At 43.4% G+C, this 131,053-nt stretch overlaps 2 protein-coding genes and 1 non-coding gene across 4 annotated transcripts in view; 2 read left to right on the forward strand and 1 right to left on the reverse strand.

The window, feature by feature from the left end:
* The first annotated feature begins 9,416 nt into the window (after window positions 1–9,416).
* CPN1 (carboxypeptidase N subunit 1) lies at window positions 9,417–49,192 on the forward strand. Its single transcript, XM_023206187.1, has 9 exons — window positions 9,417–9,915; window positions 15,285–15,481; window positions 22,433–22,588; window positions 26,954–27,136; window positions 28,596–28,707; window positions 34,583–34,722; window positions 37,286–37,385; window positions 42,878–42,996; window positions 48,927–49,192. Exons 1-9 carry the CDS (start codon window positions 9,693–9,695, stop codon window positions 49,074–49,076), a joined length of 1,380 nt encoding a protein of 459 aa, XP_023061955.1. The 5' UTR covers window positions 9,417–9,692; the 3' UTR covers window positions 49,077–49,192.
* Window positions 49,193–69,416: 20,224 nt separating this feature from the next.
* On the reverse strand, window positions 69,417–69,522 carry LOC111538954. Its single transcript, XR_002730522.1, has one exon. It is a non-coding gene; the product is annotated as a small nucleolar RNA U13 (small nucleolar RNA).
* A 9,705-nt stretch (window positions 69,523–79,227) lies between these two features.
* The window catches only part of DNMBP (dynamin binding protein), a 127,449-nt gene continuing 75,623 nt past the window's right edge, over window positions 79,228–131,053 (forward strand). Inside the window, exons 1-4 of one of the 2 annotated variants that reach the window (XM_026446552.1) lie at window positions 79,231–79,343; window positions 112,255–112,318; window positions 117,229–117,383; window positions 119,775–119,897. In XM_026446552.1, coding sequence (XP_026302337.1) covers window positions 117,239–117,383; window positions 119,775–119,897 — 268 coding nt within the window. In that variant the 5' untranslated portion in view covers window positions 79,231–79,343; window positions 112,255–112,318; window positions 117,229–117,238. Of the gene's footprint in view, window positions 79,344–112,254; window positions 112,319–117,228; window positions 117,384–119,774; window positions 119,898–131,053 lie in introns of both variants that reach the window. The other variant, XM_023206401.3, reaches the window with a different exon arrangement.

Consider the following 131,053-nt stretch of genomic DNA (forward strand, 5'->3'; position numbering starts at 1 on the left):
TTTTTTTTTTTTTTTTTTGAGACAGAGTCTCACTCTGTCGCCCAGGCTAGAGTGCAGTGGTGCAATCTCTGCTCACTGCAACCTCTGCCTCCTGGGTTCAAGCAATACTCCTGCCTCAGCCTCCTGAGTAGCTGAGATTACAGGCACACACCATCAGGCCCAGCTATTTTTTTTTTTTTTTAGTAGAGACGGGGTTTCACCACGTTGACCAGGATGGTCTCGATCTCCTGACCTCGTGATTCGCTCACCTCAGCCTCCCAAAGTGCTGGGATTATGGTGAGAGCCACTGTGCCTGGTCTCTACCCTATTTTTCAACACATCATGATCCAGACAGAAACTCCCCCATCCAAAGATGAGGGGTAACCAGAAAGGGAGACACGTGGAGATGATTAGGAGAAAAGAAAATACATCACAAGAGAAATTCTTCCAGACAACAGAACAAGAGTTCAGATAAAGAATCCTGCTAAGTCCCAAGCCATAGACATTATGATTAACTTGGGGAAACATTTTAAAAGAGGAGTAAGAGATGAGAGAGGAGATGGTGAGACATCAAAAGGAGGCCAGGCTGAGTTGGATGAGCTCAGGAAGAAAAACAAAAGAGGAAAACCAAAATCATGACAAAGAACCCAGCACGGCATACATTGCAGAATTATTAAATCAAACTAATGAACATATCCATCACTTTACTCACTTATCATTTTTGTGTGGTGAGGACATTTAAAATAGACTAAGCAATTTTGAAATACACAAATCATTGTGATTAACTATAGTCACCGTGCTGTGCAATAGATGGCTAAAATCTATTTCTCGTTTCTAACTGAAACTTTGTGCCCCTTGGCCATCACCCTTTTCCCCTTCCCCCACCCTCAGCCCTGGTAACCACCATTTTATTCTCTATTTCTATGAGTTCAAGTTTTTTAGATTTTATATATAAGGGAGATCATGCAGTATTTATCTTTCTGTGCTTGGTTTATTTCACTTAACATCGTGTCCTCCAGGTTCATCCATGTTGTCACAAATGACAGGATTTTCTTCTCTTTTAAGGCTATATAATATTCCTTTGTGTATGTATACTGCATTTTCTTTCTTTTATCTATTGATAGATACTTGGATTGATTCCATATCTTGGCTATTATGAATAATGCCACAATGAACATGGGAGTACAGATGACTCTTTGAGATACTGATTTCTATGGCTTTTCTCAAGGACCTCAAAGGTTCTGTGAAAACCAATAGGCCTGGCACAGTGGCTCACGTTTGTACTCTTAGCACTTTGGGAGGCCAAGGCAGGGGGATTGCTTGATCCCAGGAGTTTGAGACCAGCCTGGGCAACATAGTGAGACCCTGTCCCTATTTAAAAAAAAAAAGACCAGCAGAACATACAGAGACACTGGCAACCTTAATTTTTATGGCAGGCTTGATCAGTGAAAAACTTACTGTGAAGGCCAGACAAATACAAAGTTCTCATAAAATGAGGATTTTTTTCTTATTTGAATTATATTCTGTGGAGCTCTTTTTCCTTCTCTACAGATTTTCTGTTTTGTATTTAATGATGGGAAACAATAAAATTTGCTTCTCTGAAAGAAAACACAGAGAGAAGGGAAGGAAGAAAGGAAGGAATAAAAGAAGAAAAAAAAAGCCCAGTTTAAAAAAAAGATGATAATCTGTCATTTCAAAAAATACAAGCTAAACAACAGTGAGATTTATGGACACAGAAATGTTATAATACTGGAAATGTACAAATGATGTGACTAACGTAAATCTAGAGACATTAGATTGCAAAGGAGGTTTTAGGAGACGAGAGAGCCTATTTCACGCCATTCCCCCATTTAAAGCCCTCCAATGGCTTCCCATTACTCTTGGGTTAAAATCTGAACTCCTTGTCAAGAGAATGAGTTACGCACTCACCTCTTCCTGCTCCTCTCACACACGGCCTTCCTGGTCTCTGAGCTCCCCCGCTGGCCAGCCCTCTAGTCCTGAGCCAGGCCTGCTCTGCTATCTCTTCCTTCTGCATGGACGGCTCTGTCCCCAGAGATCCACCTGACTGAATGCTTTGATCATTCAGGTCTCAAATCAAATATCACTTGCTCAGACAGGCCCTCTCTGACCTGTAACCTGAACTAGCCACCCAACCCTCCCTAGTCACATACTGTTTTATTTTCTTCATAAATATAATATGAAAAGATCTTATTCATTATGTATTTACTGGATTGTATGTGTTTGTGTGTTTATTGGTTTCTTCCTGCCCCTGTCACACACATACACCCCCTATGAGAGCAGGGATCTTGCCTGTTTTGTTATCTGGCACATACATCAGAGATTGATGTAAACTCTTCAATATATTTTTGTTTCATGAATGAATGAATGAATGAATGAACAAAAAATCTATTACAGCATGGATTGAATAGACACCATCTAAAGGTGAAATGTCTGCTTGAGAAAACATAAAAGCATGACACCCACCATCCTTTAATGATTTCTATGCTTTTTCTTTTTCTTTTTTTTTTTTTTTTGAGATAGAGTCTTGCTCTGTCACCCAGGCTGGAGTGCAGTGGCATGGTCTCGGCTCACTGCAACCTCCGCCTCCCAGATTCAAATGATTCTCCTGCCTCAGCCTCCCAAGTAGCTGGGATTATAGGCATGTACCACCATGCTCAGCTAATTTTTTGTATTTTTAGTAGAGGTGGGGTTTCACCATGATAGCCAAGCTGATTTTGAACTCCTGACCTCAAGTGATCTGCCTGCTTGGGCCTCCCGAAATGCTAGGATTACAGGTGTGAGCCACCATGCCCGGCCACCTTTTTTTCTTTAGAGTCATTAATTGGCAACTATTATTTCACCATGGGAAGACTTTTTTTTTTCTTTTTCTTGTTTTTGTAAATCTTTTTTAGAGATAGGGTCTTATTTTGTTGCCCAGTCTGGTCTCAAACTCTTGGCCTCAAGTAATCCTGCTACCTCAGCCTCCCAATGTCTTAGGGATTAAAGGTGTGAGCCACTGCACCTGGACCCAGTACGAAGACATTTTTCTAAAGATAAGCAACTCTTACAGCTTTGTTTCAACTTCTTTTTAAATATTCAATATAATATTTATTTTTAAAGGCATACACACTATGATCTCATTTTTGTAAAAAGTATTTCTCTATCCTTCTATCTGCAAATTTATTTATTTATTTATTTATTTTTGAGACGGAGTCTTGCTCTGTCACCCAGGCTGGAGTGCAGTGGCTCGATCTTGGCTCACTCCTAGCTCTATCTCCCAGGTTCATGCCATTCTCTTGCCTCAGCCTCCCAAGTAGCTGGGACTACAGGCACCCACCACCACGCCCGGCTAAGTTTTTGTATTTTTAGTACAGATGAGGTTTCACCATAGGCAGGATGGTCTCAATCTCCTGACCTCGTGATCCGCCTGCCTCAGCCTCCCAAAGTGCTGGGATTACAGGCATGAGCCACCACGCCCGGCCTCTGCAAATTTATTTATTCAGCAGATGTTTATTGAGCATCTACTATGGGCCAGGCATTGTTCTAACCATTGGAGCAGAGCAGTGGGAAAAACAGACAGTAGTCCTTGCCTTCTTGCAACTTACATTTTAGTGGGGGATACAGACACAATATTAAAAAGAAATGAGTAATTACAGAGAATGCTTTCAGGTAACGGTAAATATTATGAAGAAGAATTGAGTCAAGGGGTAGAGAATGATAAGGGGTAGCAGCTGGGACCGAGTTTAGGTGGAGGGGTCAGAGCCAGCCACTGCAAGGTGTATTTGAGCGTGGACTTAAAGGGTGGGAAGAGGAAAGCCGTGAAAAAATTTAGAAGAGCACTCCTGGCAGGGAAAGGAGAAAATGTAAAAGCCTTGGGCAGAAATAAGCTTGATGTGTTCAAGGAGTAGAAAGAAGGACATTGTGATTGTTGTTTACTGGGCCTTTATGTCACTGTAAGAATTTTTTATTCTATTTTATTTTTTGAGACAGGGTCTCATTTTATCACCCATGCTGGAATACAGTGGCATGGTGCTAAGACCAGAAGTATGAGATAGATGGGAAAGAGAATTGGAAAGGGCTTGGTCTGTCTTGAGGACTGACTTTCCTGGCCCTCCAGACTTGACCGGGTTCCTTTTGCTCTACCCCCTCTCATAACAGTTAAAATCCAAATATCTCTCAAAGAGTGACTGGTGATTTGAACTAAGCTGAACTTCCACCATGCCCAGCTAGTTTTTGTATTTTTAGTAGAGACAGGGTCTCACCATATTGGTCAGGCTGGTCTTGAACTCATGACCTCAGATGATCTGCCTGTCTTGACCTCCCGAAGTGCTGGGATTACAGGTGTAAGGCACTGCGCCCAGCCTGAACTCTTGATTCATTTATAGGTGCAGTCAACTAACATTTATTGAGCAGGGTTAAATTATATCAAGACTTCTCTGCAGAGTTACTGCTGGGGATATAAAGAAAGAAACCTTAAAACTACAATAACTAGAGGTCTGGGTTGGGAAGGTTGGTTCACAGGGCTGGCATTCTCTCTCTCTCTCTCTCGCTCTTTTGCTCTTGCTCTCACCCTCTCCTTTCCCCTTTCTCCTCTCTCCTTTGTCTAGGGTCTAGGGAAGGATGACAAATGAAAGAGGACAATTGCCCCCATGTCCCTACTTGAGGGTAAGTATCCTTCTGCCTCCTTCCAACCCTTTCTAGATTTGAACGTACTCTCTTTGCTCACATGTCTCTGGTGGCTTCCTACCCTTGTTCCATATCTGAATTCACTGAAATGCATTGAGCGGGACATTAGGCTAACTGTGCCAGAGTCCAGGCCCTCCTCCACCGCTTACTAGTTTTGTGACTCTGGGAAAATTTCTCCTCTAAAATGGAATTACATTACCCTCTTCCTTGGGAGGAATAAATAAAGAAGTAGTTGGTACTCTGTAAGGCAATGTAGAATTGTAAAGTGTTATTAATATTTGCCTAAGGCAGAATGGAGATGCATCTGTCCATGCGGGGATGGCATTGAGAACACTGAGAACCCAGAAAAAAGGAAATGCCTAAAATTAGGGTGAGGAGGAGAAGAAACAGAAAGAACTCTGAAGATACCATTTGGTCCGGACCTATACAGCCATTTGCAGGGCTAGCTGCCCAAGATTTGAATCAAGACCCTGGGAGGATGTCAGACAATGAAGCTTTCTGCTCCAGCCTCTCCCCAAGAGCCCCAGTTGTGTGGGTATTTGGGGGTGTGTTTGTTTCCTGTTGCTATGGTTAAAAAAATGAGCACAAATTTTAAAACAACACAAATGTATTATCTTACAGGTCTAGAGATCAGAAGTCTGCAATGGGTCTCATTGTACTAATATCAGGGTGCTGGCAGAGCTGTGTTCCTTTCGGGAGGTTCCAGGGAGCATATGTTTCCTTGCCTTTTGCAATTTTTAGAGGGTGTTGACGTTCTGTAGCTCATGGCACTCTTCCACCATCTTTGGGCCAGTGATGGCTGCTCAAGTCTCTCTCACATCTCATCCGTCTCACTCTGACCCTCCTGCCCCCTCCTTCCACTTAGAAGCACAATTGTGATTGCATGGGCACACCTGGATAATCCAGATAATAGCTTCCTGCCAAGATCAGCTGATTAGCAACCTTAATTTTTTTTTGAGACAGGTCTCACTCTGTCACCTAGGCTGGAACGCAGTGGCATGACCGTGGCTCACTGCAGCCTTGACCTCCTGGGCTCAAGCAGTCCTCCCACCTCAGCCTCCTGAGTAGCTGAGACCACAGGCATGCACCACCATGCCTGGCTAACTTTTGATTTTTTGTAGAGATGGGGTCTTGCCATGTTGCCCACGCTGGTCTCAAACTCCTGGGCTCAAACAATCCTCATGCCTTGGCCTCCCAAAGTGCTTGGATTACAGGTGCGAGCCACCATGTTGGGCTGCAACCTTCATTTTTTCTGCAAACTTCATTCCCCTTTGCCATGTAGCATAACATTTCACAGTTTCCAAGTGGGAGACAGGACTCTAAAAATAATCTAGTTAGTTCCACTCCCACAGATCCTCCAGCCAGCCCTCCCTGACCTCCCAAAACTAGGTGAGGTGAACCTGCTTGGTGCTCCTAAGTGATAAGAATTGGAGATACAAAGACTGATTGTAGTAGCAACTACAAGGGGAGGCATGGAAGACCCAGAATTTGAGCTGGATTGAGCTACCTGGGGAAATAGCATGAGTGAAAGCAGGAAGGCAGAGGCATGCTCCAAAGATAGAAGGTGGAGCAACAGTGCTGCACTAGAGTGAGGGACAGGATGACAAGTTACAACTGAACTTGGTAGCAAGGACAAAAAGGCTATCTGAGGCATTTGAATTTTACATGACAGTGCATGATGGTTCATTGAAACTTTGCTTTTTAAAAACAACAATTTTAGGCCGGGCGCGGTGTTTCATGCCTCTAATCCCAGCACTTTGAGAGACTGAGGTGGGCGGATGATCTGAGGTCAGGAGTTCAAGACCAGCCTGGCCAACATGGTGAAACCCCGTCTCTACTAAAAATACAAAAATTAGCCAGGCATGGTGGCGGGTGCCTGTAATCCCAGCTACTCTGGAGGCTAAGGCAGGAGAATCCTTTGAATCCAGAAGGTGGAGGTTGTAGTGGGTGGAAATTGTGCCATTGTACTCCAGCCTAGGTGAAAAGAGTGAGACTGTCTCAAAAAATAAATAAATAATAAAAAACAACAATTTTTTAAAGGTCTAATTTACATACCACAACACTCACCCTTTTTAAGTTTACAATTAAATGTTTTTTTTTTTTTTTCCTGAGACGAAGTCTCTGTTACCCAGGCTGGAGTGCAATGGCATGATCTCAGCTCACTGCAATCTCTGCCTCCCGGGTTCAAACAATTCTTCTGCCTCAGCCTCCTGAGGACCTGGGATTATAGGCATGTGCCACCACGCCTGGCTAACTTTTATATTTTTAGTAGAGATGGAGTTTCACCATGTTGGCTAGGCTGGTCTCGAACTCCTGACCTCAAGTGAGTCACCTGCCTCAGCCTCCCAAAGTGCTGGGATCACAGGTGTGAGCAACTGCGCCTGGTAAGTTTATAATTAAGTGATGATTAGTAAAGTTATCAAGCTGACCAACTATTACCATCCCCAGTTTTAGAACATCTCCATCACTCCAATAAGCTCTTCCTTGGATCCAGTTTGAGGGCTGATTCATCCGTTAGAAAATAAATCCCTCATACCCATTTACACTTAATTTCCAGTCCCATCCCCAACATCAGGCAAACATTATTTTACTTTCTGTCTGTATAGGTTTACCCTTGCAGGACATTTCATATAAATGGAATTGTACAATATGTGTTTTTTTATGTCTGGCTTCTTTCACTTAGCATAGTGTTTTTGAAGTTCATCCACATTGTGGCATGTAGTCATATTTTATTCTTTTTATTGCTGCATAGTGTTCCATTGTATGGTTATATCACATTTTATTTATCTGTTCACCAATTGATAGACATTTAGGTGGTTTCTACTTTTTGCCTATTATGAATAATGCTGCTATGAACATTCTGTGGGCAAGTTTATTCTATTGGGTGGGTACCCAGGAATGGAATTGTTGAGTTGTATGGTAAATTTATATTTAATTCTTTCGGAGGGCTGTACTTATTTTTTATTCCCTTTTTAAAAACAGCTTTATTGAGATACAATTTGCATACCCTAGAATTAATCTGTTTTAAGTATGCAACTCAATTAATTTTAGTAAATTTATAGAGTTGTATAGCCATCACCATCACCACAATCGAATTTTAGAACATTTCTATCACTCTAAAAAGAAATTTTGTGTCCAACCTCTAATCTTCTTTCTGTCTTTATATATTTGCCTTTTCCAAACATTCATAAGAACTTAATCATACAATATGTGGTGTTTGGGGTTTGGCTTCTTTCACTGGGCATGTGTAAGATTCATTCACGTCGCACGATGTATTAGCACTCCATTCTTTTTTATTGTCAAATACTATTTCATTGTATGGATATGCCATATTTTGTTTATCTGCTCAGTGTTTAATGGACATTTGGGTTGTTTCCACTTTTTGTCTCTTATGAACAATACTGTTATGGACATTTACGTAAAAGTTTTTGTGTGGATGCGTGTTTTCATTTCTCTTGCATAGATACCTAGGAGTGAAACTGCTGTATTATATAATAAGTATGTATTTAACCTTGTAAGAAATTACTAAAGTGTTTTCCAAACTGGCTGCACTATTTACTTATTTATTTATCTTTATTTTTTATTTTTTTTGAGATGGAGTCTCACTCTATCACCAGACTGGAGTGCAGTGGTATGATCTCGGCTCACTGCAACCTCCCCCCACCCCGGGTTCAAGCAATTCTCCTGCCTCAGCCTCTTGAGTAACTGGGACTACAGGTGTGTGCCACCACGCCCAGCTAATTTTTGTATTTTTAGTAGAGAGCAGATTTTACCATGTTTGCCAGGATGGTCACGACCTCTTGACCTCGTGATCCACCTGCCTCAGCCTCTCAAAGTGCTGGGATTACAGGTGTGAGCCACTGTACCTGGCCTGGCTGCTCTGCTTATGAGGGTTCCAGTTTCTCCTATTCTCACCAACACTTGTTATTGTCTGTCTTTTTTATTTTAGCCATTCTAGCGGAGGTAAAGTAATATCTCATGTGTGGTTTTCATTTGTTTTTTGAGATGAGGTCTCACTCTGTTGCCCAGGCTGGAGTGTAGTGGCATGATCATGGCTCACTTCAGGCCCCGCCACCCAGGTTCAAGTGGTTCTCTGCCTCAGCCTCCCAAGTAGCTGGAACTACAAAGATGCCATCACACCCAGCTAATTTTAAAATTATTTGTAGAGATGGGGTCTTGCTGTGTTACCCGGGCTGATCTCAAACTCCTGGGCTCAAGTGATCCTCCCAGTTTGGCCTCCCAAAGTGCTGAGATTACAGGCATGAGCCACCATGCCTGGGATCTCACGTGGTTTTAGTTTGCATTTCCTTAATGACTAATGACACTGAACATCTTTAAATGTGCTTATTAGCCATTTGTATATCTATTCTGGTCAAATGTTTTGCCCATGTTTTAATTGGGTTGTTTGTCTTCTTGTTGTATTGTAAGGATTCTTTACGTATTATGGGGGTATTATCAGATACATGATTTACAATTGTTTTCTCCCAGTCCAAGGCTAATCTTTTCCTTTTCTTAATGGTATCTGTTGAAAGACTTTTGAGGAAAAAAAGGACAAAATACAGCCATGCTTCAGAAAAGTAGGCAGGCAGCAGTACATGGGATGAATCAAAAGGGACACAGAACTCTTTTTGAAAGTTGTAATAAAGGGAACAGGCACAGGCCAAGTTAAAAAATTCTCCGGGAATCAAAGGGTTATAAGCAGCTATTTATTGAAGCCTGTTTACAGTCCAGTTAACCAGTAAACCAGAATCAGTGAAACTAGCCATCTAGGGAAGTGCAAAAAATCTTTCAAAAGGCTTTCCCGGATTAGAGAAGGAAAGGGAGAGAGGGAGGAGAGATGAGTGGCTATTCCAGAGCGACATAAAGAATTTCCAGCCTTGGACGGACAGTTCGGAACGTCTTCCAAGTTGGACTGGTGTTTACAAGCAGGAAGCTAGGCGGACCTTGGATTTCGGCGGGTGAAGAGGCTAGGTTGTTTAAGGAGGTGGGGCGCATTTCAGTGGCTCTCTTTGAAAAAGCCCAGCAAGATGTCAGACCTGCTCTCAGTCTTTCTCCACCTCCTCCTTCTCTTCAAGTTGGTTGCCCCCGTGACCTTCCGCCACCACCGCTATGATGATCTTGTGCGGACACTGTACAAGGTGCAAAACGAATGCCCCAGCATCACGCGGGTCTACAGCATTGGGCGCAGCGTGGAGGGGAGACACCTCTACGTGCTGGAGTTCAGCGACCACCCTGGAATCCACGAGCTCTGTAAGTCCTGAACAGCTCTTGAGGGTGTGTGGGGCAGAGCCCTTCCATTGCAAATCCCGTAATTGGGGTGGTTTCTGGGGTGGTCCGTGGACGCCTCCACCTACAAGGTACTATCTTTCTCAGCCTGTGCTATTTCCCTCTTAGCCCTCAAACTGCCACTGCCTCTGGGGAGCCACAGCCCTCCTTCAGGCTTCAGCCTTTTCCTCCTTTTTGGGTTCTGTTTGCTCAAAACCTTAATGGTAAAAGATGAGTCTTCTTCCCTGCTCATGTCCCACCTCCCTTCCTTTCCCCCATTTCCTTTCTTTTCCCCTTGCTATTGTTCTGTCTTTCCTGATCCAATGGCTCAGGAGACACAGGCAGAAACAAAGAGCCCTTCCAGTTCTGCCAGGAAGCTTAGAAGGGTATAGGGAAATCTCTTCAGGGAGAGACAGTGTGGTATTCTAGACAGAGTTTGGGGACTGGGGTGTTAGTTTTATTTACTAGATTCTTTTTTTTTTTTTTTTTTTGAGACACAAGATCTGGCTCTGTTGCCCAGGCTGGAATTCAGTGGCATGATCTCAGCTCACTGCAGCCTCGACCTCCTGGGCTCAGGTGATCTTTTTCCCTCAGCCTCCTAGGTACCTGGGACCACAGGCATGCACCACCATGCCCGGCTAATTTTTGTATTTTTAGTAGAGGCAGGGTTTCATCATGTTACCCAGGCTAATCTCAAACTCCTGGGCTCAGGCGATCCACCCACCTGGGCCTCCCAGTATTGGGATTACAAGCGTAAGCCACCACACTTAGCCTGGATTCCCTTTTTTAGTTTGTTTCTACTACAAAAGCAATTCATGTTTGGATTAAAATTTAGAAATTAGATAAGGAAAAAAATAATAAAACTCACCCCAAATCCCACCATTAATGTACTGATGTATATCCTTCCAGACTTTTTTCTATGCATATTTAAACCCCCTGACACAAATACATGTAATCATTTCTATAAAAATGAAATTGCATTGTAACTGCCCTTCTCATTTCACAATTTGTTATGGATAGCATCCATGTCTATAAGTGCAGATCTACACCATTGTGGGTTTGACTGTGTAATAGCTCATTGCATCACTGTATTTAACTGTCCGTATATTGATGGACATTTGTTTCTAATTTCTCACTTCTTTCCTTACCAATTCCTCCTTCAAACTGTCAACTTCAAATCTCCCTTTACCTCTCCACTTCCACATCCTGTCTGAGACCAGACTCCATCACAAGCTGCCTACATGATTGCGCTGAACCCCTAACTGGTCTCTAACTTCTTCTTTTTTTTTTTTTTTGAGACAGAGTCTCGCTGTGTTGCCCAAGCTGGAATGCAGTGGCACGATCTCAGCTCACTGAAACCTCCCCCTCCTGAGTTCAAGCGATTCTCCTGCCTCAGCCTCCCAAGTAGCTGGGATTACAGGCATGTGCCACCATGCCTGGATAATTTTTTAAATTTTTAGTAGAGACAGAGTTTCACCGTGTTGGCCAGGCTGGTGTCGAACTCCTGACCTCAGGTGATCCGCCCGCCTTGGCCTCTGAAAGTATTGAGATTACAGGAGCCACCGCACCTGGCCAGGTCTCTAACTTCTAACTGCTGCACTCTGAATCTTCCATTTGGTACACAGATGCCAGAAAAATTTTCCTAAATCCTGACATGATCCCACTTTCCTACTTTAAAAGCCTCACACCCCATGGACTGGCCATGGGATTCAGAATATTGCATGGAGGAGGCTCAAAGAAGGCCATGGGGTTACCTGGGATAATTGCCTCGCTTTGAAACTGCACTTCCATAGCAAGCATCCTGCTGTCAATCAGATCATATGTTCACTGTGGAAGCTTGTGAGTGTTCATGGACATCATGGGGTTAGCCCCCAACACTCCAAGCTCCCTTCTTGGTGCTTCTGTACTTTCTAGCTTTCAAGACCTTCCTTGAAGTTTTTTCACAGGACTCTAGCCCTCACTGTTCCCTCTTTTCTCTGAAGCACTTTAACTGCTATTCACCCATTCATTCCTTTCATTCATTCATTCCACAAATATTTACCAATCACCTACAATATGCAGGCACTTTTGTAGACTCTGGAAGTAAAACAGAGAATAAAATAAAGAACCTGCCCTCATGGGCCCAAATTCTAGTGGGGTAAGACTGGCAATAAATGGGTAACTGAGTAAATATGTATTACATCAGATGGAAATAAGTGCTGTAGAGAAAACTAAATCAGGAAAAAGAGATAAGGATGGCATGGAGGAGGACAAGGGGCAGGAGAGGCACTCGGGAGAGGCGTCTTCACTGAGGTGGCTTTGAGCAGAGAGCTGAAGGATGGGTGTGATGGCACATGCCGTGATGATATTGGGGAGGAAAAGATGATGGGCAGAGGGAAGAGCAAAGGCAATGCTCTGGAGCATGCTTGGCACATGTGAGGAACAGTAAGGGGGCCAGTGGGGCTCCAGCCAAGTGAACGAGGGGAGAGCAAGAGAGGAGGTCACAGCCATGTGATGGGGACACCAGGCAATAGGAGATCACGCAGGGCATTATAAGCCCTGGTAAAGATCTGGCCTTTTACTTTGAGTCAAGTGAGAAGCCACTGGAGGGTTTTTTAAGCAGAAGAGGGAGACGATCTGACTTAAATTTTGTAAAGATCAACCAGAACAGGGGTCAGCAAACTACAGCCGAAGGGCCAGCCACCTGTTTTGGTAAATGAAGTTTTATGGGAACACAGTCACGCCCATTCACTTTTATCTTGTCCGTGGCTGCTTTTGCTGGAAGAGTTGAGTAGCTGTGACAGAGACAACACAGCCCACAAAGCCTAAAGGATTTACTTTCTAGTCCTTTATAAAAAAGTTTTACCAACCCCTGACTCTGGAGAACAGACTTTAAAAGGGCTAGGCAGCTGCAGGGAGAGCAAGTGGGAGATTTATTGCAGTGACCTAATATGGCCAATAGTACCAAGCTTGAAGGTGCAGGGGCTTGAAACAAAATGGTAGCAGTAATTGTTATGAGAAGTGGTTGTGTTCCAGATATATTGAAAGTAGAGGCCAGCTGTGGTGGCTTATGCCTGTAATCCCAGTACTTTGGGAGGACTGCCTGAGGCCAAAAGTTTCAGACCAGTCTGGGCAACATAGTGAGACCTTGTCTCTATAATAAATTTCTTAAGAAAATTAGCCTAGTGTGGTGGTGTGCACTTGGGGTCCCAGCTACTCAGGAGGCTGAGGCGGGAGGATGGCTTGAACCGAGGAATTCGAGAGGCTGTCCTGAGCTATGATTGTGCCACTGCACTCCAGCATGAATGACTGAGCAAGACCCTGTCTCTAAATAAAAAAAAAAAAAAAAGAAAGAAAGAAAAAGGAAAAAGAAAATAAAAGAAAAAGGAGAGCCAAAAGAATCTGATATTAAGCATCTACTAAGTGCATGGCACTGTCCAAAGTTCTATAGGGCAGTGGTTCCCAGACTTACAGATTTCATAAAGTTTAAAAAAGATGTTTTTTCTTTTTTAAATAAATAAGAGACTGGAGGGAACTAAAACATATCTTCCAAATTTTATTTTACTGAATAAGGATGTGAAGAAAACTACCTGTCATCTTCTATATCCATCCTTTTCTAACAGAAAAGACATTTTAACACCAAGAAAAGTAAGAAAGACATAATCTACGATTAAAAAAAAATACACTAAGATTAAAGAATACCCACTATGGAAAATCCACCACATGATCCTTTTGGATTATAAGCATTCCTTTGAGAAAAACTGCTGTAGGTATACTAAGATAAATAATAATGAATGGTGTCACAAGTTAAAAATTATGTACACTGCTAAGGCCAGGTCCAGTCAAGGAAATAGAACATGTACAAAAACAGGTAAAACCTGCTGGGTGCAATAACTCACACCTGTAATCCCAGCACTTTGGGAGGCCAAGGTGGGTAGATCACCCGAGGTCAGGAGTTTGAGACTAGCCTGGCCAACACGGTGAAACCCCGTCTCTACTAAAAATATAAAAAGTAGCCACGTGTGGTGGCAGGCACCTGTAGACCCAGCTAATTGGGAGGCTAAGGCAGGAGAATTGCTTGAACCCAGGAGGTGGAGGCTGCAGTGAGCTGGGATTGTGCACTTTAGACTGGGTGACAGAGAGAGACTCCGTCTCAAAAAAAAAAAAAAAAAAAAAAAGAAAGAAAAGAAAAAAGAAAAGACAAGAAAAGACAAGAAAAGAAAAAAAGAAAAAGGTAAAACCGGGGAAGTCAACAGAGAGCTCTCTCTCATCAAGGAGAACCCAAGATGACTCAAGATGACTTCACAGAATATCATGTGAACTGGGCCTAGAAGGGTGATGAGAAGGATTTGGAAACGAGAAGATGAAGAGGTACAGAACCAGAAAAGTCATGGAGGCAGGGAAGTGTTGAGTGGAAGAGAAATCATTTGGCAAGAGCTTTTCTCCTACCTCTTGAAAGAGGGCAAGAATGATTTTCTTTAGGTGATGCCAGAAACTTTCAGATCCTCAATTCTTACCTCAAGTTGAACAGTTAACATGGCCCAAGAGAAGACTAAGGCGTGAGACATAGCAGGTGCCTTCCTATTCTGTGCCTCCAGACTTGGCCTGCTTGGATTTGAAGGAGTGATTTTAGTTTTCCCATATTGCAGTGGGGAGAATGGAGAAAAAGCTCAGTCCTGCCCACAGTCCTATTCTTTGTGGTAGGTGGGGTGGGAGGGAGTGGGGAAAACCCCTGCCAGCCCACTGAATCTTAGAGCCATCTCTGCGAAGCTGGTCATCTCTGCTCACCTGCTGTGTTCTTGTTCAGATGGAGTAAGAAACTTTTCAAGTGCCAAGAAAATTAAGTTTTCAACTGGGATCATTAGCAGCTGTTATGCTAAAACCTAGAGTACTTCATGAGAGCAGGTTCTGGGGAAACATCCTTATCCTGAAAGGTTTGTCTCTAAGAAGCAGCATGCTACTGTAAATGGCACTGTAAGTGCCACGTGGGCTTGGGCCTCCATAGAGCCATTAGCTAGACAACTTCAGACAAGTTACTTAATCTCTCCCATCCTTATTGCCCTCACCCTGAGGCTATTAATGCCCACTTTACAGGTTTTCTGTGAATTTTAGCAGTATCGAACATAACTGTCTAGTACACTATGGGGGTTCAATAAATGGCACTCATTATTATCCCTGGCATGAATTTTTGTAGTTTTCATAACTAATTGGTTAGGAAGGGGCTCAGGGATTATTGCAAAAGACCCAATGAAAGCATGAGATTTTCTTTCATTCATTACTGAAAAAGAGAAAAAAGGTCTTCGTGGAAGGTTAGGCGTCAATGGCACTTCCAAGCTTCCCCCATCTTTTCTCTTCCTTGCATTTCCTCCTTGCAGTGGAACCGGAGGTCAAGTACGTGGGGAACATGCATGGCAACGAAGCGCTGGGCCGTGAGCTGATGCTGCAGCTGTCAGAGTTTCTGTGCGAGGAGTTCCGGAACAGGAACCAGCGCATTGTCCGGCTCATCCAGGACACGCGCATTCACATCCTGCCATCCATGAACCCCGACGGCTACGAGGTGGCTGCTGCTCAGGTACGAGGTCCAAGGGAGATGCTGGGGAGAGATCAAGGCCTTCTTAGGAAATAAAGGCCAGTGGACAAAATTCCCTCTCTGTCCCACTGTAAATGTCATAAATGTTAAAAGTAAAAGATTAAATAGTCAAGAGAAAAAATCCATCAGAAATATAAGAAAGGATGAAGAGATGGGTTCAGTCCTACAGCACCTCAGGCAATAAACGTGGGCTCTCTCTGAGCCTGCATTCCCTCAACACCTTTCCAGATGACCTCAGGGTTTTATTGTGAGGATTAATGTGGCAATATCTGTGACAACACTTTGTAACCTGGAAAATACTCAACAGATGTGGAGGGATATTGCAAAACAAAGCTCCTTTCCTGAACTTTTAGCTTCAAACCCTAAATACCTTTCTTCCTTCCACACTACATTTCCATTTGCATTTGTGGAGAAAATATCAAGGACAACAGGCTTTCCACAGGATTGGGGGATAGGGGGCTATTCTAGATTCTTCATACTGTATTATATTTCCATAGAGTTGTTTCCTCTACTAGTATAGTATTTAACCTATTGATTCTATATTTTAGAGTTATATTTGCAGTGGGCCCAATAAGAAAACATGTCTAAGGACTTTTTTTTTTTTTTGAGATGGAGTCTTGCTTTGTTGCCCAGGCTGGAGTGCAGTGGTGCAATCTCGGCTCACTGCAACTTCTGCCTCCCAGGTTCAAGCAATTCTCCAGCCTCAGTCCTCGAGTAGCTGGGTCTATAGGTTTCACACGGTGAAACCCCGTCTCTACTAAAAATATAAAAAGTAGCAAGGCATATAAAAATGTGCCACCATGCCCAGCTAATTTTTTGTATTTTTAGTAGAGACGGGATTTCGCCAGGTTGTCAGGCTAGTCTCAAACTCCTGGTCTCAGGTGATCCACCTGCCTCAGCCTCCCAAAGTGCTGGGATTACAGGTATGAGCCACCATGCCTGGCAGGACTTTTTACTTTATTTTCTAACATAAATTCAAAATGTCAGTGTGCCTAACATTTGTCTTATTATTAACATCTTAAGTGTTTCAGACCTATGTACCTAACTTTAAATCAATGTGCCTGAATCAAGTGTTTCAGACCGATATGCCTAACATTGAATCTTTTGTGGCCGTGCATCAGAATCACAGGTGAAGATTTTGAAATACAGATTCCCAGGTCCCATCCCAGACCTACTGAGTTAGTATTGTCAAGGGTGAGGCCAAGCATCCATCTGCTTTACGCAATGGAGATGTTCCTTTAAAAGCTGTGTTTAAAAGGCAGGGTTTTTGGCCGGGCGCGGTGGTTCACGCCTGTAATCCCAGCACTTTGGGAGGCCGAGGTGGGCGGATCACCTGAGGTTGGGAGTTCAAGATCAGCCTGACCAACATGGAGAAACCCTGTCTCTACTAAAAATACAAAAAATTAGCTGGGCATGGTGGCACATGCCTGTAATTCCACCTACTCAGGAGGCTGAGGCAGGAGAATCGCTTGAACCCAGGAGGCAGAGGTTGTGGTGAGCCAAGATTGTGCCATTGCACTCCAGCCTGGGCAACAAGAGTGAAACTCTGTCTCAAAAAATTAAAATTAAAATTAAAATTAAAATTAAATTAAATTAAAAAGGCAGGATTTTCTTGGGGGGAAGAGTACGTTAAAGCATATTTTAAACTGACTTGAGAATAGGACCGGGGGGTAAGTAGAGACAGAGAGAGCGATAGAGCCAGGACGTTGAACCAAACACAAACTTGACTCTTGCAGTCTCACCACTTCCTGTTGAAATTACTTAACAGATGAAGAAAGATAACTTTCTTTCACCACTGGAAATTAGGGGGGTGCCCACTACTCTTCCTCAAGACCTGAGTTCCCAAAGAGCAGGAAAATTGGAAAGAGGTGTGGGAGGGAATTCCAGCCTAGCTGATTTCCTTCTATTAGCCCTTTCCTGTGTTGCAGTGGGGAGAATGGAGAACCAGCTCAGTCCTGCTCACATCCATTGCAGTAGGTGGGGTGGGAGGGAGTGGGGAAAACCCTTGCCAGTCCACTGAATCTTAGAGCCATTTCTGGGAAGCTGGTTAACTCTGCTCACCTGCTGTGTTCTTGTTCGGAGGGACCAGACCTTGAACCTGAACCCGAGAGGACCGATCAGGTTCTCAGACTCTCAGAGATATCTGCCATACCCAGAGGCAAGCTGTCTGCGTGGCTACACAGAGAAGAACTTCCTGGCCACCAGACTTTAAAGCCATGTGTAGGTGGCCAGAATAATGCCCCCCACCAAAGATGTTCACGTCCTAATCCTCAGAACCTATGAACATGTTATGTTACTGGGCAAGGAGGAATTAAGGTTGCAGATGGAACTAAGGTTGCTAATTAGTTGACCTTAAAATAACCTGGAGTATTGTGGGGGGATGGGGCCCAGTGTAATCAATGACAAGGGTCCTTTAAATGTAGAAGAGGGAGACCAAGGTCACAGTCAGAGAGAGATCTGAAGATGTTATGCAGCTGGCTTTAAAGATGGAAGATCCTTGGCCAGGCGCTGTGGCTCATGCCTATAATCCCAGCACTTTGGGAGGCTGAGACGGGCAGATCACCTGAGGTCGGGAGTTCGAGACCAGCCTGACCAACATGGAGAAACCCTGTCTCTACGAAAAATACAAAATTAGCCGGGCGTGGTGATGCATGCCTGTAATCCCAGCTACTCGGGAGGCTGAGGCAGGAGAATCACTTGAACCCGGGAGGTGGAGGTTGTGGTGAGCCAAGATTCGAGATCATGCCATTGCACTCCAGCCTGGAAAACAAGAGCAAAACTCTGTCTCAAAAAAAAAAAAAAAAGTGGAAGACCCAAGGAATGTGAATGGTCTCTAGAAGCTAGAGAAGTCAGGGAACAGATTCCCCTGGTCCCATGAAGGAACGTAGCCCACTGACACCTTGCTTTTAGGGCTGTGAGACCTGTTTTAGTCTTCTGACCTCCAAAACTATGAGACAATACACTTGTGCTGTTTTAAACCACTAACTTTGTGGTAATTTGTTACAGCAGTAATAGGAAACACAACACTAGCCCTGTTTATGAAACCTTCTGTTAGGGGAAGCCCTTTCCTGCCAACCTAACTATTGACCAGTGTGCAGGGAAATCAGTGGATAATGCTCATAGCTGTTTATGCTGATGGTCAAGAGCTGCCTTGATATAAATAAGCAAGCAGTGACAAGCCCCTGGAAGCATAAAGAAAATCATTATGTCACAGATGCGTACACCAAAATCAAAGATCCAGTAAATGTTTTCCACTGGAACAGAACTGATGTAGGAAACTTAAAGGAACTTCAGAACAATTATGTTTTCAATGGGATCTAAGAATGAAATCCAAGCAGGGTGCCATGAAAAGAGGAGAAATCTGAGAATAATACTGAATTCTTAGAAAAAAATGTAATCTGCTGCATTTTATTGCTTAGAAAAGTGAAAATATGCCGGGCGCGGTGGCTCAAGCCTGTAATCCCAGCACTTTGGGAGGCCGAGACGGGCGGATCATGAGGTCAGGAGATCGAGACCATCCTGGCTAACACGGTGAAACCCCGTCTCTACTAAAAAATACAAAAAACTAGCCGGGCGAGGTGGCGGGCGCCTGTAGTCCCAGCTACTGGGGAGGCTGAGGCAGGAGAATGGCATAAACCCGGGGGGCGGAGCTTGCAGTGAGCTGAGATCCGGCCACTGCACTCCAGCCCGGGCGACAGAGCGAGACTCTGTCTCAAAAAAAAAAAACAAAAAGAACAAAAAAACAACAAAAAAAAAAGAAAAGTGAAAATATGAGAGCGGCAGTTCATCTGTGAGATTCTAGCTTCCTGGCATCCATTCATTCACTTCTAGTAACAGCCTACAATTTGGGCTCCACCTTCTCAGTTTACAGGGACCCACTTGGCACTATTTCCCTTCTCCAATGCCACACAAAACATTAAATGGAATTTCAATTTTGAATGAGCCTTGTAACATATCTCTATTCTATCGCTCTATGTATTTAATTATTTATGTGTATGTCCATCTCCCCATGTGTACTATGAATTCCTAGAAGGCTAGACTACAATGTCTCACTTGTCTCTTTCTCCAGTGTCTATCTGAGAGCTCTGGATAGAGAAGGACTTAAGTAAATGTTGGTTGACTAAATAGATGACCTAATGAGTGAGTGAATACATAAGCAAATAATTGATAAAATCTGAAATATGGACAGAGAAATGAAGGGATCCAGAAAGTTGATATTGCTCAGAAGAAAGATAAACAAGGATCCTAAATTTTTTTAAAGGGGGAGGAGTGAGTTTCTCTAGTGTAACCACTTTGAAAAACAGTTGAACAGTTTCTCAAAAAATTAAACATAAGGCGTAGTGGCTCATGTCTGTAATCCCAGCACTTTGGAAGGTAGGTGGATCACTTGAGCCCAGAAGTTCCAGACCAGCCTAGGCAACATGGCAAAACCCCATCTGAACAAATAATTTAAAATTAGCCAGGTATTGTGGCTCATGCCTGTAAGTACCAGCTACCAGGAGGCTGAGGTGGGAGGATCACCTGAGCCCAGGAGGTTGAGGCTGCAGTGAGCCATAATCATGCCATTACACTCCAGCCTGGGCAACAGAGTGAGACCCTGTCTCAAAAAACAAATAAACAAACAAAAAACAGTTAAACATGGACTTACCTTATGACTCGGCAGTTCTACTTATAGATATCTACCCAGAGGAAATGAAAACATACGTCCACACAAAGACTTGTGCATGGATATTCAAAGCAGCATTATTAACAATAGCCAAAAGGTGAAAACAACCCAAATATCCATGAATCTCCCCCTACCACCTTTCGCCAAAATTCGCATTCACCTGAAATCTGTGACTGTGACCTTATTTGGCAATACATAGTCATCCTTCAGTATCTGTAGGTGATTGGTTCCAGGGCCCCCCACCAATACCAAAATCCTCAGATGCTCAGGTCCCTTATATAAAATGGCATAGTATTTGCACATAACTTATGCACATCCTCCTATATACTTTAAATCATCCCTAGATTACTTATGTTACCCAGTACAATGTAAATGCTATGTAAACAGTTGTTATAATGTACTGTTTAAGGAATAATGACAAGAAAAAAGTATGTACATGTTCAGTACAGATGCAACCATTATAGGCCAACTACCTTTTCAATCAGAGGTTGGTTGAGTCCACAGATGTGGAACCCATGGATGTGGAGGGCCTACTGAGGGTCTTTACTGATACAATTAAGTTAAGATGAGGTCACATAAGATCAGGATGGACTCTAAATCCAGCATACCTGGTGTCCTTGTAAGAAGAAAGAAATTTGTGAATAGAGATGTGGACAGACTGGGGAGGAGGCCATGTAAAGATGAAAGCAGAAATTAGAATGATGGGTCTACGAGCCAAGGAATGCCAAGGACTGCCTCCGGCCACCACAAGCTGGAAGAAGCAAAGAAGGGTACTAGAGAGTGTGCTGCCCCTCCAGTTGACTTGATTACAACTTCTAGCCTCCAGAGAATAAATTGGAGAATAAATTGCTGTTGTTATAAGCCACTTAGTTTGTGGTGATTGTTAGGCAGCCCTAGGAAACTAAGACAGTTTCCTAATACTAGTAGTATTAAACTAATACTCATACTGGTGAATGGATAAACAAAATGTGATAAATCCACGTAATGGAACTATTCAACAATAGAAAGAAATGAAGTACTGATACATGCTACAACATAGACGGACCTCACAAACATTATGTCCAGTGTGTGGGGGGGAACCCACAAAAGAACAGATAATGTATGACCCACTTATGTGATCTGTCCAGAAGAGGCAAGTCTAAGGAGACAGAAAGTTATTACCTAGGTCTGGGGTGAAAATGAGAAGTGACTGTAAATGGGAATGAGGTGTCTATTTAGTGTCACAGAAATGTTCTAAAATCAGATTGCAATGATAGTTATACAACTCTGTAAACATACTAAAATTCATTGAATTGTACATTTAAAATGAGTGAATTTTACAGTATATGAATTATATCTCAATAAAGCTGTTCATAAAACATTGGGGTTCCCATGATCCCGAAACACCCTACTCTTACTAGAACTTCTCTTGAGATATGTACCTCTTACATGTGATCTACAGGGAACTTGAAGCACACCACTGTGACTTTGGATAAGTTAAAGATGAAAATGATTCATCTTCCCGTGATGGGCACTAAGGGGAAAAAAATGTTACATCATTTGATGAAGCTAATATCTAAGAACTATACAATGTTCTTCAAATATAGGATTCATGGCTGCATGCGGTAGCTCTAGCCTGTAATCTCAGCACTTTGTTCGGTTTGGTTTTTTTAGACAGAGCCTTGCTCTGTCACCCAGACTCTAGTACAGTGGCGTGTTCTTGGCCCACTGCAACCTCCATTTCCTGGGTTCAAGTAATTCTCCTGCCTCAGCCTCCCAAGTAGCTGGGACTACAGGCATGTGCCACCACACCCAGCTAACTTTTGTATTTTTTAGTAGAGATGGGGTTTCACCATTTGGGCCAGGCTGATCTTGAACTCCTGACCTCAAGTGATCCACCCGCCTCCGCCTCCCAAAGTGCTGAGATTACAGGCGTGAGCCACTGCACCTGGCCTCTCAGCACTTTGGAAGGATGAGGTGGGTGGATCACTTGAGCCCAGGTGTTTGATACCAGCCTGGGCAACCAGCCTCATCTCTACCAAAAAAAGAAAAGAATAAAGAACTATTAGCGGGTGTGGTGGCATGTGCTTGTAATCCCAGCTACTCAGGAGACTGAGGTGGGAGGATTGTTTGAGCCTAGTAGGTAGAGGTTGCAGTGAGCCAAGATTGTACCACTGCACTCCAGCCTGGGCAACAGAGTGAGAACCTGTCTCCAAAAAAAAAAAAAGTTAGAAAATATAGGATTCAATCTGAAACTTTCATTTTTCATCTTTTCATTTTCTCCTTAGGGCCCAAACAAGCCTGGGTATCTAGTTGGCAGGAACAATGCAAATGGAGTGGACCTGAACCGTAACTTCCCTGATCTCAATACCTATATCTACTACAACGAGAAGTATGGAGGCCCCAACCACCACCTGCCCCTTCCAGACAACTGGAAAAGTCAGGTAGGAGATGAAATTTGCAAACAAAGCAGGTAAATCAGCATCTGGAATTTCTTGATAAAGACTGCTAAGCCATCTTTACATCAACTAAACAAGCAAGATTTAAGCATCAACTCAAGTCAGTGTTAACCCATCTAAATCAATAATATCTATTTCTTCTGTGTCTTTGTATTTTTCTCCCTCAGCATAGAGCCCTCCATGGAGCACACACTCACTAAATGATTTTTTTTTTCTTTTTGTTTTTTTCAGATGGAGTCTCGCTGTGTCGCCCAAGCTGGAGTGCAATGGCGTGATCTCAGCTCACTGCAACCTCCACCTCCCGGGTTCAAGCGATTCTCCTGCCTCAGCCTCCTGAGTAGCTGGGATTAAAGGTGCACACCACCACACCTAGCTAATTTTTGTATTTTTAGTAGAGACGGGGTTTCACCATGTTGGCCAGGCTGATCTTGAACTCCTGACTTCGTGATCTGCCCACCTGGCCTCCCAAAGTGTTGGGATTACAGGCGTAAGCCACGATGCCCGGTTAAATGTTTCACATTAGTGGTGATTGTGGTGAAGGATATGAAAGCAGTATCATTTGGTTGCATGGTTCTTAACAATTTTCCAAAATTATTTCACAGCCAGTTTCAGCTGATCATGACATCATGTGAAATGCACCAAGCAGTGTTATCCATCTCTGTTTTATAGCTATTACACTTAGAGAGAAAATAACTTACATTCTCACAGGTAATGATTGATGGAATCAGGATGAAGACGCAGGCCTTCTCATTCTTATTCCAACATTCTTTCTACTATGCTAGAATGTGGACAGAATCATTCTATAGAGAAGTCTGCCTTAAATGTGATAAGCTGTATGCTTACCAACAATTAGCTATGGAAAGAGGTTCAGGCTGGGTGTGGTGTCTCACGCCTGTAATCCCAGCACTTTGGGAAGCTGAGATGGGAGGACTGCTTGAGGCCAGGAGTTTGAGACCAGCCTGGGCAACATAGTGAGGCCCCATCTCTACAAAAGAAAAATACAAAATTTAGCTGGGTGTAGTGACACATGTCATAGACTTAGCTATTTGGGAGGATCCCTTGAACCCAGGAGTTAAAGAGTTCAAGGTTACAGTGAACTATTGTCCTGCCTGCTCTAGCCCAGGCGACAGAGCAACAGACCCTGTCCGCCAAAAAAAAAAAAAAAAGTTCAGGGAATCTAACCTTTAGTTTTTTCTTTTCCCTTTTTTTCTTTTTCTTTCTTTCTTTTTTCTGGGGGGCGGAGACAGAGTCTTGCTTTTTTACCCCAGGCTGGAGTGCAGTGGCATAATCTTGGCTAACTACCACCTCCGCCTCCCAGGTTCAAGCGATTCTCCTGCCTCAGCCTCTTGAGTAGCTGGGATTACAGGCACCTGCCACCACGCCCAGCTAATTTTTGTATTTTTAATAGAGACAGGGTTTTACCACGTTGGTCAGGCTGGTCGAACTCCTGGCTTTGTGATCCGCCCGCCTCAGCCTCCCAAAGTGCTAGGATTACAGGTATGAGCCACTGCACCTGGCCCCTTTTCCCTTTCTAGATGACCCTTGACTACTTTATTATTACTATACCCTCCCTGATTTCCCTTACTCTTCCAATCGGAGGATCCCATTCAATATTCCTAGGCCTCACTCTCCAAAAGGCCTGTAATGGAAGTCCTTGGTAACATGAGTGGTTTCACCCTGCTGGTGGGCCTGCTTCTGAAAATAACTAGGCATCCTCTGAGCATCACTGCCACCCCTGGTGATCACGCTGTGTGGGATAGTTTGAAATGTTCTATTTGTGAATGTCTAAACTTAGAGACTGGGGAAAGAAAAGCAAAGCAGGTGTAAGCCTTTTAATTGGGAGTTTCCCAAATGGAATATTCTGGGATTTTTTTCTCCCTTGAAAATGAAGCAAAAGCCCTGCTGACATGTTAGATTTCAAACAGCAACTATCCTCTTGGTTCAAGTAAATAGTAAATAAAAAGTAACTTTGTAAGGCTGGGCACAGTGGCTCACACCTGTAATCCCAGCACTTTGGGAGGCAGAAGCAGACGGATCAGCTGAGATCAAGAGTTCGAGACCAGCCTGGCTAACATGGTGAAACCCCATCCTACTAAAAATACAAAAATTAGCCGGGTGTGGTGGTGGGTGCCTGTAATCTCAGCTACCTGGGAGGCTGAGGCAGGAGAATCGCTTGAACCCAGATAGCGGAGGTTGCAGATAGCATCACTGCACTCCAACCTAGGCGACAAAGCGAAACTCCATCTCAAAAAAAACCAAAACCAAAAAGCAAAGAACTTTGTGTTAGTCAGCATATCCAACCAGAAGAATGTTCTGATGTATTAAACTTGTTTCTCTAAGTAAAATAAGGTAATTGAATCAAGAATAACTAGGCTCCCACTCAATCCTCTGTCTAAATTTTAGGGGAAAAAGCAATGAGGTTTTCCTGGCTCTAGATGGAACAGCCTTGAGGAAGAGGAACAGTGAGAAGCTGGCCTTGTTCTGATAGAGGCTTAGGACACAAAGACAGAACTGCCCCAGAGGGTCTGAGCCCTGGTCACAGACCAAGACTGGTGCCCTCGCAATTATATCCATTCTGATTGAGACTCAACCCTATTTATCCAGTCCCCTTGGGATGGAAAAGATGGAACCTTTAGAGCTAACTGTGGTCCAGGAGGAGCCATTAACACAGTAACACTACATAATCTCTAAGCTTGTTTATCCTGAGAGGAGGAAAAATGCTGCAGACTGTAATTTATTTACTTATGCTGCAAGTCCAAGTGGATTCAAGGCTTTCTTTGGCATACTGTCACTCACTAGCAATATAATATGCAAGAGAAGGGGTGGAATTTCACTGCTTAGCCAAGACTGGCCCATCTGACAGTATGTCTAACCCATGAAATTTGGATATGACCACAGGAGTGTGTTCTACATGTCAACGTTACAGCAGGGAAGGAGGAGGTTGAAAACCATCACTGTAAACTAGCATTTTTCAGATTGATTTATTGGAGTCCTAAATTTCTGCTAAGATGACTTAGAAGTCACTGGAGCAGTGGTAAAATGGGAAACCCTTTTCTAGGGTCCAGAGAGAGGCCAAGCTGGGGCTCCGAGCTCTCCAATCATGGTATCTCTTCATACAGAACTTCTCTTTTTTGGGTGGGAATGGTGGCTTAGGCCTGTAATCCCAACACTTTGGGAGGCGGAGATGGGCAGATTGCTTGAGGAGTTCAAGACCAGCCTTGGTAACATGGCAAAACCCCATCTCTACAGAAAATACAAAAATACAAAAATTAGCCTGGTTTGTTTGTTGCATGCCTGTAGTCCCAGCTACTAGGAAGGCTGAGGTAGGAGCATCGCTGGAGTCTGGGAGATGGGGGCTGCAGTGAACTGAGACTGCACCACTGCACTCCAGTCTGGGTGACAGAGTGAGACCATGTCTCAAAAAACAAAAAACAAAAAACAAACAAACAAAAAAAACCCTCTCTCTCTTTCCCTTTCTTTCTCTCTCAACGGACTTTATTTTTTTAGGATAGTTTTAGGTTCACAGCAAAATTGAGCAAAAAGTACAGAGTTCTCATATACTCCCTGCCCCACTCCACCCACCCCACCATCAGCGTCCTACCCCAGAGGGGTGTGTTTATCACAGTCATTCATGAACCTACCTTGACTCATTATGAGCGCTCTGAGTCCTTAGTTACGTTACTGCTCCCTTGGTGTTGTGCACTCTCTGGGTTTCAGCAAAGGTATGATGATATATAGCCACCATTATGGTGTCATACAGAATAGTTTCCTTGCCCTAAATGCTCTCTGTTTACCTATTTTGTATATTGGGATTCCACATAAGATTTCTTTTTTTTTTTTTTTTTTGAGACGGAGTCTCGCTCTGTCGCCCAGGCTGGAGTGCAGTGGCCAGATCTCAGCTCACTGTAAGCTCCGCCTCCCGGGTTTACGCCATTCTCCTGCCTCAGCCTCCCCAGTAGCTGGGACTACAGGCGCCCGCCACCTCGCCCGGCTAGTTTTTTGTATTTTTTAGTAGAGACGGGGTTTCACCGTGTTAGCCAGGATGGTCTCGATCTCCTGACCTCATGATCCGCCCGTCTCGGCCTCCCAAAGTGCTGGGATTACAGGCTTGAGCCACCGCGCCCAGCCTTAAGATTTCATTTTGAAAAAAGTTCTACACACTCCATTGTTGAAACCATCATTCCAAAGGTTGACATTGCCCCATCTCCACTTTTCATATCCGCCAGGACGCTCACTGTTTCATTCAGACATTTGATCTCATCAGGCCACTTCCTGACAGACTTACTCTAACCGCCGTTTGTTTGGTAGCCTCAGTTGCCCCTTCACCGCCAACCTCTCGCCTCCTCCCAGGTGGAACCCGAGACCCGGGCGGTGATCCGGTGGATGCACTCCTTCAACTTTGTTCTTTCAGCCAATCTCCACGGAGGGGCGGTGGTGGCCAATTACCCGTATGACAAGTCCTTTGAGCACCGGGTCCGAGGGGTCCGCCGCACTGCCAACACCCCCACGCCTGACGACAAGCTTTTCCAGAAGGTATGTGGAGCGACTGCTTGTCCCGCCAGGGGAACTTGGGGCTCAGGAGATGAGCTTAAGGTCAGTAACAGACCCCTTTTCAGTGCGAGGCCACAGAAAATAATTGAAAATACCGCTTGCTTGTGAGGTGCTTACAGTCTAGTAAATGACATTTGGTTTTGAATAATAAGCCATAGATTCATAAAAAAGTAAATACAAAGAAAGCTTTATAGTAATTACCACGATGCAGAAAATACTTAGGCTAACAATGAGCAAGAAATATGCCCGAAAACTAATAGCATGAGTGTCATTAAATGTGAATTTTGGGGGGGTCTAAAGTAGAATTTTATGATAATATATCCACATTAATGAAAAATAGACTGTGATGGTATTAGGTGGGGCCTTAAAAAAAGAAAAATAGACTACATGAAAAAGGTTAAATAACAGTTCAAAACAATAGAATAAAATCAATGTTAACATTAATTTTATATTAATATATAAAATGCTATAATATAATAAATTTGTAATTATTGGCCCGGTGTGGTAACTCACGCCTGTAATCCCAGCACTTTGGGAGGCCGAGGCAGACGGATTGCCTGAGGTCAGGAGTTTGAGACCAGCCTGCCCAACATGGTGAAACCCCCTCTCTACTAAAAATATAAAAATTAGCTGGGCACGGTGACAGGTGCCTGTAATCCCAGCTACTCAGGAGGCTGAGACAGGAGAATCGCTTGAACCTGGGAGGTGGAGGTTGCAGTGAGCCAAGATTGCACCATTGCACTCCAGCCTGGACAACAAGAGTGAAACTCCGTCTCAAAAAAAAAAAATGTACTAATATATTGATATATATCTATTTAATATAAATGAACATTAATGACATTAAGTATTAATCATTAATGAACTACATGTTGAATAGCACATTGTGTTTTTCTCCATTGATCTCACTTTGTCCACTGTATAGTAAATGGTAATGAAGGAGAATTATAGAGTTCAAATATATTCCTCTCCCTCCAACACACACCTCTCACCCCCCAAATACACATTACTTTTCCTGGAGAAGTCTTGCCTTACTTACTCCTTGATTTATTTGACAAAATTAGGCTAGAAAATGGCACAAAAACAAGGAATCTTCAATATCATCTAGTGCGACTCCTGACTTTACACAAGAGAAAACTCAGCCCCAAGATAGTGACAAAATCAGAATACAGATCTAACTCTAGTCTACCACACATATACTCTCTTAGACACACAGTCACATTCACACACATGCATTCACACATACTCACCTACATACACACACTCATACGCACACACATACACACTCTGTCTCCATCCCTGATCCTATTTTCTTTCACTAAAGCAAATAATCCACTGTTTATGTACCCAGCAGGGCTTCTTGGCTTCACCCTAGTTGTGAGTAGGAGCATTGCCATTTGAGTTGGGAATCATCAAAGTCGTTTTCCGCCTGCTTTTCCTCTAGCTGGCCAAGGTCTACTCCTATGCACATGGATGGATGTACCAAGGTTGGAACTGTGGAGATTACTTTCCAGATGGCATCACCAATGGGGCTTCCTGGTATTCTCTCAGCAAGGGTAAGGGGAGTCCTGGGAACTGCTCAAGCTGAAGTGGAATAGTGCTCATTTCTCCTTCTAAATTCCCAGTTTTCCCAGGGAAACAATGGGAATAGCATGGAGTTTTGCACTCAGGTTGAGATCTGGAAAATGGGGAAGTCTCAGGTTGACATTTAGTCATCATCTTGTGATTCTTTAAAATTAAGGTAGGGATGGCTGGGCACAGTGGCTCATGCCTGTTATCCCAGCACTTTGGGAGGCCGAGGCAGGCGGATCACGAGGTCAGGAGATTGAGACCATCCTGACTAACACGGTGGTTAGTATGGTAACCTGGTAACACCATCTCTACTGAAAATACAAAAGAAGTAGCTGGGCGTGGTGGCGGGCGCTTGTAGTCCCAGCTACTCAGGAGACTGAGTCAGGAGAATGGTATGAACCCAGGAGACAGAGTTTGCAGTGAGCCGAGATCGTGTCACTGCACTCCAGCCTGGGCGACAGAGCGAAACTCCCTCTCAAAAGACAAAAACAAAAACAAAAACAAGAAAACTAAGGTAGGGACACCTTTTGGTCCTGTAAAACTGGTGGTTTACACAGTAGATTAGTGCATAGGAGGAAAATAATATAGTCACTTGTGGGATCTGAGGGTAGATTGGGTTGAAACCTGGCTTGCCCATGTACTAGTCATGTGGCTCTGGGATAATTACTTATTCTCTCTGTGCTTTCATTTCCTCATCTGTAATTAAGAATAATAAGGCCAGGCATGGTGACTCATGCCTATAATCCCAGCACCTTGGGAGGCCAAGAAGGGAGAATCTCTTGAGGCCAGTAGTTTGAGACCAGCCTAGGCATCATAGCAAGACCTCATCCCCCTACCAAAAAAAAAAAAAAAAAAAAGCCGGTCACAGTGGTGCACACGTGTAGTCCCAGCTAATGGGGAGGCTGAGGTGGGATGATCACCTGAGCCCAGGAGGTCAAGGCTGCAGTGCATTGAGCCAAGACTGTACCACTGCACTCCAGCCTGGACAACAGAGTGAGACTCCAAAAAAAAAAGCGAATACTTGCCTCATAATTTTAATGTAAGTATTAAATAAAATAATACACATAAGGCATTTGGAAATGCCTGGCTTATAAATGTTGTAATTGTATTTTAAAAAGTAGCACAGATATATGCCTCACATAGCAACAGATGAGTTTCCCTGAAATATGCTCCCTGGACCCTGACTGCCTGGCCCCAACAAGCAGGGGTTTGCCATGGACACTGGCTATTGATAATGTAGGCTTCAAGAGCAGAAACCTCCACAAGAGACTTCTGTCCCTATCCCCTGGGCCTTCCTCGTGACCTGGGGTCAAGATAGAACCTTTGTTTATGAACCTTCACTGGATCGAAGGATAGAGAAGAGTCTGGAGCAAGAAGCTGGGTTCTTTTAGGAATCATTCTCTAGCATCTGTCTTTCCCCATCCCCTCAAATCTGACCTGGCCATGGCCCAGGCGGCAGATTGGTGAGAGCTGAGTTGGTAGCTGGTCCTGTGGAGAGTAGAAGAGGTGCAAAACTGAGGAGTTGCCATGTACTGGGAGGGTAGACTGGGGACGAAAACTTGCTTGAATACAAGGCACTGCTGGGCGCAGTGGCTCATGCTTGTAATCCCAGCACTTTGAGAGGCTGAGGTGGGAGGATGGCTTAGGGTGGGAGTTCGAGGCTACAGTGAGCTATAATCATGATGCTGCACTCCAGCCTGGGCAGCAGAGCAAGACCTTGTCTCTGCAAAATAAATAAATACACACATACATAATTTTACATTTTCTTAAAGTTACTTTCTTTAGTTTGCATTAGGAAAGCAAAATATTTTTTGCCCTCCAAATTGAAAATAACCAATATACTTTTTCAAATTTCAAAGCATTTTTCAAATGCTTGTTCTTTTTTTCTCTCTCTCCTTCCTCTCCCTCTCCATCCTCTGAGACAGCAAGGCCCATGCCTCCACTGAGAATCATTGCCCTAAATTAAGCTGGTACAATTCCAAGGTCATTACATTTATCAAATTCATTCTTCCAACAGTGTGGTCTCTTGATTAGCATATCAGCATGAGCTGGGAACTTATTAGAAATGTACATTTCTAATAAGTTGCACCCCACCTCATACCTACTGAATCAGAAACTCTGGGGGTGAAGCCCAGCAAGCTGTATTTAGCCAGAAGGCTCAGCCTTCTAGGTGATTCTAATGCATGGAGAGAACCAATTTACTTATTTATTTTATTCAAGCATTTTTAAATTTTTATGGATACATGCGAAGTGTATATATTTAAGGGGTATATGTGATATTTTAATACAGGCATACAATGTGTAATCATTACATCAGAGTAAATGAGATGTCCATCCCCTCAAGCATTCATTTCTTTGTGTTACCAACATTCTAACTGTACTCCCTCAGTTATTCTAAAAGGTACAGCAAATTACTGCTAATGATAGTCACCCTTTTGCGCTATCATTTATTCTTTCTATTTTTTGTATCTATTAACCATCCCCATTCTCCCCACCCCCACCATCCTTCCCAGTCTCCGGTAACCATCCTTCCTCTCTATTTTCATGAGTTCAGTTATTTAAATGTTTAGCTCCCACAAATAAGAAAGAATGTGCAAAATCTGTTTTTCTGTGCCTGGCTTCATCCCTGTTTTTGCAAATGACAGGATCTTATTTTTTTTAATGACTGAATAGTACTCTATCGTGTAACCCTGCCACATTTTCTTTCTCCATTCATCTGCTAATGGACACTTAGCTTGCTTCCAAATCTTGGCTATCGTGAATAGTGCTGCAGCAAACACGGGAGTGCAGATAACTCTTCAGTATACTGATTTCCTTTGTTTTGGGTATATACGCAGCAGTGGGATTGCTGAATCAACTGGTAGTTCTGTTTTTAGTTTTTTAAGGAACCTCTATACTGTTTGGAGAGAGCCAGTTTAATAGGCTATAGTTAGTATTCTTCAACTTTCCCCATTCTTTCTGTAACAGCTTGCTTGTACTCATCAGCTTGAAAAGTAAGTGATAATTTTTTTCTTATTTATTTATTTATTTATTTATTTTGAGATGGAGTCTCTCTGTGTCACCCAGGCTGGAGTGCAGTGGCTCTATCTCGGCTCATTGCAACCTCTGCCTCCCGGTTCAAGCAATTCTCCTGCCTCAGCCTCCCGAGTAGCTGGTGCTACAGGGAACCACCACCACACCTGGCTAATTTTTGTCTTTTTAGTAGAGACGGGGCTTCACCACGTTGGTCAGATTGTTCTCAAACTCCTGACCTCAAGTGATCTGCCCGCCTCAGCCTCCCAAAGTGCTGGGATTACAGGCACCCCGCTTCATTTTTATTGTGGTAAAATATACATAACATAAAATTTACCATTGTAATAATTTTTAAGCATCTGATTCTGTATTATTAGGTACATTTGTAATGTTGTACAGTCACCACCAGCACTGATCTCCAGAACTCTTTTCAGCTTATAAAAGTGAAACTCTATATCCGTTAAACAATAACTACATTTCCCGTTACCCCAGCCCCTGGCAACCACCATTCTACTTTTTGTCTTTATGATTTTGACTGCTCTAAGTAGCTCATATAAGTGGGATCATGCAATATTTGTCTTTTTGTGAATGCCTTATTTCACTTACCATCATGTCCTCAAAGTTCATCCGTGTTATGGTGTTTGTCAGAATTTCCTTACTTTAAAGGCTGAACAATATTCCATTGTATGTTTATACCACATTTTGTTTCTCATTTATCCACCGATGGACACTTGGGTTGCTTTCACATTTTAGCTATTGTGAATAATGGTGCTACAAACATGGATGTGCACATCTCTCTTTGAGACCCTGATTTCTGTTCTTTTGGATATATAAACCCAGAAGTGGAATTGTTGGACATAAGGTAGTTCTATTTTTAATGTTTTTGAGGAACTGCCATACTGTTTTCCACAGAAAACACCACCCATGCACAGGAGTTTCAGTTTCTCCACATCTTCACCAACTCTTACTTTTTTTTTTTGATAGTAGCCATCCTAATAAGTGCAAAGTAGTATCTCATGGTAGTTTGATTTGCATTTCTCTAATGATTAGTGATATTGAGCATCTTTTCATGTGCTTATTGGCCATTTGTATACCTTCTTTGGAGAAATGTCTGTTCAAATCCTTTGCCCACTTAAAAAATCAAGTTGTTTGGGTTTTTTTGTTGTTGTTATTGTTATGTTTTAGGAGTTCTCTATGTATTCTGAATATTAATATCTTATCAGATGTATGAATCACAAATATTTTTCCCATTCCATGGTGGCCTTTTTACTCTGTTGACATTGTATTTGTTTGTTTGTTTCCGTCATCACCTGTTCTGTCGTAGAGATACTGTCTTTTGCTGAACAAAATTTTTCCATTTTCATGAAGTCTAATCTGTGATTTTTTTTTTTCTTTTGTTGCCTGTATCTTTGATTTCATATCCAGGAAATCATTGCCAAATTCAATGTCATGAAGCTTTTGCCCTATGTATTCTTCTAAGAGTTTTATAGTTTGGGGTCTTACGTTTAGGTCGCTGATCCATCTTGAGTTAATTTTTGTATATGGTGTTAGATAAGGCTCCAACTTCATTCTTTTGCATTTGGATATCCAGTTTCTCCAGCACCATTTGTTGACATGACTGTCCTTTCCCCATTGAATGGTCTTGGTATTCTTGTCAAAAATCCTTTGACCATATATGCGAGGGTTTCTGGACTGTCTTCCATTCCATTGATCTATATACCTGCCTTTATACCAGTACCACATTGTTTTGATTACTGTAGCTTTGTAGTAAGTTTCAAAATCAGAAATTGGGAGTATCTAGCTTTGTTCTTCTTTTTCAAGATTATTTTTGCTCTTCTGGGTTGCTTAAAATTCCATATGAATTTTAGGATGGGTTTTCTATTTTTGCAACAAACATCATTGGGATTTTGATAGGGATTGCATTGAATCTGTAGATCACTTTTGGGTAGTATAGACATTTTTAAGTGAGTAATTTTTAACCCAAATGAAATTGTAATGAAAATAACCATCCTAATAATGAGAAACATATTAAAAAGTAATTGATTCAATTGAATAATGTAGAAGATCAGAACGAGCAGGTATTTTTTAGAAGAAGAAGAAAATATAGCTGTCTTCTGCTTTTTCAGGAGTCTGTTTTTCTGGGATGGGTATTTTCAGATTAATATTGTATTCTTAGATAGGAGAAGGGATGTGAAAGCAAAATATTAATCACATTCCTGACCTCCCAGGTCTGAAGAACATTGTAGTTCAAGGAGAAAATCTGTTCTCTTAAAAACAGTCCATGTGCATAGTCAATAGTAGGCACAGCTAATAAGCAGACTTTGGAAATGATAAAAGGGACAAGAAGTGAAATTCAGTCATGAAATGGAAAAAAACATAAAGGATGAAGATGACAAAAGGGACATTTAAGAAGAGAGGAAACTGCAGAGAGAGACGCATGTGAACTGGAAAGTTGGGAAAAATTTTATGGAGGAAAGGAAGAAATAGAGGTCAAGAGGTAGAATAGAAGTTGATGAAGAAAAGAAAAAAAGGTAATGAAGGGGATGCTGGATATTTCCAACACAAAGAAATGATAAATGTTTGGGAGGATGGATATTCTAATTAGCCTGATCTAATCACTGTACAGTTTATTGAAACATCACTATGCGTGTCCCATGAATATGTACATATTATTAGGTGATGTACATGAATATGTACACATTATTATGTGCCAATGAAATAAATAAAATTGAAAGATAATTCCCAAATAAATAAAAACAGAAAATTTTAAAAAGAGAGAGAGAGATGAGATGGGGCACTGAGTGGGAACCTGGTTGTGGGAATCTGCCACTGCCCTCTTTCCCTTAGGAATGCAAGACTTTAATTATCTCCATACCAACTGCTTTGAGATCACACTGGAACTGAGTTGTGACAAGTTTCCCCCGCAAGAGGAGTTACAGCGGGAGTGGCTGGGTAATCGGGAAGCCCTAATCCAGTTCCTGGAACAGGTAAAACCTCATTTGTTAACTCTCATGTTTGCAAAAAGAGAAGTGCTTCTCAATGGCAGACAAGGTGTTTCACAGGTTCAGGTCTGACTTTTGCTCTGACTCAGTCCAATAGATCTGGGCTGCTGCTTCCAGTGAGATTTATTCATTAAACATTATTGAGCAGCTGAATACAGTGGTTCACACCTGTAATCCCAGCAGTGTAGGAAGCTGAGATGGGAGGTTCACTTGAGCTCAGGAGTTTGAGACCAGCCGGGGCAACATAGCTAGACCCCATGTCTACTAAAAAAAAAAAAATTAGCCAAGCATGGTGGCATGCTTCTGTAGACCCAGCTTCACAGGAGGATGAGGCGGGAGGATGGCTTGTCTTGTGCTGGGAGGTCAAGGTTGCAGTGAGCTGTGATCATGCCATTGTACTCCAGCCTGGGCAACAGAACAAGATCCTTCTCAAAAAAATTATCAAGCACAACTATTTGTCAGAAACTGTACTATATGCTGTGAATTATGAATAAATAAGCAAATATCCCTGCCCATATGGAACTTACCTTCTAGTGAGGAGAGACAGGCAGTAAACAATAAGTTGTATAACATGTTAAAAAAGAAATGCTATGAAGAAAGTCTTTCAGGGGAAGTGATATTTAAACAAAAATTTCAAAGAGGTGAGGGAGAGAAACATGCAGATATCTAGGGGATAAAAGGGTTCCTTGAAATGGACACAACTGCAAATACAAAACAAACAAAAAGAATATGAAAAGTGCTCAGCATCACTAATCATTAGGGAAATGCAAATTAAAACTACAGTGAGATTCCACCTCAAATTGGTTAGGATGGCTGCTATCAAAAAAACAGAAATTTACAAATGTTTGCAAGGATGTGGAGAAATTGGAACCCTTGTGTGCCATGTGCCATCAATGGGAATGTAAAGTGGTACAGTCATTATAAAAAACAGCTAATGGCAATTCCTCAAGCAATCAGAATTCCTATGTGCTCCAGCAATGCCACTTTTGGGTATATATTCAAAAGAACGGAAATAAGGGCCTCAAAGAGATATTTGCACACCCATATTCATAACAGCATTATTTACAACAGCCAAAAAGTGGGAGCAACCCAGCGTTCATTGGTAGATGACTGTATAAATAAATGTGGTATATTCCAGTGGAATATTATACAGCCTTAAAAAGGAAGGAAATTGTCATCAGGTGTGGTGGCTTACGCCTGTAATCCCAGCACTTTGGGAGGCTGAGGTGGGCAGATCGCCTGAGTTTGGGAGTTTGAGACCAGCCTGACTAACATGGAGAAACCCTGTCTTTACTAAAAATACAAAATTAGCCGAGCGTAGTGGCACATGCCTGTAATCCCAGCTACTCGAGAGGCTGAGGCAGGAAAATCACTTGAATCCAGGAGGTGGAAGTCGCAGTGAGCCGAGATGGCACCATTGCACTCCAGCCTGGGCAATGAGAGCGAAACTCCATCTCAAAAAAAAAAAGGAAGGAAATTCTGACACATGCTACAACATGGATGAATCTTGGGGACATTATGCCAAGTGAAATTAGCCACCCATAAAAAGACAAACACTGTATTATTCCACTTATATGAGGTACTTAGAGTGGTCAAAATTATAGAGATGGAAAGTATTGATAGAATGGTGGTTGCCAGGGGCTAGGGGAGGGGATAATGGAGAATCATTGTTTAATGGATATAGGGTTTCAATTTTTTAAGATAAAAAGAGTTATGCAGATGGATGATAGTGATGGTTGCACAACATTACAAATGGTTTTTTTTTTTTTTTTTTTTTTTAGACAGAGTCTCGCTCTGTCACCCAGACTGGAGTGCAGTGGTGCAATCTAAGCCCACTGCAACCTCCACCTCCTGGGTTAAAGCAATTCTCCTGTCTCGGCCTCCTGAGTAGCTAGGATTACAGGTGCTCACCACCATACCTGGCTAATTTTTGTATTTTTAGTAGAGACGGGGTTTCGCCATGTTGGCCAGGCTGGTCTCAAACTCCCGACCTCAGGTGATCCGCCCACCTGGGCCTCCCAAAGTGCTAGGATTACAGGCATAAGCCACTGACCTAGCTAAATGTATTTAATAACACTGAACTATACACTTAAAATGGTAAATTTTATTTTATGTGTATTTTATCACAGTCTGTCACAGGAAATAAAAAAACTTTTAAAAAAAGGAAAAGAAAAGAAAGCCAGGACACCAGTGTGGCTGGACTGATCTCAGAAGTAAGGGAGAGAAAAGGTGGTTGGAAATGGGATCAGAGAGCTAACAGGTAGCTTGACAGACAGACCATCACAAGAACTTCAGCTTTTGCTCAGAGTGAGTTAGGTTTTGAGTAAGGATAGTGACATGATTTGAGTCAGGCTTTAACAGGATCACTCTGACCACTCTAATTGCGAAGAGATCAATTGGGGCAGGGAGAGAGGCAAGGAGACCAGTTAAGGGACTATTACCATCATCTTTGTGAAGATAAAATGCAAAAACATACGAGAAAGGGCTTTGAGACTCTAAAACACCGTACAAATGTTTTATGATTATAACTATATACTTGTTCCTGCAGGTTCACCAGGGCATTAAGGGAATGGTGCATGATGAGAATTATAATAATCTCGCCAATGCTGTCATTTCTGTCAGTGGGATTAACCATGATGTCACTTCAGGTAGGTGGTCACTGCTTGGGGGAAGGAAGGAAGTGTTCACTCCTGCATCTTCTTCAGCATAATCAAGGGGCCAGTTTGTAAGCCAGTGAAACTAGCAGGGGCGTCAAGGATGCTGGGAGTGGGGGCGGGGGGATGGAGGAAAGAAGGGCAATGAAAATGGAGACAGTAAATTAAGAGGCTGAATCAAACAACCAAGATGTTTTAATGGAAAATCTTTTGCTTCTGATGCAAGCAATCCCTGAGAGGTCAGGACCAGAAAAGACTGATGTAAATGTAACTTCTCCTCAGCATTCAGGAGTGGCTACCACATACCATTTTGTTAGGGGTATTTTCTGGGTTTAAGCCTGTTAATAGCTCACATACTGGTGTGAAATTGGGTAGAAAGAGGACTGTAAAACGGATAGTTATCCTTGTGGCTGACTTGGCATTTCTCTACACCTCCAATGGGAAAGTTAGCAAGATTCTTTCCATCATAGGCTTACTGTGGGGCAAGATTGATGGTGAGCTACCGGGAACCTCCTAGAAGAGCACAGAATTATGTCACAGCAGAATGTTGCTGTAAGCTGACTCAGCCCAGCTTGATCATGCACAATTTGTAGGACTTTTTGTTTTATTTTGCTTTTAATGCATAACAGTAGCTACAAACGGTTATGGTTACAGGTAGATGAGATTTGCGTAACTCCCCACCTTTTTTTCTTTTTTTGAAAAAGAGTCTCATTCTGCCATCCAGGCTGGAGGGCAGTGGTGTGATCTCACTGCAACCTCTGCCTCCTGAGCTCAAGCCATCCTCCTACCTCATCCTCCAAAATAGCTGGGACTACAAGCATGCAACACCATGCCTGACTAATTTTTTTGTAGAGATGGGGTTTCACCATGTTGCCCAGGCTGGTTTCGAGCTCCTGGGCTCAAAAGCCTCCCAAAGTACTGTGGTTACAGGTGTGAGCCACCACACCTAGCCCTCTGAACAACCTTAATACTAGCAAGTCTCACCTGAATTTTACTACACTAACATTTATTACCTAGCAGCCATTTCACAGTTCCTACAATCTGTTTAAGCTGGATGAACTCTCAGCTTTCTGTTCTTTAAAGTGATCTCAATGCATCTTACATGAAAGGTTCATTCAAGGCAAAAGTATTGTCTAAAGGCAGAATCCTGTAGCCTCACAGTGTAGTATCAGACAACCAGAGTCTGGACACAGGGCTGTTTAGGAATCCAAACTCAGGAATCATCCTTTTTATTTGTTTTTTTCTTTTTCCGTTTTTTACAGAAATGTTTCTGAGTCGTAGGAATCATTCTTATAGGCACAGCCTTCTTCAGGGCTTGCTAGATTCTTTCAAGCAAAGTAATGGGGTCTCACTATGTTGTCCAAGCTGGTCTCAAACTCAAGCAATTCTTCTGCCTCAGCCTCCCAAATAGCTGGATTACAGGGTCTCACTCTATTGCCTGGGCTGCAGTGCAGTGGTGCAATCAGGGCTCACTGCAGCCTTGACCTTCCAGGCTCAGGTGATCCTCCCTTCTCAGCCTCCCAAGTAGCTGGAACTATAAATGCATACCACCATGCTCAGCTAATTTTTTTGTTTTTTGTTTTTATTTTTTACAGAGACAGAGTTTTGCCCTGTTGTCCAGGCTGGTCTCAAACTCCTGAGCTCAAGTGATCTGCTTGCCTCAGCCTTCCAAAGTGCTGGGATTCCAGAAGTGCACACCTGGCTTTTGCTAGATTCTTATGCTCTGTCCAAGCAAGTGTGGGAATGTCTCTAAAACAGGCTAGCCAATCAACATATATTGCTGGGCACAGTGGCTCACACCTGTAATCCCAACACTTTGGGAGGCCCAGGCAAGAGGAACACTTAAGGTCAGGAGTTCAAGACCAGCCTGGCCAACATGGTGAAACCCCTGTCTCTACTAAAACTACAAAAATTAGCTGGGTGTGGCCAGGTGCGGTGGCTCATGCCTGTAATCCCAGCACTTTGGGAGGCTGAGGCGGGCAGATTGCCTGAGCTCAGGAGTTCACAACCAGCCTAGGCAACGCAGTGAAACCCCATCTCTACTAAAATACAAAAAGTTAGCCACGTATAGTGGCGTGTGCCTGTAGTCCCAGCTACTTGGGAGGCTGAGGCAGGAGAATCACTTGAACCCAGGAGGTGGAGGTTGCAGTTAGCCGAGATCATGCCACTGGACTCCAGCCTGGGCAGAGTGAGACTCTATTTCAAAACAACAACAAAAACAAAACATATTAAACACCACTGATTTTTCCAATAAGTGCCACTTTCACCTGCCATTGTGTTAATTAACAAATTATTAGGCTGGGCACAGTGGCTCATGCTTGTAATCCCAACACTTTGGGAGGCCAAGGCGGGTGGATCACCTAAGGTCAGGAGTTCAAGACCAGCCTGGCCAACATGGTGAAACCCTGTCACTACTAAAAATACAAAAAATTAGCCAGGCATGGTGGTGGGCAACTGTAGTCCCACATACGCAGGAGGCTGAGGCAGGAGAATCACTTGAACCCAGGAGATGGAGGTTGCAGTGAGCCAAGATTGAGCCACTGTACTCCAGCCTGGGTGACAAAGCAAGACTCCATCTCAAAAAAAAAAAAAAAAATTATTCATTTCACCAGTGAAAAAACCCATTGTAAACATCATTATGTTACTTAGCAATGCATTTAGTGTTGAGGAGAGAGAAAGCAGCTGAAGCCCTCATAGGAGCTGCATCTGGGATGGGGCCTTTCTGATACAACACTCGCTCACCACTTCAGGATGCAAGTCCCCAATTAAGAAAATGACAATCCCTGGGGTGTCATTTCAACTATCCAACGTGTGTACTTTGCTGAAGTATTTTAAAGTAAATTACAGGCATTTAATAGGGGGCAGAAAAAGACTTCCTCATTATTGTTTATCTCAATGTTGATCATATTTGTTATTTCAAATATTCATTGCTATATACTTAAAAAAAGGAATTTTAAAGTCACTGCCATAATTGAGTCTAAAGGAATGGAAAGTCATTAGCCAAAATGCTCTTTCCCTGTTATGGAAAAACAGTCTTCTTTTGAATTTTATTTTTTCCCTTGCCATACTTTTGAAGGTGATAAAAGAAATTTTTTTGTTTTTTGAGACAGTCTTACTCTGTCGCCCAGGCTGGAGCACAGTGATATGAGCCACTGCAACCAGCCCAATAGAAGCAATATTAAAAATAGGATTCTCACTGGGCACAATGGCACATGCCTGTAATCCCAGCACTTTGGGAGGCTGAGCTGGGAGGTTTGCTTGAGGTCAAGAGTTCAAGACCATGCTGGTCAACATAGCAAGACCCCATCTCTACAAAAAATAAAAATAATAAAATTAACCAGGCACAGTGGTGTGTGCCTATAGTCCTAGCTATTCAAAAGACTGAGGCAGGAAAATCGCTTGAGTCCGGGAGTTCAAGGTTGTGGCGAGCTATGATAGCACCACTGCACTCTAGCCTGGGCAACAGAGTGAGACCTTATCTCAAAAAAAGAGATAGGACTCTCAAAATTGTATCTTTACTGGTCATGTAGTCCAGCCTTCCCACTGAATATAAGATTACACCCATACAACACCACCAGCAGCTTTTTAATCCAGCCCAGGGCCGGCATGTTCAGTGGTGCAGGTTTTGCACTGTACATCTGCATAGCCTTTCTAGGCTTCTGATCTAGTCTGTGCTTGTGTGCTCGCAATTTCATAAAGCAGTCTATTCCTTTTTATGTAGCTCTGTTTCTCTCAACGGGTTTGTTTCTTTTATTTATTTGAGACAGAATCTTCCTCTGTCACCAAGGCTGGAGTGCAGTGGCGTGATCTCAGCTTACTGCAGCCTCCACCTCCCACCTTCCAGCAATGATCCTGCCTCAGCCTTCCAACTAGCTGGGACTACAGGCATGTGCCACCATGTCTGGCTAATTTTTGTATTTTTAGTAGAGACAGGGATTTCACCATATTGGCCAGGCTGGTCTCAAACTCCTGACCTCAGGTGATCCACTCACCTGGGTCTCCCAAAAAGCTGGGATTACAGGCATGAGCCACCGCACCTGGCCTCAACAGGTTTTATTTCTGTCTAGCAAAATCTGCCTCCCTGCAACTTAAACCCATACTTCTCATTCTTATTTCCTTAGGTAGACATCATTCTTCACAGAGGCCTTTCAAATATCAAAACTGTGGGCTCATGGAGTTTCTTTATTAGGCAAAACATTCACAGACCTTTCACCCTTTCCTCTCTCCTAGTGATCCTTTATTGGAGATGAGTTTGTATTAAACTACAGGGTCTGGAATTACATTTAACACGTTCAGTGTAGAGCACAGTAAAACTCCTACTTCCTAGGAGCTGAGGCCATACTCCTATTAAGATAGCCCACAAATGATTTAAATCTTCGCTAGTTTCATGCTATGAAGAAAAGCCAGGCTAGGTGCGGTGGCTCACGCCTGTAATCGCAGCACTTTGGGAGGCTGAGGTGGGAGGATCACTTGAGCCCAGGAGTTTGAGACCAGCCTGGGAAACATAGTAAGAACCAGACTTTTTTTGTTTATTTTAAAAAAGAAAAGACGGCTGCGCTCAGTGGCTCATGCCTGTAATCCCAGCACATTGGGAGGCCAAGGCTGGTCAATCACCCGAGGCCAGGAGTTGGAGAGCCACCTGGCCAACATGGTGAAACCCCGTCTCTACTAAAAATAGAAAAATTAGCTGGGTGTGGTGGTGCATGCCTGTAATCCCAGCTACTTGGGAGGCTGAAGCAGGAGAATGGCTTGAACCCGGGAGGTGGAGGTTGCAGTGAGCTGAGATCACACCACTGCATTCCAGCCTGGGCAACAGAGTGACAGAGTGAGACTCCATCTCAAAAAAAAAAAAAAAAAGTAAACAAGCCAATGGGCTCAGTGGCTCACGCCTGTGATCCCAGCACTGGGAGGCTGACGTGGGCAGATCACCTGAGGTCAGGAGTTCGATATTAGCTTGGCCAACATGGTGAAACCCTGTCTGTACTAAAAACACAAAAATTGGCTGAGCATGGTGGCACACGCATGTAATCCCAGCTACTTGGGAGGCTAAGACAGGAGAATTGCTTGAACCTGAGAGGCAGAGGTTGCAGTGAGCTCACATTGCGCCACTACACTCCAGCCTGGGTGACAGAGCGAGACACCGTCTCAAAAAAAAGAAAAGCTAACTGTCCAAACCAGGTCCAAATAAGGCAAACACCAAGCTGTAACCAATCTGGCTGTTTCTGTACCTCACTTCTGGTTTTTTTGTATTTTACTTTCTTTTTTCTATTTTTAAAGTCTCTCCAACTGTGCAGAGATAACTCTGAATTTGCTGTGATTCTGAGGGCCCAATTTGCAAATTGCTTTTTCCTTGATCAATTAAACTTTGTTAAATTTAATAATAATAATTTTTAAAAAAAAGCCAAGCTTGTAGTCAATTAAAAACCCCAGCTTATTTGGTACAGGTTTTTAATCAGTGGACTGAGTTATATCCTTGTGACTTTCAGGTGACCATGGTGATTACTTCCGGCTGCTGCTTCCAGGTACCTACACTGTTAGTGCCACAGCACCTGGGTTTGACCCAGAGACAGTGACTGTGACCGTGGGTCCTGCGGAACCAACATTGGTGAGTTAGGCTGAGTGTGATGGTGCACTATAAAGATCACTTATACAGTCTATTTTGGAGGATAGTGTCCCGCTCTGTCACCCAGGCTGGAGTGCAGTGGTACCATCGTGGTTCACTGCAGCCTCGATCTCCCAGGCCGAAGCAGTCCTGCCGTCTCAGCCTCCCAAGTAGCTGGGAGTGAGTATAAGCGCACACCACCATGACCGCCTACTTTTTCTACTTTTTGTAGAAAAAGGATTTCGTCATGTTACCCAGGCTGGTCTTGAACTCCTGGGCTCAAGTGATCTGCCTGCCTCAGCCTCCCAAAGTGCTGAGATTACAGGCATGAGCCACCGCCCTTGGCCCTTACAAAATCTTCAGTGATTGTACAGCTCTCATCTTTGCCCAGCTTTCTTTTACGGTTTTTAAAAAAATTAATTGCTCGCACATCCTAATTTTTGTTCTGTCACTCTCCTATTATATCCTTACTCACATCCTTTTGGCTTTTCCTCTTCTGTCTCACATAGCATAGCGATTCAAAGCACTGCCTAGTTCTAAATTCAGCTCATTTGCCCACAGACCTTAGACAAATTACCTAATCTCTCTTGTTCTCAGTTTCTTTCTCAGTAAATTGGTGATGATAGTGCCTCCTTCACAAGAAGCTGAAATGAGAACATGCACATAAAGCCTTTAGTATGCAGGGGCCAAATCAACTCTCAAAAGGCAGATTAATTGGAGAAAAGCCATACCAATTTATTTTTATTTTATTTTATTTATTTATTTATTTTTGAGACGAGGTTTCACTCTTGTTGCCCAGGCTGGAGTGCAATGGGGGCATGATCTTGGCTCTCCACAACCTCTGCCTCCCAGGTTCAAGTGATTCTCCTGCCTCAGCCTCCTGAGTAGCAGGGATTACAGGCATGCGCCACCACGCCCAGCTAATTTTTGGGTTTTTTTTTTAGTAGAAACGGGGTTTCTCCATGTTGGTCAGGCTGGTCTCAAACTTCCGATCTCAGGTGATCTGCCCACCTCAGCCTCCCAAAGGGCTAGGATTATAGGCCTGAGCCACCGTGCCTGGCCTGTGTGTTTTGTTTTTTTTTTTTTTTTTGGAGCATGTTTAATGTGCATACACAGAAGCCTTCAGAACAAAGGCCCAAAGATACAGGGGAAATTGTCCACTTTTATGCATAGGTTCAACAAAGTAGGTACAGCTAGGTATAAATGCAATTGGACAAAAAGTATCAGCTAATGCTATGCACTGAGTAAAGAAATCCAGCAAGGCCTGTCTGTCCAGACTCTTCTGGGCTCTCTGACCATGTATTTCTTCCTTCTGGGTGTGGGCCAGTACCCTCTCTGGAAAGACGGTCTTATGACCTACAGTCAAACAAGGTAGGTCAGATATGTCCTCCTCCTCTTCCTCCTCCTCCTCCTCCTCCTTCTCCTTCTCCTTCTCCTTGACCTACAGTCAAATAAGGTAGGGTCTTATGACCTACAGTCAAACAAGATAGGTCAAATATGTCCTCCTCCTCCTCCTCCTCGTCCTCCTCCTTCTTCTTTCATAGAGACAGGGAGTGGCTCTGTCTCTCAGGCTGTGCACTGGCACAATTATGGCTCACTACAGCCTCAAACTCAAGAGATCTTCTGCTTCATCTTCCTAATAGCTGGGACTACAGGCACATGCCACCATGCCCAGCTAATTTTTTTTTTTTTTTGAGACCAAGTCTCGCTCTGTCGCCCAGGCTGGAGTGCAGTGGCTCAACCTCGGCTCACTGCAACCTCTGCCTCCTGGGTTCAAGCGATTCTCCTGCCTCAGCCTCCCGAGTAGCTGGGATTATAGGCATGTGCCACCGTGTCCAGCTAATTTTTGTATTTTTAGTAGAGATGGGTTTTCACCTTGTTGGCCAGGCTGAGCTTGAACTCCTGACCTCAGGTGATCCACCCTCCTCAGCCTCCCAAAGTGCTGAGATTATAGGCATGAGCCACCGCACCCGGCATAATTTTTTTTTTTTTTTTTGTAGAGATGGGGTTCTTTGTGTAGCCCAGGCTGGAGTCCAGTGGTAGTCATGGCTCACTGCAGCCTTGAACTCCTGGGCTCAAGAGATCCTCGCACCTCGGTCTTCCAAAGCACTGGGATTACAGGCATGAGCCACTGTGCTCCCTCGGCCTAGACTGTGCTCAGCCTAAATCAGTTAATTTCTTTAAGGCCAGTTTTTACAGAGGAAGGCAGCGGGCTTGCATTCTTCTGTGCCACTGGTAAGGACTGCCACCAGAGGGCGCTCTATCATACCTTCTGGTGCTCCGTGGGCCCTGATCTTGCTTTCCACTCAAAGCCGCAGAGAGCCAGTAGCTACTCTTCAAGATTCAACTCTCCAGGGCTTTCTTTTACGGATAGGAGGAGAAGCAAAGAACTTCTTTGATTTTACAGCCTGGATCTTTTCAGTTTTAGTTGTACTAAGATCTCACAGCTAACGGAGCTCAGAGATCGTGGACTCTAATCCTCAGATTTCTCAAATGAGGACAAAGTAATGAGGCAGTCCTATTTAACGGCCATCTACAGATTCCATTTCTCAAAAGTCAGCCTTTCCTAGGGCTGCCTCGCTCCTTCTGTACACAACCCTAGAGCTTACTAGACCCTCCCACCGCCTTTCCCTATTAACACAATGCAGTCAAGTCAAGCTTGTTTTTTACTCTTTATTGAATAAGTACTATGTATGCCATGGTATAAGAGCTTTCCAGCATTATCTCATTTAACCTTCACAACAACCTTGTGAGGTAGATGCAAGTATCCCCATTTATGGCTTACAGAAGATAAAAGAAACTTGTGTAATATCATGTAACAAGTGGTAGGAGTCAGGATTCGAAGCTATATCAGGCTCTCTGGCTCCCTTCTTAGCCAATGTGTTGCTGGAATTCATACTAAGTGTACAACTTGTGTTTGTACTTTCTTATTGTAACACAAGGATCAGGGGAAATAACTATGCTTTAAGTGCTTTGAGAATTCCTCTGGAATTTCCAGGTAGTTTCTTCCTCCATCCACTCCCCTAGTCCAATCTCCTAAATAATGTAAATTACTTCCCATTACTGTTGCAGGAAACAGAGAGTAAATCTTTCATTGTAGCCTATTAGCTGATCTGGGGTCCTCTTTCCCTTTTTTCTTGGTATATCCTAAAATTGAATGACTGGTAAGCAGCTACATATATAAGTTTTGCATTACCAGCAAGTCTGTTCAACGCCAAATTCAAACAACTGCACGTCCTCTTGAGTAACACACTCTATTTCAAAGAGTTTTGCCCCCTTTTTCACGTATTCTTTAAATAAATTAACATAACCCATCATTATGTCAAATATACTTAGAGAAGAAAAGATGTCTGTCATTTGGATACAATTTCCAGACAAAATAACAACTAAAAATCCATTTATTGATCACAAAGGAGTCTATCTCCCTTCCCAGTCTAAAGCAGATATCCATCTGTCTGGGAAAGAAAAAAGGAAAAAAAGATTGCCCAGGCGTGGTGGCTCATACCTGTAATCCCAGCACTTCGGGAGGCTGAGGCAGGCGGATCACTTGAGGTCAGGAATTCGAGACCAGCCTGGCCAACATGGCAAAGCCCTGTCTCTACTCAAAATACAAAAGTTAGCCACGTGTGGTAGAGCACGCCTGTAATCCCAGCTACTTGGGAGGCTGAGGCAGGAGAATTGCTTGAACCCAGGGGGTGGAGTTTGCAGTGAGCCAAGACTGTGCCACTGCACTCCAGCCTGGGTGACAGAGCAAGACTCTGTCTCAAAAAAAAAAAAAAAAGATTGTTTACTACAGGGTTTCCAGCTTTCAAATGTGTCAGTCGGGTGTGGTGACTCACACCTGTAATCTCAGCACTTTGGAAGGCCGAGGCTGGCAGATCACTTGAGCCCAGGAGTTTGAGACCAGCCTGGGCAATATGGTGAAATCCTGTCTCTACAAAACAGGACAAAAGTTAGCCGGGCATGGTGTCATGCACATGTAGTGCCAGCTACTTGGGAGGCTAAGGTGGGAGGATCACTTGAACCCAGGAGATGGAGGCTGCAGTGAGCCATGATTGTGCCATTGCACTCTAGCCTGGATGACAGAGTAAGACCTTATCTCAAAATAAAAATAAAATTAAATAAAATATCTTCCAGGGCCTAGTGTTCCCTTTGCTTTTCCCCAAGGCCTTCCACATGTCACCACTTCTTTCCTTTCCTTCTGTCCTTGCCTCATTTTCTTGTCTCTCTTCTCTCTCGTTTTTTCTGTCCTAGTTTCCTATGTTACTAAATAGGAACTGATAAATAATCCAGTACAGTTGGCTCTGATTCTCTCCTCCCCTCCTGGAGGAACTAGCAGAAAAATTGGCTATGAATTTTTGCGGAAGGGGCAGGAAATAACCCCACAGAGAGGCCTCTCAGTCAGGGGCATGGTTTTTAACTCCCAGCTGGCTTCAGGGGCTCAAGCTGTTCCAAGGGCGGGAAAGCCCAGGCCTGCCCCAGGGGAGTGTGGTTAGGACACTGTGCCACTCCCTCTCCTTCCTCTTCAGCCTGGGATAATTCTACGACTCTTCCACACCCAGAATGTCCCACATTTGTCAGTGAAAAGTATCTTTCCATCTGCGTGCCGTGGCCAGAAGAGAAGTTGCAATGTAGTGCTTGAAAGGATGCATTAACACACATGGAAATTTCCAGTTTAAGAATCCAGGCAGGGTGTGATGGCATGTGCCTGTAGTCCCAGCTACTCAGGAGGCTGAGAGGCTGAGGCAGGAGGATCTTGAACCCAGGAGTTTGAGTCCAGCCTGGACAACATAACAAGACCCCATCTCTAAAATTAAAAAAAAAAAAAAGTCAAATGAATAAAAGAGTCCATACCGACACTCTTTATCATCTCTACTATCTATAAAGTCAAACACGTGTGGCAGAAGGTCTGGTTCTGAAGCACGGTGACACTTACCGGCATGCCTGAGCATGGCACCTGTGAGTCACCCAGCCAGCATAAAGGAGATTATTACAGCACTGTCAGTCATGGCTCTTGTCCTAAGTGGCAGTATTGGTGAAATCATGATTTAATGTGTAGATATATTTTTCTTTCTTTTCTTTACTTTTTTTTTTTTTTTTTTTTTTTGAGATGGAGTCTCACTCTGTCACCCAAGCTGGAGTGCAGTGGCATGATCTCGGCTCTGCAACCTCTGCCTCCCGAGTTCAAGCAATTCTCCTGCCTCAGCCTCTCTCGTAGCCGGAACTATAGGCATGCGCCACCAGCCCAGCTAATTTTTGTATTTTCAGGAGAGGCGGGGTTTCACCATGCTGGCCAGGCTGGTCTGTAACTCCTGATCTCAAGTGATCTGCCCACCTCAGTCTCCCAAAGTGCAGGCATTACAGCCACCATGCCCAACCTATTTTTTCTCTTTCTTTTTTTTTTTTTTTTTTGAGATAGAGTCTCACTGTCACCCAGGCTGGAGTGTAGTGGCAAGATCTCAGCTCACTGCAGCCTCCACCACCTGGGTTCAAGCAATTCTACCGCCTCAGCCTCCTGAGTAGCTGGGATTATAGGTGTGCACCACCATGCCTGGCTAATTTCTTTGTATTTTTAGTAGAGACAGAGTTTCACCATATTGGCCAGAGTGGTCTTGAACTTCTGACCTCAGGCAATCCACACCGCCTCAGCCTCCCAAATTGCTGGGATTACAGGCATGAGCCACCACACCCAGCCCACTTTTTTCTGATACATATAAAATCAATATATATTAAGTTCATCCAGTCACACTCTATCTATCACCAGTGATTGCATACCAATTTGGGGGGAACATTAGGCAAGTCTATATGATACCACCAGTGCTTCTCTGGGTCACTGCTATAATAATTCTCCCTAGTATCCAGCCCTCAGAAACCGGAACTATGGCAAAAGATGGTCCAAATGGATCTCCTAGCTTCTGCTCTTTTCCTTCCAGGTTCACTTCCACCTCAAAAGAAGTATCCCTCAAGTAAGCCCTGTGAGGAGAGCTCCCAGCAGAAGGCACGGAGTCAAAGCCAAAGTGCAGCCCCAGGCAGCCAGAAAGAAAGGAATGGAAATGAGGCAGCTCCAGAGAGGCCCTGCCTGAAACCCACGGTGCCAGGCAACCCTTCAGAAACGCTTTGCTCCTGCTCTCAGATCAGATAAAGCATTCTTTCTATTTTATTAACTGGGACATATTTAAATACAAACATATTCAGAACAGTTCAGAATGGTCTCTGTCTGTTCCAGGGGTAAACCATCTCTAGGTCATCATGAAAGGAATTAGGATCTATTGAAAGGTGATGTGGTGGCCGGGCATGGTGGTTCACATCTGTAATCCTAGCACTTTGGGAGGCCGAGGCGGGTGGATCACCTGAGGTCAAGAGTTCAGGACCAGCCTGGCCAGCATGGTGAAACCCCGTCTCCACTAAAAATACAAAAAATTAGCTGAATATGGTGGCACGTGCCGGTAATCCCAGCTACTCAGGAGGCTGAGAATCACTTGAACCTGGGGGGCGGAGGTTGCAGTGAGCTGAGATTGCGCCACTTCACTCCAGCCTGGGCAAAAGAGTGAAACTCTGTCTCAAAAAAAAAAAAAAAGAAAAAAGAAAGAAAGAAAGAAAAGAAAGCTGATGTGGTAGTACATAAATCTAGCGGTGTTTGGTAAGGTTTTTCCATACTGAGAGTCTGGTTTAGGCTCCATGCCAGTCTACACTGCATCCAGAGACTGGTTCTGGCTGGTTGGCAGCTGCATCTCCAGAATTTAGCACAGAGTTTGCAGCAGACTTAGTGCTCAGTGAAGATTTCTGAACCATGACTGAAATGCTGAAGTAAGTGATCCGTCATCGATGTTGTTCCCATAGCAAAATTAGGTGACCAGTTCTTCTGAAATCCCAGAGGATTGTTTCAGCATCTTAATAAGAACAGAATTTGACATGCAAATACCCAGTGACATGGCTACTCTTCTTCGTACATGGGCATTTAATAAATATGCATCTTTCAAAACATTTGCTGGATATGGAAATATAATGCAGCTGCACCGAGGCATGGCTCTGTCCCGGCTCTGTCCCCAGCACGACATAGCACTCTCCTCCTCTTTGAGTTCCCCAGGAAGAACCCGTTTGTACTAAAAGCATTATTGAGCAAAGTAGATGTTACTGAAGATTTTGAAGGGATGTGTAGTCTTTCATCACCTACCTTGCAGCACACAAGTTTACAAACCCTCACTGGGCATGTGGGGGTTCCAGAGTCCCCTGTGGGAAGTGGTTTTTTGCCATACACCTCATTTCAGAGCTCAGCCTCAGTTAGGGCAGGCTCCAGTTTCCTCATCTACCCCCCTCCCCGCAGGACCTCTAATTAACACAGCCCGTTTCTTACCACTGAGAAATTGAACTCTACTAAGTAATTACAGCCATGTGCCACATAATAATGTTTGGTTAACAATGGACGGCAGTATAATGGTGGTCTCATAAGATTATAATACCATGTTTTTACTGTACCTTTTCTATGTTTAGATTTAGATTAGATATGTTTAGATTTAGAATAGGTAACACAGGCTGAGCACGGTGGCTCACACCTGTAATCCCAGCACTTTGGGAGGCCGAGCTGGGTAAATCACCTGAGGTCAGAAGTTCGAGACCAGCCTGGCCAACATGGTGAACCCCATCTCTACTAAAAATACAAAAAATTAGCCAGGTGTGGTGGCAGACGCCTATAATCCCAGCTACCTGGGAGGCTGAGGCAGGAGAATCACTTGAACCTGGGAGGTGGAGTTGCAGTGAGCCGAGATCGCACCACTGCACTCCAGCTGGGTAACAGAGTGAGACTCTATCTCAAAAACAAACAAACAAACAACAACAAAATAAAGAATATGTAACACAATTATCACTGTGTTACAATCGCCTGTAGCATTCAGTATAGTAACATGCTGTCCAGATTTGTAGCCTAGGAGGAATAGGCTCTACCTTTTAGCCTATGTGTGTAGGAAGCTATACCACCTAGGTTTGTATAAGTACACACTATGATGTTTGCACAATGATTAAATCATTCAGGGATACATTTCTCAGAATGCATCTACATTGTTAAGTGACATGACTGTATGGTGGTCCCTTGGTTCCAGGACCCCCTCAGATACCAAAATCCAAGAGTGCTCAAGTTCCTTTCATAAAATGGCATAGTATTTGCATTTAGCCTAGGTATATCCTCCCATATACTTTTAAGTCACCTCTAGATTACTTATAATACCTGATACAATGTAAGTGCTATGTAAAGAGTTGTTATATTGTATTTACTTTGTACTATTTTTATTGTTGCATTATTTTATTTTTTGTTTTTCTGACAGCCTCACTCTGTCACCCAGGCTGGAATGCAATCATGGCTCACTGCAGCCTCAACCTCCCAGACTCAAGCAATCCTCTCACTTCAGCCTCTCAAGTAGCTGGGACCACAGGCACGTGACACCATACCTGGCTAATTTTTAAATTTCTGTGTAGTGATAGGGTCTCAAACTCCTGGGTTCAAGTGATCCTCCCACGTCTGCCTTCTAAAGTGCTGAGATTACAGGCATGAGCCGTGGTGCTCAGACTGTATTATTATTATTATTTATTTATTTATTTAATAGTTTTGATCCAAGGTTGGTTGAATGGGAACCCGCAGATATGGAGAGCTGACTGTATTCCCATACTCATCAGAAAACAATAGGTGCTCTAGCTGTACCCATCAGAAAACAGAGATGCTCTAGCTGTGACAACTCATCCTCCTCTGGAGGCCATTCGGGATTAGGATTAACACATAATTCATTTTTCTGTTACCTGAGCAATCTCTCTGTCTGTGGTCAAAAAGAAAACAGAAGAAAATGTATCTTTTCCCACTTAGGGAATTCACTCCTCAGGTTAAAAGGCTAATCCTTTCTTTCCATTTTTTATTTCTTCCTAATTTTAATCCCATGTTCCTTGTGCCTTTCTTGTTGTTATAAAGAGGCAGCTATTTGAGAGGGTTTCCATTTTTCAATTTAGTGAAACTTTATACCTGAGGTTGCTGCATGCGCTTAGTTTTCCGGATTGTCTGAATATCACTTACTTTGTGTTCAGGTTCCTTCGTACAAAGTCACCTGACAGAGCTAATGTTTGTGAAATGTCACAATACTTTCACTGGCATAGCCACAGAATTTTATTCATTCTTCCATTTATTCATGCAGGGAACATATTTTGAGTCCTTGCTCTCAATAAATTCAGAAAATACAAAGGGGAAGAAGATACAGTTCATTATCTCAGTGCAGCCACAGGCTACTTGGGAAGGAAACAGATCATTCTTGTGCCTTGTAGTAATTGCTGTGATTCCGTTGACTCTGGGGGTGAGGACAGAAGCCAGTGGGAAAGGCCTTACTCCAGTCTTGGGAAGGTCAGGAAAGGGATCCCAGAGCTAGGAGAGTCTAAGGTGAGATATAATGAGGTCAGATAAAGAGGCATTGGCCAGGTGGAAAGAAATGGGAGAGCAATAGTTAGGCTGAGGAGACAGCACAGCTTGAGGCTCTTGGATGATTTGCAGCTTGTTCAAGGGAGCTGCATGAAATTCAGCATGGTGGCAGCTGAGTGAGATGCCAGAAGTCAAGGCCAGTAGGGTAGGGAGGGACCAAATCATGAAGGACCTTTGAGCCATAGCACAGAGTTTGGACTTTATCCTGAGAAAAACAACTAGCCATTGAAGGGTTGTACTGAGGGGAGTGCAGAATCAGGTTTAGAATGAGGCCCGGCTGCTGCCTGAAGAGCTGGCTGGGGCAGAGGGGAGACTGAGGCTAGAAGGTCAGTGGGGAGACCACTGAAAGCCAGGAGAAAAGGTGGCCTCAGTCCGGGCAGGCAGCAGGGCTGAGGAAACTCCAGAGCACTTGCTGCCAGCTCCCCAGGGCTTCTCTGCTGCTTTTAGACTCCCAGTCTGATTCAGACCCACCCTGCCTGCCACCTGAGGATTTGAAGTACTAAAGGAGATGCAAATTTTCAAACCAAGCCCTAAAAACCATTCTTAGTAAAATGCACTCAAGCCAGAGGCGATTATACAGACCAAGTATTATATGGAAAATACAGTGTCTGGCTATGACCACATGAAAATGTCTCACTGCATACAAAGGACATGAAATCAGGACTCACAGGACGAGAGGGGCAGGGTTGACAGGACATGAAGGAAGGGCCTCCAACTTTGGGCTCAGCCCTCTCCTGGCTGGTACCCTTTCTATTTTATAGCTAGAAAGTTATTTTAAAGAGGAAACCCTCCGCACGGAATGCCAGCCTGGATAGATGGTGTTTCCTAAAGGGGAAGAACCCCCCAATGAAGGGCATAGCTTTTGGACTCTGACAGACGTGGGTTTTAACTCTAGCTCGGTTCCTTATTGGCTGCGTGACCTTGAGCAAATAACTTACCTTCTCTGAGTCATAGTTATTCATCTGGAAAAAAAAAAAAAAAAAAAAAGAATATCTGGCCAGGCATGGTGACTCACACCTACAGTCCAAGCACTTTGGGAGGCTGAGGCAGGAGGATTGCAGGAGTTTGAGACCAGCCTGGGGAACATGGCAAAACCCTATCTCTACAAAAAATGCAAAATGAGCTGGGCGTGGTGGTGTGGACCTGTAGTCCCAGTTACTCAGGAGGCTGAGGCAGGAGGATTGCTTGAGCTAGGGAGGTGGAAGCTGCAGTGAGCTATGATTGCATCACTGTACTCCAGCCTGGGCAACAATGTGAAACCGTATCAAAAAAAGAAAAGAAAAGAAAAGAAGAAAAGAAAAGAAAGAAGAGAAAAGAAAAGAAAAATGAAAAGAAAAGAAGAAAAAATCTATCTCACTGTAACGGCCCAATGAGTTTATCTTGCCTGCTGCCTAGACAGAGGCAATTTATCAATATAGAGGAATTGCAATGGAGAAAGAGTAATTCAGGCAGAGCAGGCTGTGCAGGAGACCTGAGTTTTATTATTATTCAAATCAGTCTCCCTGAGCATTTGGGGATCAGAGTTTTTTGTTCGTTTGTTTTGTTTTGTTTTGTTTTGAAACAGAGTCTTGCTCTGTCCCCCAGTCTGGAGTGCCGGTGGTGCAGTCTCAGCTCACTGCAACCTCCGCCTCCTGGGTTCAAGTGAGTCTCCTGCCTCAGCCTCCCTAGTAGTTGGGATTACAGGTGCACGCCACCATGCCCAGCTAATTTTTGTATTTTTAGTAGAGATGGGGTTTCACCATGTTGACCAGGCTGGTCTCGAACTCCTGACCTCAAGTGATCTGCCCACCTCGGCCTCCCAGAGTGCTGGGATTACAGGTGTGAGCCACTGCGCCCAGCTTGGAGATCAGAATTTTCAAAGATAATTTGGTGAGTAGGGTCTTGGGAAGTGGGGAGTGCTGATTGGTCAGGTTGGAAATGGAATCGTGGGGGGTTGAAATGAGGTTTTCTTAATGTCTTCTGTTCCTGGATGCGATGGCAGAACTGGTTGGGCCAAATTACCAGTCTGGGTGATGTCTGCTGATCCATTGAGTGCAGGGTCTGCAAAATATCTCAGACACTGATATTAGGTTTTACAATAGTGATTTTATCCCCAGGAGCAATTTGGGGAGGTTCAGTCTGTTGGAGCCAGAGGCTGCATGACCCCTAAACTGTAATTTCTAATCTCGTAGCCAGTTTGTTAGTCCTGCAAAGGCAGACAGGTCCCCATGCAAGAAGGGGGTCTTTTTAGGAAAGGTCTATTACCAATTTTGTTACAGAGTCAAACCATGAACTGAATTCCTTCCTCAAGTTAGTTCAGCCTACACCCAGGAACAACCAAGGATAGCTTAAAGGTTAGAAGCAAGATGGAGTCAGTTAGGTCTGATTTCTTTCACTGTCATAATTTCTTCAGTTATAATTTTGCAAATGTGGTTTCATCACTCTGAGTTTGTGGGGATTAAAGGTGCTGCCCTTATAAATGAGTCAGGAGTGGGGAGACCAACACTCGCCCCACACTTCCTCAGAGGATTATCACTTATCTGCCAGCGACATCAAGGACTTAGGGGTGCAAAGAGGAGCTTGGAAGTGAGGCATTCTCCTGAGAGGCTGAACCAAGCCCACCCTGTCCTTTCTTTCTCTCTCTCTCTTTAAAAAAAAAACAAAAACAAAAACAAAAAATAACTTCAAGCGAGGTGTGGTTGCACATGCCTATAATCTCAGCTACTCAGGAGGCTGAGGCAGGAGAATCGCCTGAACCCGGGAGACAGAGGTTGCAGTGAACCAAGATTGCACCACTGCACTCCAGCCTGGGCAACAGAGCAAGACTCCATCTCAAAAAACAACAAAAAAACAAACACTTCATACACAGAAATTCAACCTTTATTAGTTCCTTATTTTTCCTGGCACTTTTCCTTCTAAGTTGAGGATTTCATGACACAGTAATTCCCACCCCCCTCACTTGAAGAGATAGGAGAACTGGCAATTTTCAGACAGCATGATACCTGATGACTTCTGGACCTGGTGCTAGTTCCCACGGAGGTTTCTGCTGGTGGGTTTCTGTTCCAGTAAGTTGTGACTGCCCTGTCTTTGTATCTTTATATTCCAACACTCAGATTATAAGGAAACGTATTACACATATGAACTGAGTGCACAATCTCCAATATTACTTTCACATTTTTTCTCCTTCTGACTTCTTTCACTATTTTTCTTCTTTTATCTAGTGGTAATAGTTTTGCGTATCTATTTTTTAAATTAGAAACTGGTATGCAGAATTCTCATGTCTTTCAATGCCCCTTGCACTTGTATAATTCCCCTTCCACGCATGCGGGTAGAATCTGTAAATATGAGATAGCATGTGTAAACCAGGAGTATGTCAGACAAGTCTCAATCAATTTAGAAAGTTTATCTTGTCACATTTAAGGACGTGACCATGACAGCCTCAGGAGATCCTGACAACATTTGCCCAAGGTGGTCAGGACACAGCTTGGTTTTATACTTTTCAGGGAGACATGAGACATGAATCAATATGTGTAAGATATACATTGGTTTGGTCCGGAAAGGTAGGACAACTCAAAGTGGGGAGGGATCTTCCAGGTAATAGGTAGATAAAAGACAAATAGTTGCATTCTTTTGAGTTTCTGATTAGCCTTTCGCGAATACACAAGGCACAAGTGAATACAAAACAAAATTTCAAAAATGGTAATGTCTCAATACAATGGAATCAAGTTTATTTCTGTTAAAGATCCAGGAAATGAATTCACAGTGTGATATTGTGATCTATTAAAAGAAAAACCTTAGATAGGTCAAGTGTAGTGGCTTACACCTGTAATTCCAGTGCTTTGGGAGGCTGAGTCAGGATAAGTTCACGAGTTCAAGACCAACCTGGGCAACATAGACCTCGTCTCAATTAAAAAAAGGTTTCTTAATTAAGAAAAACCTCGGCCAGGTACAGTGGCTCACGCCTGTAATCCCAGCACTCTGGGAGGCTGAGGCGGGCATATCAAGAGGTTAGGAGTTCAAGACCAGGCTGGCCAACATGGTGAAATTCCGTCTCTACTAAAAATACAAAAATTAGCCAGGTATGGTGCCTCATGCCTGTTATCCCAGCTACTAGGGAAGCTGAGGCACGAGAATTGCTTTAACCTGGAGGCAGAGGCTGCAGTGAGCCGAGATCACACCACTGCACACTCCAGCCTGGGCCGTAGAACGAGAATGCATCTCAAAGAAAAAGAAAAGAAAAAGAAAAACCTACATTTTCTGTTATTTCCACAAAAAAAAAAAAAAAAAAAACCAAAAAAAACAAAAAAACACCTTAGACAGATTAAATTTAACAATTTTTAATTGAGCAAAGAATGATTTATGAACCAGGTAACACCCAAACCAGAATAAGTTCAGGGAGACTCTGACGCTGTTGTGTGGTCTAAATTTTATGGACAGAAAAAGGAAAGTGATGTACATAAAACAGAAGTGATGTACAGAAGCAGCTGGATTGGATATAGTTTGATGTTTGCCTTATTTGAACACAGTTTGAACAGTTGGCCACCTTTGATTGGTCAAAACTCAAAGATTGCTACAATAGTAAGGTTATAGCCTGTTTACACATTTTGGTTACAGTTCACTATATACAAAAAAACCTTTAGGCTGAACTTAAAATACGTAAGAAGGCAGCTTTAAGCTTTCATATTGAATTCTGAAAGGAAACAAAAACAAAAGTGTTCTCTTTACCTATGATGTGGGTTAAGAGAAGTCCAATGTCCTGTTTCTAACTGATTATGGAGCAACAAAGGTACTCAAATTTCTTGCCCATGTTGCCTCCTTATCTTCCATGTATCAAGGGATAAGTTTGTCCATGTACAAATAAAAGTATACCCTATGAGTGCACACAAGAGACCTCTTTTTCAGTTCTATTGTTCATCGAGGCATAAGCAAGGAAAAAACTGAGAGATAAGAGTCTCATGATACCAGAGGAATCTTGATCTGTGATCCTGGGAAGTAGCCGCCTACATCTAGGATGCTGCCTGCTTATAGGGAGAAACTTCCCTGGGTAGCTTTCTTGCTTTCTTTTCTTTTTTTTTGGAAACAGTCTTGTTTGCTCTGTCGCTCAGGCTGGTGTGCAGTGACACAATCCCAGCTCACTGCAGCCTCGAACCCCCAGGCTGCAGCAATCTTCCCATCTCAGCCTCCCAAGTAGCTAGAACTATAGGTGCGTACCATTGTGCCTGGCTAATTTTTGTATTTTTTGTAGAGATAGGGTTTCACCATGTTGACCAGAGTGGTCTTGAACTCCTGAAATCAAGGTATTAGCCTGCCTCAGCCTCCCAAAGTTCTGGAATTACAGGAGTGTGCCACTACGCTTGGCTAACTTTTTTAAGTTTTTTTTTTTTTTGATACGGAGTCTCACTTTGTCGCTCAGGCTGGAGTGCAGTAGCACGATCTCAGCTTACTGCAAGCTCCTCCTCCCAGGTTCACGCCATTCTCCTGCCTCAGCCTCCTGAGCAGATGGGACTACAGGCGCCCGCCACCTCGCCAGGCCAATTTTTTGTATTTTTAGTAGAGACAGGGTTTCACCATGTTAGCCAGGATTGTCTCGATCTCCTGCTCATGATCTGCCCACCACGGCCTCCCAAAGTGCTGAGATTACAGGTGTGAGCCACCGCGCCTGGCCTTTTAAAGTTTTTGTAGAGACAGAGTCCTACTATGTTGCTCAGGCTGGTCTTGAACTCCTGGGCTCAAGCAATCCTCCCACCTCAGCCTCTCAAAGTGCTGGGATTATAGGCATGAGCCACTATGCCCAGCCAGATTTACATTAAGGTCCCCAAAGGGGGACAGTTCTAAGAATCTGGAGGGACCCTTCTGAGTTATGAGATTAGGAACCTAAAGTTTAAGGTTTAGAAGTTTTGCTGCAATGTGGGTGACAAGGGCAGTCTTTCTCTAATGTTCTCAGAAGAACCCATCTTTTAGTCCCAGGTTGTGAAGAGTTTGATCAGTGAGTGGACCATGAAAAGCTTTCTTAACCTGGTGAAAACACACTTTTGGCATAATGCATTAAAGTTTTTTTTTGTTTGTTTGTGGTTTTTTGTTTGTTTGTTTGTTTTCCAGATGGAGTCTTGCTCTGTCGCCCAGGCTGGAGTGCAATGGCGCGATCTTGGCTCACCGCAACCTCCACCTCCCAGGTTCAATCGATTCTCCTGCCTCAGCCTCTCGAGTAGCTGAGATTACCGGCGCCTGCCACCATCCCGGCTAATGTTTTGTATTTTAGTAGAGACAGGGTTTCACCACGTTGGCCAGGCTGGTCTCGATCTCCTGACCTCGTGATCTGCCCGCCTCGGCCTCCTAAATGGTTTACAGGGATGAGCCACTGAACCCGGCCTGACCGAGGAAATCTTAATCTTTGACCTTAATATGTGTGTATCTATTTTTTGAGACAGTTTCTCACTCTATCACTCAGGCTGGAGTGCAGTGGTGCTATCTCAGCTCACTGCAGCCTCGACCTCCTCGGCTCAGGTAATCCTCCCACCTCAGCCTCCCAAGTAGCTGGAACCAGAGACACGCACCACCACACAGGCCCAGGTAGTTTATTTTTGTATTTTTTTAATAGAGTCGGGGTTCTCTCTATGTTGCCCAGGCTGGTCTTCAACTCCTAGGCTCAAGCAATTTGCCCATCTCCCGAAGTGCTGGCTTTCTAACGTGCTGGGATTATAGATGTGAGTCACTGTGCCCAGCCAATTTTTTTTTTTTTTTTTTTAGACAGAATCTCACTCTCTGTCACCCAGGCTGGAGTGCAGTGGTGTTATCTCGACTCACTGCAACCTCTGCCTCCCAGGTTCAAGTGATTGTCCTGCCTCAGGGTCCTGAGTAGCTGGGATTACAGGTGTGCACCACCTTGCCTGGCTAATTTTTTTTTTTCTTTTTGAGATAGAGTCTCGCTCTGTTGCCCAGGCTGGAGTGCAGTGGTGTGATCTCGGCTCACTGCAACCTCCACCTCCTGGGGTCAAGTGATTCTCCTGCCTCAGCCTCCCAAGTACCTGGGACTACAGGCACATACTACTAGCCTGGCTAATTTTTTTGTATTTTTAGTAGAGATGGGGGTTTCACCATGTTGGCCAGGCTGGTCTTGAACTCCTGACCTCTGGTGATCTTCCTGCCTTGGCCTCCCAAAGTGCTGGGATTGCAGGCTTGTGCCACTGCACCTGGCCTTTTTTTCTTTTTTCTTTTTGATACAGAGCATTGCTCTGTCATTCAGGCTGGAGCACAATGACATGATGTCAGTTCACTGCAACCTCTGCCTCCCAGGTTCAAGCACTTCTCCCTCAGCTACCTGAATAGCTGGGATTATAGCCACATGCCACCAGGCCCAGCTAATTTTTTGTATTTTTAGAAGAGACAGGGTTTCTCCATGTTGCTGAGGCTGTTCTCAAACTCCTGAGCTCAAGCATGAGCCACCATGCCCTGCCTGGTCAAGTATTTTAAACACTGAAAAGAATTTTGGGCTGGGTGCAGTGGTTCATGCCTGTAATCCCAGCACTTTGGGAGGCCAAGGTGGGTGGATCCCTTGAGCTCAGGAGTTGAAGTCCAGCCTGGGCAACATGGCGAAACCTCGTCTCTACCAAAACTCTAAAAATTAGCTGGGTGTGGTGGTGGATGTCATCTCAACAACTTGGGAGGGTGAGGCATGAGAATCACTTTACCTGGGAGGCGGATGTTGCAGTGAGCCGAGATCACACCATTGCACTCCAGCCTGGGCTATAGAGCAAGACTCTGTCTCAAAAAAAGAGGGAGAATTTTGAAACTGTCACACAGGTACCCTCCCCAGTGTCTTTCCTAGTTGTTCTGGGTCTCATGTAGTCATGTGGCACCCAGAAGGACTATGAAGGGCAGGGTCTGAGTCCTGAATTTATATACCAGGTGTAGAGCTCCAGACAGAAGACAGAGCGTGAAGATGATACCTGGAGGATCAAAGCCCTCCTAGAATAGGTAGGAGGCAAAGCTGGGGCAGGGAAAAGGGACCATAATTGAGTTTGACTCTGCCTTGCAGCTGGTGGTCTAGGCACTGGGAACATGTCCCCAGGCCCTCCTTTGTAATCACTGCACAGGTTCTTCTTGCCTGCTACACAGACAAAATTAACTTATTGAGACCATCGCATTGCAGTAGAGAAAAAGTTTAACTGATGCAAGTCTGGCCCATTTGACTGGAGTTATCGGTCAAATCAGTCTCCCTGAAGGTTTGGAGGTTAGAGGATTTTATGGACAATTTGGTGGGCAGGGGGCTAGGGAATGGGTGCTGATGATTGGCTGGAGATGAACTCGTAAGTGTGTGGAGAATTGTTCTCTTGCTCTGAGTCTGCTTCTGGGTGGGGCCACAGGATCAGCTGAGTCATGAGTCAGAGTCATGAGTCAGCTGAGTCAGACTGGGTGGGGTCAGTCTGAAAGATATCTAAAGAAAACCAACCTTAGGTTCTACGATAGTGATGTTTTCTATAGGAGCCATTGGGGAAGTTCCAAATCTTGTGCTTTCTGGCCACGTGACTCCTGAGCAGTAAGGGATTATTGAAATTACACCTACAAACCTGGGAAACAATGTGAGACCCTGGTGATATGGTTTGGATATGTGTCCCCATCAAATCTCAGTTTGAAATGTAATCCACAATTTTGGAGGCGGGGCCTGGTGGGAGATGTTTGGGTTAGGGAGGCAGATTCCTCATGCCTTGCTGGAGTCCTTATGATAATGAGTGAGTTATCATGTGTTCTGCTCCTTGCTCTCTCTTGCTCCTGCTTTCATCATTAAGTGAAATCCCTGAAGCCTTCTCAGAAGCTGAGTAGAGGCCAGTACCATGCTTCCTGTACAGCCTGCAGAACCATAAGCCAATTAAACCTCTTTTCTTTATAAAATACCTAGTCTTTGGCTTTTCTCTATAGCAATGCAAGAGCAGCCTAACACACTTGGCTCTACAAAAATAAATAAATACATAAATACATAAATAAATAAATTAGTAGGGCATGGTGGTATGCACTTATAGTCCCAACTACTTGAGAGGCTAAGGTGGGAGGATCAGTTAAGCCCAGGTGTTCAAGATTAAAGTGAGCTAGGATTGCACCACCGCACTCCAGCCTGAGCATCAGAGCAAGACTGTCTCTAAAGCAAAACAAAACAAAAGAAACTATGCCTATGTCTTAGCAGAATTCAAGCCCCTGCCATGATAGTATTCTTGTGCCCTTTCATTAGTTTTTAAAAGGTAGGTTTCAGTCTCTGAGCAAGGAGTGGGTAAGTTTTAGGGAGGGACTATTACCATCCTTTCTTTAAACGGTAAACTAAATTCCCGCCAAAGTTAGTTTGGCCTATGCCCAGAAATGACCAAGGACAGCTTGGAGGACAGAAAGAAGATAGAGTCAACTATGCCAGATTTATCTTACTTTAATTTTTTTTTTTTTTTTTGAGATGGAGTCTCGCTCTGTCACCCAGGCTAGAGTGCAGTGGCATGATCTTGGCCCACTGCAACCTCTGCCTCCTGGGTTCAAGCAATTCCCCTGCCTTAGCCTCCTGAATAGGTGGGACCACAGGCATGTGCCACCATATCTGGCTAATTTTTGTATTTTCATTAGAGACTAGGTTTCACCATGTTGGCCAGGCTGGTCTCAAGCTCCTGGCCTCAAGTGATCCACTCGCCTTGGCCTCCCAGAGTGTTGGGATTACAGGTATGAGCCACCACTCCTGGTCTCTTACTGTCATATTTTGCAAAGGCAGTTTCACCATGAGCACTCATCCAGACCCCAGAATCCAGAGGCTCAAAACCAAAATAATAAGCTCACAGTTAAATCAAACAAGTATCAAAAATATTAAGAAGCAGCAGTAGTATGACTTTAAAACATGTAGCAGAGAGAGCTTACATCTATCTGACCAGTAAATCCAGGCAAAAATATCGTGATTTACTTTCCAACCTGACTCTGGCATAACATTACGAGACAAAGAAAGTCAAAATATTTTACCCTAAAATACATTTCTGTCTGACCAGTAAATCCAGGCAAAAATATCCTAAAGAGATGAACTAAATCTGAATAGGAAACATTTGTCATCTGTTGCCTGTAAGGGTAGTCACTATAAGACTTCAAAAGAACTTTGGTCTCCACAATCTTTATCTTAACCTGAACATTCCGTCTCTATCAATCCCAGGTCTTTAGACAAACTCAACCAATTGTCAACCAGAAAATGTTTAAATTCACCTATAGCCTGGCAGCCCCACTCTGGTTTGAGTTGTTCCACCTTTCTGGACCAAGCCAATGTATTTTTTAAATGTATTTGATTGATGTCTCATGCCTCTCTAAAATGTATAATACCAAGATGTGCCCGACCACCCTAGGCAAATGTTCTCAGGACCTCCTCGTGGCTAAACTCCACTTTTAAGCCTGGAACCTCTGCCCTAAGTGAAAATAACTGACCCTATTTTTCCACCCAAATGATTGCCTTTTTGGCCCACCCCACCCCCTATCCTGTGTCCATATAAACCAGACCAGTTGGCAGAAAAAAGAAAGAGCAACATGAGCAGCCAATGCAAGTGGTCCGGAACGCAAGCTGCTGAGCCTCAGGATACAAGCAGCTGAGCAGCAAGCAGAGAAGCAAGCAACTGAGCATCGGAGACTACAGATAGAAGTAGCTAACTTCAGATGGTGCGGCTTCAGGGAAAGATCACCTTCATCCTGCACCATCCCCTTTCCAGCTCCCCATGCCACTGAGAGCCACTCTTCAAACAGTTCATGTGATCTGATTCTTCCTGGACACTGAAAAAGAACTTGGGTGTCAAAAAGGCAGATGCAGGAGCCTGTCACCCTGACCCTTCACTGAGCTGTTAACACTTAGCCATCCAAGGACTGCAGGCTAAGTGAAATGAACCACTCCAATTCCTGCCCGCCCACGAAGAGGGTGAGGGTCAAGGGAAGTATCCCATCTCAGGCCTGATAGTAACTAAGCCAAAGGATGAGGAGATTTAATTCTTCTTGTTCTTTTCCTTCTTTCTTCTTTCTTCTTCCCTCTTTGATCTTTCTTCTTTCTTCTTCTCAGAATCTTGCTCTGTTGTTTGGCTGGACTGCAGTTATAAGATCATGGCTCACTGCAGTCTTGACCTCCTGGGCTCAAGCAATCCTCCCACCTCAGCCTTCTGAGTAGCTGGGACTACAGGCACACATTACCATGCCTGGCTAAGTTTTAAATTTTTTGTAGAGACAATGTCTCACTTTGTTGCCCAGGCTGGTCTTAAACTCCTGGGCTCAAGCGATCCTCCTGTGTTGACCTCCCAAAGTGCTGGAATTACAAAGATTTAACTCTTCTTATCGATTAGCCACATAAGCCTTTTATTTATTCTTTATAAACAGTCTTTTTTTCCCCCTTTGTTTTATTATTTACTTTTTTTTTTTTTTTTTTTGAGGCGGAGTCTCGCTCTGTCGCCCGGATTGGAGTGCAGTGGCCGGATCTCAGCTCACTGCAAGCTCCCTCTCCCGGGTTCACGCCATTCTCCTGCCTCAGCCTCCCGAGTAGCTGGGACTATAGGCGCCCGCCACCTCGCCCGGCTATTTTTTGTATTTTTAGTAGAGACGGGGTTTCACCGTGTTAGCCAGGATGGTCTCGATCTCCTGACCTCGTGATCCACCCGTCTCAGCCTCCCAAAGTGCTGGGATTACAGGCTTGAGCCACCGCGCCGGCTTTTTTTTTTTTTTGAGACAGAGTCTTGCTTAGTCACCCAGGCTGAAGTGTAGTGGCGCCATCTCAGCTCACTGCAACCTCTGCTTCCATGTTCAAGCGATTCTTGTGCCTCAGCCTCTCAAGTAGCTGGGACTACAGACGTGTGCCACTACACCCAGCTGATTTTTGTAGTTTTAGTAAAGACGGGGTTTCACCATGTTGACCAGGCTGGTCTTCAACTTCTGACCTCAAGTGATCTGCCCACCTTGGTCTCCCAAAGTGCTGGGATTACAGGCGTGAGCCACCACGCCCAACCAATTATTTACTTTTAAACTATTTTGTTTATTGGCATTTTCACAACATATAAATATCTTTTAAATTTTTAATTAATTTATTTATTTTTATTTTTTTGAGATGAAGTCTCACTCTGTCACCCAGGCTGGAGTGCCGTGGCATGATCTTGGCTCGCTGCAACCACCGCCTCCTAGGCTCAAGCAATTCTCTTGCCTCAGCCTCCCAAGTAGCTGGAATTACAGGTATCTGCCACCATGCCTGACTAATTTTTGTGGTTTTTAGTAGAGAGAGGGTTTTGCCGTGTTGACCAGGCTGGTCTTGAACTCCTGACCTCAGGTGATCCACCCACCTCGGCCTCCCCAAAGTGCTGGGATTATAGGCGTGAGCCACCACACCCAACCAGGTATTTTTTAAAAAGCAATTAAAATATCAGCTGGGCGTGGTGGCTCATGTCTGTAATCCCAGCACTTTGGGAGGCCGAGGTGGGTGGATCACGAGGTCAGGAGATTGATATCATCCTGGCTAACATGGTGAAACCCCGACTCTACTAAAAATACAAAAGAATTAGCCGGGCATGGTGGTGGGTGCCTGTAGTCCCAGCTACTCGGGAGGCTGAGGCAGGAGAATGGCATGAACCTGGGAGGTGGAGCTTGCAGTGAGCCGAGATCACGCCACTGCACTCTAGCCTGGGTGACAAAGCAAGACTCTGTCTCAAAAAAAAAAAAAGCAATTAAAATATCGAAATCTTTTCAGAAGTTTCTGTACATCAATACTTATCTCTGGATGAAACTAATTCTGGGGCCCTCATTTTTTTAAACTATTTTTTTTGAGACAGGGCCTTCTTCTGTCACCCAGGCTGAAGTGCAGTGGTGTGATCACAGTTCACCTCAGCCTCAATCTCCTAGGATCAAGAGATCCTCCCACCTCAGGCTCCTGAGTAGCTCTGACTACAGGTATGTGCATCACACCCAGCTAATTGTTTTGTTTTGTTTTGTTTTGTTTTTGAGACGGAGTCTGGCTCTGTCACCCGGGCTGGAGTGCAGTGGCCGGATCTCAGCTCACTGCAAGCTCCACCTCCCAGGTTTACGCCATTCTCCTGCCTCAGCCTCCCGAGTAGCTGGGACTACAGGCGCCAGCCACCTCGCTCGGCTAGCTTTTTGTATTTTTTTAGTAGAGACGGGGTTTCACCGTGTTAGCCAGGATGATCTCGAACTCCTGACCTCATGATCCGCCCGTCTCGGCCTCCCAAAGTGCTGGGATTACAGGCTTGAGCCACCGCGCCCGACTGTTTTGTATTTTTTGTAGAGACGAGATCTCACTATTGCCCAGGCTGGTCTCAAAGTCCTAGGCTCAAACATTCCTCCTGCCTCAGTCTCCCAAAGTGCTGAGATTACAGGCGAGAGCCACCATGCCCACCCTGGGGCCCTCATTTTTAAATGCACTTTTTAAAGTGCAGTATTCATTTGAAATGTTGTAATTTTGTATTACTTTTAGCAAGATCTTACCATTTCTGTGTTTGCTGCTAACCTCCGCCTCCCAGGTTCAAGCGATTCTCCTGCCTCAGCCTCCTGAGTAGCTGGGATTTCAGGTGCCTGCTACTACACCCAGGTAATTTTTTGCATTTTTAGGAGAGACAGGGTTTCACCATGTTGGCCAGGCTGGTCTCCAACTTCTGACCTCGTGATTTGTCTGTCTCAGTCTCCCAAAGTGCTGGGATTACAAGCATGAGCCACCATGCCGGGCCCAAGGGCCTAATATTTATGCATGTATAGGTAAGCATAGCTGGAAGGTGGAGTACTATGTTCTTCAGTAGTAAAGGACCACATTACTATTATTATTATTATTATTATTATTATTATTATTATTATTATTTGAGACGGAATTTTGCTCTTGTCGCCCAGGCTGGATGGAGTGCAATGGCAACGATCTTGGCTCACCACAGCCTCCGCCTTCCAGGTTCAAGCGATCTCCTGCCTCAGCCTCCTAAGTAGCTGGGATTATAGGCATGCGGCAGCACACCCAGCTAATTTTGTATTTTTAATACAGATGGGGGGTTTCTCCATGTTGGTCAGGCTGGTCTTGAACTCCCGACCTCAGGTGATTTGCCTTCTTTGGCCTCCCAAAGTGCTGGGATTACAGGCGTGAGCCACCGCGCCTGGCCAAGGACCACCATGTTTACTTTGGATCTTGTCTTTAACTCTCAGATCCCTTTGATTAACTTAGCTAATTCTTTTCTTTCTACCTAAGTGTGCAAGAAAAGGAGACAAAAGGAATACTACAACACAAAAATCTCTGTGAATTTCTAAAAGCTGAAGTTCACAGCCTCTGTACTATTACCATTTACTGCCAGTGTCTCTCTGACCCAGTCAGACATCTGAGGCCTCTAATTGGATCAAAGCCAGTTAACTGTTGCATGCAATCTGATCCTAGACCTAGTTCAGTTTATATCACAACTTCCAAACCCAACTCATATCAAAAATTCACTCAAACAGATAGCTCAGAACACAAACTCATAGAACTTCAGAATCGGAGAGAGAAGACACCCATGATCCCCAGTTGTGAGAGAGAGCGATGGACAAAAAGGATCTGGTGGGTACCTCGTTTGGTCACTCAGTGCCCCTGGTGGGGGCTAGAAGCTCTACTTCAGATCCCATTTCTGACACCATCTGTTAAAAAGAAAACCTTAGGGCTGGGCGCAGTGGCTCATGCCTGTAATCCCAGCACTTTGGGAGGCTGAGGCAGGCGGATCACCTGAGGTCAGGAGTTTGAGACCAGCCTGCCCAACATGGCGAAACCCTGTCTCTACTAAAAAAAAAAAAAACAGACAAAAAAAGTAGCCGGGCGTGGCAGCAAGTACCTGTAATCCCAGCTACTCAGGAGGCTGAGGCAGGAGAATTGCTTGAATTCGGGAGGCGGAAGTTGCAGCGAGCTGAGATTGTGCCACTGCACTCCAGCTGGGGTGACAAGAGAAAAACTCCATCTCAAAATAATAATTAAAAAAAAAGAAAACCTTAGGCAAATTAAATTTAACAGAGAGTTTATTGAGCAAAGAATGATTTGCAAATCGGGCAGCCCCCAAAGCAAAATAGTTTCAGAGAGACTCCTGCACAGTTGCACAGTCAAAAAAGACTTACAGGCAGAAAAAGGAAAGTGATGAACAGAAACAGTTGGATTGGGTACAGCTTTGCATTTGCCTTATTTGGACACATTTTGAATAGTTGTCTACCTTTGATTGGCTTAAATTCAGTGATTGGCGCAAGAATAGGTTACAGTCTGCTTATGTGTCCAATAAGGTTATAGTTCACTATGTATGGCAAAGTCTTTAAGCTGAATTTAAGCTATGTAAGGAGGCAGCTTTATGATAAACCTAACTTAGCAGACCTATTAAGAAATACATATTTTGTGTTTGTCCCCTGGCATACAACTTCTAAAACCCTTATAAATTCCTGAATGACAGAGGTGATAGGAACTCTTTTGTCACCCATAACAAGGCCCTGAATTTCAATTACACCTGAGTTTATGTTAATAAGACGACTGGTAGCTGACAGCCCCTAGATAGCTTCAGGATGGGTCTGGTTGCCAAAGAAACCCACCATGTGCTTAAGATGGCATCGGCGGGCCATCTGGAGTGGCTGCTGCCATCACGCCGGCTGCAGCAGGGAGGTGCAGCTGGGGCTGCAAGCTCCATACAGCCAGCGGGAGCCAGGGACAAGCGGGAGTCCCATCCCTTCTGAGTTGGGGCAGGAGCTCCCCAGGTGCTGCTGCAACTGCCCAAGCCATGGCTATAGATCTGGGCATCCTCATCCTCTTGGGGCCCAGGATCAGGCAGGAGCACCATCCTCCCAGACACAGCTGCAGCCGCTCAAACAGCAAGCCCAGGAGCTCTGTGGCAGGAAAGAGCCCACCTGGTTCTAGCAACTGCACCTCTTGAAAGTTAGGGGGTGTGTGTGCATGCTCAGTTTCCTGATTTATGATCTCGACATGCTAGAAGTCTAACTCAGCACAGGTCCAAGACAGTGTAGCATCCAGACCACATTGAGTCTATTAATAAGTGAGCCAGTAAGATTCACTTTTTCCATGGCCACAGAAAACACCCCTAAACCCAACCAGCCATCTCAAAAGCAAGGATGTAGAAAGTAGGACAGCATGACTTGGTACAAATCTGCCATCAGAACCGAGAAGTTAGACTTCCTGTGTCTACAGCATCATCTTTACACATGTGGTACCACAATCTGTCTCATACACACACTCTCAACACACACCCTGTACTCCATCATGCCCACCTCCTGCCTGGAATGCAGCTTCATTTCTACTTTAACACTAACTGCATTCTGGGTTTAACCATGAGTAAACATTCCCCCTGAGCAAATGCCTAAGCAAACATCACTTCTCTCCCTGCTCCCAGAAGTTAAATATCACTACTTATAAAGGCTTCCCCTACCCCTACTGTCTCTTATGCTTTCCCTCACCACTTAATGATCTTCCCCACGCTGCTACTCGTGAATCCTTCTTTCTCCCACCTTCATTCTGTTCACATATTTCCTGCACCCCTTCACCCCCACCCCACCAGGCCCTGCTGCAGGTGGGGTGTGGCATCACCTAAGAAGCAGGGCCTGGAGTCATTAAGGGATAGGTGGCCAGCAACCCGCGAAAAGCAAAACAGAAAAGGCATTGCTTGTTTCTGCTGTTACACTGCCTGTCTCCCCTTGCAGAGTCTCAGGGAGGAGGCAAAGAAAGTCACCCCTTGGATCCATGCTCATCCCGCAGGAGGAGGGAGAAAAGGCATCTCTGACTTCCTTTTAGATTGTCCCATGTGAGCCCTTTGGGGTGAAGTCCATCCCGGGCACTAGATCAAAGGAACTGAGTGAGTTTCCTTAAATCCTTTCTGGAATCAGATGAAGAATAAATAAACAAAGAAATAAAGTGACCACAATTTTGTTCTTTTAAAAAATATCCAAATATAGTATTTTAAACACACTGTAGTTTATAGAAGGCTTTTATTTTACAAGCCAATAATTTTTTTTTTAGTGTCAGACATTGGTACATGACCAATGTTGTAGCAAGATTTGAGGGAGGTACATCTCACACATGAGCACGAAAAACCAATCATCATGCTTATGACCTACAAAATGACCTAATTTTTTTTTAATGGAGGGATAGATAAAGGGCCCACCAACTTTCTTTCTTTCTTTTTTTTTCCCGATAAGGTCTTGTTCTGTTGCCCAGGCTGGAGTGCAGTGGCACAATCACAGCTGACTGCAGCCTTGACCTCCTGGGCTCAAGTGATCCTCCTTTCTCAGTCTCCTGAGTAACTGAGACTACTGGCATGTACCACTATGCCTGACTAATTTTTAAATTTTTTGTAGAGGTGGGGTTTCACCATCTTGCCCAGGCTGGTCTTGAACTCCTGGGCTCATGTGATCCTCCTTCTTCAGCCTCCCAAAGTATTGGGGCTACAGGCATGAGCCACCATGCCTGGCTACTTTCTATTTTGGACTAACTTTCTAATTTTCTATTAAGGACAATTTGCAAAATACAATTGTTATCCATTATCACCATCAATTCATAAATACTCTAATACCAAAAATTAGGAAAGATATAAGCTCAGAATAAAGAAGTCTTGTAAATGAAATTTTTCTCATCTTACTAGGGAATAGTAAATCTTCCATCTTAGACTGGCATTTGTGAGCCAGAAGTTTAAAGATGAGACCTTTAGTAGTGGCATATAACTAAAAATATTTATGTAAGGATTTCAGACATAGCTGGATTGAGGTGCCTAAGTTAGGTGGTATGGAATCTCTCTCCATTTCTTGATTTCATTTTCTTCAGTAGTGACTTCATTCTCACATAGTCTCTCCCCTTGAGGCAAGGTGAATAACAGCTCCTTCAAGCTTATCTTCTATCAGCTATCAAAAGACAAAATTACAACAAATTTAGATCAAAGATCGAATTGGCTTTTATTTGCAATTCTAGAATTGGGTAACAACCCATTCTATAAGATAGAATGAGTGTTCAGATGAGTTGAGCTGAGAAATTTGACTTTATAAGCAGAAAATGGCTGAATAATGCAGAAACAGAACAAAAACTGGTTGTTACAAAGTTACTTTCCTTATAAAGGTTAAAGCAGAGGGGGCTGCCTCCTCATGCTTCCCAAAACAGGCCTGTTTGGGGGTTTGGCTATTATCTCTTTCTTGCCTGATTTCTTGGAAGATCAGATGAATAGCTTAGTTTTGGCTTGGTGGAAACTTCAGTATGAGTAAATCCATTTTGGTTTTCTCTGTTAAGCCTAGTGCAAGAAGAACTCAGTTCCACCCAATGGCCTCCTATAAATTTCATTTAACACAGTTTAGCAACAAACCATTGATTCTTGTGCGTGAATTTCAATAGCACAAACTGGATTATGTGCCTATCTCTAAAACTATCACAGTGACTCTGATTGGTCAGTCTGGGGTCATATGATCACTCCTCGGCGGTGGAATGCAAATATGGGGGACTGAGAGTATAGATGAGTTGTTTCCCATTAAAACAAACAAACAAAATCACCAGGAGGTCAAGGCAGGCAGATCACTTGAGGCTAGGAATTCGAGACCAGCTTGGCCAACATAGCAAAATTAGCACTACTAAAAATGCAAAAATTAGCCGGACGTGGTGGCACATGCCTGTAATCCCAGCTACATGGGAGGCTGAGACAGGAGAATCGCTTGACCCTGGGAGGTGGAGGTTGCAGTGAGTGGAGATCGCGCCACTGCACTCCAGCCTGGGTAACAGAGCGAGACTCCATCTCGAAAAGAAAAAAAAAAAAGAGGAATGATGGTTGTGGACAAAACAACAAAAGAGCATTACAATTTTGTGAATTCAAGCACCATTTTGATTTTACTGTGACTTTTTTTCTGTTTTATTTATCTTTCATTGACATAATAATTGTATATATTTATGGAGTACAATATATGTATACATTGTATAATTAGCAAATCAGAGTAATTAGCAAATCCATCATCTCAAATATTTATTACTTCTTTGTGTTGAAAACATTCAGAATTCTCTTTTTTAGTTAATTTGTTTTTATTTATTCTTATCATCTTTTTTTTTTTTTAGAAGAAGTTTTGCTCTTGTTGCCCAGGCTGGAGTGCAATGGCGTGATCTCGGCTCACTGCAACCTCCACCTCCCGGGTTCAAGCAATTCTCCTGCCTCAGCCTCCAGAGTAGCTGGGATTACAGGCATGCACTACCACACCCAGCTAATTTTTTTGTATTTAGTAGAGACGGGTTTTCACCACATTGGTTAGGCTGGTCTAGATCTCCTGATTTCAGGTGATCCACCTACCTCGGCCTTCCAAAGTGCTGGGATTACAGGCGTGCACCACTGTGCCTGGCCCTTATTTTATTTTATTTTATTTTATTGGAGATGAAATCTTACTCTGTTGCCCAGGCTGGAGTGCCATGGCACGATCTCGGCTCACTGCAGCCTCCGCGTCCCAGGTTCAAGTGATTCTCCTGCCTCAGCCTCCTGAGTAGCTGGGATTACAGGTGTGCACCACCATGCCCAGCTATTTTTTGTATTTTTAGTAGAGACGGGGTTTCACCATGTTGGTCAAACTGGTCTCAAACTCCTGACCTCAGGTGATCCCCCCACTTCGGCAAAGAAAGTCACCCCTTGGATCCATGTTCACCCGCAGGAGGAGGGAGAAAAGGCATCTCTGACTTCTTTTTAGATTGTCCCATGTGAGCCCTTTGGGATGAAGTCCATCCTGGGCACCAGATCAAAGGAATTGAGTGAGTTTCCTTAAATCCTTTCTGTAATCAGATGAAGAATAAATAAACGAAGAAATAAAGTGATTACAATTTTGTTCTTTTTAAAAATATCCAAATATATTATTTTAAACACATTGTACTTTATAGAAGGCTTTTATTTTACAAGCCAATAATTTTTTTTAATGTCAGACATTGGTACATTACCAATGTTGTAGCAAGGTTTGAAGGAGGTACATATCATGCATCAGCCTCTCAAGTAGCTGGGATTACAGACATGTGCCACCATTTCCGGCTATTTTTTGTATTTTTAGTAGAGACAGTGTTTCAGCATGTTGGCCAGTCTGGTCTTGAACTCTTGGCCTCAAGTGATCCACCCTCCTCAGCCTCCCAGAGTGCTGGGATTACAGGTGTGAGACACCATGCCCAGCCATGGTTTTTACTTCTGAGTGTGAAAGAATTCTCTGTTTTCCAGCAAACCAATTCAAGCTTCCGCAAGTAGATAGGAAGAGGAGTCCCTAGGCATCAGTATATCAAATAAATTAAGAACAACTCTGAAGATGAACATGATACAGTCTTTTCTTTAGAATGTAGAAGCTTTCTTACAGGGTCTGTTCTCTTCTAGGAAGAACAAAACAAGACCTGGTCTTACTCTTGCCAACCAGGGTCTATCCCTAAATGAAATCAAATGGCCTCTGTTGTCTTCTAGGAGTTGGCCTTGTCCTACCTCATGTCCACCAGACAGATGCCCTCTGTGAAAACCATCCTGACTTGGCCGGGTATGGTGGCTCATGCCTGTAATCCCAGCACTTTGGGAGGCCTAGGTGGGCAGATCACCTGAGGTGAGGTCAGGAGTTCGAGAACAGCCTGGCCAACGAGGTGAAATCCCCATCTCTACTAAAAATACAAAAATTAGCCGGGCACGGTGGCGGGCACCTGTAATCCCACTACTCAGAAGGCTGAGGCAGGAGAATCACTTGAACTCAGGAGGCGGAGGTTGCAGTGAGCCGAGATCACGCCATTGCACTCCAGCCTGGGCAACAAGAGCGAAACTCCGTCTCAAAAAAAAAAAAACAAGAAAAAAAAAAGAAAACCATCCTGACTCCTCCTTTCCCTGTGAGATCTGGTCACCAATCTTCCTCTGTGTACCTCCTTTCAACTTGAATTCTCACTGTTCTTAACCTTGGCCATGAGACTCCCAGGTGCATTGTGTCAACATTTTGATGAATAGTTGTTAGTATTTCTATGTGATGTCTGACATTTTAAGATGCAAACCCATGTCTTCCATGTTCTATCACTAGGTTGTTGGATCACATCTCCTTTAATAATAGAAATAAGCATATATTAACAGTGTTTTATCTGCACATCCCCTCCTCCCCACTGCCTTGGAATTTGGGCCCCTGGCTATTCCAGGATGAACGGCTAGCTGAGCAAGGCCAGCTTGGATTAGTTTCAGCAGCTTGCTACTCTCATCTGCTTGCCATTGCAAACAACAGCTTATGGCTGTGACATGGTGCATTGTGGGGGGAAGCCAGAGAGAGTTGCCTTTGATATAGGGGCCAAGCCATGCCAAACTGTTAGTTCATGGTGCAGCCCCTCATAACCGTGATAGAATTTCACTTACGGTATATCCTGACAGGTTGGATTTCAGTTCAGACAAGAGATCAAAGGATGACACACCCAAATAGTTGTAATCAATTAGATGAATCAAAATGTGAATTGAGCCATTCTGTGTTTTGGTTTATTGAGGATTATTCAGGGGGGAAAAACAATATACTTTTTAGTTTTAATATGACATATACAGATATAATCCTTATTGTTAGCAAGGCAGTTCCACACACATTTATCTCTTTTGGTTCCTTTCATTTCAGTCCCTTCAGTTGGGGATATTTTAATCATGTCTCAATACATCACCTTATCACAAACATCAATCTCTTTACCATGGCCCACCAAGCCAGGAATGACCTACATACTGTTTGTTAGATGGTTATTATTCAGCCGGGCGCGGTGGCTCATACTTGTAGTCCCAGCACTTTGGGAGGCCAAGGAAGGTGGATCACCTGAGGTCAGGAGTTCAAGACCAGCCTGGCCAACATGATGAAACCCCATCTCTACTAAAAATAGGAAAATTAGCCCAGTGTCGTGGCGCATGCTTGTAGTCCCAGTTACCTGGGAAGCTGAGGCAGGAGAAAATCACTTGAACTCGGGAGGCAGAGGTTGCAGTGAACCAAGATTGCACGAACTACTGCACCCCGGCCTGGGCGACAGAGCGAGACTCCATCTCAAAAAAAAGAAAAAAATATATAGTTATTATTATTATTAAGAGACAGGGTCTTGCTATGTTGCCCAGGCTGGAGTGCAGTGGCTATTCACAGGCACAGTCATAATGTGCTACAATCTCAAACTCCTGGGCTCAAGTGAGCCTTTCACCTCACCCTCCAGAGTAGCTGAGATTACAGATGCGCGGCACTGCACCTGGCCCTGTTTGTTTTCTAATTTCGTCTCATAAAACTGCCTCCCTTGTTCACATGGCTTCTTTTGTGTTTCTGAAACTTACTAGATGGCTTTCTACTTCAAGACTTTGCACCTGCAGTTTCTCCTGCCTGAAGAGCTCTTTACATGGCTGATTCTTTCTTTTTTTGAGAGGGGGTTTCACTCTGTCACCTAGGGTGGAGTGCAGTGGTGCCATCACGGCTCACTGCAGATCGTGGGACTACAGGCTTGAGCCACCTTGTCTGGCTTGATTCTTTCTCATTATTCAAGTTTCAGGTAAATGTTACATCCCCAGAGGGGATTTCCCCAACTATCTCTATATTCAGAAAAGGTTCTCATCCCTCACTTTGGCCCTTATCAGCCTAGATTCCTTATCTAAACCACATGACATAGCAGCTGTGTGGAGCGAATTGTTTTCTTAGTTCTTTCAAGGACTGAGTATAACTTGTGCCATTCTGGTTGCTGTTGGGGTCAGGTGAACTTCCTCTTTGCCCTCTGAAGTTTTGCTGAAAAATCAAGTTACAAAAGGCAGATTAATTGGAGAAAAGGCACACACATCTGTTTGACAATAGTTTCATGTGACACAGAAGACCAACCCCCCAATGGGGTGCAGAAGCTTATGGACCATCTTGAGGCTAGAGAAAAAATGGTGGCTTGGATGCTGGCAAAACAGGTTATGGGAGGGCGAAGAAGAGGAATTCTACTGAGGGCAATAAATGATTACTAGGGACAATTCAATGAACTCGAGGAACTTAGAATGGTCTGGGACAAAGTCTATTGGGACCACAGACCAGAAAATGGTTTGTGATAAAAGTCTGTCCAGGTTTATTGACAGACTTTGGTCTTCCCTCTTGCAATATGGGTTCAGTTAATCAAAACTCAGGAAAGGGACCAGAGATAATTGTTTTATTCTTTGGTAGGTCAGGACTTTGGACAGATAAGGAAACTTCAGAGAATACTATGCTTTGGGAGAGACAGTGAAGAGGGGCAGGTGCGGGGAGGTTGAGAGAGACTTTGAGGGTGTTTTTCAGCTTAACATGTACAAAGCACCATATTTTACGGTATTAGTTTCTAAGCCCCAACATTGCATAGGAGAGAAGTTAACTTATTACATACGACAAATGCCTAGGGCACTAGGCTTTAATTCTCTATGATCCAATCTATCACATCAGTTGGTTTGTTTCCTTCATAACACTCAACTACACCCCATGATTATCTGGATTATCATGTTCATTTCTTTATTGTCTGTTACCCTACTCTAGAATGTGAGTTCCATGAAGGCAAGGATCTTGTCTGTGTTGGTCAGGCTGAATGCCAAATACCTAGCACAATGCCTGTTGCATCACGAATGTACAGTAAGAATCCATTGATGAATGAAAAGTATAAAACCACCTTTGCAAAATCATAACTCAGGAACTTATGAAGTGAAAGAAATCAGACGTAACTGACCCCATCTTGCTTCTAATTAAGTTGTCCTTGTTCATTCCTGGGCATAGGCCGAACTAACTTTGGGAAAGAATTCAGTTCATGACTCTGAAACAAAATTGAGAATAGCCCTTTCCCAAAAAGACCCCCTTCTTGCCTGGGGGCCAGTCTGCCTTTGCAGGACTAACAAATTAGCTACAAGATTAGAAATTACTGTTTAAGGCCAGGAGCGGTGGCTCACACCTGCAATCCCAGCAGTTTGGGAGACTGAGGTGGGTGGATCACTTGAGGTCATGAGTTTGAAACCAGCCTGGCCAACAATGTGAAACCTCATCTCTACTAAAAATACAAAAATTAGCCGGGCGTGGTGGTGCGTGCTTGTAATTTCAGCTACTAGGGAGGCTGAGGCACGAGAATTGCTTGAACTTGGGAGGTGGAGGTTGCAGTGAGCCGAGATTGCACCACTGCACTCCAGCCTGAGCCGTAGACTGAGACTCCATCTCAAAAAAAAAAAAAAAAGAAAGAAAGAAATTATAGTTTAGGGGTCATGCAGCCTCTGACTCCAAGAACCTGAACCTCCCCAAATTGTTCCTGGGATAACATCACTATTGCAAAACCTAAGATCGGTGTTTGAGCTATTTTGCAGACCCTGCACTTGATGGATCCGCTGACACCGCCCAGACCGGTAATCTGGCTCAACCAGTTCTGCATTGCACCTGGGAGCAGAAAACAGCAAGAAAACCTCCTTTTGACCCCCTATGTTTCCATCTCCAACCTGACCAATCAGCACTCCCCACTTCCCAAGACCCTACCAGCCGAATTATCTTTAAAAACTCTGATCCCCACAGGGTCAGGAGATAGAGACAATCCTGGCTAACACGGTGAAACCCCGTCTCTACTAAAAAAATACAAAAGAAATTAGCCAGGTATGGTGGCGGGTGCCTGTAGTCCCAGCTACTCGGGAGGCTGAGGCAGGAGAACGGTGTGAACCCGGGAGGCGGAGCTTGCAGTAAGCTGAGATTGCGCCACTGTACTCCAGCCTGGGTGACAGAGTGAGACTCCGTTTCCAAAAACAAAAAACATAAAACAAAAAACTCTGATCCCCAGGCCGGGCACCGTGGCTCATGCCTGTAATCCCAGTACTTTGGGAGGCCAAGGAGGGTGGATCACCTGAGGTCAAGAGTTCAAGACCAGCCTGACCAACGTGGTGAAAAAAAAAAAAGTAAAATGAAATGCTTGATTTTTCCTCTGAATTTCATATGGCATACTTGACTCCAAACAACATTAGAAAGCTACATCCACAGAAAAGAAAATTGTACGCAACTGAATAATAAGTTGTTATTATTATTTTGGCTAATAACATTATCCAAAAATAAAGACAATATATTTGCAATGTTAATTACTTTCTTGAGGAAAGAAAAGTCACTTGTTTTAAAATATTTATTTATTTATTTATTTGAGATGGAGTCTTGCTCTGTCACCAGGCTGGAGTACAGTGGCACGATCTCAGTTCACTGCCACCTCTACCTCCCAGGTTCAAGCGATTCTCCTGCCTCAGCCTCCCGAGTAGCTGGGACTACAGGCACACGCCACCATGTCCAGCTAATTTTGTATTTTTAGTAGAGATGGGGTTTCACCATGTTGGCCAGGATGGTCTCGTTCTCTTGACCTGGTGATTCGCTGAAAAGTCACTGTTTTACAGGCAAATGAAGCATTTGCTAAGAATTTTAATGAATCTCAGAACATTGATATTTTACTATAAAATGTTCTTTTTACAGTGTTAACATGTTTCAAAAAGCAAAGGAAAAAACAGTATGGTGGTTTCTCAAAAAATTAAACATAGAATTACCATATGACCTTTTTGGGTATATACCCAAAAGATTTGAAAGTAGGGACTCAGATATTTGTACATCCATGTTCATTGCAGCATTATTCACCATAGCCAAAAGGTACAAACATCCCAAATGTCCATGGAAAGATAGGATAAACCAAAGATGTTATATACGTACAATTGAGTATCATTCAGCCTTCAAAAGGAAGAATCTTCTAACGCATGCTACAACATGGGTGAACCTTGAAGAATTATGCTAGGTGAAATAAGCCATTCACAAAAGGACAATATTGTATGATCCCACTTATATGACGCATCCAGAGTAATCATAGAGACAGAAAGTAGAATGATGGTTACTAGGGGCCGGAGAATGAGGAGTTAGTGTTTAATGCGTACAGTTTCAGTTTGGGAGGATGAAAAAGTTCTGGAACAGGATGGTGGTGGTGGTTGCAGAACGATGTCAATGTACTTAATGCCACTGAACTATACACTTAAAAAGGATTAAAATGGTAAATTTCATGTGATGTATATTTAACCACAAGTTTTTAAAAAGCAAAGGAAAGGAGAAACTATATGCAGTATGGGATGCGATTTGTGAAATATTTATTTTTGTTGTGCATGCACAGTGATAGACTCGCCGCTGTCTTCAGATTCCCCTAGGGAGATCCCAGAACCGTGAGGCGCAGCAATTCCAGCAACATAGCTAAGCTGTGTAACTTCGTGATCTTTAACAAACAACGGGAGTACTGCCGGGATTCAGAAACTGAGTGGGAGGAGTTCTCTCAGCCCTGCCCAGTTCTTGCTTTCTGTCATTTCTTGCTCTCAAATTCTCAAAGATGTCCTGAGAGACTTTCCCCAGAAAAAACTGGGACAGATAGAGGCGAACCCCAGCGAGTATTTTGTGGCATAATAAGGGAAACTGTCTAGGGGTAGCAAAGAGGACAGCATCACACGCAGACAGGAATCGAGATGGACTTCTCTGAATGGAATTTTGACTTTTTTCTAGGTTGGAGGGTGGTGTCGGGGGTGGGGGAACAGCAAGAGGGGAGGAACAGCAAGCTGGGGCTGCACGTAGGACTGCGTGAGGCCGAGGCTGGACGAGCCGTGTCGGCGCGCTGCGGCGGGAGCGGGCCCCGTGCCTCAGTTTCCCCAGTGGCGTTCTGGGAGCGTTGTCCCTCTGACCTCGCGAGGCGAGCAGGGCCGGGCCGGCCGCCAGGGGGCGCGAGCGCGGGGTTGGGCGCCGCGGAGGTGGGCGCTCGTGCAGCGGGGCTTGGCGCCCCCGGTGCCGCGCGGACCGCGCAGGCAGAGGCGGAAGCCTGGGCGGTAGGCGGGGCGGCGCGCTGACTCACACGGGATCGACCCGCCCGCCGCTTCCAGGGGCGGAGGTGACAGCGGGCCGGGGACGGGCGGCTGCAACTGCCTGCCGCGCCGAGGGACCGTCGGGCGGTCGAAAGCAGGTCAGAGGCTGGGCCTGGCCGGGGCCGGGCGGGGAGCGGGGGTCGCGGTCCGGGGCCGCGGGCGGAGGGGATCCGCACCCCGAGAGACGTGCCGCGCCGCGCCGTTAGGCCTGCATCGGCCCGTTCCCCGCGGCGGCGCTGCGCTCGGTGGGCCGGGAGCCCGCGAGGGACAGTGGGGCGCCGCGGGCGCCCTGGCACTCCTGGAGTCCCCGGGAGTTGGAGGGGCGGTCAGAGCGATGCGAACGTGGGCTTTTCAAGCGGTGTCAAGCCCAGGGCTCTTTCACTGCACCGCCCTGCCACTTCGGCAATGAGGCGGAATTTTGAGAGCTGGAAAATAATTCAGCATTAGTCCACTCCTCTTATTTTACAGATGCTCAGAGCCTTACGGCATAGGAGGCAGTGATTCTGTGTCAGGGAGACAGGGACGGATGGCTTCCGAAGCAAGGGTTAGACCTGTTCCTCTGGAGAGGCAGCTTTGGTGATGGTGGAGTTTTGCAGAAACCCGCGGACACCTGCGTTCCTGCTGCAGGCACATATGTCCACTGGGCATCATATCTCAAAGGGTAGTGATGCTGTCCCTTGAATAAAGGAATATTGAGGTTATCAAACAGGCCGGGGCCTGTTGCAGATGAGAAGTATAGACTTAAATGTTAAGTGCAAAAACAACTTTAAATGCAATGTCATTATTACTGCCTGTCTCATTTGTACTGTAATGAAGGGTAAATATTTTTGGCACTCACTTATTCTGGAATATTGGTAGAATCTCCATCAGACCTTTAGGTCTGTTTTATAGTAATTCTTTTACACTAATATGAAGATCTTGTATTAAAACACTTTCATAACCAGTGATGCTGTAGTATGTGGCAGGCGAGTGGTAACGCTAATATTTAGGGTTTGAGCAGAGTCTAGCTCTGCTTGTTTGCATAGCTGAGTTAAAGGGATGAGCAGGACTGATTAATCTGTAGTGGTTTTTGCTAGACTGAAGTACCTGACAGCATTCGGGGATCATTTCTCAGTTGGTGTTGCGTTTATTACTTTCACAGCATGAATACAGTCACGGTGATCAGCAAGTTAGTTTATCCTTTACCCATTTTTCTCTAAAATATTGAATTAAAGGATCTTTAAGGTCCTCTCTGTCTCCAGAGTTCTCCGATTTTACATGTTAACTTGAAACACGTCACTCATTGTGACAAAAATGTTTTAAGAAGAGAAATTTTTTAGAATTCTGTATAATGGGGCATAGCGAATCTTCAAATTCATTATTCTCAGCTCTCTCAGTCACTTTATCAGGGTTGGGCTAAAATAAGTGAAAAGTGACTTTTCAAATTGCAGATACTTACGTGTTAAAGTCACTTAAATTCAGAGACTGCAATGGAGTGATTTATGGAGGGTGGAGAGTAGCTCAAGTCTGGCTTGGGAATGGGGTTCGTGCGGTGCCACTGATAACTTTTACAATAGGCCAAGAACATTCTGTTTCAGAGAATGTGATAAGTTGACTTTTATACAGTGTTTGTATTGTGTATTTTTTTGGTTGAGATAATAATCTTCATAAACGATCGGTTTAAATATGTACCAGTTATTTATTTGTCTTGCAGCCCCAAGGCAAAGCGTTTCCTTCTCTACCTTCCATCAATCTCTGCCTCTTTTCTGGCTCCTGACTTCAGGTGATCCGCCCGCCTCAGCCTCCCAAAGTGCTGGGATTACAGGCGTGAGCCACCAATCCCAGCTTTTGGCTTATTTTCTAGGTTTAGTATTCTGTTGTTTCTAGAGTCAGCTAATGGATTACCTACAACATGGTGTTATTACGAGATTATCTCCTGTGAAATTCTGGAATGTGCTTGATCATCTGCCAAAGCATCCTTAGAATTCATTGAGAATACTTCTGGAAAGTTTTGCAACACCAATTCAATTAATGTGAAATCGTTTCTTATTATACCCACTCTGGGAAACGTCTGAATAAGCTTGAAAGATTGGTTAACTTAGTCTTGTTGGTCAGGAGTTAATTATGAGATATTAGTTTCTTGCCTGGAAAGGCAGAAAGTTCTTAAGTAGCAGCAGTAAAATGAGCTCTTTAATGAAAGAGCCGTTAAACAAACCAAGGTGTTAGCTTTTAGTTGTGTACTTTATCCTGCCTGCTATGAAAGGCAGCTGTGGGAGGTGAAATAGAGTAGCTAAAATGTATTATTTCATTTTTAGATTTCTAGATCTTCTGACTGAAGGGCGTGACCACCAAGAACTGAACCAGCACTTGATGGCAGGCACATAGGGCATTGTGCGAGGAGTCTGAAGGCATGGCTTTTGGTCCTTACTTGTTTATTCACTGAACACATTCTCACCGAGCACGTGTGTGCTGAGACGGTGGGCACCTGTGTGTGCCGGGAGGGGGAACACCTATGTGTGCCGGGGTTGTGTATGCTGTGGGTGCTGGGAGGGGGAACCAGTTTGAACAAAACAGACTAAGCCCTCGTGGAACAGACACATTCTAATCAGGTGGAGACAGACAAATATGTGAATGAATAGGTCAAAGGATCATAATGCTGTGGAGAAATTTAGAGTCAGGAAAGGGTAAGAGTGTGTGTTTGTGTGTGTGTGTATGTATGTGTGGTAGGGGATTTACTTTTTATATAGAGGGGTCAGATAAAGCCTCTACTGAGAAAACTTGTTTTTTGGAGACAGAGTCTTGCTCTGTCACCCAAGCTGGAGTGCAGTGGTGTGATCACAGCTCACTGTAGCCTCAACCTCCTGGGCTCAAGCGATCCTCCCATCTCAGCCTCCTGAGTAGCTGGGACTACAGGCTTGTATCACCGCACCGGGCCAGTGTTTGTATTTTTAGTAGACATGGGGTTTCACTATGTTGCCCAGGCTGGTCTGGAACTCCTGGCCTCGAGCGATCCACCCACCTTGGCCTCCCAAAGTGCTGGGATTACAGGCCTCAGCCACCACACCTGGCCTAATTCATGATTGGAGACTGGAAGGAAATGAAGTGAGCAGGAGGCAGTGGGATGAGCAGGTTCCAAATCCTGGTACAGGAGCATGCTTGGCACGTGAGGGGCGGCAAGGTCATGGTGGCCGGTCAGTATGGATGTGGGTTGGGGGGAGGTGGCAGCAGATGAGAGCGAGTAGGAGTGAGTAGGGCACATCAGTGTAGGTCATCGTAAGGATTTTGGCCTTTACACTGAGTGAGGGGGAAGCCATTAGAGAGCTTTGAACAGTGAGGTAGGTGATGACTTATGTTTTAAAGGATCACTCTGGCTGCTGGGTTGAGAATAGACAGGAGGAGGACAAGAGCTGAATCAGGGAGACCTTTTCAAGCTAGAGCTGTGTGAGTCACACCATAATTCTTCCCTGAATCTTCGTTTCCTCGTCTGTAAAATAACTGGGCCCCCTCTAGCTCAAGAATTTTAAGTTTTCAAGTAGTGCAGGGTATTATTTTTACAGGGAGGCAAGAGGATTGCGTAGGAAGAGGTTCTGAAAGTAAATCGCTTCAGATGACCTGAAAACTTGACACCAACCTGCCTGTAGCTGAATCATCCCAAATCAAGAGGTAATCAGGCCTTTTTCAGTCAGGTTGTCAGGTCATGAGAACAAAAACAGTGTTTCGTAAATATTCTCTGCTGATCCCTTTTGTACTTGCTGATCCCTGAATTTTCCCTTCCTGATTGAAAAAGGATGAAAAGCTGTTACTCATCAACAGAACTGGCACCCAGAGTAGCTTTTGTTGTTTGGAAAATTGGGAAATTTGGGGAAGGAAACAATTCTGTGTTTATCGTAGGCCATTCAAGTTTTTCTTTTGTAACACGCAAGGAGTCTAAAAGATTGGTTTTGTTTTAGAATTCCCTTGTCCCATTCAGCTCATGCCTCACAGGTGTTCATTCTTAATGCATTGCACGTGTTTCCTTTTGTTTACGTAGGAGCTTGCAAGTGGGATTGTTTGTTTTATGTGTATGTATCTTGATTTATAATGCTTTAATTCATTTTCCTTTATGTAGTGTTTTTTTTGTTTTTTTTTGAGACTTTTGAGACAAGAGTCTTACTCTGTCACCCAGGCTGGAGTGCAGTGGTGAGATATCGGCTCACTGCAACCTCCACCTCCTGGGTTCAAGCCATTCTCCTGCCTCAACCTCTTGAGTAGCTGAGATTACAGTCATGTGCCACCATGCCCAGCTAATTTTTTTGTATTTTAGTAGAGACGGGGTTTCACCACGTTGGCCAGGCTGGTCTCGAACTCCTGACCTCAGGTGATCCGCCTGCCTTGGCCTCCCAAAGTACTGGGATTACAGGTGTGAACCACTATACCAGGCCTCTAAGTAGTGTTTTTAAGATCCATCCATATTGTTACGTGTCTAATTCTCTGCTTTGGAATGCTGTGTTATACCCCATGCTGTGTGCATCCATTGGTTTTTCTCTATTTGGTCTCTGTGTAGTGAATGGATACTCAAGTTGTTCCTACTCCCTAACACCATAAATATTGCTGCAGTGAACATCTTCCTACATATCTACTTACAAAGTTATATAATATTTCTGTGGAATTGCTGGATTATAGGCTTGCAGGGACTGAATTTGATTAAATATTGCCAGATGCCTCTCCACAGTGGCTGCCCCAGTCTCTGTGCCTCTGGAAGTATTAATATTTGAGGACTCCTGTATCCTCATGTCCCACCAGCACTCACCTCTTTCCAGCTCTCCATATTTTTCAGTCTTGTAAGCACAAAGTGATATCTTGTTTTAATTTGTATTTCTTTGATGACTAGTGATTTTGAGTATCTCTTATACAGATAGCTTCCTCTGTAAATTGCTTATTCATGTCTTTGGCATTTTCTGTTGGAGTTGATATCTGTTTTGTTGCTGTTGACTTGCAGAAGTGATTTTATAATATAGGTATCTATTCCCTGTTATGTTTAGACTTTGCAGATGTCTTCTCATTTGGGCATCTTGTCATTTGGTGATCAAATCTTCTCATTTAGTTCTCATTTTGTCTTTGCCATCCTTTGATCAATAAGTGTTTTTAATTTTGATGTAATCAGATAGATAAATTCTTTGACTTGTGGTTTATGGTTTTGGAGTTTTGTTTAAGGAACTCTTCCTGAACCCTAGGTCATATCTGTGTCTTTAATCTCTCTAGGGCCCACATTTTCATGTGTTAGATAGGAATCTAGGCCTATTTTTCTCCATTTAATGACCCAGTTTTTCTAATAACATATCAACAAAATACATGCTTTCCTCTATGAAATTATATCTCTTTCTCATTTATGGTTTCCATGGATACACTTGTCTGGCCCTAAGCCTTTATTTTGTTGCATTAGTCTGTCAGTTCTTACTTCTTTTTTTTTATTGCTCTGATTTTATTACAGTGACTTTGTGGTGTGTCCTAATGACTGGCACAGCAAACCATCCATCGTAAAGTTTTTTTAGCTCTTCCTGGACCAAAATTTATTTTTTCCATATAAAATTTGGAATAAGTTTACCAGGCTACCCAAACATTATATATACATACATACATACATATTTATATATATATATTTTTTCTTTTGAGACCTTGTGTCACTCTGTTACCCAGGCTGGAGTGCAGTGGCCATGGCTCACTGCAGCCTCAATCTCCCAGCTCAAGTGATCCTCCCATCCCAGCCTTCTGAGTAGCTGAGACCATAGGTATGTGCTACCATCCCTGGCTAATTTTTTTTTTTTTTTTGGTAATTTTTTAAGAGATAGGGTCTGCCTGTGTTGCCCAGCCCAGTCTTGAACTCCTGGGCTCCAGCAATCCTCCTGCCTTGGCCTCCCAAAGTGCTTGGATTACAGGCACGAGCCACTGTGCCTGGCCAAAAAATTATATTTTTGAGGAATTTTTATTGGAGTTTATTGAGTTTATAAATTATTCAAGGAGAGTTGGCATCTTTTTTCAATTTATTTATTTTTATTTCTTTTTTTTATGTGCCATGTTGCTTTTTTTTTTGTTTTAAGACAGGGTCTCTGTTGCCCAGGCTGGAGTACAGTGGTGCGATCATAGCTCACTGTAGCCTCCACACCCAGCTAAATGTTTTTATAAGTTTTTTGTTGTTGTAGTTGTTGTTTTAATAGAGATGAGGTCTCACTCTGTTGCCCTGGCTGGTCTTTAACTCCTAGCCTCAAATGGTCTTCCCACCTCAAAGTGTGCTGGGATTACAAGTGTGAGCCACTGAAATAGTAACTCATTCCATCCAAGAGCATATAATGTGTCTTTCCATTTATTCAGCTCATTTTTCTTGACATTTTTATAATTTTGGAAATAGTTTAAAACTAACAGAAGAGTCCTGAGAGTATGTTTTCTTTGTATGCTTTTTCCCCTGACCCTTTTAATTGTAGACATCATGTCTCTTTAATCTCTAAATACATGCTTTATTAGTTCATTTTTAAGTTCTTTATTAGAGCTTTAAAGTTTTCTTCATAAAGGTCTATAAGGGGCTGGGCATGGTGGCTCATGCCTGTAATCCCAGCACTTTAGGAAGCCGAGGCAGGCAGATCACTTGAGGTTAGGAGTTCAAGACCAGCCTGGCCAACATGGTGAAACCCTATCTCTACCAAAAATATAAAAAATTAGCTGGTGTGGTGGCACACACCTGTAATCACAGCTACTCGGGAGCCTGAAGCAGGAGAATTGCTTCCAGATGGTTATTGGTAATTTAAGAAAAATCGTATTGATTATTTTAAGCTGATTTTGTATCTAACAACCTTGCTTCACTGTCCTTTTTTTTTTTTTTTGAGACGGAATCTTACTCTGTTGCCCAGGCTGGAGTGCAGTGGCACGATCTCTACTCATTGCAACCTCTGCCTCACAGGTACAAGCAATTCTCCTGTCTCAGCTTCTAGAGTAGCTGGGACTACAGGTGCATTCCACCATGCCCGGCTAATTTTTGTATTTTTAGTAGAGATGGGGTTTCACCACGTTGGTCAGGCTGGTCTTGAACTCCTGACCTCAGGTAATCCACCTGCCTCAGCCTCCCAAAGTGCTGGGATTACAGGCATGAACCACCACACCCAGCCGCTTCACTGTCTTATTCAACTAGTTTATTGATTTGTTTGTGTTTATTTTTCTTTTTCTGGTAATCCTACCCTTTGAAAACAGTAATAACTTGGTTGCTTCTTTCCCATTCTTTCTTTTTTTTCTTCTTCTTTTCTTTTTTTTTTTTCAAGATGGAGTCTCACTCTGTCTCACAGGTTGGAGTGCAGTAGCTCGATCTCTGCTTACTGCAACCTCCGCCTCCCGGGTTCAAGCGATTCTCCTGCCTCAGCCTCCCGAGTAGCTGGGGCTACCGTTGTGTGCCACCACACCTGGCTAATTTTTTTTTGTATTTTTAGTAGAGGTGGAGTTTTACATGTTAGCCAGGATGGTCTTGATCTGACCTCGTGATCCACCTGCCTTGGCCTCCCAAAGTGCTGGCATTACAGGCGTGAGCCACCGTGCCCAGGCTTTTCCCGTTCTTATACTTCATACTTATTTTTCTTTCCTTACAGCGTTGGCCACAACTTCCAGAACTGTGTCAAAACAGCTGCTACACTAATGGGCATCTTTGTCTTGTTCTCAGTCTTAAAAAGAATGAGTCTAAAGATTTCCTATTTCATATAATGTTTGTTTTAGGTTTTGTATATAACCTTTATCAAGTTTTAAGGTATTACCCTCAATCCTAGTTTACTGAGAGTTTTCATCATAAATAGGTATTAAGCCTTACCAAGTACTTTTTCAGGATCTTCCTTGAGGAAATAAGATGGCATCAGGAAGGTTGTATACCAAAATCCTAACCCTATGCTGACTTTGTTTCAAGCAAAAGATATTTATGAACACTACTTATATAATTTATGGAAAGCATCCCAAGATTCCAGTACAAGTTTATTTCACCATTAGGTCAGCGTTTTCCTCCTGGCATTAAGAGTCAGAATTTAAATAGCTGATGTGAAGAATGAGAGAAAGAGCCATACTCAGGATGATAACTTTTGTTGTCAGCATGATTGTAAATATAAGATATGTAAAATTATAGTTTCCTTACTCTGTGGATCAGTGTTTACTCCAGGCATAAATCTTACTAAATTATATCTCAAGAAATATTGAGGTGGCTCATCAGTAGAGCCGTAGATAGGTGTTCAGCAGCAGTAACTGCTAGGATGTTGGGCAGTGAAATCTCGTGGCCAGTTCTTCTCTCTCTCTCTTTTTCTTTCTTTTTAGACTAGCCATTTTTTCCTAATTGTAGAACGTATACCTCTTTATTATAGAACATTTGTAAAATATAGAAAAGCAAATCTATCATCCTGCCTTTTAGCACCAACCCCTGTTAAAATGTTGATTATTTCTCTGTCTCTCTTGTTTTTTTGGGAGTGGGAGAGCATGTTGTGGAGGAGAGGGCACTTAAAATTTCACCATGTAATTTTGTATCACCCCTCCTTTTTCAGGGGTAGATCATTAACTCATGTTCATTTTGCTTTGATTGGCCCTCTGGGGAAAAAATCAATAGAAAACTTATAATTAACTTGTAGCAGTGGGGTGATAGCTTGCTCCTCTCTTGGAACAGGTTATGCCTGAGGGAGCCTCTGGGCACGAACAGCCCAGAGTCATTGTCAGAACTTGGAGCAATCCTAGCCCTAAGTCCAGCAGACCAAAAACTAGCTTAAGGGTATGGAGGGGAGAAGTAGTACTTTTGAGATCTCATTGCTTCAGTTCAGTCCCCCAAGTTGTCACCTTCCTTATCTAGATCACACTTGCTTTCATCTTTCAGAAAATAAATAGAATGGAGAAAATAGTCATTTGTTTTCTTTTGACTTTGAAATAAAACCTAGCACAGGCTGGGTGCGGTGGCTCACACCTGTAATCCCGGCATTTTGGGAGGCCAAGGCAGGCAGATCACTTGAGCTCAGCAGTTTGAGACCAGCCTGGACAACATGGCGAAACCCCATCTCTACCAAAAAATACAAAAACTAGCTGGGCATGATGGCATGTGCCTGTAGTCCTAGCGACTCGGGATGCTGAGGTGGGAGAATTGCTTGAACCCGGCAGGTGAAGGTTGCAGTGAGTTGTGCTTGCAACACTGCACTCCAGCGTGGACGACAGAGTGAGACCCTGTCTCAAAAAAAAAAAAAAAGAGACAACAAAACCCCATCACAATTGTTTTGTTTACCTAATCACTTTTTGCCAGTGTGGAAGTGACAGAATTCATAGGTGAACATCCCTATGGTGAGGAGATTCAGTGTCTACCTGCCTTCCTTTCTCACTCTCCATCCTTTTTTTCTTGTTTTTTTTGAGACAGAGTCTTGCTCTGTCCCCCAGGCTGGAGTGCAGTGGTGCCATCTCGGCTCACTGCAACCTCTGCCTCCTGGGTTCAAGCAGTTCTACTGCCTCAGTCTCCCAAGTAGCTGGGATTATAGACACGCATCACCACACCCGGCTAATTTTTATATTTTTAGTAGAGGTGGGGTTTCACCAGGTTGGCCAGGCTGGTCTCAAACTCCTACCTCGTTATCCGCCTGCCTCGGCCTTCCAAAGTGCTGGGATTACAGGCGTGAGCCACTGTGCCCAGCCCTTTTTTTTTTTTTTTTTTCCTCCAATGTCCTCCTTTGGTGTTGAAACTGAAATTCTCCATTCCTGTACCTTGCTCTCTTTTTTTTTTTTTTTTTTTTTTTTTGCCGTAACAGGTGTCACTTTCTAAAACACGATGGTCTGCCATCCCAATTCCTTAAGGAGAAAAGTCTTCAAGGGCAGGAATCTTTGTTTTGTTCTCTATTCATAACCCAAGCCCAACTCGAACAGTGCCTGGTACCTGATGTGCCCTCAACAGATGAATCTATAAGATGAATCAACTAAAGAAACCACGCTGTGATCCAGAGAAGGGCCATCTAAGGGGGGGAGGGGTGAGAGAAGAAGGCTCTCTTAGCTTCCTTTCAATGCATAGGTTCAGCAGGCTAGCAGAATCCCCATTTTTGTCTTTGACATTGCAAGTGAAACCGTCCACACAGACACACAGAAATTAGCTCTCTGCATCTGTTCTAGCCCCTCCTGCGGAGGCTGCATTTTCCCGAAAGTAGCATGTGAATGTTTGTGTTGCTGACAAACACATGGACTGGGAGAGAATAATCAGCGCTGACATTCTAGCCGTGTGTCTGGGCCCAGCGTGCATTCTGCATTGTTTTCATGAGGTGATTCTCTTAGGATAAATGAGCCTGCCTCATCAGCAGAAAATGTTGCAATGGATGTGCCGAGTTATGCTTACCTCCCCAGCCTCACACCCCAGGTCCTCCTGCTTTCTAGTTGGTTCTTTCCTCCCCTCCCGTGCAATGTGGAAACTTTTTAGCTTTTCTGTCATTTCTGAACAATAAGTATTCTGAACAGTAAGTACTCTAATCTGGTTCAGAATTGTCATGATGAACAGTTATGCCTTGCATACCTGGTCACTGTTTTCCAAAGCAAGGCTTCAAATTATATTAATAGCACTATATAAAATGCTTAAAAAAAAAAAAAAAGCTGCCACAAATACAACATAATGGTGTCCTTGAGGCCAGTGTCACACACCCAGTCTATCCTGTAGAGGCCATTGCTTGGCTCATATTCCTGAAATACCACTTTCGTTTATTATTCTACTGCCTGACACCAGTGCCTACCACCTCCCCCAGTAAATTTTAAACTCTGCTGCCTGCCTAGCCCTCAAGTCTGGCCCAAATCCACTTATATAAAGTAGTCCCTGCTTATGCACAGGGGATACATTCCAAGACCTCCAGTAAATGCCTGAAACTGTGGATAGCACCAACCCTATATATACTATGTATTTTCCTATGCATACATGCCTGCGGTCAAGTTTAATTTATAAATTAGGCGCAGTAAGAGATTAACAACAATAATAACAAAATGGAATACTTATAACACTTTGTTGTAATAAAAGCTATGTGAATGTGGGCTCTTTTGCTATCAAAATGTCTTAGTACTGTACTCACCTATTTTCAGACCGCAGTTGACCGTAGGTAACTGAAACTGTGGAAAGTGAAACCATGGATAAGGTGGGGACTACTGTGTGTAACAACAGCAATAATGTAAAAACAGCAGCTCATATTTTAGCTAGCTACCATACTAAATGCATTGTCATTTAATCATAAAATGATTTTATGAGGAAGGTACTGTTAGAATCTTCATTTTATAGATGGAGAAACTAAGGTACGGATTATAAGAAACTTGCCCTAAAGTTATACCACTGTTACATGATAGAATTAGAATTCAAACTCATGTCTGTTTACCTCCAAAGCCCGTGATCTTAACCATCTTGCCATGGTGGGCTCCAGGTAAACGAGTGCCTGAAGACAGTGAGTGACTTGTACAGTCCAGCAGTTACTGAGGTTGTCCTTTTTCAGGGTATGCGAGACTAAATCACCAGCACTCGGTTAGCTGTGGAGGGAAGGGAGGATTCTGTCTGGAGCTGGAACTGCTCAGGGAGCCCCTCTCTGGATTCTGCACTGACAGCTGCAGACAGAAACCATGTGGCACCTCAGAAAGGAGAAAACTCTCAAATCATCCAGGTAGCATTCTTTGATTTTTCGATCCTTTTCATAATAAAGTAGGATTTAAAATATACAAAAATGAATAAAGAATAATACATCTGATGTCCATGTATTCAACACTCAATTTAAAATCTAGAAAGCTGACTTGGTTTCTATATTTCATCTCCCTTTGCCGTTTTATAGATCTTTTGGTTCTAATGACTTAAAAAAAAAAGGATTCCCTTTTATTTACATATGACAACAATACCATTATTGTCACTCCCTAAAACAGCAGTAATTCCTTAATATAATCAAGAGTCTGGTCAGTGTTCACAATTTCCCACTTACCTCATTTTTCCTTAAACAATTTATTTGTTTGAATCAGGGTTCAAGAAAAGTACATGTATTTAGTTAATGTGTTTCTTTTTTTTTTTTTTTTTTTGAGATGTTTTGAGATGGAGTCTCACTCTGTCATCCAAGCTGAAGTGCAGTGGTGTGATCTTGGCTTACTGCAACCTTCGCCTCCTGGGCTCAAGCGATTCTCCCACGTCAGCCTCCTAAGTAGCTGGCATTACAGGTGTGTGCCACTATACCCAGCTAATTTTTGTAGTGTAGTAGAGATGGAGTTTCACCATGTTGCCCAGGGTGGTTTTGAACTCCTGAGTTCAGGCAATCCACCACCTCGGCCTCCCAAAATGTTGGGATTACAGGCATGAGCCACTGCACCCGGCCGTTAATGTGTTTCTTAAATGGCTTTTAATTTATGGTTTTCCTTTTTTTTTTTTTTTTGAGACGGAGTCTTGCTCTGTCGCCAGGCTGGAGTGCAGTCGCCAGGCTGGAGTGCAGTGGCACGATCATGGCTCATTGCAACCTCTGACTCCCGGGTTCAAACGATTCTCCTACCTCAGCCTCCTGAGTAGCTGGGAATACAGGCGTGTGCCACCACACCCGGCTAATTTTTTGTATTTTTAGTAGAGATGGGGTTTCACTGTGTTAGCCAGGATGGTCTCGATCTCCTGACCTCGTGATTCACCCACGTTGGCCTCCCAAAGTGCTGGGATTACAGGTGTGAGCCACCACGTCCGCTTTTTTTTTTTTTGAGATGGAGTCTCACTTTGTTGCCCAGGCTAGAGTGCAGTGGCATGATATCAGCTCACTGCAGCCTTTGCTTCCTGAATTCAAGCGATTCTTGTGCCCCACCCTCCCAAGTAGCTTGAATTATGGGTGTGAGCCACCATGCCCGGAATAGAGACACGGTTTTGCCATGTTGCCCAGGCTGGTCTCAAACTCCTGAGCTCAAGTGATCTGCCTGCCTCAGCCTTCCAAAGTGCTGGGATTATAGGCGTTTACCACTGCACCTGACCTCCTTTTTTAAATTTAAATTTTTTGCTTGCAATTTATTTGTTGAAGAAACTGATTGTATATTCTCTAGAATTTCCCACATTCTGGACTTTTTAAGGGTGTCTGATATAACTTTGCTGTTGTCTCTGTAGTGAGTTAACTTACCCTTTAATCTGTTGGTCACTGCAGGAGGTTCCAAGTTATTCAGGCCTCCATAAATAGAAGGGATTCACTGGACCTCGTAGTTTGGTCTGGCCCCAAGGTCATTTCTGAGGAGTCTTTCAAAATGTTCCAGGTGTCAGGGAATGACATTATCAACAGCAGGCCATCTCTAGTGGAAAACATTCTGCTTCAGAAGGAATTTTACAATTGCTATGTGGAAAGGCATTTTCATGTTCCCTACAGTTAGGGGAGAAAATCGTTACGAGAATAAGTACCCTGGTTTTCTTCTTTTGGACAGTGCTTGTTGCTTTAAGGATTTCTGGGGCTCAGTGCCAGAAACTCCTTGGGATATTATTGTCTTACAGTTTAGATCTGCTTATCAGGAAATGTCTGAGAATCCCTAGAGGGTCAGGGAAGAGGAGGATGAGTTTACATTAAAACCAGACTTTGTTAGTGCCTGTTAGCGTCCCGTATTTTTGAGCAGCTATATGGGCTGTGGAACATAATGCTCATCCATATGTTTTGCAAGCCCATAGTTTTAATTACTTGTTCTTTTTGCTACCAGTGTCTAGATGTTGTTCAGTAATTACAATATCTGGACTGCTGTGGACACGAAGAAATCCAGTTTTGTTGTATTTTTCTTTTAGTTTTGCTGCCTTGACCTGCTAGTCAACTGTGATAGTTCTGTGGGGTAGTGAGCCAGTATTAAAGTGAAAAGAATGAAAATTGTTGAAGTATGCAGCTGTGTTTGAATTTATTTAGTGATTTGAAGGGTATAAGAATAAAGTATCTCAATGTCAGTATTTTCATTTAAAGTCAAATGGTTAATAAGTCAAGACTAAAAATCTAAACTAGAAAAAGACATTCAATAAATTTATTATAACTCTACTTAATATTTTTATTAGTATTTTACTAGCTGGTTATTTTAAGTAAAGGATTTTGCTTTGATTAAAGACATTAAAAACAGTAAGTTATGAAAATCTTTTGGGTTGAATTTTTTTTTTTAATTTAGTTGGAGTCTCACTTTGTCACCCAGGCTGGATTGCAGTGGTGCAATTTCGGCTCACTGCAACCTCAGCCTCCCGGTTTCAAGTGATCCTCATGTCTCAGCCTCCTGAGTAGCTGGGATTACAGGTGGGTGCCACCATGCCTGGCCAATTTTTTATTTTTAGTAGAGACAGGGTTTCACCATTTTGGCCAGGCTGGTCTCAAACTTCTGACCTCAGATGATCCACCTGCCTCAGCCTCCCAAAGTTCTGGGATTACAGGCATGAACCACCGCCCCCAGCCTTTGGGTTGAATTTTACCAGTATGTTCAAACTTTATTCTTGTATACCATAGGTGGGATTCAGGCTTGGTGAATATTCTCTTCTTATGATTCCAAATGTTTAAAAATTAAAATATAATTATTATTCACAGTAAGTGTTAATCAGAGGTGATTTGCTAGTTTACTGATTGTTTTCCCTGCAGTGATCAGCTGACAGTAAAACTAGCACTTCATGTTCACAAGTGTTCACAGGTAGCAATAATACATACAGGAGATAAGTATTTGAAAAGCAGTCTGTAAATGTAATTGTACTGTAATAATGTGTCCACGTGGCCTTGCAGAGAACTGCCCATTGTAGATCAATGCCCACTGTGCCTGACATGTGGCAGCACCTGGGTGACTCCACTGTCCCTTCTTGAAGACAGACGTGCTTATTATTGTGGCAACAGCCACTGGCCCCAAAACACAAAGACAGTCAGATGGTGTTTATATAGTTGCTCTTCCAGATTAAGTTTTTCACATTCTTATAGAATAGTCTGTCTCTCTGTGTGTTCACTTTTATTTCTGTCCATCATAAGACACAGGTGCTCCGAGTCACATATCTGCAACCGCTCTGGCCCACCAGCACTTCGAAGCTCACCCCATGAAATGCCCCCAACAAGCCTCTTTGGTCATGACTTAAACAAAATTGGATGTCTTTTTCCTAGATTCCCCTGCCAGTATTTTGGTGAGGCTAGAGCTTAGTGTATATGGTAGGTAGAGGGTGTCAAGAAATGAGGTCAAACTTGTGTGCAGGGACTAGCTCATGACAAGCTTTGTATGATCTGCACACAAGTTTTAGACACTTCCTACAAGTCATGGGTGGGGAGCCTTAGAGGAACTTCAAGCAGTAAATATGGATAAGATTTTGGTTTTGGCCAGGTGCCGTGATCATGCCTGTAATCTCAGCACTTCAGGAGGCTACGGTGGATGGATGGCTTGTGCCCAGGAAGAGACCAGCCAGGGCAACATAGGGAAATCCATCTCTACAAAAAATACAAAAATTAGCTGAGCGTGGTGGTACACGTCTGTTGTCCCAGCTACTTGGGAGGCTAAGATGGGAGGATTGCTTAAGACTGATCTTGGGAGGTCAAGGCTGCAGTGAGCTGTCATTGCACCCAGTCTGGGCAACAGAGTGAGACTGTCTCCAAAAAAAAAATATTTGTTTTCAGGCTGGGCACATTGGCGCATGCCCAGCTACTTGGGAGACTGAGGCTGGAGGATCACTTGAGTAGGAGTTTGAGTCCAGCCTGGGCAACACAGCAAGACTGTCTCTTTAAACAAACAAACAAAACCAGTTTTAAGAAGATAATCCTAGTTGGGTGTGGAAAATAGGACAAAGGCAGATAAGACTGGTAGGCAGCCATTTAGGAAGGGATTGCAGGAGCCCCAAAGAAAAGATGGTGAGAATCATAGTTTGATGTGTTTAAAGGATTTAACAGTAATGCCAATGTTTTTCCTAGAAGTACAGGATATGTTTTAGAAGAGTCAGTAAATTGATTTCATATCCCTCTTCTGTTTCTGGAAGGCATTTGGCAAAAGCTTTCTTGGACCCATATGCAGGGATCTCATTTATACACTTCTGCCAAATCCTTGTGGGTCTGCTGTGAAGACACAGGTCATTTAGAGCTTAGAGTACAGGGGCACATCAATTGCATTGTCCTCGTGACCAGTAACCACAGAGTCACGTTACTCCCCCTTCCTCTCAAGAAGACAGCAGCAGTTTTGAGAAGCTGGCCCTGCCCGGAGCCTGCTGCCTCCTCCCTATTATTTATGTTCCCCTCCGCCTGGGTGATGATGGTCGTCATCATCATCACCTGCTGTTGTCATCACTGTTCTCATTGCTGACATTTACTGAGTTCTGTATGTACCATTTGCCAGGAAATGTATTAAATGTTTTACCTACATTATCAAATTTAATCCTTATACACCGTATGAAATAAATTACGGTTGTTATCTTCCATTACAGATGAGGAAACTAAAGTTTAGAGGGGTTTAAGTAACTTGCCCAAGGTCACATAGCTTGATAAATGGCAGAGCCAGAAATTGAAACTAAATTCTGTCTGACTGGAGTCTGGGCTCTTAACTATTATGTAGTTATTACTTAATACAATGTAGTAGCAAATATGACTTCTGTTTTTAAATTTGCTCTTTTTTGTGGCATCACTCACCCTGTGAAAGTTCACTTAATCAAACACTGTGTTTGTTACCTACCCTTCATGCCTGTCCTATAACAGGCATAAAACACAAGTTTAAAATATCTATTAAAACATGAAGTGTAGGAAAAACTTTGTAGGGGAGGGGAGGCGGGTGTGGGTGGCAGAATAGGGAAGCTATTTAAATTTCTAGCTTTTTTCAGGGCAGAGTATTCATGTATGCCTTCTCTATTTTTTTTTCTATCTTCACAGTTTTTTTTTAAAGACAGGGTCTTGCTCTGTTGCCCAGGCTGGAATGCAGTGGCACGATCATAGCTCACTGCAGCCTCAAATCTCTCAGTCTTAAGCGTCCTTCCCACCTCAGCCTCCCAAGTAGCTATTACTACAGGTGCACACCACCACGCCCAGCTAATTTTCTATAAATTTTTGTAGAGACAGTCTCACTATGTTGCCCAGACTGGTCTTGAACTCCTGGCCTCAAGTGATCCAACCCCCTGGCCTCCCAAAATGCTGGGATTACAGATATGAGCCAACAAGCCTGGCCTGCCTTCACTATTCTGTGTGAAGTATAGAGATTTCAGAAAGAGGAGAGGCACTTACTTTTAAAAATTGAGATACAATTCACATACCATAAAATTCACCTTTTTAAAGTATATAATTCAGTGGTTTTTAGTATATCCACAAAGTTGTACACCCATTCACCACTAATTCCAGAGCATTTTCATTACCCCCAAAAGAAACCTCATACCTAGTAGCAGTCAGTGCTCATTTTCCATTCCTGAGACATTCATTTTCAAACATATTAAATACCAAAATACATCCCCATGCTATGAAAAAGGTTTTGGGAGTGTCTATCCACAATTCCCCTCTCTTTAATGCAGATAATGATAATAGCTGACACTTGTGTAATGCTTACTATTTGTGAGGTACTATGTTTCGTGCTTTAGATATATTAATTTCATTACAACCCTATGAGCAGGTTTTATTTTTATGTTGAGTCTTTATTTTTATTTTTATGTTGAATCAGGATCTTGCTCTGTAGCCCAGATTAGAGGGTGCAGTCACCACTCACTGCAGCCTTGACCTCCTGGGCTCAAGTGATCCTCCCACTTCAGCCTCCTGACTAGCTGGGGCTTCAGTTGCATGCTACCATGCCCAGCTAATTTTTGTGTTTTTTGTAGAGATGAGATTTCGCCATGTTGCCCAGGCTGATCTTGAAACTCGTAGACTCAAGCAATCTACCTGCCTCAGCCTCCCAGTGCTGGGATTACAGGGATGAGCCACCTTACCCAGTCAGGTTCTATTATTAAACCCATTTTATGGATAAGAAAGTTAAGACACAGAGAAGTAACTTGCTCCAAAGAAGCAAGTAAGTAATTAAGTAATTGTTCTAATAAAAAGTTAAGCACTTGCTGTAATAAGGGATGAAGCTGGCATATAGATCTCGGCAGTCTGGCTCTATAGTCTGTGCTCTTAACTATAACATTTTATTTTGTTTTGTTTTTGACACAGGATATTGCTCTGTCACCCAGGCTGGAGTGCAGTGGTGTGATCTGAGCTCGCTGCAGCTTCAACATCCTGGACTCAAGCAGTCCTCCCACTTTAGCCTCCCAAGTAGCTGAGACAATAAGCACATGCCACCTCACCCGCCCAATTTTCGGATTTTTTGTTTTAGAGATGGGGTCTCACTATGTTGCCCAGGCTGGTCTTGAACTCCTGAGCTCAAGCCATCTGCCCCTCTCAGCCTCCCAAAGTGGTGAGATTACAGGCATGTGCCACTGCTCCCAGCTTAATTTATGTACGCTTTAAGCTGATCATATTTCTATTTTAAAATGGTATGAAGACCTTGAAAACATTGTGCTAAGAAACCATACAATACATATTGTATGATTCCATTTACATGAAATGTCCCAAATAGGCAAATCTGTGTATAGAGAAAGTAGATTAGTGTTTGCCTAGGGCTGGAGAGGAGAGGGGATGTTGTGGGGAAATGGGAAGTGACTGCTAGTGAGTATAAAATTTCTCAGACTGGCTGCGGTGGCTCACGCCTGTAATCCCAGCACTTTGGGAGGCTAAGGTGGGTGGATCATGAGATCAGGAGTTCGAGACCACCCTGGCCAACATAGTGAACCTCTGTCTCTACTAAAAAGACAAAAATCAGTCGGCTGTGGTGGCATGTGCCTGTTGTCCCAGCTACTCAGGAGGCTGAGGCAGGAGAATCACTTGAACCCGGGAGGCGGAGGTTGCAGTGAGCCAAGATCGCGCCACTGCACTCTAGCTTGGGCAACAGAGTGAGACTTCATCTCAAAAAAAAAAACAATTCTTTATGAGGTGTTGAAGTTCTAAAATTGATAGTGATATGGTCATACAACTCTGAATATGCTAAAAACTCATTGTACATTTTAAGTGGGTAAATTGTATAGTATGTGAATTATGTCTCAATAAACTTGTTTTTAAAAAATGATATGAAGAGAAACAACCAGAATGATGTTCCTTAGAATATCTTTGCCTTCACCTGGAAAAAGATATATGTGTGTGTGTGTGTGTGTGTGTGTGTGAATAAAATAGACAAAAAGAATCCCTGCCCTGTAGGACATACAGGAAACAGGGATGGATCCAAAAGATAATAGTTAACTCAGATGATAAGAGTTATGTGTGGGTTTAATAGAAGACTGGGGTACATAGCAGTTTAGCTGATCTGAGCTTGACTAGGTTGAATCCTATAGTCTTCTATTTGAGTTCAAGTCCGTTTTTTCTTTTTCTTTTTTTTTTGAGACAGAGTTTCGCTTTTGTTGCCCAGGCTGGAGTGCAGTGGTGTGATCTCGGCTCACTGCAACCTCCGCCTCCCAGGTTCAAGTGATTCTCCTGCCTCAGTCTCCCAAATATCTGGGGTCACAGGTGCCCACCACCCCACCTGGCTAATTTTTGTATTTTTAGTAGAGATGGGGTTTCACCACGTTGGCCAGGTTGGTCTCGAATTCCTGACCTCAGGCCTCCTGAGACCTCCCACCTGACTTGGCCTCCTGAAGTGCTGGGATTACAGGCGTGAGCCACCGCGCCTGGCCTCAAGTCTGTTTTTCTTGTCTTCATTCTGGGGCCCAGGCTAAAGAGCCAGGGGCTTTCAGGGCATGTCTTCTAATGGCAGATTACAGGAGCACCAGAGGACAGGCCAAACCATAAAATAATGGCTGAAAGCCTGTGCTTATGCCATCTCCACGTCTTACCAAAATGTGACAGGGAAACATACTCTGCCTGTAGTGGAAAGCACTGCATAGTTACACAGTAAAGGGTATGAATATGTAATTCTATATTTGTATACTATTGATATATATAATGATACACATTATTATACACATATAATTACACGTCTTGTAAAGATATAATTCCTACAAGAGACTGAAGATTATTGAACAGCAGTTCAGTCAACTAGAGTGTATATTATAAGGATAAGAAGTAGCTGAAAAACGTTTGAATATAGAGGTGAATGGACATGCGAATAGAAAGGGCTAAAAGTTGGCTGGGTGCAGTGGCTCGCGCCTGCTCAGGAAGTCCGAGGCGGACGAATCACTTGAGATCAGGAGTTTGAGACCAGCCTGACCAACATGGTAAAACCCCATCTCTACTAAAAATACAAAAATTAGCCGGGTGGGGTGGTGGGCACCTGTGACCCCAGATATTTGGGAGACTGAGGCAGGAGAGTCACTTGAACCCAGGAGGCAGAGGTTGCAGTGAGCCGAGATCGAAACTACTGCACTCCAGCCTGGGTGACAGAGCAAGACTCTGTCCCCCTCAAAAAAAAAATTGTCAGGCATATCAAGATATTGTTAGAGGAGTGGGGACAAATTGTGAATTATGGGTGGTTAAATGATGCAGTGATCTTTGTCTTGTTTCAGTGTTGCTAGTATGAATTCTAATTCATAACACTATGATGTGAAGACATTAGATATTTACTTATCTAAATCTCATTTTACCTGTTCTAAGCTCCCCTCTACCTGGCTATTGGAAAACTTAATTTTAGGCGTCATTGGAGCCCTTCTTCCTTTCCTGTACCCAGTGGGCCAGGCACGAACAGAGCAAGACTAACCCTTATATGCAACTCTGACAAGGACATTTAAAGAAAAGAGAGTTATAGACTAATAACCCTTGAGAGCATAGGTGTAAGAATCTGTAACAAAAAAGTACCAAACTGAAAATTGAAGTCTATAAAGAGGATAATACATCATAAGCAAGTAGAATTTATCCCAGGAATGCAAGGTTGATTTAACGTTGAAATTTATGACATCAGAATAAAGGGGAAAAACGGTCATCTCATTGGTTGCAGGAAAAGCATTTGATAAAATTCTCATTGGATGCAGGAAAAGCATTTGATAAAATAAAATTCAAGAACTGTTCAATTTTTTTTTTTTTTTTTTTTTAAGCAAAACAAAACGCTGCAGAACTGGAGTGAAGTCGTGAACTATTTCCCCTGAAGGGAAATAGTTCCTCTGAGCAGGAATTCCAATGATCAGACATGCTAGCTGCCTAGTTGGCCCCGCAAAAGTCTGTGGAGTCTCTAGGACATAGTTAATTAATTGACCTGTGATCATATGCATTTGCTAATTGTTAGGAAGTTAGTAGTCCAGTTTATATCAACTACCATATGCTACTGTTAGTTTTTGTATCAATTTTGTAATATTATTAAAATATCTTCTCTGTTCTCTCTCATAGCAGTCTGTAATATAAATCTCCCACCTGTTTCTTTCTCTTTTCATCTTTTTTTTTTTGACACAGGGTCGTACTCTGTTGCCAAGGCAGGAGTGCAGTGGCATGATCTTAGCTCACTGCAACCTGCACCTCCCCTGGGTTCAAGTGATCCTCCTGCCTCAGCCTTCCAAGTAGCTGGGACTACAGGTGCGCACCATCATGCCCCGCTAATTTTTATGTTTTTAATAGAGACAGGGTTTTGCCACGTTGGCCATGCTGGTCTCGAACTCCTGACCTCAGGTGATCCACCTGCCTTGGACTCCCAAAGTGCTAGGATTACAAGCATGAACCACTGCACCCAGCCTCTCCCTTCATCTTATCCCAGCTACTCTTTGTAGTGTTTTATCCCCAGATTCATGGTTTTTATTTAGATGTATTATTTTCTTTTTCTTATTTATTGTGGAGATGAGATCTCACTGTGTTGCCCAGGGTGGTCTCTAGATCCTAGCCTCAAGCGATCCTCTTGCCTTGGCCTCCCAGAATGGTGGGATTACACCACCCTGACTGGTCTTATTTTCTTTACATATCATATTATTGCCCCTCATCTCTTGTTAGAGATTTCTTTTTTTTTTTTTTTTTTTTTTGAGACGGAGTCTCGCTCTGTCGCCTAGGCTGGAGTGCAGTGGTGCATCTCAGCTCACTGCAAGCACTGCCTCCCAGGTTCACGCCATTCTCCTGCCTCAGCCTCCCGAGTAGCTGGGACTACAGGCACCCGCCACCACACCTGGCTAATTTTTTTTGTATTTTTAGTAGAGGCGGGGTTTCACCGTGTTAGCCAGGGTAGTCTTGATCTCCTGACCTCGTGACCCACCCGCCTCGTCCTCCCAAAGTGCTGGGATTATAGGTGTGAGCCACGTGCCTGGCCTTAGAGATTTCTTTTACATGAAGTGAACCTTCCCACTGTTGAATTCTGGGATGAGTTCTAACATACCTCAAGAGTCATAGACTGTTTTTAGTTTGTTGTATTATAATTTCAGGCTCACTTTGTTGCTCATACTCTGGGCCTTGATGTACTGTATGGATATCCTAACCTCTGAGTGTTGTTTCAAGCTCACTTGCAGTTTGTTTTCCTTTTTCTTCATTAAATATTATCCTGCCTTGCAGTTTTTTTTTTTTTTGAGACGGAGTCTCGCTCTGTCACCCAGACTGGAGTGCAGTGGCACGATGTCGGCTCACGCCTTGCAGTTTTATATCTGGGGCTTTGTACTTTTTCTTTTCTCTTTTTCAAAATTCAGCTTAAAGTAATTGGAATCATTCTGGCACATTTCCCACCAAATAAATTCTCCCTTGCTTTTGTGGGGGCAGCTGTCGTTTATCAGAACATATCACGGAAATGTTGTTAGTCTCCGAACTCAATTTTTTTTTTCAGAGATGGGGAATTATAGGCATACACCACCGCGCCTGGCTAAGAACTAAAATTTTAGTTTCAGAACTTTAATAAATTAATGTGGGTCAAAATTTTCCATGAAATAGCATTAGCTTTACTTGTGAACATTCCCATTCGCTTTCTTGAATGGAGAAGAAAGGTGTGTATCCTATGTGTCTTAGAGAAGGAAAAAAGGTTTGAATATCTAGGACATTGAGAGGCCAGGCGCAGTGGCTCACACCTGTAATTCCAGCACTTCAAGAGGCCAAGGCAGGCAGATTGCTTGAGCTTAGGAGTTCGAGCCCCGCCTGGCCAATGTAATGAAACCTGTCTCTATAAAAAATATAAAAAATTAGTCAGGCGTGGTGGTGGATGCCCGTGGTCCCAGCTACATGGGAGGCTGAGGCAGGAGGATCACTTGAGCGCCGGAGGCAGAGGTGGTAGTGAGCCAGATTGCGTCACTGCACTCCAGACTTCACTTTCTGACACCGCTCATCCTTTTATGCAAAGAGAAGGAATTATTCATTTAGCCTTCACATTGTCTTGTATGAGCTCTTGTATTGTCAAGGACAAGAGAAATGTGCAGTCGCTTTTAAGGTTAGGTATTCCTTCTCATTGCTGGGATTTGAGATTTTTTAAATGGATTCTCATTCCCAAAAGGTAATGTTGACTGGAAAGTTCAGTTCCAAGACATAAGGATGCTCGTGGAAGCATATTCTTTTGAAGGAACTTCCGCCTGACAGCCCCTACAAAAAGGGAACTCCTTTCCCAGCTCTTCCCAGGTAGGCAATCTCCCCTAGGTGGCTAAGCGAGACCCTGACTCAAAAAAAGAAGGACATTGAATTCTTTTGACACCATCTAAAGAATCAGCCATTCATTGGGTTTGCTGTGTTATGGCATATTCTCTGGTTCATCTTGAAACTATCAGAAGATTTCATATATACATTTTATTTTCAAGTATAGTGGCTGTGGTTTCTATAAAAGGCAAGTAATACTGCAGTTTTTGTTGTTTGTGTAAAGCTGCTCGTCCCTGGTTTTCCATGGAGCTCAAACGTTGGTACTCTTTAAAATGATCTAAAATCACCTACCCTGCTAATGATGTTAGCTATTTTTAACTCCAATTGGACAGTTTGTTTCCTCCCAATTTTTCTTCCCCAGAATCTTCAGTTTTCTGAATTCCTTTCCTGATTCCTTCTTCCAAAATATCAAGAATATTTTATACCTTAAAATAGGTTGAGACCAGGCACAGTGGCTCATGCTTGTAATCCCAGCACTTTGAGAAGCTGAGGCTGGAGGATTGCTGGAACTCACGAGTTCAAGACCAGCCTGGGCAACATGGCAAAATCCTGTCTGTACAAAAAAAAAAAGAAAAAAATTTGTAAACTAATTATCTGGGTGTGGTGGCACATGCCTGTAGTTCCAACTACTGGTGAGGCTAAAGTGGGAGGATCACTTTAGCCTGGGAGGTCAAGGCTGCAGTGAGCCGTGATCATCACTGTACTCTAGCCTGGGCAACGGAGTGAGACCTTACGTAAAAACAAAAATAGGTTGAAAGGTAGAGAAATTCCTCATGTCTTTTTAAATCTTCTGTGGCAGAAACACATGTTTATGCTTGAAATGGATAAGAAAAAGAAACAAGATGCCTGCCTTGCCGATCTCACTAACATTTGTCCTCATAACTTGGAACACTGGGTTAATAAATTTTGTTAGTGTCTCCTGGAAACTGTCTTAAAAACTACCTGTTTTTACATGTTTATTGTGTTCTTTGTTATCTATAGCCACACCCTGAAGTTTCACTTTATAGTTTCACCTTAATCTGCAGGTCTGCAACTGCTATCATATATATTGTATCTACAGCTTAGTGGAGCTGTTAATTTTAATATGTTGCTCAGCTACTTAGCTCTGACATGTCCAATTTATTTAGTTATGAGTCAGTGGTTCTTAAATTTCCACCCATAATTTAGATTCATGCATGATTTAAGAAATGTGAATCTGAGAGTATACTTAGGAACTCCTAGGTTAACCCATTTGAAAATACTTCTTGAATGTATATTTCCTCAAACTTTGTAGGTCCTGAAATATTAATCTTGGGACCTCCGTCCACCAGTGCAGTTCCATTAAAAAGACAGAACTGATGTAGAGATATAGAAGCAATTTTTTAAAAAAAGAGCTAAAAAGGGGAGGAAAACAGCAGTTTAGTATGGGTGGTGTAGAAACTGTAAATTAGTTAAAACTACCATCCTGTGAGAGTCAATCCTGAAGCTTTCTTATTTTAAATTCTGTCTTTTGTAAAACAACAACAACAAAAAATTACAGAAGTGTTTGGGTGGTTTAGACAAGGGTTGCTCAGTTTAAATCCTGAGAAGGACTGAGGCGGCCTTCCACGATTGGTGGAAACTCGGACGTGTATCCTGTTCCATCTGGAGTTGTTGCCTTCCAACTTGGGACAAGTTTGAAATCAGCAAAGTGTTACAGTATAAATAGTTTCAGACAGTATAGGACAGCAGATTCCTTTACTTTCCTACCCTAGTTTCTCTGGTCAGCTCACCTAAGCCAGCGCAGGGTTTTTCATTTATTCTTCCAGTTCGACATTCTGTAACCTGTGGAACCAGAGTCGTGTGGTGAGTCAGTGCTGCGGTCCTGGGGGCATGCAGGGTAGGAGGCCGCTGTGGAAGAGCAGATGGCCCAGGCCGTGCTTCTCAGCCATGTGGGTATGCCGCGGCGGAGAGGGGGGTCCTGCTTTTCCCTCATCTGTTGCTAGTTATCTGAGGAATCTGAGGAATCTCCGAGGAACCTGGCTGTGACTGCTGACCTTCTGTCCAGAGTGAACTCCAAAACCGTAGGAGGAAGTGCTGTTTTCCTAGCTCCTCTCGTTTCCTTCCTTCCTGAAGCAGATTTAGACTTCATTTTCTGACACCTCTCGTCCTTTCATGCGAAGGGAAAAAATTGCTCATTTAAGCTTTCATATTGTCTTGTATGAGCTCTTATATTGTCAAGGACAAGACAGATGTGCAGTTGCTTTTAAGGTTAGATATTCCTTCTCATTGCTGGGACTTCTCGTTCCCAAAAGGTAATGTTTTCTGGAAAGCAGTTCCAAAACATAAGGATACTCATGGAAGAGTATTCTTTTGAAGGAACTTCCGCTGGACAGCCCCTACAGAAAGGGAATCTCTTTCCCAGCTCTTCCCAGGTAGGCAGTCTTCCCTGGTAGAGTAAGCAAGAAAGGAGAGACAGCTGTCTTTTGTCTTTCAGTTAGGGAAAACCCCTTCAGAAATTTTGTTCTGGGACCCCAGAATTTGAATTCACATTATGGAGTGGCAATATTAGGAAATACGTAGAAGGCATCACCAGTGCTTTTTTTTGTTTTTTAAAGTCAGGGTCTCGCTCTGTTGCCCAGGCTGGAGTGCAATAGTGCGATCTCAGCTTGCTGCAGCCTGCACTTTCCAGGTTCAAGCAATGCCACCACAGAGCTGCTCCCCCATACCCCTGCCCTGAGTAGCTGCGACCATAGGTGTTCACCACCACGTCCATCTGATTTTTATATTTTTGTAGAGACAGGGTTTTGCCATGTTGCCCAGTCTGGACTCGAATTCCTAGGCCCAAGGGATCTGCCTGTCTTGGCCTCCCAAAGTGCTGGGATTAACAGACGTGAGCCACCGTGCCCAGCCTCACCAGTGCTTTTTGAAAGAATATACTGACTCATTTGGAGGAGTACAGGGAACCCAGGCATTAATATTTTTCTAAATTTTTTTAAGCCTTCAAAATGTATGTCTCCAGTGCTTATCTCTCACCTGGGTTTAGAATGGTGGATTTAGGGACCTATTTTTATAGTTTTCTATACACTTTGCTGAATTCTTTATTTTATTTTATTTTTTTTGAGACAGGATCTCACTCTGTTGCCCAGGCTGGATTGCAGTAGCACGATCTAGGCTCACTGCAGCCTCAACTTCCTGAGCTCAAGTTATCCTCCCACCTCAGCCTCCCCAGTAGCTGGGACTACAGGCATGCACTACCACACCCAGCTAATTTTTTTTTTTTTTTTTTTTTTTTTTTTTTGAGACGGAGTCTCGCTCTGTTGCCTGGGCTGGAGTGCAGTGGCCGGATCTCAGCTCACTGCAAGCTCCGCCTCCCGGGTTCACGCCATTCTCCTGCCTCAGCCTCCGGAGTAGCTGGGACTACAGGCGCCCGCCACCTCTTTTTTGTATTTTTAGTAGAGACGGGGTTTCACCGTGTTAGCCAGGATGGTCTCGATCTCCTGACCTCGTGATCCGCCCGTCTCGGCCTCCCAAAGTGCTGGGATTACAGGCTTGAGCCACCGCACCTGGCCTAATTTTTGTATTTTTGTAGAGACAAGGTTTCACCATGTTGCCCAGGCTGGTCTCGAGCTCCTGGGCTCAAGCAATCCACTCTCCTCGGCCTCCCAAAGTGCTGGGATTATAGGTGTGAGCCACTGCGCCCAGCCCATCCCCGTGTTGTTCTCATAAATCCATATCATCCTTTTGGGCATGTATCACTCGGGCCCAGCAGAAAACAGAAGGCACACTCAAATTGGGTAATTGGAAGAGGTCCAACTTAAAGCAGAATGGAGAAGCTTAGGGAAAATAACGAAGGATTGTACTATATGTCAAGGCTAGCTGGAGAGCCACCCTGCTTCTGAAGGGGCGGGGGAAGGGATGGTTACCTGACGCAAGAGAAAGCTGTTCTGAGGTCTTCATATGGTAGCTGTGACGTTTAATAGAACAATGCAGCCAACTCACAGCCCAGCAGGGAGAGAGCCAGGGGAGTAAATATCACAACCTCACTGTCCCTTTGCCTTCAGACCTCCTGCCAGTGCCATCCATTGGCTGAACCCAACTGAAAGCCAGAGATAGGGGAGATCTTGTTCAGTTCTGGTGTGCCAGCCTCCGGGAACACAGGGCAGGCTGAGGCAGACCTGAAAGGGCAGATTTTCAGTATCCTCAATCTGTGCCAAGTTCAGACCTTGATTCCAAAGGCCACATTAGAAATTACTTATTAAACTGTTTGGTATCAGTGTCTATCAGGGTAAAAGTTTATAGTTTGTGATCTCAGGAGATTTTTAATGAAGTATATCCAGACTTGAAGATATGTTGCTTAATAAAAATTGCTGGCCAGGCATGGTGGCTCACATCTGTAGTCCCAGCTCTTTGAGGGGCCAAGGCGGGCAGATCACTTGGGGCCAGGAGTTCCAGACCAGCCTGGCCAACAAGGTGAAACCCCATCTCTACTAGAAATACAAAAATTATCTGGGTGTGGTGGCGCATACCTATAATCCCAGCTACTCAGGAGGCTAAGGCATGAGAGTTGCTTGAGCCCAGGAGGTGGATGTTGCAGTAAGCCAAGATCAAGCCACTACACTCCAGTCTGGGCAACAGAGCTAGACTCCATCTCAAAAAATAAACATTACTGAGTCCTCCAGTCCTTCTTTCGCATTCATATTTTATGACGTACCTAAAATTTTTTTTTTTATTGTGGTAAGTGTACATACCATAAAATTTACCATTTTAACCATTTTTAAGTGTATAGTTTTGTGGCATTAAGTAATTCACATTGCTTTGCAACCATTACTACCATTCATGTACAGAACTTTTTTTTATCTTCCTACACTGAAATGCTGTACCCATTAAATGCTAACTCCCCATCTCCTCTTATCGCCCCTACCCTCTGGCAACCATCATTCAGCTTTTAATCTCTATGAACTTGACCACTCTGCGTACCTTATTCATGCAGTATTTGTCCTTTTGTGTCTGGCAGATTTCACTTAGCTTAATATCTTTTTTTTTTCAAAGACTCTGCGGCTCAGGCGAGAATGCAGTGGCACAATCACAGCCTCAATCTCCTGGGCTCAAGCAAGCCTCCCACCCCAGCTTCCCAAATAGCTGAGACTATAAGGCATCTGCCCCTGTGCCTAGCTAATGTGTTTTTTTAATTTTAATTTTTTGTAGAGTTGAGGTCTCACTGTGTTGCCCTCCTGGGCTCAAGTGATGATCTTCCTCTCTTGGTTTCCCAGAGTGCTGAGATTACAGGCATGAGCCGCTGAGGCCAGCCTCAGCTTAATGTCTTCAAGGCTCTTCTGTGTTGTAGCACTTTACAGTGTTAAATTTTTTTTTTTTTTTTTTTTCCCCCCCCCCCCCCCCCAGACAGAGTGTTACTCTGTTGCCCAGGCTGGAATGCAGTGGCACAATCTTGGCTCACTGCATCCCCCACTTTCTGGGTTCAAACGATTCTCCTTCCTCAGCCTCTTGAGTAGCTGGGATTGTAGGCATGCATCACTACACTTGGCTAATTTTTTTGTATTCTCAGTAGAGATGGGGTTTCGCCACGTTGGCCAGGCTGGTGTCTTGAACTCCTGACCTTAGATGATCTGCCTGCGTTGGCCTCCCAAAGTGCTGAGATTACAGGCATGAGTCACCGCACCTGGCCCTACATTGTTAATTTTATTTTATTTCTGAATATGTTTTCACTGATACATTTACTCTTATGGCTTTTAACTTTTACGTGTCCATTCCGATGTCTCACAAATCTGCAAGATGGATGATGTAAGAGCAAAGGTCGCAGGACTTAAGACATGGCAAATGAGTGGACCTGAGCAGGAGAGGTGGCATCATTTGGAGGAAGTACTCCAGATGTGGAAAGTTCTTAAATATATGGGAATGACCATGGAAGAAATAAACAGCAGTAAACCAAAAAACAAGTTCTGAGCAGGAAGTGCCTTATGGGAGCTGAGACATTTCATTTGGATGAGACTGCCGGGAGTACTGTTTATGAATGACAAGCAGGGTGGGACAAGGTTACACAAATCTGAAGTGGGGCCTGAAAACGGCGTGCTGTGGCCAGACACATTTAGAAATGCCGGATTGAAAAGGATTCTTGCTAAATTATCTCAGTCTTCAATATACTAATTTTTTTTTTATGCTACTCTAAGAAGGAAATGTGGTCTATAGCCTTCCTGGAATTTATCGTGATCGTGGAGCTCTTGTATTTTGGAGCACAAAGATTAGTGTCCTCAGAACATGTTTTGGGAATTGGTGGGGACTAAACTAAGCTTCTTGGGTGTAGGGACTGTAATTTATCTCCCACACAACACCTGGAAGGTTCCTGGACACATCATTGGAGCAAAGCTGGATTAATAGGTAACTGCCAAAGGCTTTAGTCCATAAAAAGTGTTAAAATATGCTTGAGGCACAAAAAAAATCACTGCAGATTTGAGTCTTTCCCCCACCCCCCAATGAATGGGTAAGACTGAATGAGTGTCTCCTTTTGAGATTAGTGCTCAGGCTTTATTTTTTCCCCAGTTGGGTAGATACTTGGTGATAGGAGTTGAATTGCTTAGGACAATAGAGGAGACTCTAAATGCTACTGTCTGCCACCAACAGGATTAGAGAGTAAATACTTAAGAGTGTTGGGTAAAGGGTCATCAAATGATTCATTTACCCAGTCACGCCAAATTTTTAGTTTGCATAGGGCTTTGGTTGATGCCATTTGGCTTGATGAATATTTGTTGAATGTATGAATTACAGAAAATAGGAAGATGTGTAAATTCTTATCCAACTGTGTGATATATAAAAATTGACATTTTAGAAAGATTAATCAGGTTTACTGCCATTTTAGTGGGGAGAACAGAGCTGCAATTCTGTTAAAATTCCTTGTATTTTAATTTGTAATTACTTGGCCAGTAGGAATTGGTATTGTATTTTGTTTTGTATTTTAATTTGTAATTAAATTTGTATTTAATTTTATTTAATTATATTTAATTTGTATTTAATTGTATTTAATTTAATTTGTATTTAATTGTATTTAATTTGTAATTCCTTGTATTTTAATTTGTAATTCCTTGGCCAGTAGGAATTTGTAATTCCTTGGCCAGTAGGGAGAGGAAAAAGATACTTAAAAAAACAAAAACAAAACAAAAAACTGCTGGCTAGGCGTGGTGGCTCACACCTGTAATCCCAGCACTTTGGGAGGCCAAGGCCGGCAGAGCACCTGAGTCGAGGAGTTCAAGACGAGCCTGGGCAACATGGCAAAACCTCACCTCTACAAAGAAATTAGCCAGGTGTGGTAGTACACACCTGTAATCCCAGATATTCAGGAGGCTGAGGTGGGAGGATCACCAGAGCCTGGGAGGCAGAGGTTGGAGTGAGCCAAAATCACACCACTACACTTTAGCCTAGGTGACAGAGACCCTGTCTCAAAAAAGAAAAAAACCAACAACAACAAGAACTGTAAACAAAATATTGGACTCTAGTTAAGATATGTATGTCGAAGTTTGGTGGGAAATGTTTGTGGTTTATTTTGAAGTGCATCAAAATAAAAAATATATATATATTTGAAATGCATCCAAAAAATAACACAAATTGATAAATGAATAAAGGGATAGATAATATGTGGTAAAGTAACTGCAGTAAGATGTTAATACTAGAATCTAGGTGGTGGGTGTAAAATTCTTTCAACCTCGCTGTTTGAAAATTTTCATAGTAAAATGTTGGAGAAACAGAAAAATGGAAGTCTAGAGGATGTTGAAGGAAGAACCAATGAGGTTTAAGAAAAGTGATGTTTGCCATAAAAAGAACGTGGGCATGGAAATCGAACAGGCCTGAATTTGAGTTCTGGTTTAGCTATTTGTCAGCTAAAGAGATTGAGTAAATTGCTCAGTTGCGGTGCTGGGTTTTGAACCCAGGCACCCTGGCTTTGGAGACTTGCTGTCTACCCTGCAGAGTCATGAGGATTTAAGCTCCTAGATCAGTGTCTGATACTTGGTGGATAATCATACAGTAGCTATTGTTCTTAGTGTACCATCTGCCATAGAGGATGAAGAAGTCCAAGATACTAATGCTTGACCTGGAAGAGTTTTATGACATTTCTATGGCACTGTTGCCAGTGCCATACATAGATAGACAAGCTGGAAGGTAAAACTATTTGTAGGGAAGAGATGTAGTTGTAGATAAGTAGAACTTGAGATTTTGATATGAATAGTTTCATATATTGTGACAGGTTGGATTATTGGAAAAACATTTTTAAAAGATAAGAATAAAAAAATAGGCTGGGCGCGGTGGCTCAAGCCTGTAATCCCAGCACTTTGGGAGGCCGAGACGGGCGGATCACGAGGTCAGGAGATCGAGACCATCCTGGCTAACACGGTGAAACCCCGTCTCTAATAGAAAATACAAAAAACTAGCTGGGTGACGAGGCGGGCGCCTGTAGTCCCAGCTACTCGGGAGGCTGAGGCAGGAGAATGGCATGAACCCGGGAGGCGGAGCTTGCAGTGAGCTGAGATCCGGCCACTGCACTCCAGCCTGGGCGGCAGAGCAAGACTCCATCTCAAAAAAAAAAAAAAATAATAATAATAAAAAAATAGTTTCATATATTTTCCCAAACTTCAGCAAATCATTTGTTCACCAAAAATCTGAGACTATTTTATGTGCCAGGCACAGCTGTAGACCAGTAAACAAAACAAATCTCTTCCTTTACAGAGTTTACATTGTAAAAGGGTTTGTAGAATTTTCTTTCCAAAGATATTTATATTTCAAATGAGAATGATTCTCTAAAGGTGGAAAGACAGGCATTCACCAGAAAGGGAAGAAGATGGTGTTTTCATAGCAAATTTTCCTGCTGTCCCTGAAATCATGCCATCTAGGCAGTAATTTCCTCGGTGTTCTCTCAAGCCCATCTGTGTTCTGATTTCCTCTGCAATTCTTTTTACTTCCATCTGGAGTTGGTGGAACAGCTTATAGAAGCCATTTATGATTGTTTCAAAATATATGCTCAGGCTTCTAAAATGGCTCTGGCATGAATAAGAGTAGCTGCTTTTCACAATGTATACAGGGCAGAGAAGACAGACGAGATTCATCATATTATACATACTTTCGGGTCTCACACATGAATCATGTCATTTAGCGAGGCCGTGACTTCAGTACCCTTCTGGGGTGTGTGCTCCTCAGCGATTACGCACTCATTCCAGTGGAGTAGGAGGTCAGTCAGTAAAAGTATTTATGGAGCCAGATTCTCCTCTGCTTCTGAGTCATTTTCTGGTACAGTGAAAGGTTCTCTGGGAGAAGCTTTAACTCTTTCAGATTACGAGCGTTACTCCCTTTGTGTAATAGGGTAGTTCTCTAAGTAATCATATGGGGCTTATGCTAATTCTTTACTTGATATTTTAGATAATTAGATATATTTAGTCTGATAGATGAAATTTGAGAAAATGTGGTATAAGAAGAAAAATAGTATCTACATTGGCCCAAGGTTAAGGAATTGTTTTAATAACATATAACCATCTAGATGGTTAAAAAGTTTGCAAGACTTTATGTGTGTGTGTGTTTTTTTTTTTTAAATACGTAGGACACCACCCTTATGTGGAAGTCTGACATCTGGCAACTTCAGTCCTCTGGAAGACAGCCAGAAAGTAAGAAAGGGGCCTCAGTGCACGTAAAAGTAACTGTTGAAAAACTCTACCATGAACACGTGTCCTTTCCCACCACAGCAGAGTTTGTTAGCCTCGCATTTAGAGCTTGTTTACTTTTATTTATCTGGGATCTATGTATAATTTTGGTAGTGTGTGTGTGGTCTCCCCTCCGTAGCAGATCATAAGCAGCAATGTAGCAAGGGGGTGGAAAAGTTGACGGAGGAGAGCAGAGGGTAGGCTGACATTGAAAGAGAAAGGCCTAAAAGATAGACAGTGCTGGTATTGTGTATCACAGCTTAATACAGTAATGTGTAGTCTTAATAATGAACTTGGACCCATCAGCCAAAGAGTAAATCATGTTCAAGGTGTTCTAATAAAAAAGTCAGGGAAGTCTGGAGTGTGTCTATTTTTTTTTTTTTTTTTGAGACAGAGTCTCGCTCTGTCGCCCAGGCTGGAGTGCAGTGGCGCGATCTCGGCTCACTGCAAACTCCGCCTCCCGGGTTTATGCCATTCTCCTGCCTCAGCCTCCCAAGTAGCTGGGACTACAGGCGCCCGCCACCTTGCCCGGCTAGTTTTTTGTATTTTTTTTAGTAGAGACGGGGTTTCACTGTGTTCGCCAGGATGGTCTCGCTCTCCTGACCTCATGATCCGCCCGTCTCGGCCTCCCAAAGTGCTGGGATTACAGGCTTGAGCCACCGCGCCCGGCCGAGTGTGTCTATTTTTAAACAATCAAAGTTAACCAGGTTTTGACATGTTGAAATGGTAAGCTCTGTAGTGTTTATATGTTTGAAATAGCACATTCTTTGGAAATGCTATAGCAGTGACACAAATTTGAGCTTGCAGTTGATTATGGAAATGATGCATTGTAATAATGACTAAAATAGAGCAGCTATTATACCAGCCCTGACCTAGGTGACTTCACACTGTTAGCATACTGGTTAAGGCTTTGGAGACAGACAGATTTGGTTTCCCATTACACCTCTGACTTACTATGTGACCTTGGACAGCTATCATCTCTCTGATCCCGTGTCCCCACCTGCCAAATGGGAACCAATAACATATGATAGGGTCCTTGCAAGGACTCAGGGAAGTACATGGTACAATGCATGTACCTAGGAAGTACTCAGTGAATGTTAGGCACTATTATAACTTTAATAGTCTTGATGATTATTATGAAACTATGATTATCTCCATTTTTCTGGATGAGGAAACTGAAGCCCAGAGAGTTTAAGTAAGATGTCCAAGGTGAAATCACTAATAAATAGTGGAGCTGGGCTGTGGACCTGGGTCTCTCTGACTCCAGAAGCCTAGTGCTTTACATTCATATATGCTGCCTCCTCAGCATGTAATTATAATTAGATTTTTTTTTTTTTTTGGTAATACTTAGAGAAAATGTGTGAGTAGCATCTATGGGAAATACCCACTTACCACTTCTCTTTTCCACTGTGGACTCAAGTCATCTTGTAGACAAAAAGTCTGTAATAAGTAACACAAAGATAACATACCTTTGCTTGACAGTACAAATTAAATAGGTAATGTTTGATTGTGTAGCATGATTTATTAACATCTTCTAGGTACTCCATATGAATATACTCAATGATTTATTATATGCCTAATATGTTTATCCACATCAGTGTTTTCTTGGATATAATTTTTTTTTTGAGACATAGTTTTGCTCTTGTTGCCCAGGCTGGAGTGCAATAGTGCAGTTTTGGCTCACCGCACCTCCGGTGCAAGTGATTCTGGGTTCAAGTGATTCTCCTGCCTCAGCCTCCGGAGTAGCTGGGATTACAGGCATCCCCCACCACGTCCGGCTAACTTTGTATTTTTAGTAGAGATGGGGTTTCTCCATGTTGGTCAGGCTGGTCTCAAACTCCCAACCTCAGGTGATCCACCCACATTGGCCTCCCCAAAGTGCTGGAATTACAGGCATGAGCCACTGCACCTGGCTGGATTGTAAATTAACAGACATCAGGTATGGTGGCTTCTGCCTGTAACCCTAGCACTTTGGGAGGTCAAGGTGGGTGGCCCAGGAGTTTGAGACCAGCCTGGGCGACATAGTAAAACCCTGTCTCTACAAAAAAATACAAAAATATTATCTGGGCATGGTTATGCATACCTGTAGCCATAGATACCCAGGAGGCTGAGGTGGGAAGATTGCTTGAGCTTGGGATATCGAGGCTGCAGTGAGCCACTGCACTCCAGCCTGGGCCTCAGAATAAGACCCAGTCTCGTAAATAAATAAAATTAACAGAGCTACCACCATCTTTTCTTTTTTTGTAATTAGACACTTCATGCTTTTTGATGTGATGATGGTTTTGTGTGAGATGGAAGTTAGAGTCCTCATTCATCTCTACCAAGACCAAATAAGTACTTGAGCTGATTAAAGAAAAATAGACTTGTACTTGGGAGGCTGAGGCAGGAGGATCACTTGAGCCCAGGAGTTCAAGGCTGCAGCGAGCTATGATTGCACTCCAGCCTGGGCAACAGAGCAAGACCCCATCTCTAAAAAGAAAAGAAAAGAAAAGAAAAATAGATTTCAGGCCTGGGTACTCTGGTGATCTTCAGCTGTTCTTTTAAGAGACCTAGGGAGAAATGTAGCTGTCATCACGGCTGATTGTCTACAGGTGGATAGATGTCCACTACTTATGTCCTGTCTTTCTGCTGCTTCAGTACATACTTAGGTTCCCCAGCCACATGCATCAAGGTAGTGGACACATCGTCCTATTACAGCACAGACACCGTAACAATACAAGGATACTCTCCGGGGTTGGGGCACTGACTTCTATGAACTGAGAACACATACTTGATCTGGCATAGGATGCTAAATCTTATCTGGAGGTGCCATCTACATAGTCCTTTCTTCCTTTCTTACAGATTTTTACTTTTCTAACTTTTTAAAAAAATAAAATAGACATGAAGTCTTGCTGTGTTGCCCAGGCTGGTCTTGAACTCCTGACTGCAATTGATCCTCCAATCTCTGTCTCCCAAAGTGCTAGGATTACAGACATGAGCCATTCAATTGGTTTTCCCTTTCCTTTTCCTTTTTCCTTTTCTGAGACGGAGTGTTACTTCGTTGCCCAGGCTGGAATGTAATGGCGTGATCTCGGCTCACTGCAACCTCTGCCTCCTGGGTTCAAGCGATTATGCTGCCTCAGCCTCCCAAGTAGCTGGGATTATAGGCACCCACCACTGTGCCTGACTGATTTTTGTATTGTTAGTAGAGACGGGGTTTTACCATGTTGTCCAGGCTGGTCTCAAAACTCCTGACCTCAGGTGATCTGCCCACCTCGGCCTCCCAAAGTGCTGGGATTACAGGTGTGAGCCACCGCGCCAGCCCCCAATAGGTTTTCCATCTAGGCCTTTGAGGCGTGGTCCTGCTGTTACTCTTCAGGTTGTGGTACATTTGTTTGCAGATGGTCTCAGTAGGTGGGAACCAGAATGCCCTCAGTTTGAGTCCTGGCCCTGCTGCTGTGAGTGCTGTGATCTTGGACAAACAATGTTTTCTAACTATACTAAGCCTTAGTATCCTAATCTTTAAGATCATTATGGGGAATGCCATATTTAAAATCCCTACTTTTTAAAGTATTGTATTTTAAAATTACCATGTTTTCTGGTGCTTTAAAAATGTTAATTTCCTTACTGCCCTCTTCAGGCATTCTGAAAATCCTACATTTGCTGACTTGAATATTTTCTATCACTGTGAGGTCTAGGTTTTTGTTTTTGTTTTTGTTTTTGTTTTTTTGTTTTTGTTTTTTTTTTTGTAATTCCTGAATTCCTTTGAGGGCCAAATGAAAAATATATGAGGAAATTATTATTTTTAAATTAGACCAGGTATGGTGTCTCATGCCTGGAATCCCAACACTTTGGGAGGCCGAAGCAGAAGGATCACTGAAGCCAGGAGTTCAACACTAGCCTGGGTAACAAAGTGAGATATCTTTTTTACAAAAAAAAAAAAAAAAAAAGGGTAGGCATGGTGTCTTACGCCTGTAATCCCAGCACTTTGGGAGGCTGAGGTGGGCGGATCACTTGAGGCCAGGAGTTTGAGATGAGCCTGGCCAACATGGCAAAACCCTGTCTCTACTAAAAATACAAAAATTAGCTGGGCATGGTGGCGCATGCCTGTAGTCCCACCTACTTGGGAGGCTGAGCCTCAAGAATCACTTGAACCCAGGAGGCAGAAGTGGCAGTGAGCTGAGATTGTGCCACTGCACTCCAGCGTGGAACACACAGCGAGGTTTCATCTCAAAAAAAAAAAAAAAAAAAAAAGCCAGGCACAGTGGTATGCGCCTGTAGTTCCAGCTACTCAGAAAGCTAAGGTAGGAGGATCACTTGAGCCCAGGAGCTGGAGGCTGCAGTGAGCTGTGATCACACCATTGCACTCCAGCCTGGGTGATAGAGCAAGACCGTGTCCCCACCGTGAAAAAAAAGGAAAAAGAAATGAGAAATAACTTTGATATTTTAAAATATGAGGCCAGGCACAGTGGAGCATGCCTGTAATCCCAGTACTTTGGGAAGCCAAGGTAGGCAGATTGCTTGAGCCCAGGAGTTTGAGACCAGCCTGGGCAACATGGTGAAACCCTGCCTCTAGTAAAAACACAAAAATTAGCTGGACATGGTGTGGCACATGCCTGTAGCCCAAACTTCTTGGGAGACTGAGCTGGGAGGATCACCTGAGCCCCGGAAGTCGAGGCTACAGTGAGCCGTGATTGCTCCACTGCATTCCAGCCTGGGCGATGGGAGTGAGACCCTGTCTCAAAAATAAAATAGGAAGTACTAACTTATTTGCTTAGCTTTGGCTTCATTTTAAGAATATTTATATCTTAAGCTTTATCATTCCCAAGAAATAGATCTATATTGCAGTGTCTTAAATATTGATGTTTTCTGTTTCTCTTGATCTTTCTTTCCAGATTATAAAACATGGAGGCCGGCTCAGTGGTTCGAGCCATTTTTGACTTCTGCCCTAGCGTGTCAGAAGAACTGCCGCTCTTTGTGGGAGATGTTATTGAGGTGCTGGCAGTGGTGGATGAATTTTGGCTTCTAGGAAAGAAGGAGGATGTTACAGGTAAGTAAGAGACTCATAATGGACCACAGGCCCTGACTTCTTTCCATATTAAAAATAAAGACCAGCACTGCACTCCAGCCTTGGCGACAGAGTGAGACCCTGTCTCAAAAAGAAGAAAGAAAGAAAATTATTCCTAGCTGGGGGCAGTGGCTCATGCCTGTAATCCCAGTGCTTTGGAAGGCTGAGGTGGGTGGATCACCTGAGGTCAGGAGTTCAAGACCAGCCTGGCCAACATGGTGAGATAGTGAGATCCTGTCTGTACTAAAAATAAAAAATTTGCCGGCTGTGGTGATGCATGCCTGTAATCCCAGCTACTCAGGAGGCAAGGCTGGAGAATTGCTTGAACCCAGGAGGCGAAGGTTGAAGTGAGCTGAGATTGTGCCATCGCATTCCAGCCTGGGCAACAAGAGCAAAACTCTGTCTCAAATAAATAAATAATAAAAATAAAAATAAAGACTGGGCACGGTGGCTCATGCCTATAATCCCAGCACTTTGGGAGGCTGAGATGGGAGGATTGCTTGAGGTCAAGAGTTTGAAATCAGCCTGGTCAACATAGCAAGACACCATCTCAATAAATAAATAAATAAATAAGGACGGGAGGGAGGAAGGGAAGGAAAGAAAGAAAAGAAAGCTAGCTAACTGGGAAGCCCAAGTCAATAAATTTCAGAATCCTTTTGTGTTTTCCTTCTGTATTCATATGTGGTCTCTACCAGTTAGGGGAAGATTTCTGTTACCACTCCATCTCTCTGTGTTGCTTCCTTCAAGAGGCCGCACTGCTGGACACCAGCTGCCCCAGCCCAGGTTTCTATCCAAGTCTTTCCCTTTCCCCCACTTGCCCTTCCCAGGTCTTTATCCTTTGTGTTCAGTGCTATTATTCCTCTTCTCAAAACATGTGTTATTCCTTTCTTCAGAACCCTGTTGTTTACTACTGCTTTTCATAACCAGCTTTATGATTTGTGGAACACAAGGTGCTCTCCACCTTGTTTTCTCTGGCTGTCTTCTTTGAACGTTTTCTACCCTTTCTTTCATTCTTCACTTGATCTTAGGCAAAAGGCTGAGAAGTGATCTTTCTTTCATTTTCTTCAAAGGAGCATGATTCATCCTGTTCATTCCCTCCTGGATCCATGGCTGACCCAAATTTATTAAAGTTATCCTTTACCCTACTACATGCTACCTACCTCCCACATTCCATGCACCTGGTTAGCTTTCTTCAATTCTGTAAGACACATGTTCACATCGATTTCTTTCATTAATTAGCCTAGGGAAGGGTGGAAGCTTTTCCCACACCACATGCATCTGTGTTAATCCAATCCTTAACTTGCATATATTCATATTTATGTTTAAGTCTGGGTTGGAGTCCTTCAAGCACACTCTGTTGACACTTAACCCACATTTGAGAGATAAATAAATTATTTCCCAGTAGAAATGATATCTCAGCTGAGACAAAAATGATGAGAAGGAGTTAGCAAGGCAAAGATGGTAGGCAGAGAGGATTGCTTGCTGAAGGTCCCTGGAGTGTGAGAACACAGGGGACCTAGAGAAGTTTAGTAGGGCGTGAGGTGTGAGTGGTTGAAGGGGAAAGGTGGGCTGGAGAGATGAGCAAAAGCTGCATCATGGGAGACAGAGTATGCCATGGTAAGGAGTAAAGGAAATGGGAAACCCTGAAAGTGCTTTGAACATTATCAGATTTGAATTTTAGAAAACTCACTGCTGCAGACTTAAGAATGATAGAAAGGGACAAAATTGAAGTCAGGGAAGCATTTGGAAGGTTGCTGCAGTAATCCAGGTGAGAAATGGTGATGGCATGGACCAAGGTGGTGGGTCTGGAGATAAACAGACCCAGAGATAGAAGGTAGAATCAATCAGACTTTCTGATACTTTCCAACTGGCAGGCCCTGTCTTTCTACCACCACCAATTAAAACCTTATCCACCTTCAGATTCAAATACTATTGTTTTCATAAAGTTTTTTATGTTCTTCCTGACCTGTTACCTACCGTCTTTGAACTTCCGTGACAATTTGTGTACTTACATTGTGATAGCAGATTTCAGGATTGAATTATTATTTGTGTCTGAATTCGACTTTTTGTCTGAACTAGGTTTTTAGATCTTTGAAGACCAAAACTATCTTACTTATGTTTTCCTCTGCGGTGTGCTTTGCATATAGCATCCCCCAGTAAATGCGTATGGAATTGAATTGCATTCTCTCTGTTCTACGTGCATCTAGTTTTGTGCACTATACTTCTCTCCAACAGATTCTCCAATTATGAGTTTTCACAGAGTTTTCAAGTTAGGGTCTATACATGGACTAAGAAGAAAAGTTTTTGTCCTTGTACACAGATGGAAAAAGAAATTTCAGTATTAAAATTTAATATGCTTGCTTTTATTTTCAGGACAGTTCCCCAGCAGTTTTGTGGAAATTGTGACCATTCCCAGTCTAAAAGAAGGAGAGAGGCTGTTTGTATGCATTTGTGAATTCACATCCCAAGAATTGGATAGTCTTCCCCTCCATCGAGGTAAGCTGCTCATCAAATAGTAGACTATTTGAAATTAGATTTTTGGAGTCTGCCCATTTCAACAACCATATCCTTTTTGAATTTGTGAAGTGGCTTAACCTCTAGAGAGTCCTCGGCAATACCAAAGTAGCGTGGACATAATGATGCCTTATAGTTTGGTACCATTTTACAATTTCCACAGTATTTTCTCACAAATATATTCTCACTTGATCCTCAGCACAGACCTGGGAGGTAGGAAAGTGGGGATTATTAACTGTATTTTATAAATAATGAGAGCAAAATTCAAAGACTGTTGGCTAAAGGTGAGAAGTCTTGGCCTCAGAATGTGAGCTCATCATATTCTAAGTCCAGGATTATCTTTCCACTGCCCCCATGCTATAACCACACTTCAGGCTCATGCTCTCTCTCTCTCTTTTTTTTTTTTTTGAGGAAATAGTCTCACTCTGTTGCCTAGGCTGGAGTGCAGTGGTGTGATCTCAGCTCACTACACCTTCTGCCTCCCAGGCTCAAACAGTCCTCCTACCTCAGCTTCCTGAGTAGCTGGGACCACAGGCACATGCTACCACGCTGGGCTAATTTTTAGTAGTTTTGGTAGAGATGGGGTTTTGCCGTGTTGCCCAGGCTGGTCTCAAACTCCTGGGCTCAAACAATCTGCCTGCTTCAGCCTACCAAAGTGCTAGGATTACAGGCATGAGTCACTGCGCCTGACCAACTTCAGGCTTTATTTCTCTTTTTTTCTTTTAAAAACTGATATGGGGCATGGGGGTAGGGAGAAAAAAAAGAAAAAAGCTGGATACGGCTTTGCTAACAATGTTACCATTTATTAATGCATAATAGTAGAGCAGGAATTTTGATATGGAAATTAAGAGACAGGTGCAAAACCTCCCCATTTTACTACTGTCTCATCAGAGCGAGTTTAAAGGGAAGTGATTTAAAACAGATAGTCATATTTAGCCAGGCATGGTGGTATGCACCTATAGTCCTAGCAACTCAGGAGGCTGCGGCAAGAGGATCACTTGAGCCCAGGAGTTGGAAGCTTCGGTAAGCTATGATCACACCACTGCACTCCAGCCTGGGTAGCAGTGAGACCCTGTCTCAAAAAACAAAAATAAATAAATAAATATACATTAAAACAGGTAGTCGTAGCTGTCTCTCCGTGATTTTCCAAGCATTTTTCCCTTCTTGCACTCTGATGAGATGAATGAACTATAAACTATAAACCATTTCAGCAAGTGTCCTTAAGTCTGTTTTGCGTAAACAGAGAAACCAGTAGTGTTCCATAGACAGAAGCTTCTGGTCAATCCAATTTTGTGATGACTCAGTCATCAAAACAGTAGAAGTTATTAGGTGTGTTATTAATATGACTTGCTCTTTGGCATATGGCACAAAAGGGACAGGCTTGACTTCTTAAATCATGTACACACCCTCCCCCTCCCAGAAAATCCTAGCAAACTTCTGTAACCCTTAGTGATAAGAATGGAATAATGAATTTTGACCTTAATCCTCAAAATCTGTTTTGAGAATTTCTTTATTTTTAAATTTTGTTTTATTTTGTTTGTTTGTTTATTTGTTTTTTGAGACAGAGTCTCATTCTGTCAAGGCTAAAGTGCAGTGGCGCAATCTCGGCTCACCACAACCGCCGCCTCCCAGGTTCAAGTGATTCTCGTGCCTCAGCCTCCTGAGTAGGTGGGACTACAGGCGCCTGCCACCACACCCGGCTAATTTTTGTAGTTTTAGCAGAGATGAGATTTCACCATATTCGTCAGGCTGGTCTCGAACTCCTAATCTTGTGATCTGCCCACTTCGGTCTCCCGAAGTGCTGGGATTATTTATTTTTTATTACACAAATTTTGTTTTATTTTTTTTAAAACACAGGGTCTCAACAGTGTTGCCCAGGCTGGTCTGAAACTCCTAGCCTCAAGTGATGCTACCACTTCAGTCTCCTGAGTAGCTGGGATTACAGACCTTACTTACTTAACTATAAGAAGTATCATTAGGATTAATAAGAGGCTGGGTACAGTGGCTCATGGCTGTAATCCTAGCACTTTGGGAGGCCAAAGGCAAGAGTATCCCTTGAGCCCAGGAGTTTGAGATCAGCCTGGGCAACATGGCAGGACCTTGTCTCTACAAAAAAATAAAAAATTTTTTAAAAAATTAAAAAATTTAAATTAGCCAGGCATAGTGTTGCATATCAGTAGTGCATGCCCGTGGTCCCAGCTACTCAGGAGACTGAGGCAGGAGCCTGAGCCCAGGAGGTTGAGGCTGCAGTGAGCTGTGTTTATGCCACTACACTCCAGCTTGGGCAACAGAGCAAGACCTTGTTTCAAAAAAAGAAAGGATTAATAAGAGAAAACGCCACCATGCTCTGTTGTTTTGAGGGTTTCTTGCACTTCACTTTATACTCAGTATCTACCTCAGTTCTGTATACTTTCTTGCTAATCAGTATTGGGGAGGTAGACAGAAATAGATTAACAGATTATAGCAGGTACCCTATCTGTCCTTACTCATAGCTCGCCCAGTGGAGTCTGTAGTCCGTATCTGATGGAATGGAGAAAGGAAAAGAGTGCAGTGGCTTCCGCTGAGCTGTTCAGAGGGTGTGGGTAGCGTGGACTTTTCTTAGGAAGCATGGCCATCCGAGAGATTCTCAGAAAGAACCTGGCATCATGAGTCACCTGTCCAAAGACTGACTCAAGCTCAGGCCAGGACCTGGAATCTGTAGATTTTATCTTGACTACCTTTTAACCAATTAAGCCTATTAAGCTTAAAGATGTAAATGGAATCCAAAGGAAAAGGATGCAGGGCAGGGGGATACATTGGGAAAGAGAGACTAGCACCAGATGTACTAATTATCCATGGTTTTATCTTGTTCTCCTCTCTGTGATAATCTACTGCCAGTAAACACCCTGACCGGTCAGCTTTCCTTCTATGCCTTTCATAGAAGGAACGCTTCTATGAAGCTTTCACGTCTTTTTTAGCTCCGTCTTTTAATTTGGAAACATAAACCTTTGAGGATGGAGAAGTTAGTTATACCTATGCAATTTGTCTTTTTCTGGGAAACTTAGCTTGTGACACAAATTATTTTAATTTCTCTTTTCTGTACATGACAAGTCACATCAACAGGTATTAATTTTACTGGTGGGAAACAAAATCACTAAAAAATGAAAGTATTGTTTTATGCCAGGTACAGTTTATCAGACTTGCATCTAGGCTTCCTGTTTTTCAAGTCTAGTGCTTGGGATGACGCTTCAACTTCCTAGACTGAAAATCACTTTTTCCATTAGATCAGTGTGTCTGTAAATGAAATGTTGATGATGGAATATGTCAGGAGGGGATTTGGAAACCTTAAGAGTATGTGGAGCCAGGCATGGTAGCTCATGCCTGTAATCCCAGCACTTTGGGAGGCCTAGGCGGGTGGATCACCTGAGGTCAGGAGTTCGAGACCAGCCTGGCCAACATGATGAAACCTCATCTCTACTAATAATACAGAATTAGCTGGGCATGATGGTGCATACCTGTAATCCCAGCTTCTTGGGAGGCTGAGGCAGAAGAATTTCTTGAACCCGGGAGGTGGAGCTTGTCGAGAGCCAAGATTGCGCCAGTGTAGTCTAGCCTGGGCAACAAGAGTGATACTCCTTCTCAAAAAAAAAAAAAGTATGTGGGATAATGTTTGAGATCTGTTGTGTTTTACCACGTGCCTTTTTAGTTCATTGTTGTTTACTTACCTTTAAGAAGTATTATTAGGATTAATAAGAGAAAAAATATGTATGTAATTTATAGATGTCTGTATGTATTTAGAGCAGGCAGTATAGCTTAGGGGATAAGAATTCTGACAGGCATAAGTTTAAATCCAAGTCCACCACTTAATAGCTGTGACCTTGGACTAGTTACTTAAGTCTCTCAGTCTCAGTTTTCTTATCTACAAAATGAGGATAATAATATAATACCTACCTCAGGGTGATTGTGAGGATTAGATGAGGTTGTACATGGAAAGCATATGGCAGTAGGTAAGCGCTCAGTAAATGCTAGCTTTCTTATTAGTCTTTTTTTTTTTTTTTTTTGAGACGGAGTCTCGCTCTGTCACCCGGGCTGGAGTGCAGTGGCCGCATCTCAGCTCACTGCAAGCTCCGCCTGCCGGGTTTACGCCATTCTCCTGCCTCAGCCTCCCGTGTAGCTGGGACTACAGGTGCCCGCCACCTCGCCCGGCTAGTTTTTTGTATTATTTTTAGTAGAGATGGGGTTTCACCGTGTTAGCCAGGATGGTCTCGATCTCCTGACCTCGTGATCCACCCGTCTCGGCCTCCCAAAGTGCTGGGATTACAGGCTTGAGCCACCGCACCCGGCCTCTTATTAGTCTTAACCTGGGCGCCTGGGCTTCGTTGATGTGCTTTGGGTATCTTGTTTCTGGGATAATTCTGTGAAGTTTTGTGTGTCTGTTCCCAGAGAGATTCTATGTGAAATCAGAACCACTGATCTTTGTTCCAGCAGATGTCACCCTTCTTCCTTTTCCTGAGGCTATGTAATTGTTTTGGACTATTGCTAGTGTTTTGAGTTAAAATATATATATATTTTTTTTATTATATTTTTTATATTATATATATATATATATATATATATTTTTTTTTTTTTTCTTGAGACAGAGTCTCACTCTGTCGCCCAGGCAGGAGCGCAGTGGTGCAATTTCTGCTCACTGCCACTTCCACCTCCTTGGTTCAAGTGATATTCATGCCTTAGCCTCCCGAGTAGCTGGGATTACAGGCGTGTGCCACCACCCCCAACTAATTTTTTGTATTTTTAGTAGAGACAGGGTTTCACCATTTTGGCCAAGCTGGTCTCGAACTCCTGACTTCAAGCAATCTGCCTGCCTCGACCTCCCAAAATGCTGGGATTACAGGCATGAGCCACCACGCCTGACCTCGAGTTATATTTAAACTGAGAAACAAGTCTGTCTCTTGGAAGAAGAATTAAAACAGGTGGCCAGTGCCCCTGACTGTCCTAAAAAAAACGGAGAGGAGAAAAGAAAGGTGGGGGGTGTAGGGGAGCAAAGAACAAAAGCAGTTAAGAGATTAGTACAAGGAGGCTGGGCGCAGTGGCTCACGCCTGTAATCCCAGCACTTTGGGAGGCCGAGGCAGGTGGATCACGAGGTCAGGAGTTTGAGATCACCCTGGCCAAGATGGTGAAACCCCATCTCCACCAGCGCGGTGGCAGGCGCCTGTAATCCCAGCTACTCAGGAGGCTGAGGCAGAAGAATCACTCGAACCCAGGAAGCAGAAGTTGCAGCGAGCTGAGATCGCACCACTGCACTCCAGCCTGGGCGACAGAGCAAGACTCTGTCTCAAAAAAAAAAAAAAAAAAAAAAAAAAGAGACTAGGACAAGGAAAAGACAGAGAAAGAGGAGAGAAAAAAGTTAGTGCATATTATGACAAGTGATAGAATATCACTAATAATTGCCTCACATAACACAGAATGCTCATCCCTTGGCCATAACCTCATGTTTCTAGATCACCTGCCCCCTCAAACAAAAGGCCAATAGAAAATACATTGACCAGTGGTATTTATCAGTCAAAGAACATATGTTGTAAATTTGTGATGCCATGAATGTGAGCTTTCAGGAAGGAAGTTCTGACATGGCTCATATGTGGTCAGGCTGCATAAAGCACGTAGTTCCCTGGCATTTAGAGAGAGTCCCAAAAGGAGGTTGTGAGGAACCCAGGACTGCAGTCAGACTGCTCATATCCGATTCTAAGAAGACCTGCGTTCCTTCTTATCATTTTATTCCTAATGCATTTCCTGTCCAAATAAAAAAATCCAATCAGAGGAAACAAGCAGTGTGGCTGGGATTAATTGTGCATGAGTCAAAGGCTCAGGCTGACCCTAAGGGTCACCACACTTCCTATTTTTCTGTTCTCAAAATCTGGTCTTGCTATTCCAGGAGTTCCTCATATTGGTATTTCAGAAGTCTGGGAATGACCACTAGTTATTTTGGAGACACTGATCTAATGGAAAAAGTGATCCTTTCCTAAGGAATCACCTAGGATCCCAGGGGAATAGCTTGTAGGACTCTTTCTGATGAAAAGCAGAGACTTATGCGTCAGTAACAGGGTTATAGAATAGGGACATTGAGGCAGAATATGGTGACTCACACCTTTAATCTCAGCAGTTTAGGAGGCCTAGGTGGGAGGATCACTTGAGCCCAGGAGTTTGAGGCCAACTTGGGCAACAAATGAGATCTCATCTCCACAATTAAAAAAAAAAAATTAGCTGGGCACAGTGGCACACGCCTGTAGTCCCAGCTACTCAGGAGGCTGAGGCAGGAGGATTGCTTGAGCCTGGGAAGTCGAGGCTACAATGTGCAGTGATTGAGCCACTGCCTTCTAGCCTGGGTAACAGACTGAGACCCTGCCTCGAAAAATAATAAAATGAATTTTAAAATAAAAAGGGTATTGAACCAAATAATTTCTAAAGTACTTTCCAGGTTCTAAATTATATATGTTTTTGAAAATTCACCTTTACTATGTAGAAATAACCAATAAAATAGCAGTCCACCAGGTAATAAAGCTTATCAAAACAGTTACCCTGCTGAAAATAGACAGGAAAACAAGCTTTATTATGTGGGTTCATGGGGATCTGACAAAACCAGGAAAATATCATAATTCTACAGCTTTAAGAAAGCCAGTTCATTTCAAAGCCAGCAGAGTGGGAGTTATGGCACGCTTTTATTCTTCCCCTTCACCAAGAGGCCCATTGTGTCTGAACAGCAGTCAATCACCAGTCGTTCCGTCTGGTCCCTGGGGCCCTGGGGCCAGAGGGGGGAAAATTACTTATGGTTTTTTTTTGTTTTTTTTTTTGAGACGGCGTCTGGCTCTGTTGCCCAGGCGGGAGTGGAGTGGCGTGATCTCAGCTCACTGCAAGCTCCGCCTCCCAGGTTCACACCATTCTCCTGTCTCAGCCTCCCCAGTAGCTGGGACTACAGGCGCCTGCCACAACGCCTGGCTAATGTTTCGTAATTTTAGTAGAGACTGGGTTTCACCATGTAAGCCAGGATAGTCTCGATCTCGTGACCTTGTGATCCCCCTGCCTCGGCATCCGAAAGTGTTGGGATTACAGGCATGAGCCACCGCGCCCAGCCTTGTGGTTTTTTAGGACCCCAAATTCTGACCAAGGGATAGGGAATCATAAGTTAAAGGAATGTAGAAATATAGGACCAAGACCCTATTTTTTGAGAACATTGAAACAAAATAATATCAAATTTGTGAAAATATGTTGGGCATCTCTCTCTGAGTCTAAAATCTTATGTTAGGTGCTGTATAGTGTATGAAAATACAAGTATCAGAATTCATGATGTAGACAATAATTTCTTTTCTAGGCTATAGACAGCCAAGATGAATGTGAGCTTCTAAGGTTTTTTAGAGAAGCAAGCCAAGGTTTCAGATGGAGAGACGGTGTAACATGAGTAAGGCTTTGGGGTTAATAATGATGTGGCTTCGTAACAGTGAAAGCCCCCTTGTGTGGAATAGGGTCTCATATCATAGGTGAGATAATATTGGATAGTTGGAGAAGGGGAAGGTTATGACTGGATAATCATGAATGTAAGTTTGCTTTGGGGTGAAAGCATAAGTCTTTTGGTAGCTCAATAAAGCTCTACAGAGAGTGTTCAGAGCAAATTTATATTTTGTATATTTTGGGAAATAAGAATAGGATTATTGGGGAAGAAGCCATTAGCAGTAGGCTCCTTGTGCTTCATAGTAAAAGTTTGGCCTGGGGAGGGAGATGATAAAACTGGTATATTTATAATCTTGATTTGTCATGAATCATTTGGTAGACTTGAAGAAATAATGACCAGAGACAAGATTTAAAAGGGTGAGATGGTGGGAATTGGACCAGGGTCGTAGCATAGAGCAATTAGTAGAAGGAAGAGGCTGGGCACAGTGGCTCACACCTGAAATCCTAGCACTGTGGGAGACTGAGGCAGGTGGATCACTTGAGTCCAGGAGTTCGAGACCAGCCTGGGCAACATAGTGAGACCCTGTCAAAATAAAAATTAGGTATGGTGGCACATGCCTGTAGTCTCAGCTACTTGGGAGGCTGAGGTGGGACAATCGGTTGAGCCTGGGTGGTCAAGGCTGCAGTAAGTCGTGATTGCACCACTGCACTCAACCTTGGTGATAGGGTGAGACGCTGTCTCCACAAAAAAAAAAAAAGAAAAAGGAAGAAATATTTTGAAAGAAGGAATTAGAAGAAAAAAGGAAATTAGCAGCAAAAGTCAGTTTGGAAAGCAGAATGTAATGAATTTATTTGGGAGTTGGAGTTGAAGAATAATCATCATTAGCAAATGAACATCAAGGGCTTCCTATGCAAAAGGCATCATACCAGACTCTTGAGATACCAAAGAGAAGGTGGTACCTATCATTAAGGAACCTGTAACCCCGCTTGGGAAGATAAGACAGACTTAGGTTGTTTTTTTTTTTTTTCTTATTTATTTTATTTTATTTTATTTTTTAGAGACAGGGTCTCTCTTTGTCACCCAGACTGGAGTGCGGTGGTCCAATCATAGTTCACTGTAGCCTTGAACTCTTGGGCTCAAGCAGTCTTCCCCCATCAGCCTCATGAGTAGCTGAGACTACAGGCAATAGCCACCTTGCCTGAGTAGACTGAAGTTTTTTGTTGTTGTTGTTGAGATGGAGTTTCGCTCTTGTCATACAGGCTGGAGTGCAGTGGTTCTACCTCAGCTCACTGCAACCTCTGCCTCAGCCTCTCGAGTAGCTGGGGTTATAGGCGTGTACCCCCACACCCAGCTGATTTTGTATTTTTAGTAGAGACAGGGTTTCACCATGTTGGCCAGGCTAGTCTTGAACTCCTGACCTGAGGTGATCTACCCACCTTGGCCTCCTGAAGTGCTGGAATTACAGACCTGAGCCACTGCACCTGGTCTAAATTTTTTTTTAATCAAGAGCGTATAAAAATCAAGAGCATAAAAGATAACCCGGTTTTCCAATGTGCTTGACTATAAAATGACTCATAGGATTTTGCCAGGTGCTTTGCTACCCAGATCTTGTTTTACCTAGGCCAGGTGCATTCCTTGAACACCTCTGACTTGGGTACTGGGTGAGAAGGAAATTTTAACTATAAAAGTGTAGGTAAGATTAACTTTAATCCTAACTGTAAGATTAAAATGGATAATCTACAAATGAATAGCTTATAATCAGATAATTAAGTGTTTGTTGTAAAACAATTGATTATAAAATTAGAGTAGTTTTTTCAAAATTAAATCATAAATCATATAGAACTGAAATTTTAATTTCATTTTTCCAGAAACACATACTGTGCTCTTATCCTTTCTTTACCTCAACATCTTCTGCAATAAGACAGATGCTAACTGTTCAGCTTACGTTTTGTGAGGATAACCTGGAAACTGGTTATTTTCAAAAACAAAAATGGTGGTTATTGGTACCTTCTTTTAAGATCTCATTATAATATATTTTCAGGACAGGGATAGTTCAAGAAGGCCTCTGGAGAACATGATTGAACATTCATTGCCCATACCCTTCATCTCCAACACAGAACCCTTTACTAAAGATTTCTTTCTTATTTTTTTGAGACAGGGTCTCGCTCTGTTGCCCAGGCCAGAGGGCAGTGGTGCCATCATAGCTCACTGCAGGCTCAAACTCCTGGGCTGAAGCGGTCCTCCTGCCTCAGATTCCCAAGTAGCTGGGAATACAGCACTCACCACCACACCTGGCTAATGTTTTTTTATTTTGAATAGAGGCGAGGTCTCGCTATGTTGCCCAGGCTGACCTTGAACTCTTCTGCTCAAGCAATCCTTCTGCCTCAGCCTCCCAAAGTGCTGGAATTACAGGTGTGAGTCACTGCACCTGGCCTCCTTGTATACTCTTAAAAGTTATTGAGACCCCAAAGAGCTTTTTTGTGTTTTGGGGGTTTTTTGTTTTGTTTTGTTTTTGTTTTTGAGACAGTGTCTTTCTCTGTCGCCCAGGCTGGAGTGCAGTGGCACAGCCATGACTCACTGCCAGCCTTGACTTCCCAGGTTCAAGTGATTCCCACCTCAGCCTTCCAAGTATCTGGGACCATGGGTGGGCACCACCACACCTGGCTAATTATTGTATTTTTCCCAAAGAGCTTTTGTTTATGTGGGCTGTTTCTGTTGATATTTATCATACTAGCTATTACAACTGGGAATTTTTTTTTTTTTTTTTTTTTTTTTTTGAGGCAGAGTTTCACTCTTGTTGCCCAGGCTGGGGTGCAATGGCATGATCTCGGCTCACCACAACCTCCACCTTCCAGGTTCAAGCAATTCTTCTGCCTCAGCCTCCCTAGTAGCTGGGATTATAGGCATGTGCCGCCACCCCCAGCTAATTTTGTATTTTTAGTAGAGACAGGGTTTCTCCATGTTGATCAGGCTGGTCTCGAACTCCTGACCTCAGGTGATCCACCTGCCTCGGCCTCCCAAAGTGCTGGGATTACAGGTGTGAGCCACCGCGTCCGGCCACAACTGGAAATTTTTAAAACTTGTTTATCAATCCATTAAAAACCCATGACATATTAACATAAATAACATATTTTTATGTAAAATAAGTATAGCTTTCCAAACAAAATTAATGAGGAATGACATTGCTTTACATGTTTGTAAATCTTTTTAATGTTTGACTTACTAAAAGAAAACCAGATTCTATTTGCATCTGTATTCAATCTGTTGCAATATGTTGTTTTCATGGAATTATGTGAAGAAAATCCAGCTTTACACAAATATGCAATGGGAGATGGGAAAATGTATTTTAATAGTCTTTTCAATAACTGCAAATATTCATCGTTGATACTGCACCAAAATTCAACGAGTGGTAATTTCTTTGTTTGTTTGTTTGTTTGTTTGTTTGTTTTTGAGACGGAGTCTCGCTCTGTTGCCTGGGCTGGAGTGCAGTGGCCGGATCTCAGCTCACTGCAAGCTCCGCCTCCCGGGTTCGCGCCATTCTCCTGCCTCAGCCTCCGGAGTAGCTGGGACTACAGGCGCCCGCTGTCTCGCCCAGCTAGTTTTTTGTATTTTTTAGTAGAGACGGGGTTTCACCGTGTTCGCCAGGATGGTCTCGATCTCCTGACCTCGTGATCCGCCCGTCTCGGCCTCCCAAAGTGCTGGGATTACAGGCTT

The sequence above is a fragment of the Piliocolobus tephrosceles genome, chromosome 9 (genome assembly GCF_002776525.5).
Source record: "Piliocolobus tephrosceles isolate RC106 chromosome 9, ASM277652v3, whole genome shotgun sequence".
Classification (NCBI taxonomy): Eukaryota; Metazoa; Chordata; class Mammalia; order Primates; family Cercopithecidae; genus Piliocolobus; species Piliocolobus tephrosceles.

Coding starts and splice junctions, on each gene's coding strand:
- CPN1 (XM_023206187.1), top strand. CDS start 9,693: ATGTCAGACCTGCTCTCAGTCTTTCTCCACCTCCTCCTTCTCTTCAAG. Junction 27,137..28,595: donor ACGACAAGCTTTTCCAGAAG/GTATGTGGAGCG, acceptor CTTTTCCTCTAG/CTGGCCAAGGTCTACTCCTA. Junction 34,723..37,285: donor TAATCCAGTTCCTGGAACAG/GTAAAACCTCAT, acceptor TTGTTCCTGCAG/GTTCACCAGGGCATTAAGGG.